At 44.1% G+C, this 121896-nt stretch overlaps 1 protein-coding gene across 1 annotated transcript; it reads left to right on the forward strand.

Moving 5' to 3' along the window:
- The first annotated feature begins 61250 nt into the window (after positions 1 to 61250).
- Positions 61251 to 112136, forward strand: LOC138265131 (gastrokine-1-like). Its single transcript, XM_069212672.1, has 6 exons — positions 61251 to 61319; positions 103229 to 103282; positions 106565 to 106702; positions 107292 to 107402; positions 108758 to 108896; positions 111881 to 112136. The coding sequence occupies exons 1-6, from the start codon at positions 61251 to 61253 to the stop codon at positions 111973 to 111975; spliced, it is 606 nt and encodes a 201-aa protein (XP_069068773.1). The 3' UTR covers positions 111976 to 112136.
- Positions 112137 to 121896: the final 9760 nt, after the last annotated feature.

Consider the following 121896-nt stretch of genomic DNA (forward strand, 5'->3'; position numbering starts at 1 on the left):
CCCCTGTGGCTTGGGGTTTTCCCGACTTTCTCTACCTCTATCATCTTGATTGGTGTGTTTTCCCTCGATTCGGAAAAAGAACTGCAGGCCTCCTCCACCGACCACCGGCTCAAATTAAGCATTGTTTCTAACTTCAAAAATCACAATAGTATAACAGAGCAATTTAAGTCATACTCGCAACACACACAAAAAAAGTAAAATAAAATCGCCTTTTTTATTAGCCTTACGTAAATTATTTGCTTCCATCATATTTTAAGAAACACTCAGTGGCACACCGAGATTAATTATTTTCTATTTTTTCCCAGGTCCTGGTCGGGGTGCTTCTGGGAGTTCTTTGGGCACCAGCATTAGCTGATGATGTAAGGACTGCAGATAAAAAGTACAATATGCTCAAACACTCTGTCCTGTATCTGGATTCATCCTGCCTCACCAAACCTCTCTTTGTGTGTTTATGAATGTTAAAACGCGAGATATGTCTAATTAAGGCACTTCTTTCATTCTTCCTTCTCAATTTCTTTCCATCCACCTCTCTGTTTCTGTATCGTCAACTCTCTCTTTCTCACTTTCTTTCTGCTCAGTTCAACTAATGTAATTTAGTTGAATTTAATTAAACACAGATATGCTTCGGCAGTATGTTTTAAACAGTTTAGAAGTGCAACTAAAGATTAACCGATTCCGAAGTATTGCTCTCTTTGTTTTTCTTTCCTCTGCATCGCATTTCATCCAACTCATCCCCCCAAATTCACATGCATTCATGGGCTTCATTCATCAAAATCTATCATTTATCCATTCATCCATCCACCTTACTTGCCTTTTCCTCCATCTAATCAACCATTAATCGAAACAACCTTTCGTGCATACGCACGTCCCTCTGTCCTCTGTCCTGGAGATGGTACATTTTTCACTTACTAAAAACGATTACCATCACAAGGAGCAGAGAAGTAAACAAGATTGACTTGGTCTTCGACCTCATCTGGCCTAAGAGTTAACAGTGGTTGAGTCAAACTAGACAATAAGTTAATGGTGGTATGGTAGAATGGACTTGTGGCATCATGTTACAACGATGTTCAGTTTACATCTCAGCTCTGAAAGCCAGGTAACTTGAAAAGCTATACTATTACGTTATCGAGCCATCCACATGTCAGTAGAATGGTCCGAGTTAGTTTATCCTCTCATATAAAGTGATTCAAGGATATCACCATAACTTGAAAGGAAAGAGATTTGGAAACCTATTATGTTTTGCAGTGTTTAGACAAAATGTCAGAGAAAAAGAAAACATCAGAGAAAAAATATCACGTGGACAAAATACAGTATCAAGAATATTGAGGACACAAATATCTTCGAAGGACAGTTTCTATAGGTAAGAAACTTTTACTATGTATAGCTCCATATATATGTCCTTAACAATATATATATACATATATATATATATATATGTATATATATATATATATACATATCTTCAAGGTACGTAGATGTGGAGATAAGAATAGTAAATCTATACTTACCTATTTGCACTTACCTTCTCGATATTTTGGTCCTCGATATTTTTGACATGATATTATGTATACACGACATTTCTGTTTCCAATATTCTGTCAGTGACCCATCTCTGCAGTGTTTCATGGTCAAGTATCATCTTCCGATATACAGTTAGGTGCAACCCTCTGACAAATGAACCAAACACAAGTGGATCATTTGGACTAGGACACCACTGAACTATGGTGTTGGATATTGCTTTTGACCAGTATAGTCTATTCGATAAATGGCAAAGCATTCTGTTGCCCATAGCAATGCTTCAAAAAGGTAAGTGCAGGAGTACAATAAATGATGCCCTTGTGAAGGAGATAAAGATGAGATTAGCACTGAACCCTCCATTCACAATCTGTGCCTTTTGACAGTACAGTGATAGAGGTAAAAGTCTGTAGTAACTTCTGGTCGCGCCAAGCTTTAAGTAGAGTCTCTTTTTCATCATCACCCGTTGATTCACAGTAGTTTCTTGTTTCTCCCCCCCTAAAGTCAATCCAGATTATAAACCGAGGGAATGATGGAGGCAATGTCTACCAGACAGTAAACATCAACAGGCAGGTCAACGTGGCAGTTTTTAACATCTACTCTGGACGAAGCACAAGCAATGTGGTCCTGGACTACAACCAGGTAAGTGCAGACCCTGCTGACCTTCTGTTCCTGGAGACATACCATTAATTTGTCATCCCTGACAATGCTACCCAATCAATATGTATCTAAGAGGTTGGGGGGAGTGTGGTCACGGACAATGAGTCACAATGCAGAGTGCTTGGTGACTCTTAAGGACGCTCATACTGCTACATTGTAGAGCTGCAGCTCTTGTAGTGACAGCACTATTGTTTGACCATATTCCACACTTCTGTAAACATGGAGGCAGGATCCGTTGCAATAAACAATGTTATTTATATGTTAAAATGAAGAGGCGTGGGTAGTGTTTTGTATGGTGGGGTTGCCAGAACAGCTAAAAACTTGAAAGGGAGTAAGAACTCATTGCTGTCACCTTTCTCTCTTATAGAACATCATCGCTTATCACATGCCCTACAAAGGTATATGCGTGGTTGCCCATATGCATCTCAGCTCCTTCCCAGGACTTGGTCGATTTGAAGAATTTATTCACAGCAAGAGGGTAGGTTGATCATGTTTCTTCAATCTGGCAGGAGGGACATGTCTTTTATCTAGGCATGATAGGGGGTAGTTGTTTTTGGACAGACTTGTTCTTCGGTGACTACATGGAATCACTCCTCAACATTTCCTACCTGCTGTCAATATATTATAGAGGTTTACTAACATCTTATCCACTGCTAATGTTTTGTATGTCATCAATATTATCCTTTCTGCAATCAACATCTTATCTCCCATCAAAGCACCATCTCCCATCATTTTAACTTTGTCTGCCATCAATATCTTACCCGTCATCTTTATATTACACAGACAATATTTATTTGCTGTCAATATTATCATATTTATTGTTAATATTAATTCCTTATCTGATGCCAATCACATCTCATCTTCTACTAATTTCACATTGACCTATTTCTTGTATCAACTACTCAACAGGACCTGAAGAAAGACCTGAAGGCTCTGAGAAAGCACTACCAGATCACCAACAACCAAGTCAACAACTTGGCACAATTCGGTGGTGCCATCCAGGGCCTCTGCTGGGGCATCCCCACCTACTGGGCTGTTGAGTACGAACGTAAGTAGAGAGTAGATTGCAAGAAAAAAGTATCACTAGGAAACAAAGCATTCAAAAACGTAAACCCAGATAATGGTGTGGGTGATTCAAGAAGGTAGTAAATTATGGAAAGAGTGGAGTGCTCAAAGGGTGTTGATGTCCAGGGGGATGGCACTGGGAGCTTTAGAACACTGTAGCTGAGCTGGAAGGTTAATGGGGAGACAAGAGAATATGATGAGTATACTAACTATTTTGACCATATAGTGCCTACTAATAATTTTGACCACATAGTGCCTACCACATGGTGAATATTGTGTTGGTACTTGAATGATGTTAAAAAAGGGTGTTATTAGCCATCTAAATACCACTCAGGTCATCCACCTTAAAAATTGAAAATCTGAGTTGGCCCTGCCAGGATTGACACTTGCAAAGTCATTTTACAAATAGATATCGACAGCAAGCCATCAACCCGCTGAGGTACCATACAAATCAAAAAGTCATCAGCAAAGCAAGCTGCAAAACCACAAAGCATTTAGGCAGCATTCCTTGGCACCATAAAACACGTCCTGAACAGGTTTCCAGGGTAAGGAAATAAATCAGATCAAACAAAAATATCAGCTCTATGAAAAATGCTTACGGAAATACTTTGTGGCACTTTAAAAGGAACCAAGGTTAGTTTTCTTTGAATTCCTTTGAAGTCTCTCTGTGGAGCATCAAAAACAATATTTAAGACAACTTGCTTACTTTTCTTTTGGGAGTTCAGCGTGTTTTTTAGTGTAGGCATCGCGCCAGAATCATCAAACGTATTCTGGGCAGCTACACGGCTTCTATTTTTAAGTCTGTTGAAGCACAAGCACAGGCAGGTAACTCAGTGAGTTAATGCGCCCACCGCATTGATTTGCTTTCAACCATCAGGTTACAGATTTGGATTCCTATGAAGCACATCTCAGCCGTAGCTCCACAGAGGACAATAAATTAAGCATCATAGCGTTGGTGGTGATAGGTGCTATTTTCCTTATTTTTAAACATAAATACATGCAGAAAACAATGTACTTCATTGCCTCTATTTTTAAAACGAGTAAATATACAAAGTAGTTATTCTTTTGAAGTTCTCTTCAGCCTTTCAGTCCTGACTGTTGGGAAATTACCTGTTCAGATTTACAATGAAAGTTTAAAACGGATAAAACTGCAATAAATAAATTCATATGTGCACTTTATTTCTTCCACAATTTCATTTCATTTAGATTTAATAAAGCACTCTGTTCCCCATCAGCAGGGTCGGACTGGCCTAAAGCAGTGCTTAATTTGAGCCGTGGTTTCTGGTACTGGGCACCAGCACTTAATTTTCAACATCAGCATTTATGACAGTTGCCACATGGTGGCGCTGTCAGTGTAATATAAAGAAAAGCAGAACAACAGTGGATTATTTCAATATGCATTTAAAACAACTAATACCTGCTGCCAAGCTTTGGGGAGCTCAAATAATCAGAATTTTCATACTTGTAGCAGTGAGATGTTTAGTAGTTGTGTAGGTGTCATTGGCAGTGCTGCCAGTGGTAATGGGTGGTGCAAGCTGCGATGGCCTCCTGAAAAGGGCCCTGGCACTTATTTTCCTTCAAATTAAGCACTGGTCTAGAGGTCAATCCGGCACTGCCCGAAAGGCTTGCTATTACAGGTAAGTGTGTGGGCTTTTTGTAGGCCAGTTTTATGGTCTGCTGGGCCAAATGTTACTGCTAGTGCCCCTGATATTAAAACAAACATTGCCTGCAGCAAGCAAAAATGCATGCAGTCTTCTCTGTCTTACAAAACACCTATGCAGTGTGCCTTTACAAGTTTTAAACTGCCAGCTTTGTAAACGTGGGCCCTCTTTTTAGCTATCTGATTTGCTAATGCGGACCACTTTTAATTTGGTTTCTGGGACTACTTTCTGTTCCAGTCTGACCCTGCCCATCTGGGTGTCCTGGAGCTTTAGGCCACATATACAGTGAATCAGGAGGTAGGTTATAAAGTGAATAAATAGGTTTTCAGCTGTTTTTTAACTTCAAATGAGAGACAGTACAGCGTAGAGCTTGGAATGCAAATACTCTAATGGGGCAACATAAAGATCAAAAAGAGCCGACACAGAGCAGAGCCTTGGGGGACACCATGTTTGACGCCTCTGGACTAGGATGGAAGGGAAGGGATTGAGACTTCTTGAGAGTGGTCTGCTGAAAAAGCAGTTAACTTGTTGAAGGGACAGTTTCTCACCCTACCCCAAGCAATGGGTTGAAAGCAGTTGATACATCAAGAAGGATTAGGATGCCTGAGCTTGCAGCATCTAGGAACATTGTGAGTTCATTAAAAATGTGATTGCCACTAAATCAGTACTAAACCTGGACACATTCTGAAATCAGACCAATGCATGTAAAATACCTTAGGGGCAGATTTAAAAGCCCCTAGTGCCTCCTTGCACCACATTAGTGTCATTTATTTACACTAATGTGGGCCAACGAGGCCAATATCGCAGTGTCAAATTAACAACGTGGCCAAAGTGGTGCAATGCATGAATTACACCCCTTTGTAACTCTGCGCTACATTATGCCTGCACTGGGCAAAATGTATGCAAAGGGGCGTTCCCCCGTTGGGGGGGGTGAAAAAATGGCACAAAGAAATCTTGGAGATTTCTTTGCATCATTTCTTTCGACACTTTAAACGCTTGCTCAGAGCAGGAGTTAAAAGGAGGCACACCATTATTTATAACGGGCATCAATGGGCTTTTCAGGATTAACATCAACATTTTTAATGCTAATCCTGCAAAGCTCCGAACTAGCATCAAAACTTTTCCCCTAACTACCACCATGGAGCGTCGTATCTTAGATACAGCGCCCACACGGTTGCGTTAGGAGGGGCGGATGCAAAGTGGCGCTGCACTGGATGCAGCGTCACTTTTCTTAAATCAGGCCCTTCCTCCTTTCGAGGAAGGCAGAGAGCTAAGAGTTAACACAGGATTCAAGACTTTTTGTAGGAGCTGGTAGAGCGAGTCCATAGTTGGATTGTGTTTTGGAATCAGCCGAAGGGTGTGTTTTTCAACTAAACTGCCCAAAACTTGTTTCCACTGCTACAATGGTACATTACTGATGTCTTCAAGTGAGCACATTAGATCATATACGGCTGCTGATAGTGGTGAAACCAGGCATGCATCCAACTGTGAGTGTACAATTACTACTTAAACAAATATTGACATATACAAGCAGCAAGCCTATTTTTAAACAGAACACAAAATATATGAATAAATATTATTAACATCAGCAGAAACCAAATGTGACGAATGTATATTGAATAGTAAAGAAATAAAAAGCATACACCCAGGAGCCCTGATTGTTATCGTTCTCAGCCAGACATTTTGCATGTGTGAAGGCCATACTAGTCTGCAGCATTTCCTTTGTGTCTGCATAATGCAGATAGGCATTGCACTATGATACATTGAGGTTTGCCAATAGTACCCGTGATTCTCGTGGAAAACACTGGGATCCACTGGGATTTGATGTTTTTAGGGGCGTAGCCCTATTACTGTCATTCTAAATTACAAACAGGGGGCCACGCTGGGATTTAGTTTCAGGAATGCTTGCTACAGAGGTTATTATTTTCCGTGGACAGAGTATAACATAGTACTCCTTGACTGAGGCAGACTGAACCTGCTCTTAAATTCTACGATCATTGGCAAAGCCAGTAGGTCAGACTTAATGTGTCAAATCATGTACACACATGCATTCACAAATGCTGTAAGCATGTGTTTCTTGCAAAAGTGCTGTTTATCACTTTAAAGCCATGCCCTACTGGCCTTGCCAATGATGGGGAAAGAAGAAGAAACAAAAAGAGGCGCACAGGAGATATACACATTATTGTGACAAATGGTGTCATGATCCCGTGTACTTTTCAGAAATAAAACAGTCCCTCATGCATTCCAAAATAAAGCACCTCCTATAAGGCAGAATAATATACCAAATATTCAATAGCCTGATGTGAGAGAGTAATACTGCTTTGTGTGAGCCTATTCTATGTATATTTTCAAATAGTGGGAACAATAAGTCTTGCTTACATATGAACTGTTAAGTCATACCTAAAAATAAAACTCTGTTAGAGAGTGGTGATTGCAAGATGAAGTAACAATGGGGCGGCTCCTTTGCAATGGTGAAGGAGCGTCGGCCCCCTGGCTACGCCAGGCGATGAAAGATAAAACGATATTTAATTATCGTTTTATCTTTCATCTGCTGGCTCAGGGAGAGGCGGGTCTGGGCCATGGGAAGTGGGAGGTGGGATGAGTGGATTGTACACAGTGTGCATGTGTGTTTTTGCCGGCAGTCTTAACCTGGCCTAACACACATGCACACTTAGGTTTCTTGAGCCCGGCAATGCTACACAGCCGGGCTGGAGAAACTGCACAGACCTCAGGGTTGTCTCTGAGTAGCAGTCCAAGCCGCTCAAACCAATCGGGGCACTCCTTTCATTCTATGTTTAGCATGAAAGCAGTGCCAGGATTGCTGGGGAGCCTGTGCTGGTGTCCCTGCGAATTTTCAGACACCTCAAGAAGACCAGAGGAGCAATGTGGAGGTGGCTACAGGAAAAAGTATGTTTTTTGAAAATTATTATGCTTTTTGCACTGTATTTGCAAAAAGTGATTCTTCCACTGGTCAGTCTGTGAAGAAGTTGTTTGTGCAAGAGTTGGTGCAAATAATGGTGCATATCTACACCAATTGTTCTGCAGTATATGAAATGAGATTGCGGGGTTCAATATTTCATGTATTTTCTACAAATCTCTCTATAATTATTTTATCTTTTTTAGATCTAGCTGACTTTGTTCTTTAAATTACAGCTCCCCAAAGAGTGGAGATCGGCGCAGGCGGATGTGCTGGAGCCAGGTTCCTCTTCCTGGAAATCGGGCTGTGCGGAGGGATACATCTGTTCTAAGTGTGTGAGGCGTTAGGGTTCCAATCCTGACAACCTTCTGGGCATTCACAACAACACAAGATGTCTGACGTTGAAGATGGAATGTAGCAAGGGGGACGTTGCTTTTACTAATGTACAATCCATAGTTAATTAACATTTAGAGGAAGGGACGCTTGTCCCAATGATATCCGATGAACCTCCATTTTTTTACTATGTGCCCCATGTTTACATGCAACAATAAATGCAACGTGCTTTGCCGGTCTTATATTTGTGAGACCATGACATGGCAACTTTAGAAAAGAATGAATTAATTATCTTGTCTCATTCCATAAAAAGCTAAATCCATATCAATGACCAAATGAGTGAGTGGGTGAGATCCCTCTGTCGAGGCACATGGAAGATACACACCTGGATTCCCACAACACACAGATAAATAGTAGGCGGATGCAGATGTTTAGGCACTAAATCGGGAGTATTTCTGAGAAGTCCCTGCCTAAGGAAGTCAGGGAGGGTTGGGGATGTAGTCTGGAACGGGCCAGTACACCTGAGGGAAATAGGGCTCAGCACAATAATGCTCAGGAGAAAAGAAACTAGCAAACTGTGCTTCAGTTAAGACCTTTTGAAGTTTAGAAAAAAAAAAGAACTTCTAAAGTTCAGAGGCAAGAAGTAGAAGACTTCAATAGCATGTGTTGGATTGGGACAGAAAAATAGGTTCGGCACCAAGATAAAAGTGGCCCCTTTAGCGAACCAAGAAAGGTAAATAAAAAAGTGATCCACATTTGCAAATCAGGGCAGTTTTGAACTTGTAAAGAAACATTGTATGGGCCTTTGCAAGGTATGGGAAACATGCATTGGAGCTTGCTGCAGTCAATATTTGTTGTACTATGAGGGAATGCAACAGCAAAATCAATCCCACCAGGCCATAAAACAGGCTCACAAACTGCTGCAAAATTGGACCACACATGCTAATCTATGTGACCAGCCCATCTGAAACTGCCTGATTACACTAGAGGCCAGTCCGAGGCTAGCAAGCACTGTGCCACACCATTTGGCCAGTGGTGTAACACAAAATGATGGGTCCCCCCCTGCAGAATGGGATGGGGAGCCTAAGCCTCCCATATCGCAACAATATTCATTGGCCCTGGGCTGAACGGTGGCCCTCTGAAGGGTTGGGTTTCTCATGAAGGGTTGGGGCCTCCGGTCTGCATTACGCCCCTGGATATGGTGTTGCGATAATGTTCTATAACCAACATCCCAAATTAACTCAGTTTATTTTGTTCTTATTTGCACCCAGGATTTTGAGCATGGAACCTATTTTGACAGAAAAAAAATGAAGGCACCGAATTGGATGACATTTTCTCCTATAAAATTAACTGAAATTCTGTTACTACAGTGCTTTTTAATGGTTAGCTGAGTAGATAGAGCTGTTCTACGTTCGCTGACATCTTTAGCAGAGTCGTAGCTATCAATGTTGCAACAGGTGAAGTGGCACTGAGGTCCAGAGACATGAGGGGCCCACTGATCTCCAATAATAGCTGTCGTGTACTACCTAACTAGGGGCTCCTTTTTCCTTCCTTGTGTTAGGTGCACTTGCCATGCCAATGAACCTCAGCTGTAACATCACAAATGAGCAGCATGACAACCTGGCTTGTTAAAAAATCTGCCATTTCTACTCCTTGCTGGAGTGAACAATATTTGGTCACATTTGTAGCCGCCAGGTCATTTTGTATGACCAGGGGCGCCACTTTCACAGCCAGGTGCTTTATATGAGAAAGGTAGAGCACTGTTTACATATAAGAAAATGAGGGCATTGTGATACTTGAACAACCTGAGGAGTCGTGTTTACCCACGCTTCTCCAACAACTAGTTTGTGAGCTACTAGTAGCTCTCCAGCTACCTGTAAGTCACTCTTCACTGTGCAGCCCAGTCTACTAAATTGGAAAGTGTGCTTGATTGAATTAATATACATATATCAAAATTGATAGTGTATTCCAGACACATATGTGTGTATTTTCAGAACTCATAGGCGTGTGTTTGGATAAAAATTGTGAATTTCCCAAAATCTATTTAGGGCTGACCTTTGTGCGATAAATCACGAGTACATTACTAATATCATTACCTATGTAGCAGAGACAAATCCAGTATGTCTTTTATTTACTAGACATATAGTGGGCATTCAAAATCGACATATGTTTTTCACATTAATGCTGGCAACCGTGTTTGATTTGGTCACTATTATAACACTGGTAATGTTAACTGCTCGTGGTGCTTTTCACTTAACTTGAGTACTCTTACTCCAGAAAAGGATGGAAACCGTGGTTTACAACCTAAGCCATTAAAATACAGTTATATATGAATGGCCCAGGAGTGACATGCGACGTGACTAAATAAAACACGTCTACAGTTTCATTCCCAAATAAACATGCAATCTTTTCACAGATTAATCCACTATAATAAAACACCGACTACTATCACTTGTCCACCAGGAGGTATTCAAGGTCCAAATTTGATCTTTGCTGATTTCCCTGATATAAGTATATAAGGAAACTAAAACCTGATGCATGAACAGGTAAATCAAAAACATTGGGAGCAAACTGTACGCTAACTTATCGTGACATGCCTGTCCTTTTGCAATCCAACCTACGGACTAATAAATTCCATCACAAAATGGAAGTTTGCAGAAAGTCAAGGACCGGCCTGCCTGACGAACATAACGAAGGGAGGGCGATTTATGTTGCCCCCTACCACTGACTACTAATTCAGGAATGGTGGACTGTAAGGGATAGCAGACCTCTGCATTTGTATCCCAAAACAGTAAACACTTAAAGAAGAAAAACCCTGTAAAGAAAGACCTGCATTAAAATGATGTTTGCCATTTGGCAAGATGCACCATTCCCGCACCGCCCCAGCAAAAACCCAGGCCTCAGTTAACAATCCCGAAAGCGGAAGCTGACACACAAAAACATCTTCTTTCCAAAACTGTTACCATTTTCTTTGAAGTGTTGGAAACTTTTCAATGACTTACGACTGCGATTCAAGTCACAAACCGGTGATGCACTGTCATTGTGAAAGAAAAATAGAAAGGCATGCCCTTCTCACCTCACCTCTTAATTGTGATACTGAATGAGTTGCAAAAACCTTCTGTGAGTCAGAAGAGCGTTCTGACTACGATATAAGGTTTAAAACATGGCCAAACACCATTTTGCGGATGCAAAGTCAGTAATTTTACAAATCACAGGGTTTGCAACCACAACATGGTTTCATACAGCTGGCACAAAATTCTTCTCTTCGCAAGGGTTTTCTCAGTTTTCAGTTACATCTTCTTTCGAAGAAAAACATCATTTTGATTAGTCTTGCACAGAGATCTGCCAGTTGCTATGTTCATTCTTATGTCAATCGCTGTGGTACAGAACACCTCTTTAACTGTGCCAGGAGGGTTGCACACATTGTCACATCAGAACACTGATTATTTGCAATGACTTATTTTCACCAGGTCGAGGATTATTGGAATTATCTGTGTTAGCAAAAACCCACTTTTAGAATGACGTCTTGCTTCAAATCTCACAAAACAATCCTTTGGACAAACAAGGGAGTGACTTCCTTACAAAAAAGTGTCCAGCCCTCTTTATCTAATCTAGAACTGTTAAAAAGCTGTTCTCACCTTATTATTTTCCTGCTTGGTTTTCTTACAGAATTTAGAACATGGCATAAGTGGGCATTCCATTTATAGTGGAGTATCGCAGTAGTAATAGACCAAAGTTCGACAATGGAGGAGCAATGTATAGATGCTGGTGATCATCCATGATGTGGCGAGCCGCACCTAAAATTGTTAGTGAGATTTAAGGGATTTGAGTAGTGTCAAATGCAATCAACCAGGTCTGCTCAGGGAGTCGTCCATGGGTTTTCTGTGTATTGTTGAGGAAAACCTCAAGATCAGATGTATCAGAGAACATGTGGATCTTGCGTTTATGCACAATCTTGAATTTGGCTAGGCCTCCCAATACTCCTACTCGGTCGGTATATGGTAGATCCTCCGTTAGGCCTTCAATGCACAGATTTCTCCCTCCTTGATTTACTGCTCACCATCGCTATCAAAGTAATACCTATCATACCTGGTGAGTATGGGTGACTTACCTAAGAAGCATGTACATGTCCCTAGCCAATACTAAAGCTTGCCTGAAAACATCCCAGAGTATTTGTGAGACGCTTGATTACTTTATCCAGAGTTCAAACGACTAAAGGGAAATCCAAAAACGCAGCGCTTACAAGCTCTAACATGGACAATTCTAATTAAGTTGGCAATGATTGCACCAAGTTACATCAAATGAGTTCTCCATCCTTCTCTTCACCCCTTCCCCCCAATTCCAAATTCTAGTCAGACTTAGTAAGGGGTATAATGCTTTTATTCATGCTTGTGCTTACATCCTTCAAGCCTTACATCCCCCTCCATGATCTACAACACAAAGTGACGCTATACTATTAGGTTTGGCCCCCTAACAACATTCATCACGTAAAACGCAAGCACGATATTACTATTATCATTGTTATACGCATCATGTAGCTGTCAACTGTTTCATTTACTTTATGTTTCCTCACCCTGACTTTTTAGTGTAATGTTTTTCCCATCTCTATTAAGAAAACCAATAAAATATTCTGAACACAAAAGAATTTAGAGCATGTCTCTGTCTTTGAACAGAATGCCACAGAAGAAGCCCAAAATGCAGACACCCGTTAATGGTTTATACAGTCTTCCAGTAATAAGCCAACAGGGTTTTTTTTATCACACTGAGCTGCAGTTTCATTTGTTCCCACTGGAACCACTATGAGGAAAGCTGTGCAGCTATTGCAACTATCTCACAGTGTAACTTTGGCATTTACTGAGTGGTGTTCTAGATTGCAAGAGACTACCTCTCCTGAGTGCTGATGTACTGCTCATACCCTTTGGTCCGGAATGCGAACATCACTCATATAGAGGCAGGTAAATCAGGGGGCGGGGTCATTTCCTCAGTGACTATGCAGAACCTTGATTTTCTTTCAAGTCTTGGCAAGCTTAAAGATGAACTGTGGTCACTGCAAGATGCCATCTTCTGAGGTGCCATCCAATCTCCTAGGAAGAGGAGGAGGGCTTAATAGGACATTTATTATTCGGTCTAGTCACCAGATCTTATGTGATCAACCTTGAAAAGAGCTTTCAGTAGACATAAAGAGAGGGGCTTTGGCTCTACCTACCTCCTGGTGGACAAGAATACAAAATTCGATTGGGCAAAGTTCCTGCTTCAACAGACAAAGTAGTTGCCCTCCAGGAGCTGTTTATCAATTTCAATATCAATTTGGTTATCAAGTTGTGTGAACCAGAGCTTTTTATCAATTCCAGCTATTGTGTTACAACAGAGCTTCAACGTTAGGTCAACACACACACCAGTGCAATGCAACATAGCTCCTAGATAAAATAGATAATCAGGTAAAATGTATTCTTCTCTGGCAGCAGCACTGGTGGAAGGGAGGGCAGTCAGGAGGAATGTGTTGCACTCCCAGTCAACCCTCCCCTTCTCTTTCCATCATCAACTTCAAAGATACTCTAACATAGCAATTCCTTGAGATGGTGGTGTTTGTCTTTCAAATTACTAGCTTTAATATTTATGGGCTGAAGAGACTCATTTTAACTTCCTCAGCTCACAAAAGTTAACTTCATGATTCATTTTTATTTTGTATTTCAATGTAAAAATGTCATTAATAATATTGTATTTAATTTACTTCAAGTTTATTATTTTTATACATTAAATAAATGTGTTTATTTAATACTGTAATTTTAAATTACCTTTTCCTGAATATTAAAACCCTTTATTGCCGCTTAATAGTACCATTCCTGAACCTCACAAAATCCTTGCTACTCCTTAACACTATCTTTCCCTGAATCCTAAAAACTTCACATTACCACTTAATTCTACCCTTGTCTGAACCCTAAAAAACTTACTAACTCATTATGCTACCCATATCTGAACCCTAAAAACTCCTTGCTACTCCTACCCATTGTTTCCCCTTCCAATACCTCTAGCAACTCCTCACAAATAATTAGCGCTACTGTTCTGTGAACCCGATTGGCTCATTTTGCTTTCTCTGCATCAGAGCTTGTGGGGCTATCTCAGCACTGTGCAGGCAGGAGAGGTATTGTTGAAAAGGGGCAAATCTCCCCTTTCAAATTGCACCTTTTCCAAGTGGATATCTGCTTTAAGATTGGCCAAAGAGGGTGATCACCAAGCAGGAATCCAATCCACTGGACACCAGGGACGGGGAGTAGCCCCTTGGGCAAGGGCTTTGGCTCCCCCTATAATAATTGGGTGGCATTCAGTCTTTCTGCCCACCCTGGGGGCAAATGGGGTAAAAGCCACCAATCGGCCCCACCGGAGGGTATAAAGCACACTAGGCATCAGGGACTACTTTTCTGGTGAGTGTTAAGGGTTTGGGGGCTGTCCAAAATGGGAATGCCAATGCCCACACCTGATTATAATAAATGTGCACAGTCTTCCTGGGATATAATTACTGATTTGCCTTCAAGGGCAGGCAGAAAATTCACTAGACACTAGGGATTTGTTTTGATAAAGGACGGGTGGGGGCTGCCCACAATGAGGATGGCCATGCCCCACCCAAAATACACAGGGCTAAATTGCTTCTGCCCCCCCCCCCAGGCGGCAGAAATCCTACTGGGCACCAGGGATTTTTTTTTAGAAAATTCTAGGGTTGGGGGCTGCCCAGATTGAGCCTGGCAATGTCCCCATGGCACCAAATGGGTACAATGTTTCTGCCTCCCTGGGGGCAGATGGGGTAATTACCCCCAATCTGCCCCCTGGGGGGCAGAAAGCCCTCTTGACATCAGGGAATATGTTTGTGAAAAAAGAGGGGTGGGGGCTGCCCACCACCATTGGGATGGTTATGCCCGACCTCAACGGAAGGGGGCAACAGTCTTTCTGCTCACCCTGTGGACAAAAAGTTAGGGAGCCCTAACCGTAACCTACCCCGAAAAACCAAGAAAGGGTTGAGCATTGGGGGGAAAAGGCCTACCAGCAAAAGGGTTAACACTACCCTTTTCTGAACCTTACATCCTTGAACCATATAAAAACCCTTACTACCTCTTAATGCTACTATCTCTGAACCCTTCAAATTCCTTACTAGCCCTTAATACATGCCTTCCCTAAACCCTAAAAAAAATGCTACACTTTAGCACTGCCCTTCCCTGCTCCATAAGAATCCATTGCTATCTTAATATCCCTGTTCTGTTATAAGCAAGAGAAATCAATGTGTGGACATGGCAAAGAAGGAAAGAGTTTTAGCAAACAAGGCACCAAGAGCTACAGAAAGTTGCTTGAGTTCAACATCTGTTGCATCACAAAGTCTGCCATTCGCCACCTAGCACTCTAGAGGAGTCAAGCGCATGTCTAGCCTAATTTATAAGGAGACACGCAGGATGCTCAAAATATTTCTGGAGAATATGATTTGGGACGCCGTCATGTACAGCAAGCACATCAAGAGGAAGACTGTCACTGCCAAGGATGCTGTCTATGCCCTTAAAGTCTATGGATTTGGTGGCTAAACACTCTAGGTACTACCAAAAGAAAACACCCCATATCACTACCTTTCCAGCAACACTAGACCCCTCTTACTTTCCCTTTACTCCACCCTTCCCTGAATGCTACAAACTCTTTGCTACCCCTTAACACTATCCATCCATGGAAGCTAAAATCCTCTAAATACCCTTTAATAAAATACTTCCTTGAACCTTAACAACTCTTGACTACCAGTTTACGGTCACCATCCCTGAACCGTAAAAATCCTTACTACCCATTAATGCTACCCTTCACTGAACCCTACCCACATTATACAACCCCTTAATACTACCCTTCCCTGAACCCTAAAAAGCACCTTGCTGCCCATTAATGCTACCCTTTCCTGAAGCCTACAAACGCCTTACCACCCCTTAATGATACCCTTTCCTAAACTCAAAAAACCCTTATTATTCCTTGACACTACCCTTTTCAGAACCATAAAAACTCCCTACTACCCTTTATAGTACCCTTTCCTAAACCCTGAAAAGCCCATAGTACACAATAACGCTACCCTTCCCTGAACCAGAAAAATTTACTAATGTTTTAATGCTAGCCATCCACGAACCCTAAACCCTCTTACGACTCCTTAATGCTACTCACCATGAACCCTAAAAAACCCTTACTACTACTTAACGCTACACTTCCTTGAACCCTAAAAAAACCCGTAATTTCTACCCTCATCCCTACAAACTTTTTCTACACCTAAAAACTATCCATCACTAAACCCTAATACCACCCTCACTGCTCCTTAACACAACCCTTCCTTGAGTCCTAACATTTTTTTTTTACTATTAATACTACTGTAAGTAAATGAGTTATTGGTTGAGAGGTACAAAAATCTTCCCAAGCAACAACCACATTCCTTGTCAGGGTGGACTACAAAAGTTGTCACTAAATTAACCTGTGCTTAACACTCTGGCAGCGTGGCACAAAAGCAGTCAATCTTAACTTAGAGCCACTGTGTTAAGTATTTATGCAGGACACAGACAGCTATAAAGTGAAAACACATCAGAAGAACAATCTCAAAACTATTTTTAAAAAATAGCGAAACTTTAAATAAATAAAATGATGCCAAAGCAAATTAAATCCAATAAATCGAACCGGAGTTCTGAATTGTTAAAGTTTTTAGTGAAAAATAGCACCTGAAAGATCAAAATGAAAAAGGGGGCAAAGTGAAAAGTTATGGCCAATCAAAATGGAGCGTGGTTCGGATACAAGAGGTGGATTGGACCGAGTCTTGGCTTATCTTTGCACTTAGAAGGAATTTCAAAGAAAAGTTCCACAGAAGGTAAAGTTCAGCAGGGCAAGGCAGCTGGCAGTGTCCAAAGCAGAGGCATCATCGTTGGTGAGCGGCTTGATGATGTTGCTGTGAAGATTCTTTACCTTTTAACTTTGTCACCTTTTTGGAAGTCAAGGATCTCCAGTAGGCCAAAGCAGAAAACTGTAGCCAACGAGCGCTCCACAAGGCCCATACCCTTTTCAAGACAGTCCCACTGAACAGTATTTGCTGATATGGAGAAGCATGTAGTGGGAGCCACCATGAAGTCAGGCCGACCAGAGATGCACCTCGGGCTGATCAGCATGCAGGTAGGCCCCGATCACCCTTTGGTTCTCAGGCCACTTATGGGAGAAAAATTCCAAGTTTCTGGTTTTGGATGGGGAAGCACTTTTAGGACCACTTATAAGGGTCCAGGACTGTTTGGGCACCACCCGAGGGGTCAGGAATCACTTCAGGTGGAGGCCAGGCATTGGGTTTAAGGTCTCTGGAACTTGTCCTGTCCCTGTAGCTCACAGAGGACACCTAGCCCTTGGAGTCACTCTTGTTGTCCTGGGATCAAGCTTTGAAACATGCCTCAAGTTGCAGGGCAGCTCTCTAAGGGTACAAGGCAAGCTTCAAGCAGCAGGGCAGTCCTGTGGTAGCAGCAGGGCATTCTTCTGAGGTGCAAAGCAGGCCTCAAGCAGCAGTACAAACCATTTCTTCTGGGGGTCTTTCGCAGGTCCAAGAGTGTATTGAAGAGGTGGTCTGAGGGTCCAATATTTATACATAGTGCTAGCCTTTGAAATAGGAGGGGGGATTAGGCTACTCCTATATTTGGCCCTGGACATTTTCTTTCTTCCCTGCCTGGGGTCCAAGTGGTCTAGGGTGAAAAAAGGTTGGTGTAAAGTTACTTTGTGAGTGTGCTGGAGGCAGCACTTTGAAATGTAAGTTTAGCAAGGAATAAGTCCACCCCACCAGTCCTGGCAGGATAGCTCATTGTTGGACTTGCCCCTTTCTGCGTGGTCATCCCCAGAATATTTGCCTTTACCCTCTACTTTTTTTGCTGAATTCTTTTGTGTTGGCCTTAGGACTCTGTGTTCTTTACCACAGCTAACCAGTGTCATAAAGCTTGCACTCTTTCCTTAAAGCATAGTAGAATTGCCTTATACCCAATTGACATATTTAATTTACTTGTAAGTCTCCAGTAACATGGCTCTACCTTTGACCAGAGCATGTATCTTAAAAGCTACTAGCATGCCTACAGTACTAATTGTTCTACCCATTTAAACATCTCTTTAAACATGTCTCATAGACCTGACAAAATAAACCTTCAAAGGTACATTTCTAGAAGCTTCTCACACTTCAAGGGAGGCACCAGGAATAAATGTGGACCTCAGGCACCAACTCTTCACTACATTTTTGAAGACTCTTCCAGGAAAAAGGACTGCTGTTCTGCTGAAAAGACTGCCACTCTGTTACACTGCAGCCCTCCTAGACTACTGCCTTGCCGGGTTGCTGCCTTAATAGATTAGTGTCCGGCTGCCCTCCTGCTCGAGTCAGGGGGATTGGACCTGCACCTGAGCCCATGAATACTTGAATAACTCCAAGGGCTAGTCTGCTGGCCTCCTTTTCAGAACCACAGGGACATAACAGATTCCCAATCATCTCTACCAGCACCCAGCTCCATCTGGGTCAAACCCCTGATCCCCAAATGATGATCCTTAGGTCCTGGACTCTTGGTGTGGTCTCAGTGGAGCTGAATTGAAGTTTTAAGGATCTTTGTGACTGCAAATGGGGCCGTTGGTGCTAAAAACTTGTCACTTGCAGAGCCCACCGATGCAAAGTTCCATCAACCTGATTCTTCTCGCTACAGCATCAAATGCTCACGGGGAACGCCATCATGAAGTCCCGGCCCAATCAACCATGGTGACAAAAGGATCTTCATGCTACAGCAATGCTCTGTGCTCCATCAATGACCATCTGCGACGCTTCTCTGGTCCTCATGGCCCCCTTCACAGCAAATGGGACTCCTTGTGCTGGACTAGAAGGTAACTGTTTAGCAGGACTACTCCGGTCCCTGTTTCTGACCCACGCTTCATTGCAGTCAGCCTGAACTTGTGACTTATTTGAGACCATTTTAAGTTTTTTTTTAATTCGCCTTGATTGAATCTTTTGTTTTTTCCAAATCTAATCTCACTGCTACTACCTGAAGAACCAAGAATGGTACCAAGAAGTTGGAGCTGCAGAAAGCTGTGAGGGCCTGCTGGAAGATTCACTAGTCACTAACAGCCAAAGAGGAGCAGTATGATGAGGATGATATAGATGAGCAGGATCAGGACCAGGATATCAGCTCTGAAACACAGCCTTCGGAGCAGGAGGATGAACCATCTCCTGAGCTGGAAGTCGCTGCCACAGCAGGAAGCAGTGTCTTCTCACATAGCCTGTCCCCAGAGGAGCTGGTGGACAGGAAGGCAGAGAGGGAGTTCAGGCCACAGATAGCACAACCCAAGATAGAAAGAAAGTTGACTCTGGAGGAAAAAGATGGCTTACGGGAGCAGCCTCAGAGCGCTGGACCTTAAAGTCAGACAAGCAGAGCCTAGCGCAATGGTGGCTACATACACTCAGTGTCTGAAGGGGACAAGAAGGTCTGCATACTTAAGGATCTGGTGCCCAATTATGTGATGGGAGATGACACATAAGACGTGTTCTGCTTATGAGGTGTCCCTAAGAGTGAACAAGATCCCACGGGAGCACTGGTTGGGTGGGTTGTGGAAATATGTGTCTGCCGTGGGAAGGGACATATTACTCAAACTAGACGTAGAGGACCAAAGCTGGTAGCCACCAATGAAAGCCATAGTTATCACTAAATTAGAGCGGACCCCTGAAAAGTACCACCAAAAGTTCAGGGACAGCCGTAAGCTTTCAAATCAGTCTTGAGTGGATTTCTTGGACTACTCCAGCAAGGCTCTGAGTGACTGGGTGAGGGGCAGCAAGATTAATAATTACAATGGGCTATACAACTTGATTCTCAGGGAGCACAAGCTTAGTATTTGTTTTAGAGAGCTGCACCAATACCTAGTGAACAACACGCTGACTGACCCTAGGAAACTTGCTGAGGAGGCAGAACTTTGGGTCAGTACCGCAGTATCCAAGAAGTTACTTGAAATGACCCAAAGAAGGGTGGTTCAGGTTTACTCCATCAGAGTGAGTGGGAGGTTAAGGATAACCCAGACAAGACCCAAAGTAAATTGGGGGAAAGGGTTGCAAAGCCCCTTCTGAGAAACAGGTGGTGGTTGTCCTGGGTGGTAGACCAGAGTGCCCCATTTCCAACCACACTGCTTGGAGTGCGCCCACTTAGGACATAAGCAGGAGTGCACTCTCTGTCCAAAGAAACCACCCACTGTTGGGGCCTCTACAGGGGTGGCCAATGTGGCTTTAGGGGTAATTAGTCACTAGGGTCAGGTCCTGGACCATGCCATGGTCTCTTTTAGCTGAGAGACAGACTCAGATGATGAGCTGGTGATCCCTTAGCGTGGGAATCCAAAGGTCTACCAGGACTGTAAATTAAATTAGATGATATCAGTGTGTCAGCAGCACTGATTTTGCCTCCCATTTAAGTAGCCCCTTAAACATGTCTCAGTCCTGCCACTGCAGCCTGTGTGCAGTTTTTAAACTGCCAAGTTGGCCTGGTACAAAATAAACCTTTTGCCTGGCCCAAACCTTCCTTTTTGCATATACTCAGAGGGTGTGCGGGAAATCCCTAAGGGTAGGAGTCCTCACGTTTACCAGGCAAAAGTGACTAGTATCCCTGTCACTGCGCTGAGGTAAACCAGAGCAAGCCCGACAATGATAGTGGAACAGCTAGATTCTCCAGAGCAGTATACTGGCCATGTATGGAGGGTAACTCAGGTCTGTGGTGATGACGCCTTCTGCCATATGGTCCTGATATGCCTGGAGGGGGTGGGGAAGTAACCCAGAGGTGGGTCTTAGTCAGTCTCCAGAAGCCTTTAGACTACATTCTGGGGAATGAGTTGCTCCAAAGGTCAAGAGAGCTGAGGTGACGGCCACTCAGGACACCCTGATAGTTAATTTTTCTGGGGGTACCACTAACAACTGGAAGGTACAGACCCCCAGATGGAGTGGAAGGGGAAGAAGGACCTCAGCCCTGATCCCTACTCTATCTCAGGGTACAGACCCAGAGTGATTTTGCCACCCAGTTAAGTAGCATGTTACAGTCCATCCACTTCAGCCTGTGTGCAGTTTTTAAACTGCCATGTCGCCCTGACGAAAAAACCTTTTGCGAGGACCAAACCTTCCTTTTTGGATATATGTCACCCCTAGTGCAGGCAATGAACAGCCCAGAGGGCAGGGTGCAGTGTATTTAAAAAGATGGGCATGTACTGTTACGTTTTACGTGCCCTGGTAGTGAAACGAACACAAATTCGTTTTTCTTTCCTGTAATAGATAACTTTCAACTCAGGGTAGGTAGCCAGGTCAAGTTTGGTGTCTCAAGAATTGTAATTAAAAGCCCTCTTTAACAGTAAACATGGATTTGTAATCACAATTCTGAAAATACCACTTACATAACGTTGGCTTTTTCTTGCCTGAACTATTTGGAGCCTGCAGTCTAATCCTGGGTTACATGACTAGGTGTAGGAGGCAGATGGTCTTTGTGTATTGTTTCCAGACAGTGAGACAAACAAAAGATAGGTGTTGGCATGATGGGCCACTCTGAGTTAATGGGGGGGGCACCTACCACACTTGCACATCACAAAGGCTCTGTGTTAGCACTCTCAGAAAGGGTTTGTCGCTAGCCTTTGTAACCCCAGATAAGCTGGGGTTAGGGCAGGCAGGAAGGGGATACCTGAAACCCAGGGGGTGGAAACCTCTAGATGCTTCTCCTACTTCCTACGTTTTTGCCAGGTACAAATATTGGACCTCAGACCCCAACTTCAGTAAGTTTCTGGACCTGTGGAAGACTGCCAGAAAGAAGGTCTGCTGTGCTGTTAGAAGAACTTTGCTAGACAGCTGCCCTGTTGCACTGCTGCCCTGCTGGATTGGTGCCCTGCTGCCCTCCTGCCTGGATGAGAAGGACTGGACCTGCAACTTGTACCCAGGACCACCAGAGTGACTCCAAGGACTAGTGTCTTGTAACCTTCACATGGACTCAGCCAACTGTGAGTAATGCCCTGTCACATTCTGCCATCCTAACTCTGGTCCGTGGCAAGTGGGCCTGAAGGCACTTTGCCAGACCATCTGTGGACCCCCCAGAACCAATGCACCTCCTCTGCTGTGCAACCCAACCTCCAGCAGAAGCAATACATTGCGCTGCTGCATGGACTTTCCCCATGCGAGGACTCTGCATCGTCCATCACAGCTCCTCGGAACCATGGCTGTGGGACACATCTCCATGCAAGTACATCGCATCACTCAACATGGCTGCACGGAACTGTTGTTGCAGAAAAAGTCTTCATGCAAGGAAATTGCATCCCTCATCAAAGCTTCCCGGAACATCTGCTGCACGAGTTTCTCCTTGCTTGGACCTCACATCGTCTGTGCTGCTCAACATATTCTCTAAGCGATACTCTGCATCTCTTCAAAACCAAGATTAAGGTATTGTGTTCAACTGACCTAAGTGGATCCCAGTAGCCAGCCCGCTTTCCATCATAGTTGGCCTTAACTTGAGACTTAGGGAGTCATTATGAACATGGCAGTAAACACCGTCTCCCGCTGTGGCGACGGTGAACAGAATCCCGCCATTGGCGGTGAGCAGAAATCCGCCATTTAAAGATGCAAAAAACAAGAATCCGCCAAAAATATTCCTACCCCAGTCACCTCCAGGACCTTGTTGGCGAAAAAGCTGCACAACCTGCAGCCCCACCCAGGACACCACTGACACCCCTACCACCCAGCCACCAACATCAGCTCCAGGCAACAGGCCCCACACTTGTGTATCCAGGCCACAGACTGGTGGAACACAAGGCCAGAGGCCACAGTCACCACCTACCAACAGGCAGGAAGACAATGGCCCCAGTACAAGTGGCACCGTCAGACCTGTGCAGGGGACACAGGCACAGGAGGGTTGGCCCAGTGGGAGGGCAACAGTGGCCCAGGGGGGAGGCCAAAGGATGGATGCTACAGCCGCCCAGGAGGGGATCTCTGAGGTCCTGGGAGCACACCACTATACCCAGGACAGGATGGGCCAGATCGTGGCCACCATGGAGCAGAATCAAAGGCTGCAGATAGCACACCACCAGGAGGCCATTAAGCAGTGGAAACAGCTCAATGACACCATGGCCACTATTGCAGGGGTGCTGCTGCACCACTTCCCAATACAGCCTGAGACCCCCACAGACCAAGAATCCGCTACCACAGACCAAGATACACACAAGCCATCAATAGCAGCAACAGCAACTGGACTGGTGTCACTATCTAAGGACACACAGGAGACCAGCACCTCCACCTGCACAGGCCAACACCAGGCACCCAAACGGTCCCTCAGGCCCAGATAAGGCACTGGAACACCTGCCAAGACCAAGGCATCTTCAAAGAAGTGACTGTGACACGAACTGTCCCCGAGGTGTGCCACTCAACCGCCATCCCCACCATGCAATATCAACTCAACAACATGTAAAATACAGATGGGCATATTACCACTGCCAACAATCGCTGAGACCATGTAGCCAGTATGGGCATCCACCAGCAGCCCACTCCCATCACTGTAAAGAACACCCTGGCATCCCTGACATGTAATAAAACACATGTACACCAATGTCAATGTCCCCTGTCAGTATGTTGAATTAAATCGAACTGTGCATGCAATTGTCATTGTGATCATATAATCATACCTTTATTGCAGGAATGGCACCCCATGCACAACATGGGGTGGTGTCAACAGAAATGTCTAACGTCACATGCAAACCTTGTTACAGTGAAAATGTCTATTGACCTAACACCCACATAGGGGATAAGTCATACCGACAGTATGCAGCACAGACAACAACAGCAGCAAATAGTACATCTTAGTCACTGGAAGAATAGTTGGATCAGTTGGTTCCTGGAGTGTATATCTTCCCCCTCTTCAGCATCACCATCACTCTCATCCCCTCTCAGAGGAAGCTGGTCTGGATATACAGCCCCCTCTGGGGGAATAGATTTCCTCACAACCATGTTGTGCAGCATGCAGCAGGCCACCACTATTCTACAGACCTTTTCAGGGCAGTAGGCCAGGGATCCCCCAGAAATATGGATGCAACGGAATCTATCCTTCAGGAGACCTATAGTGCGCTCTATCACCCTGCTAGTACGTCCATGGGCCTAATTGTAATTCCTCTCAGCATTTGTCCTAGGATTCCTCACTGGTGTCAGGAGCCAACGCATGTTGGGGTAACCAGAATCACCTGCAAAAGTGGCCAAACCAGGACTGTGACTAACAACCCTCAGTTGCAGACAGGCTGGCTGTCAACTATGTGCAAAAATATGTCAGACACACTTACTTATGATCCATCCTTTGTCCCCTTGTAGTTGTTCCATCATGTGTGGCACACTGCTGTTCCTCAGCACAAAGGAATCATGGACTGATCCCGGGAACATGACATTCACATGTGAGATGTACTGGTCTGCAGTACACACCAATTGAATGTTCATAGAGTTAAATTTCTTCCTGTTTCTGTACATCTGTTCACTTACTCTTGGGGGGATGAGAGCTATGTGGGTGCCATCAATGGCACCTATCACATGAGAGATGTTTGCAAAGGCATAAAAGTCTGACTTGATGGCAGGGAGTTCAGCAGTTTGGGGAAACCTAACCTATGACTGCAGGTGTCGTACAAATGCAAACAGGAATCTGGACAGTATGAAGCAGAACACTGGCAGTGAAACACCAGCACCCATGCCCACTGTCACCTGAAATGAGCCCGTGGCCAGGAAATGGAGTGCAGAGAGCACTTGCACTTCAGGTGGGATGGCATGCTGATTACGATTTGTCGGTCTCAGTGCTGGATCCAGTAATGCACAAAGTTCATGAAGAGTAGCACGAGTGAGTCTGTAAATTATGATGATGTTACGCTCCACCATGGTCTCCAAATCAACAAGTGGTCTGTACACCGATGGGGCCCTCCCTACCCACATGGGTATGTACCTAGGAGGAGTGGAAAACACATGTGAGGGACACATATTCATCTTCTCAACATGTTGAGTATTCAGCACTGCTGGCAAACAAGTCGATGACACATATGCATTGTAAGATGTTAAACTGGAGTGACATGTCCTCACTGATACATCTGGACTGTTGTGATGAGTAAATGTTTTTTTGTCCATACGTTTGGGGGATGTGGTCCATAGGGCCTGCATGGGGCCAATGAGAAATTAATAACTGCGTAGTAGTGTGCAAAATGTCTTCCCTCAGTAATCTAGACATGTAGCAGTGGAAGTGACCTCATACCGCTAGCGGTTGTTGTAGTAGCATGAGGCGGTGTTCACCGCTGTGCACCCATTCATTGGTTAACATGGTTGTCAGTGGGGAATATGGGCCTATCATGATCGCCGCCGGCGGTGACGGTGCCCACCGACGGTGACCGTACGCTATCTTGTCACCCCAACTTCACTTGACTCCTGGATTACGTTCATGCAAGTACTCCACTGAGTGTGCTGCTGTTCCTTGACTATGGTCCTGGAAATGGCACGAGTGACAGGGGGAAAGGTCCCTGGCCTTCACCACTGAGGAACTGGAGAAGCTGCTAGACGGGGTCCTACCCCTGTACGCCAAGCTCTATGGTTGACTAGAGGTACAGGTGAGTAGGCAGATTGGGGTGCATGGATGTGTGAAATGGTGGTAGATGGCTGTAAACATGTGTGCACGATTTGACACTGTACAGCCGTGGAATGCATGACATACTGCATGTGTGAGGTGATGTAATGCTGTTTAAGTGTCTGTCCCATAGGGGACGTATAGCCAGCTTTATCAAATGGGCATTGTCTGACCTCTGTGTCACTTTTCTGTGTGTCCCCTACAGGTCAGCGCCCATCAGAAGAGGGGACTATGGCAGGACATCCCCAGGGAGGTGCAGACCCTGGGGGTCTACAACCGGCAGAGCACCCACTGCAGGAAGTGGTGGGAGAAAGACCTGCGCGGCCCAGCTGGGGAAATCCTTCCAACGAAGAAGGGGTGCCCGTCGGGCACTTACCCTCCTAATGCACCGCATTCTGGTGGTGGCGTATCCAGACTTGAGCGCTGGACGCTTGAAGGCTGCACAGCAGACACAAGGGGGTGAGTACAGAGACCATTGTATGCCTCCTTGATGGATGTCAGAGGGTGCTGTAGTAGGTATGCTGTCTAGTGGCAGGGACTCTGACAGATGTCATTTGGCATAGTAGCCTCCAACAGCAGTTAGATGATAAGGGACAGATCTGCAGTTCTTCAGGTCCTTCTGTGATGTTGGAGATCGATGTATACCAGGTTTGTGGCCAATAGTCAGGGGCATAGCCATGAGTATAGCTGTAGGTGCTGGGTGGTGGTATATTTGCTGGGTGGGAGTATGTGTGAACCAGTTATGTATATCCATTCATCTTTTTACAAATGTCTCTCCTGTTTTGTCTCCCCACTCCTGTTCTCCTGTGTTGTCTGTGTACATCAGCATCATCTGGTGAGGGAGCAGTGGCACCGGCGAGTGGGGATGCAGCAGCCCACGGTTCCAAGGAGGCAGAGTCGAGCGACGCCAAGGGGAGCAGTGGGCTGGAGGGCGAGGAGACTACCACGGGGGAGGCAACTACCACTGGAGGTAGTGATTCTGACACCTCCGATAGGAGCTCCCTGGTGGTGGTGGACCCTAGTGGGCCCACCCATTCTTTGTCATCATCCGCCACCCCTCATACCATCACCACCCTCCCAGTTGCTCCCCACCCACTTGCACGTGCCCACTCACCCAGAAGGGTGGGCGTCTCCTTTGCCCCAGGCACCTCATCCCCTGCCCCAGTCAGCCCTGCTGTCCTCACAGAGGAGGCTATTGACCTCCTGAGACCCATCTCTGTAGGGCAGACAACCATAGTCAATGCCACCCAGGGGCTAGCATCAAAGGTGCAGCAGACCAATGCCTACCTGGATGGCATTCACGGTGTCATGTCTGGCGTACAGAGATCTTTTCAGGCTTTGGCCTCCTCTTTGACAGCAGCCAGTGTCCCTGGTCTTTCTGTCCCCCCTCCCAGCACCTCCACCACTTCCAGTACCCCACTCCCTTCACCCATCCCAAGCACACATTCTGACAGCCATGCACACACCTCAACACACAAGAAGCACACAGAGAAACACAAGCACCACACTTCTCACTGCAGGCATACACACAGCCAACATACAAAGGCACACACAACAACATCCACTTCCCTCAGTGTGTCAATCTTTCCCGCCTCCCTGTCTGTCACCTCTACATGCACACTCACAGGCACTGCACCTTCATTCACTGTTTCTGGCCCCATTCTTGCAGTCACCACAACATCAGACATCCAGTCATGCACCCCAGACACCACACCTGCACTCACCACAACAACATTCACTGTCACATGCAGCACACTCACCAGACCTGCAGACACCCAGACAACATCCATTTACACTGGCAGCCTGTCTTGCCCCACTGTGTCCAGCCCCCTCCTCCCAAGACACTCAAACGTTCCCAGACACCCACCCAACACACATCCACCACACCTCAGCAAACTGTACAGTCACCTGCATCCACGTCACACACACCTACACCTGTTACGGCCACTCTGTCTACCTCCACTTCCACACCTTCCTCCAGGTCCAACCTGATTGCCCCTAAGAAACCTTTCCTATCCCACGTAGACCTTTTTGATCCCACCGGCCCACCCCATCTCGTCCCTATATTTGCCCACCTCCTTGCCCTGTCCACTCCTTCCACGTCCAAGTCTGCCCCTGTCCGCCCTTCACATTACCGTGCACCGTCCCCTGTGAGCAAGCGACCCCATGCTGGCCCAGGTACAACTGCCACACCCAAGTCCAAGGCCGCTCTCCCACCTTCCAAGACAAAAACCAAACTTCCTCCACCTCCCAAACGTAAGGCCAAGCCCCCCCCCACCCAGACGTAAGTCCAAACCCCCGCCACCTCCTGCCCCTGTTCCCTGAGGTGCCATTTATGGTTGAGTACCATTTGCACATGTGGGAGTCAAGGTAGGGCCATTTGGGCCCATCAGCCTTTTAGCTATGGACTGGCCATTGGCCTAGTTTGGACATTCTGTTGCTCCTGGAGTGTTAATAAAGTTTGTGTGGCCAGTGCTGGTGTTGGAACACTCTGGATCCGTGGTTACTTGTTTCATTGTGGGGGTGTTGTGCACATGTGTGTACTTTGCGCAGGTTTAATTTGACTTTTGTCGGGTAAGTACCTCTGGCTCTGGGGTGTATGGCTTGTGCTGTTGTGAGGGGTTGTGGGTGCGTTGCGGGGTGGGTGGGTATGTAACTGTGCCCTTTTTTCCCTTGTTTCGTAGGTTGCGTACTTACTGTTGTCGTCTTTGTCGGCAGTCTTGGTCGTGGAGGTATATGGCAAGGAGCAGGATTGGCATGATTTGCAACTCTCTCTCCATGTCTGCTTCGGCGTGTTGTGTGAGCCTCCGGTGAGTGTTTCCTTTTATTTGGTTTGTTTCCGCCTGGCTTTGCATGGTGGTGGTTCCCGCCCCGGAACTGACGGCGGTCTAGTGCTTCATTATTTGTTGGGCGGGTTGGGCCTTTCCGTCGACCTGTGGGCGTATTATTCCGTTGTAGTCGGCACTCCTCTGCTGGCGGCCTTCTTTTCATGTGCTTCATTATTTGGCGCCCCAGAATGCCTGACTGTTGGCGGTAGTTACCGCCACCGCTGGCGGTGCAGTCTTTCCCGCCGTGTTCATTATGAGGGCCTTAGTCCTGGTCCAGCGAGACCAGATTTCCACAGTTGGCACTTTGTGTAATTTGACGCTATATTCACTGAAGTCTTTAAAACTGTATATCTCCAGTTCTACTGATGGGATTTTTGTCATTTAACTCAATTTATTACAGAATACTTCCACTCATCCTCACAAATAGTAACTGACTAGTAACCTCATTCACTGTTCTATTGTATACCCAAACCATTTCCTCTACAGCATTATTTACTTCCTTCCTAACACTTATTGCTATCTGAATGGTACCACTGATCACTCGATTTGCTCACTTTGTGGCTTTCGAGTTCAATACACTGTGCATGGAGGTGCACAAATTAAAATAAGTTGAAGGTGTTGCATAAATTATAAATAAAAGGTATAAGTATGAGTTTAGAATTTAAACTTTTTGTTTAGTTTATGTTTTGTTTGTATCTAAATAAATAAAGGTATAATACTTTAAAGATAGTGCGTAATTATAAATTTAAGGTATACCTATTACTCTGGAAATTGTAATCTTTGTGCAGTTTTGGTTTTGTTTGTATAGAAAGAATAAATTAAGTGTTTCTAACTATAACAAAGGTTTAACCTCTGTTTTTTCACTGAATTTGAATGTTTATTTAGTAACAATGTGTATGAAATATTAGAGTTTACTGTTGTTGATTGGAATGTCATTAAGTGAAGAGTGGAACAGTAGAATAGAGAAGATTTTCATGCAGTGTACTTTCGTCGAGTGTAGTTTTGTAGAGTGGAGTGGTGTAGAGTGAAATAGAGTAGAGTGAACTGGCTTCAAGTCGAGTGGTGTAGATTGGAAAATTGTGAACTGGACTGGCATAGAGTGGAGTGGCGCACAGTGGAGTTGCGTTGATTGGCGTATAGTGGAGTAGTATACAATGGAATAATCTACTGTGGAGTGGCATTCAATGGAGTGGTGTAGAGTGGAGTGTTATAGAGTCAAATAGAATAGAGCTGAGGGGCATAGAATCTAGTTGTGCACAGTGGATTAGCATATAGTGAATTGGTGTATAGTGGAATGCGTACAGGGAGGTGGCATAGAGCCGAGTGCTGAATAGTGGTGTGGCATACAGTGGAGCAGCATACAGTCCAGTATACTAGAGTAAACTGGTGTAGAGTGGAGTAGCGTACAGTAGAATAGCCTGCAGTCGAGAGTCAAAGAGTGGTCTGGCATAAAGTGGAGTGGGGTAAAGTGTGAAAGCGTACAGTGTAGTAATGTACAGTGGAGTGCATAGACTGGAGTGGTGTACAGTGGACTGAAATAGAGCGTAGTAGTATACAGTGCAGTGGTGTGGAGTGGAGTGGCCTAAATTGGAATAGTGTTTATTGGAGTGATGTACAGTGGAGTGCAGAGAGTGGAGTGGCACAGAGTGCAATAGTGTAGCGCAGAGCTAAGTAGAGAGGACTATTGTAGAGTGAAGTCACGTAGACTGAAATGGCATAGAGTGGAGTGTCGTACAATGGCGAAGTGTATAGTCTAGTGCTGTACAATGGAGTGGTGTTGAATGGAGTGGCATCGAGTGGAATAGCGTAGAATGGAGTTGTGTACAAAAGAGTTGGGTGCCTTGGAATATCATCGACTGGAGTGCTGTATAGTGAAGTGGCAGACAGTGGAGTGGCATAGAGTGGAGTGGTGTAGAGAGGAATAGTGTACAGTGGAATAGCATAAAGTGGAGTGTTGTTGAGTGCAGTGGCATAGTAGGGTGGAGTGGCATACAATGACATAGTGTAGAGTGGAGTGGCAAAGACTGGTGTGGCATACAGTGTGCAGCAGTATAGATTAGACCAGCATTTAGTGGAGTGAAGTACAGTGCAATGGCATTGAGTGGAGTGGCCGACAGTGGAGTGATGTAGAGTGAAATGGTGTTAAGGGGAGTGTTGTAGTAGCATGGAGTGGAGAGGTGTACATTGGAATAGAGTATAGTGGTGTGCCAAGGATTTAAGTGGCATAGAGTGGTGTAGAGTGGGGTAGCATACAGCAGAGATAGGTAGAGTGTAGTGGAATACAGTGGAGTGGCATCGAGTGAAATGGCGCACAGTGGAGTACCATACAGTTGAGTGGTGTAGAGTGCAGCGATGTAGACTGGAGTGCAGTAGATTAGAATGGAATGATGTGAAATAACATACTGTAGAGTGGTGTGGAGTGGAGTAGAGTGGAATAGCGTAAGACCTGAGGAAGACTGTAGTGGCATACAATGAAATAGCATAGTTTGGAGTGATGTAAAGTGGAATAGTGTACATTGGAGTGGGGTTGAGTGGCGTGGTGTAGAGTGGAGCGATGTGGAGTGGAATGGTGTAAAGCAGAATAGTGTAGAGTGGAGTAGGGTAGAGTGGAAAAGCATACAGTGGAGTGGCATAGACTGGAGGGAGGTACAATGTAGAGACGTACTGTGGAATAGAGTACATTGGAGCTGCATAGAGTAGAGTGGAGTAGAGTGGAGTGGTGTACAGTGGAGTAGCATATAGTGTAGAGGTGTTAACTGGAGTGTTGTACAGAGCAGTGGTATAGAGAGGAATAGCATAGAGTGTAGAGTTGTACAGTAGAATGGAGTGGCATAGATTGTAATAGGATACAGTGGAGTAGTGTATAACTGAGTGACTTAGAGGGAAGTGGCATAGGGTGTGAAAGCAAACAGTGGAGTGGCACATAATGGAGGAGAGCGGAGTGTGATTCTTGAAACAGACGTAGTGCGAAAGTGGGTGAATGGCTGTAGATGTAATGTGGGATGAATATAGATTGTGAGGTAAAAATGTTAATTATTAATACTATGGGCCTAATTTAGAGTTTGGCAGAGGGGGTTATTCCTTCATAAATGTGGCGGATATGCCGTCCGCTGTATTATAATCCCATAATAGCCTATGTGGTAGGTTTGCGGTATAACATGTTATATGCATATGAGAAGGCAGCAAGTGATTGGTAAAATATAAAAGGCAGCCATGTTGTTTCCAGCACGCTTTCAGTGTGTTCTGGGTTAGGGCCTTAAATAGAGGTAAGTAGTAGGTTTTATTGTTTTCCTTACCTAACAGGTAGATAAATGTATATGTTTCTTTATACTTTTACAACACTTTAAAGAGAATGTTTTTTTTTAAATAAATAATTATTTGTGCAGTAATTTGCATGCATTACTGTGGTACTACATACAGTTTTGTTGAAGAATTACATATGTTCAATGTTAAAATACATTGTAGTACACTATATTTGTAAAATATAATGTAGTACTGTGCATTTTTCATTTTATCATATTTTATTTTTATGTGTTTTTAAATGCTGCAGTACTTCCAAGGCAGTACCACAGTAGTCTATAATTTTTTTAAATTAAAATGTATAAATAGTTTTTGTAAATATTACCACTTTGATTAAGTGGTAATAGGTAGGAAAAATATCAAACCAAATACTTAAAGTTATCTGATGGCATAACGCAGAATACAGCCAAAGTGAATTGAAAACATAATGGCTGCCTTTAATTTTTGTAAAGGCAGACATTACCGAATCACAAAATATCATGTCATTATCATCACTATGTACTGCGGTAGTTTAAGGAAATACTGTGTAATTTCGCAAAACTATTGCATCAGTAGACATTACTATGTTTAAATGCTTTATAACTTAAATAATACTTACCTACTTACCTGTAGTACCCAAAAAGATCACGCTAGACAGGCATAGAGTGGAGTGGGGTACAGTGGAATGGCCTAGAGTGGAGTGGGGTAGAGCTGAGTGGTGTAGAGTCTACTTGTGTACAAAGAAATAGCAGATACTGGATTGGCATTGTTTGGAGTGGGGTACATTGGAGTAGAGTAGAGTAGAGTGGCGCAGGGTGGAGTTGCCCTCAGTGGAGTGGTGTAGAGTGGAATATCGTACAGTAGAGTGTTCTTGAATGGATTGGCATAGAGTGGCATGACATACAGTGGAATAGCGTCCAGTGGAGTGGTGAAGAGTAGACTGACAGAGTGGAATGGGGTAGAGTGTAATTCTGTAGTAGTGTACAATGTACTGGCATAGAGTGGAGTGCTGTATATTGGAGTGAGGTAGAATATAGTGGCATACAAAGTGTGGAGTGGTGTAGAGGACAGTGGCATGGAGTGGAAAAGTGTATAGTGGAGGGATGTATAGTGCAGTGGGATAGTATGGAGTGCTGTAGAATGCAATAGTGTAGAAGAGACTAGTGTAGCATGGAGTTGCATAGAGTGGAATAGTATAGAGTGGAGCAGTGTAGACTAGAGTAGCATACAGAGGAGTGATGTAGACTGGACTAGCATAAAGTGGAGTGGTGTATAGTGTCATGGTGTACAGTCTAGTGGTGTACAGTGGAGCAGAATATAGTGGAGCAATGCAGAGTGGAAAGGCATACAGTGGAATAGCGTATAGTAGAGTGGCAAAGAATGGGGAGGTATAGAGTAGAACAGTGCATAGTAAAGTGGGGTAGAGTGGAGTGGGGTAGCCTAGAATGGAGTGGCACAGAATGGAGTGGCATAGAGCTGAATATCCTACTATGGAATATTGTAGAGTGGACTGGTGTACAGTGGAGTGGCATATAGTGGAACAGGATACAGTGTAGTGGCGAAGAGTGGAGTAGCATAGAGGGGAATGGTATACAGTGAAATAGTGTACAGTAGGGATGTGTAGATTGGAGTGACATAGAGTAGAGTGGCATACAATAGAGTGAGGTAGAGTGAAGTGACAGTCAGGGGAAAAGCATTGAGTATAGAGGCATAGAGTGAAGTGGTATAGAGTGGAGTGGTGTTGAGCAGAATGCCATATAGTGGAATAGGGTACAGTGAAGTGGTGTAGAGTACAGTGTTGTACAGTGGAGTGGCATAGAGTGGAGTGGCGTAAAGTAGACTAGCATGTAGTGGAGTGGCACAAAGTAGAGTGGCATACAGTGAAGTGGTGTAAAGTGGAATAGCATTGAGTAAAGTGGCATAGAGTGGAGTGGTGTAGAAAGGGGTGGCATAGAGTGGAGTGAGGTAGACTGTAGTGTCATACAGTGGAATAGGATAGAGTGGAGTGGTGTACAGCAGAGTGGTAGAGAATGGAATGGTGTACACTGAAATAGCGTACACTGCAGTGGGTTAGAGTGGAATGACGTACAGTTGAGAGGCTGCAATGGATTTGGGGAGAGTGGCACTTTAATGTTACTTTGCACAACCTCAAACTGGGTAAAGCAATCCACTGATATAATCAAGTTCTTGTGCCAATTCAAGGACCTCATCCGAATGGTAGAATTTGTGCACAGCGTTCCTCATTGTGGGAAGAGCTGTCAGCCAGCCCAGGTTATAAGTTAAGGCAACTAAAGCACTGTTTTGGGCTTGACATGGATAACATTATCCTTTACCAAGATGAGGTCCTTGAATTGTTTACATTGTAACCAGTACTGTTCCCCAGGTCATTGTTGTGGATGCAGTTTTAAACTTCCATGTTGACCTGGCAAGGGCACCCACTTGCCAGTCCCAAACCTTTGCTTTTATTACATGTAAGTCACCCCTAAGGTAGGCCGTAAATAGCCCCAAGGGCAAGGTGCAGTTTATATAAAAAGTTGGACATGGACTTTTAAGTTTAACATGTCCAGGTAGTGAAAAACTGCTACATTTGTTTTTCACTATTGCAAGGCCTATCTCTCCCATGGGATAACATTGGGATTACCTTAAAACATCTTTTAAGTGTAACTCCCAATTGGGAACAATAAAAATGTGAAGTTTGGTGTGTCTGGATTCACAATTTAAAATCACAACTCATGGCAAAATCAGATTTTAAATTGTAAGTCTGAAAAATGCCACTTTTAGAAAGTTGGAATATTCTTAACATTCCATGCCTCTGCCTGCCTCTGCATACAAGTCAGGGTTGGGTGACAACTAGGCTTTGTGCATTCCCTCTAGACAGCCACAAACAATGCAAGTTTAGGTGTGACTTGATGGGCCTTAACGGGCCATTAACTGGCTTGAAGGGTGGAGCTTAGGACTGCCTTACTTACACCTGAATAGTATTGTCCTGTCAACCCACAATAGGGCTTAACAACCCTGTATTGTCACTCCAGCCAGCTTGGAACCAGGACAGGGAAGGCAGGGCATCTGTTCATTTCAAAGGAAAGCTTGGACGTTTTTCCAACCTCCCAGAACCAGGCACCAAAGTATAAATACTGGACCACAAACCTCACCAAATAATAACTCTACTGGAACCAAGGACACTCTGCCAGGAAACAAGACTGCTGTGTTACCAGGAGAGTCTGCCACTCTCCAACTGCATTGCTGTGTGGTCCTACTGCTTGCTGTATGCTATGCTGTAGGAGAGCCCACCCATTTGCTACTTGCTTTGCTGTGTTGGCTTGCTGCCTGCTGCTTCTTCCCTGCAGTGAGAAGGTCGGAACCTGTTCTTTACATCCTGGAAAACAATATTCCCCAAGGGCTTGTTGACTTTCCCCCTGTTCTTCTTCAGTCTCAGGGAAATCAAAGACCACTCCCAACTCACCTGCTACAGCACCTGGACGCTGCCATCTGTGAGTCTACCCTGCCAAGTGGTGCCACCCCAGTCCTGTATCCTTGGAAGTAGGACTATGGTACTCTGCCTTCTGTGGTCCTCATCTGAACCACCATGAAGCAACGTGAAGCCTTGAAAAGCAATGCCGTGCAGACAGTGCACCAGGATATAGGGTACTGTGTTCAGCTGGTCCAAGTGAGTCCCTGTAGCCATCCCACGCTCCATTGTCGTCAGCCTGAACCTGTGATTTTGTGCCTGTCAAGTGTGACCAGATAACCCCAGTTGGCCTCTTGCTCTTCCATGGGCTATTTTCACCTAAATCTTTAAAACTGCATATAATCAGTGGATTTTTGTCATTTTGGTCTTGTTTAACTCAGATAAATATCTATTTTTCTAAATTGTTGTTGTGCCTTTTTGTAGTGTCTTTCACTGTGTTACTGTAATTAAGTATTCCACAAATACTTTACATCTAAGTTAAGCCTGCCTGCTCTGTGCAAAGCTATTAAAAGGGTGAGCACAGGTTGATTTAGCTTGTGTATCTGATTTGCTCTGAGTAGGATTCTTGTCCTTACTTGGATAGGGTGCATATCCCTGCCAACTAGAGACCCAATGTGTCTTAATACTTCTAGGGACCCTCCACACGCAAGGCATAGATCACCATCAGGTGCGACCATTTACTACAGGATTTTTTTGTCTGGAGAGTCCTGTACCTGAACTAAATATACAGTCTGCGTGCCAAGGGGTGAGTGATTTCATCCATGCTAAGCTGAAAGAGTGAGAACAGTTTTGCACCAAGGAATTCCATTGACAAGGAGCCCTTACAGTTTATTATAGTTTGGATTGTAGCCATTTCCCAATAGATTTATATCAATCTTCCTTTGGAGATTTAACACATCTCTTTGGGGGTAGCCCAATGTTTCTCTAACCCCAGCTTCCCCAGTAGTAGTCTTATGGAATTCAAACAAAGGATTTTACAAGCACAAACGGGGGACATAATTTCTTTAAGCCTATTTGATATGTGGTTAGTGCTGCTGTAGACCACAGACGATATCAGTTTGTCACCAGTCTACACTCCGCTTTCTAGGAAATGCGTCTCTGTGTGCCAAGTCTAGAAATAATGTAAGAGTACTTTCTGGTAATCCTAGGAGAGATCCTATAAAATTAGTTTCTAATCTTGATAGTATTTGTATGTTCACAAATCCCCAAATTTCACAGTCATACAATGCTGCACCTAGGGCCTTTAGGATGTAAATTTCAAGGGCATGAGCAACACTCCTAGAGGTAGCTCATCTTTGGATTTTGGCTATAGAAGCTGTGTGCTGGATTAGTACTGAGTGTGATTTCTGAATTTGGTGGGCCCAATTTAAATTTGGCTAGAGCCTCACACTAAGATAGCCAAAATAAGGCACCTGGTCAGTCTTATTGCTACCCTCTGTCAAATGCCTCTTATGGCACTTTTGTCCTCACGGGCTGAAAAACATAATTGTTGTTTTTGTGCTATTCAGTTCAGAGCTACTCTCCATTCAGAATGCATTGACAATATTTAAAAGCTGCTGGAGCCCCTGAGGAGATTTCAAAAGCAGCAGGGTCCAATCTGGGAAAAGGAGAGCTGGCACCCTCTGGCCACCCACCTTTGGTGAGTCACACCCTTCCTTATTTAATTAATTCACCACCCCATTAATATATACTGAGAATAGTGCTGGGGTCAGGACACAGCCCTGGCAAACTCTGCCGTTAATTCCAACGTCAATTACCCATTTTCGCCCCATCTCACTTGAGCATAATTTGCTGTGTGTAGCTGGACTAACATTTTTAATGGGTTTGCAGGAATGTCCATTTCATCAGGGATCTTTCATAACTTTGCTCTTGGGACCTAGTCAAAGGAGGCTTGTTAATCCACAAACTCAACATACTGTTTGCCCCTGTTGATTACCAGTCTTCCAAAAAAATGCATGTATAGCAAATGACCTGGTCGACAGTGCTTACTTGGCTTCTAAAGCCCGCCTGAAACTCAGATAACACATCCTGTTCCCCAATCCACTCTTGCAGATAGGCAGGCACTTGCTTACAAACATTGTTTTGAACAGCCTCTATCAGGCTAATGGGCCTGTAATTACCCAGATAACTACATTGCCCTTTTTTAAAGATCACGATGTTCACCACCATTTTCCAGGAAGACAGAATCTCCATACCTGACAAACTAATTAGAAAATAATTGATTCTGCTTGAATGTCCTGGTCTGTTATAGGTAGCCTTGCAATCCCTATCAGATAGGATCTTTCTATTGGCTGCTCCCTGGTCTAAATTTAGGCCCACATTTCAACCTTGGCGGGCGGCGGGGGCCGCCCGCCAAGGTTGAACCACCTAACGGCCGCCTATGCAGGCGCAAACCTGCCAGCCGCATTTCAACAGTTTTCACCCGCCAACCCAGCGGGATGTGGGCCGTAACATTGCAGGTGGCTCCTAATGGAACCGGCGGCAATGTGGCGGTGCAGCGGGTGTAGCAGCACCCATCGCGCTTTCCACTGTCTGCCAAGCAGACAGTGGAAATCGTGATGGGGCTGTGCCTGGGGGCCCCTGTACTGCCCATGCCAAGTGCATGGGCAGTGCAGTGGCCTCCAGGGGCCCTGCTAGTCCCCCTACCGCCAGCCTTTCCATGGCAGTGTCTACCGCCATGGAAAGGCTGGCGGTAAAGGGAGTCAAAATCCCCAGGGCAGTGCTGCTCGCGGCGGTGCCCTGGTGGATTGCGACCGCCGGGGCCTCTATGGTGGTAAACCGCCAGTCCCGGCAATGTGCCCGCGGCAGTACCGCCGCGGTCAAAATGTGGCATTTCGTACCACCAGCCTGTTGGCAGTACGAACGCCACTTTAAGCCTGGCAGTCGGTGACCGCCAGGGTTGAAATGAGGCCCTGAGTGTCAATGCCAACACTTGTGCTGCTCTAGCCGGCCACTTCACAGGGGGAAGTTCTATCTGGGGAACATGCCGTTGAGAATCTACTTCCAAAGATAACTCTGGAACTGATGCTATTAAAGATTCCATAGTAGTGTTAAAATCCCCTGCTACTGTTATTATATTGGTGTTGACAGGATGCTCAGCCTAGCTTGGTAATCACACTAGAAACATACAGTGGAATGAGGAAGACTATACTGCTGTAGAGTGGATTGGTGTAGAGTGGAGTGGCATACAATGGAATAGCGTATATTGGACTGCCGAACAGTGGAGTGGTATAGCCTGGTGTGGCATAGCGTGAAATAGCATAGAAAGAAGTAGTGTACAGTAGAGTTGCGTACAGTAGAATAGCATAGGTTGGAGTGGCATATAGTGGAGTGGTGTAGAGTGGACTGGTATAGAGTGGAATGGTGTACAGTGGAGCAGCGTACAGTGTGGTGGTGAAGAGTGCAGGGACATAGAGTTGTGTGTGGTTGAGTGGAGAGGCACGCAGCAGAACATTATACAGTGGAGTGGCACAGAGTGCAGTGGCATAGAGTAGAGTGGTGTACAGTGGAATAGTGCACAGTACAGTGGAGTGCTGTAGACTAGAATAGCGTATAGTGGAGTGACATAGACTGAAGTGGGGTACAGTGGCATTGAGTGAAGTGTCCTGCAGTGGAGTGGTGTGAAGGTGAGTAGATTATGGTGGAGTGTTGTTCAGTGGAGTGATGTAGAGTTAAGTGGTGTTAACGTGTCCCTTTTTGATAATTTATTAAACATCAGGACTCGTTTTAGGCCAATGACTCTTTTGACCCAGTTGAGAGACACCTTAGGATGAGATAGCTAATCAATATGTCAATCAATCCGTCAATAATGCCATCAATATTTATCACAAAAATACATTTCAAAGTCATTAATCAATTCAAAACTCTACCATGACCTTGCAGCCATGAATAACCACACCAGTTTAGTAGAATTTTTATGAAGTTTATTCCCTATTGATTACAATTCTATAAGCAGATGCGTCAATCTCAAAACCAAGAAACATTATAGCATAGTCACGATATGGCAACTTTGGTAAGATTTCATCAAGGTGAAAATCACAAACATCAGAACATACACTGCGTGAACATAGATCAAATTTAGCAGATTGTCAATAACGCATCAGTTCAACAAAGCATAGTTTCGGTCGTTTGTCTATTTGCGTCAGTTTAGTGAACACCTGTCCTAACCACTGATTAGCATTAGCATGTTGGGCTTCATGCAAAAAGATTTAGAACACCAATTTGGAAAACATCTAACTATGGTCCCTGTCAAAAGTAAGCAGTTGGTACATAGAAAGGAAAAGCAAACAGAGAAATCACATATGCATTGTCATAATTACCCTCCAAAGTTTAAGTCAGCGCACAGGTTCAGTCTTCATCTTCAGGACATCAGTCAAATCGCCATCTATCAGAACTCAGCTCCGGGCCAAAAAAAAGGGGCACTTCCCTCATAAGGAGGCAAAGTGTAAAATGGGTACATCTAAGGACGAGGATGGTTCTAAGCGGACCAATAAGTCACCAAACAGAGTGACAAAGTTTCTGGATAAAATCAATAGCATTCCCTAACCCACCTTTTTTGGCTCCCCGTGTCATGGGTTTTTATCCCTTTTTCGTTGTACATTCCCCCAAAATTCTATTGGACATTTGTTATACCCCACTATCTTTAACCTATCAGAAAACACATTACGTCACCTAACTTTCACCCCATATTATTTTACAAGTCTTTGATTGGTTCCCCTATTCGATGACTTCAGGGGTGGCACGTCCGGTATGATTCCATCTTTCAGTAATTCTTTGCACATCTTTTGATCAGTAGCTCCATTGTCTTCACCAGTTTGAATGACCTTGTACATTACATTAATCTACACTGTTTCATTTTGTTTTAACATCACCCTACAAGCAATAAAAAATTCAAGGGAACGGATCTAGCATGGTTACATTTGTCTTCTAGCTTGGAAAAATAAAAAGGTTGTGTCCTTTTGTGAGTCAGCATACTGTAAGATAGGAAAAATACATTTAATATGAGAGCCAAGCAGCTAAGCTTCGGCTCATGCTAACTTAAGGCCTACAAGGATTTCAGCACAAATTCAATAATGCAATCATTAATAATTAGTATAAAACTTATTCTATATAACATTTTATAAACATTTTAGTCATTATTATTAGTCCACGTATACATTGGCAGCCACTCCCCATGGTCGCATTTCAGATGCACGTTTAAGCAAATACTATTCAATCAATCAATCAATAAATTTATAAAGCGCGCTATGTACCCGTTAGGGTTTCGAGGTGCTGGGGGGCGGGTGCTGCTATCATTCGAAGAGCCATGTCTTGAGGAGTCTCCTGAAAATGAGGAGGTCCTGGGTCTGGCGTAGTGAGGTCGGGAGTGAGTTCCAGGTCTTGGCGGCGAGGTAGGAGAAGGATCTGCCGCCAGAGGTCTTGTGCTGGATTCGGGGGACGATGGCGAGGGCGAGGTTGGCAGATCGTAGTTGATGTGAGGGAACGTAGAAGTTGAGTCTGGTGTTCAGGTAGGTAGGTCCGGTGTCGTGTAGTGCCTTGTGTGCGTGGGTGAGGAGTTTAAAGGTGATCCTCTTGTCCACGGGGAGCCAATGGAGGTCCTTCAGGTGAGGGGAGTTGTGACATCGGCGGGGTATGTCGAGGATCAGGCGGGCAGATGCGTTCTGGATGCGTTGGAGTCGTTTGATGTGTTTTGTTGGGATGCCTGTGTAGAGTGCGTTGCCGTAGTCGAGTCTGCTACTGACGAGGGCTTGGGTCACCGTCTTTCTGGTTCCTGTTGGAATCCACTTGAAGATTCTGCGGAGCATTCGGAGGGTGTTAAAACAGGAGGATGACACTGCGTTGACCTGTTTGGACATGGTGAGGGCGGAGTCGAGGATGAAGCCGAGATTTCGTGCGTGGCTGGCTGGGGTGGGTGGGGGGCCCAGGGCGGAGGGCCACCACGAGTCGTTCCAGGCCGAGGGGGTGCGCCCGAGGATGAGGACTTCCGTCTTGTCGGAGTTAAGTTTCAGGAGGCTGTTGCTCATCCACTCGGCGATGGATTTCAGTCCCTCGTGAAGGTTGGCTTTGGCGGTGAGAGGATCTTTGGTCAGGGAGAGGACGAGCTGGGTGTCGTCGGCGTAGGAGAGGATGCTGAGGTCGTGCTGGCGGGCCAGTTGTGCGAGGGGGGCCATGTAGACAGTTACAGTTTCTATGCGGCATTATCACACATTAATTCATAAACATTTATGTTAATATAGATTATATAAGCTATGCTCTCTCAGTCCCTCCTCTGATGACGTTCGTCATCACACAAACCTTTTCTTTGACCGTTCACTTTTAATTTCCCACCTTGCGCATAATGCGCATTTCAACATCTTGTCCTTTGTGTGAACTCTCCCAAATTTCATCGAACATTTTCTCCCTTTCACTTTCTTCATTCTTCTAATTCCTTTTTGTCCAATTTCTTTAAATGTTATCATTAATTTTGCATGCTCCCCATAATCCTAATAAACAGGCCAGAACAATTAATAGACCCCCTAGTATTTTTGCAAGAACTCCATTTCAAATATTGGTAAACCAGCTCCCTACTCTGGCAATTCCTTTTCCCACTTTCTCCCACACTCCAAGTTCCTTTAAATCCTTCAAATCTGCACTATCTTTAGTTAGGTTAGTAAGCATACCTATAATCTTCTTACTATTATCAGGTATATATGAGCAACAATGACGCTCATTGAGCATCTTGCAGACTCCGCCGCTCTTTACTAAAAGTATGTCTAAAGCAAGCCGATTTTGAAGAGTCATAGCTCTTTCCGCAGCAAGTTCAGTATCCATCAGGAGTATAGCCCCTGTAAAATTTGTCAGAATGTTATCCACAATAGTAGACAACTTTTGAATCTTTATGGAGTTTAAGATAACCCCTACTGAAGGAATTATGGCTCCCAATATGTCACTAACGACAGCAGCCGCTGTCTCTTCTTTTTGTCTAGCATGTTGTAATTCAGACGTTTTAGGTATTTGCTTTAAGTCATCAATCTGGTAAATCTTTGGGAAAACTATTCCCAAATAACATGTTCCATACCATCCCTTAGGGAGACAGTAATACGCATTAGGTCCACAGATATAATAGATCCCAGGGATCGCTGGGTCCTGTCCATTTAACATGAATGTCCATTTACTCTGAAACAAAAACGCCATGCCTGCATTCACTCGTTCCCACAAATAAAGTGTCATGTTCAGATTTCGGCCTATATATACAAAGCCTTCCTACATGTAATGCATCTATAGCTAATTTGCCTTGCGTCTTTATTGCAGTGTAAGCATAATCATTTGCATATGTGCGTTTCTCTAGCCCCTTTTCTAATCTCTCTTTTAATGCTTTGCGTGTATCATCGGTGTGATCAAAGAAGCTTTTCTCTACAGACGTTAATAAGCAAGTCAGATTGTTGCGGTGTGCATAAGCTGTCCCAAATGTAAGCGTCGGTTCAAAGAACCCTCCGACTATTTTTATACTATGCTCCTTACCCAACTTATTCAGAAACTCAATCACAGGCACAAAAGAAAACACCACATCCAAGTTTGAATAAAAATATTGCACATGCTCTAGATTATAGAATCTTGTTAGTAGCAAACTACAGCTTATTCCGTAAGTTAGTGGAAGACTATGGTAGGTGACTCCTTCTTGCACTGATGAAGGAATCTTTGTGCACACATAACAGTTCTTTGCATCCATGGTTTCAACATACTCATTTAGCAAGCGATAGAAGACATTAGTGGAAAGTTCCCTTTTTGAGTTAGTTCCCTCATGCAAGTGTTTTGCATCCTGCTCAAACCTTTCCCATGGTGTTAATGTTGTAGTCTCAGGTTTTGAAGCATTGTTAGTTGCTTTCTTATCCAACCACAGCATTCCTAGAATCACACCTTCAATTATTATTGCGTACACAATACCTAATATAAGACTTAACCAACCACACACCCTACCCTTTCTGTTACTGCTTCTATTATAAGCCACGGTCTGTAAAGAATCAGATAGCAAAATAACTCAAAGTAAACCAATCAACTCGAGGACAATTTTAAACCTATTTTTTTTTTCTTGATGCAAAGTCTCTTTCTCTCTGCATGTATTTACAGCATTTCACTCACTCCAGGACCCTTTTGTCAAATCAGGTTAGCAGCTTGTCATAATCGGGTTCTCAAAGTCAATTCAGGTTATCAATGTCACATCCGGTAATTTATAAGTCTCTTTCTTAGCTTTTCAGCTTTAAAATATTTCCTTTTCAATTTCAGTTTTTAACACAGTCTCTTTCTCTTATTGAATTCAGGTACCATAGTATTGACCTGGTACTTCTCGATCAAAACAGAATGCTAAGAATTCTTGTTGCCATTCAGATGTCGTTGCATTTACCCATTCAGGACCTGCGTACCTTCTATTTGCGTTTCTCTTTCTTTTCAACCTGCGTTCACTTTGTAATTCTCCTTCACTCAGATCTTCTGTTCTTGTGGTATCGGTTTCTTTGGATATTGTTTCACCTGGTACGGCCTTTTCTTTCGCAGCCTGTTTCTCTGGCCAGTTATCTCCCTTATGCATCTTTTTCCTGCTTGTATTTGCAGGACGCTGAACAACACCCTCCTCTTGTGCTATGGTGTTTTCTCTTGATGGACCTGCAACTGGCTAAGGGGATACCGGTGTGCTTTGATCTCTCTCTACTATTTCCCCTTCTTCTTCTTTTGGATCTGTAACTGGTTCAAGCTCTAGCCCGTATCCGTCTACTTCTGGGAGAACCTCTCCTTGATTTAGTTCTCCTGCTGCCTCTACTGAGATAGGCTCACTGTCACCTCTCTCGAACTCGTTTACTGTTTGAGGGACTAGGCTGTTCTCAGCGGGCTCTCCTACAGTCTCAGTTCCCCCTTGGCTATTTTCAGACCCTGAGTCTTCCTTCTCTGGAACTGCTGAGTCGGAAACTTCAAGCTCCTCATCAGTCGGACACGTTACCTTCTTTGTATGACTGGCATGTATCCAATTTGGAACGCCTGCACATTTCACAGCAGTGGTTGTTGTCAGTATTACTTGATATGGCCCATTCCAGCGCGGCTCCAAACACGACTTTCTCACGTGCTTCTTGACAACCACCCAGTCACCGGTTTGCAGGTTGTGACCTGGATCACTGATCGGTGGTAATGTGTTGGCCTCCACCTGGTGGGAAAAAGAGCGTACCACATCAGCCAAACCTTTGCAGTAGTCCAACACCATATCATCCGTGATATTCACAAGAGCATTTGCAGGTACTGCGGGTAGCCTCATAGCTCTGCCCATAAGGACTCATGGGGTGATAGTCCTGTCTTCTTATCAGGGGTGTTCCTCATCGACATCAGCACTAAGGGCAATGCATCTGGCCATTTCATATTGGTAGCTGCGCACATCTTTGCCATTCTCGACTTCAAGGTACCATTCATTTGTTCTACTAGTCCTGATGCTTCAGGACGGTAGCTACAATGCAGCTTCGGTTCGATGTCTAACGCAGCACACAAGAGCTTAATCACAACATTGTCGAAGTGTCTGCCCCTATCTGATTCTAAAGAGACCGGAAAACCGAACCTGGGTATTAGTTCTCTAAGCAGCAGCTTTGCAACTGTGAGACTGTCATTTCTACGTGTGGGGCAAGCTTCAATCCAATGGCTGAAAACACACACAATCACCAACACGTACTTCAATCCTCCACAAACAGGCATCTCAATGACATCCATTTGCATCTTGCTAAATGGACCACCAGCTCTCCCTATGTGGCTCAAAGTTACCACAGTCCCTTTTCCGGCATTCATCTGTTGACAGATGATGCACCTGTGACAAGTAACTTCTGTGGCTTGTCTGAATTTTGGGTTAAACCAGTCAATCTTGAATGACCTGATCATTGCATCTCTCCCAAGATGTGCCTGTCCATGGTAAAGCCTTGCAAATTGTGACAAAAGACTGTTTGGCAAAACCAATTTTCCCTCCTCTGAGACCCATAAGTCGTCAGCTCTCTGTACACATTGCATTCTCTGCCAGGAGCGTTTCTCCTCTTTGCTAGCACGACCCTGTAATGTTTTTAGCTCATCTAGTGTATCAACCACCTTTAATGCAAAGTTCAAGCATTTTCATTTTGCGGTAACAATTCCCACTGATCCTTGAACGACATACAGTTCAATGCGCAAAACCTCGCGACTTAATCTGCATAGCCGTTTCCCATGGACACAAAGTCTTGTGATTTACCATGAGCATTGCATTTCACCACGGCAATCTCAAGAGGTAACTGAATCACATGTAACAAATCCTTAATCTGTTCACCATTTTTCACAGGAGAACCATAAGAGGTCATGAAACCTCTCTGTGACCACAATTGGCCAAAGTCATGTATAATTTCAAATCCGTATCTGCTGTCAGTATAGATAGTGACTCTCAGATTTTCAGCGGCGTGGCATGCCTTAGTAAGGGCAATTAATTCTGCCACTTGTGCGGAATACACTCTCTCGAGCCAGGAAGCTTCAATGATACCAGCTATAACCAGCTCTCAGCATTCCGACTGAGTCTCTCAAACAGGATCCGTCAACAAACATAATGCAGTCATTTTCTTTTAACTGCATATCTTGAATGTCAGGTCGGGGCTTGGTACATAGTTCTGTTACCTCAAGACAATCATGCTCCACTTCTTCTTCATTATTAATCTCAGTACTTTCAACAGGAAGTAGAGTTGCCGGGTTTAATACAGTACATCGCTTCAGTGAGACATTAGGTGACCCCAAAAAAATTGTCTCATATCGGGTAAGTCGAGCATTTGTCATGTGCTGGGTTTTGGTTCGAGTCAACAGAATTTCAACTAAATGTGGAACCATTACTGTCAAGGGATGTCCCATCACTATGCCTCCACACTGCGTGAGGCTTTGACCAACTGCTGCAACTGCGCGCAAACAACTCGGTAAGGTTGCTGCGACGGGGTCCAAGGTAGCTGAAAAATACGCTACAGGGCGGTTTGCACCTCCATGGACCTGTGTCAAGAAAGACAAAGAACAAGCATCACGTTCATGACAAAACAGTAGAAAAGGTTTTGTGTAATCAGGCATACCCAAAGCTGGTGCCCTGCACATGCACTCTCTCAATTCCATGAATGACTCAAGCTCTTCTTTGGACGAAGTTATGGTGTACGGGTCATCCTTAGTCTTTTTGCCTGTCAGCTTTATCAATGGTTTTGAAATAATGGAGAAGTTGGGTATCCACCATTCCCAAAAACATCCTGACATCCCTCTTTGTTGTCAGGGGGTTCATCTGCAAAATAGCTGTCACCCTTTCCTTTGATATTCTTCTGGACCCTCTCTCAATCAAGTTTCCTAAGTATTTCACCTCTTTTTGACATTACTGCAGCTTCTTTGGCGACACTTTATGTCCGTTCTTTCCCAAATGATTCAGTAACGCACTTGTGTCATACTTACAGTCATCTTTTGTCCGGGACGCAATCAGTAAGTCGTCAATGTACTGCACTAGAGTCGAACTGAAAGGCATTACTAAGGAAAGTCCTTTTTCAATATCTGATTGAAGATGGAGGGTGACTCAGAAAACCCTTGAGGAATTCTGCACCAACTGTACACTTTGTCCAGGAATTTGAAACTGAATAAAAACTGGCTGTCATTCATGAAGAGGCACCGAAAAGAAGGCTTGTGACAAGTCTACAACAGTGAACCATTCCGCATCACACGGAACCTGAAAAATGATTACTGCTGGGTTTGGCACTATGGGGCATCATTTTACCACAATCTTGTTTATTTTCCTCAAGTCCTGCACAATGTGAACCTTCCCACAAAGCTTTTTCAGACCCATTATTGGTGAATTACATGGGCTGCTCAATACCTCCTTCAGAACTCCTTGCTTTACAAAGTCTGCAATTATCTGCGACACCTGTATAAGGGCATCTTGTGCCATATGATACTGCGGCACCTGGGGAAACACTGAATTCGGCTTCACTTGTACTTTAACCGGTTCTACTCCTTTTATCAATCCCACTTCCTTTCCTGTCAAATCCCACACTTTCTCTGTCACCGTTCCCTGTAACTCGGCTGGTAAGTCAGTTACTGTAAGCATCGGGAATAAGGTTATCAAAGGGTAATCTTCATTCGCGGTTTCTGTCTCTAACTCTGAAAACTGACCATCAACCCCTTCATCATCACTATTTGTCTGCACCTCAATTCCATCATTGGAACAGGTAAACGAACATTTCGTTTTGCACAGTAAGTCTCTTCCCAGTAGGGACACAGGACTTGAATCGCAGACTACAAACTTATGCAGCCCTTGGAAGTTCCCAATCTCAACTTGCACTGGATCTGTAATCGGATTTGTCAAGTACTGGTTTGCTACACCGACCACTCTTATGGTACGCCCTGAAAGTGGTAATTTCGGAACCTCTGCACTTCTAACTGTAGAGCGTGTAAATCTGGTATCAACCAAGAATGAAACCTTGTGACCCATTACCTTTCCCTCTACATAGGGTCCCCTCTGATCTACTTCTAGGGACGCTGCAAGCCTGCACTCTCCACTGTCTGAACTGTCATTCGACCATTCCTCATTCATTCCATCTTCACCACGCAATGGGAATTGCTGTACTGTATTATTTTGGCTCATCACTTGGCCTGTGACCTGTTGAGGAAGCATCACCTGTTGCTGTCCCATTGGAGCTAATGGTAATTGCATTTGCTGTCTAGGTACCATGGGAACCTGCTGTTGCACTTGCTGCATTTGCGCTGCTTGAACATACGGCATTTGCATTTGCTGCATGGGCTGTAGGCCTTGCATCTGAAGCATGTTATTTTGGAAGTTCGGATTTTGACTTCTCAATTTTGGACCGCTCATATTTTGTAATGTACCGACATTAGTGCTTTGTTGAATGACACCATCCTGTACCACATTTGGACATTCCCACTTCCAATGCCCCACGCCCCCGCACGCGTGACATGGAGACATCTTTTTCATCCCTTGCGCATCATTTTGAACCACCACAGTATTCAAATCTGGACCGCAATTTACAAAACCTTGACCTCGACCTCTCGGTTGTGGCTGAAACACACCATTCCCTTACGGTTTCTGCTGTATCATCTGCTGAATTCCATTTCCCTGCATACCTGCCTGTGCTGTCCTTATCTGCATCACCATCACTTTCTCTTTCAGCTTCCTCTACTTCAGCTCAATTTTGTCGCTACAGTATTTCGCATACTGCAACACCTCATCAATCGGCTTCGCTTGCCAACAGATGAAATGATTCTTAATCATCTGGCTAACCTCTGGTCTCAGCCCTTCAACAAATCTGAACACGAGATGGTTCATGTCTTTCGGTTCAATGGTCTCAGTCCCACTGTAATGTTTGAATGCCTTCAACAACCTCTCATAGTAAGCATGTATCGATTCCTTAACCTCCTGTGAGGTCCGGTCGATTTTCTGCCAATCAGTCACTTTTGGCGATACTTTCTGCTTCAAAAACTCAATTACCTTGTGATAATACTTCATCACCTCCTCAGAGGGTGCTCCGGTCACCTTATCCCTTGCCGGCTCCTGCGTTGGCCAGTCTACCCCTCTCTTGCATTCAAGCCAAAAGTCGGGCGGAACAATGATCTCGAACAAGGTATTCAAATCTTCCCAGAGGCACTTCGCAAGCTTCACAAACCTATCTGTTTGCTGATACCACTCGATCGACTTCTCCCTCAACCTGGTATAATCATTTGTGAAAGATAGGATGTCTCCCCTGGACCACGGTACCTGGATTAGAACCCCACCAGCTTTTTCTCTGATGGGTAACATCTTTACTGATTCCGTATCTGGTGAAGCTTTAGCTTTACTTGATCCCGGACTGTCACTTTTCTCCTTGTCTCTTTTTTTTGCCCATCTGCCTTCCCACTTTTCTAAAGCTCCCCATATTTGCGCACTTTGCAGTATTTCCTTTAAATGCGCTTTCATTCCAGCAGACCTCATATGCTCGAAATCTTTTGAATCAAAGTTTAACCTGTAGCTTCTTTTCAAGTGTTTAGTATTCTCAATATCAATATTGTATTTGTCTGCCAGGTTCGCTAATCTCTGATGTACCTTACCGACTTCTTTAGTGATCTTAGGGCACAGATATCTCAATTCTGCTTCTGTGTATGGCTCTAATTTGTTTGCCCCCATTGTTCCTTCTACTAATTCAGGAGCTTCCACGCCCAGTCTCACGAAATTCAGGTAATCGTCTTTCTCCAACCTTTCTGGTTCTACTGCAGTTACTGTAGTCTTTTGTGAAGCATAGGTCTTCTCTAACCACTCATTTAACTGTTGTACCGTAAAACCTTGCACTGAAATGTTCCCTTCGTTCATCATTGGCGACTGTGAAGCATTCGTACTTATTGTCTGTGGGGTTAGCACTCCTAGCCCTGCTTGTCTCATTGCCTCCAACAGTGCTTCAGCCGGGTTAAGGTCTAACAAAGACCTCGGTTTTTCGACCGCTTGCTCTCCTGGGGCCATTAACTGGGGAGTTCCTATGGACCCTCCTCTTATTGCATCCTGGGTCATTACTCCCTGATCACACATGCCAGGCTTATTTTGTGCATACAATGGCACCGGTGGACCAACAGTAATTGGCAATGATATGGCAGCTGGTGTCTGACCTGGTCCCAAACCCCGTGGAGCAGCGACTCCAAAGGTCTGATTCTCTGAAGCTGGGGCAGGTATTAATGGAGGTCCTGCTGCTGGATTATACCCTGGTATCAGTTGTGGCTGCGGCTGGGGCAGCAATTGTGGAGTTGACTCAATCTGCGCTAACCTCGATTTTGTATATATCGGGTCTGACGGCACTATCAGATTTGTAGTAGTCTCTAGTACGGGGACGACTGGATAGATTCTCTGTATCTGCGGTGGAGGTTGCAACTGTATCTGCATGTCTGGTGCAGTGGGTACACTGACACCATTCTGTATCGAACCCGTATCACTAGTCTGTGCTGTATCAGTAACTCCCTTCTCCTGCGTCTGGTTCCCAAAACCCACACTAGTGCTCGGGACATTGTCACTTCCCGCATAAGGTGGCGGGCGATCGTGTAATATCTGATTTAGGAATTCTTCATCGTCTGAATCGTCTTCTTCTTTCCAGGATCTCTAAGTCTCTTTAGGCGTACTAGAGTCTTTGTCTGTTTTACATGTGGCTTTCTTCCCCTGCGTCTCATCTCCCTGTGTTATTGCTGGGAATAATTTGAGTCCGTCAACTATTCCCCGTCTCCACATTTTGCTCTCATTATCCCACCTAGCTTCCGCTAGAGTCTTTTCTGCCCTTTTTATTCTCCTTTGGAATTTTTCTTGTCTCTGTTTAATAGCCATTAAATCCCAAATTGCTTAAGCCTCATACTGAGCTGGCCTCGGGGGTGGCTTTTGTACACTTAACATCCACCTTAAGTTCTCTAGAACTCTCATATTGAACGTTCCGTGTTCTGGAAATGCTAAACATCACTCTTTTTCCGTCAATTTGTGCCACTGCTTCATCCATAAGCAAGGCGTGACACCTTTTTCCTCCATGACTCTATAAGCTGGAGTACCCTCAGGCGGTGTAGGCTCCCCTTCACTCGCCATAATGTATGCGTCTCCTTTCAGAGCACTCTTAAAAGCTTTGATAAAGTTCATCTTTGCGTCTTTTCTTTTGTTTTTTTTTACTCAAGAAGTGACTTTAATTCCCAGGACACTCTTCACCCACCTTTCTCAACCTAGTGCCTCTCACGGACGGCAGCCAATCCGTGCGCGAACCCTCTCGGCAACTGACCTATCTCAGTGCGGCACCACTGACGTCACACTCACACACACTGCAGCTGACAAAGTCTTGCGGCTCGTCCGCCCCTCACTAGATTCATACCAAACTTAATGCAAAATTACTGCGAGCACCTTTAACAACAACAACAACACAAATTTGCCGGTTTACTACAGGAACGGTAACACATTTGCTTCAGAACTTTACAGAGATTTCACTTGAAGCCTCGGCCGCTACTCTCTCCTTCTCAATTCCCGCACCAGCAAGCAGAATTCGACCCTCAAATCCTACTCTCGACTTGTCAATGGTTTGTTTTAGTGCCCCTTAGAACGTGCCAAATCTCCATCGAAGGTTTCACTCATACAATTTGACTCAAACTCGACTTGTCAACCACGACCGATTGACCTAATTAAACCGCACAAATTACAACATGAACCCAAGTGTCTCCTACACTTGTCACTCCGGAGTCTTAGAGCACGACGGGTCCGTACATGAACAACCAACCACGTGGATAATTTTTAGCACAAAGCGCCACACTCATATGAAGTACGCCGACTTCCCTACTCTCATACTGCGGAGTACGCCCACTCCTACTAAAACAACATTTACCTGGCCTAGATACACACAAAATTCACAAACCATCTGCAAAAAGCATAAGCTGAGCAAGCGCAAATCCTACACCACACATGCTATGACGCCGAGAACATTCCCAACTCACTTAGGCAGGCTCCGAGATCCCGGGAAAGTCATGGTGAATTTAGAAACACATCATGTCTCCAAGTTGCATTATCTCAGAAAAACAATTTAAACAATAATTCTCCTTCCTAGGGCCCCAAAGGGCCAAACCGTCGCTCTGCTACCAGAACTGTTAACACGTCCCTTTTTGACAATTTATTACACATCAGGACTCGTTTTAGGCCAATGACTCTTTTGACCCAGTTGAGAGACACCTTAGGACGAGATAGCTAATCAATATGTCAATCAATACTTCAATAATGTCATCAATATTTATCACAAAAATACATTTCAAAGTCATTAATCAATTCAAAACTCTACCATGACCTTGCAGCCATGAATAACCATACCAGTTTAGTAGAATTTTTATGAAGTTTATTCCCTGTGGATTACAATTCTATAAGCAGATGCGTCAATCTCAAAACCAAGAAACATAATAGCATAGTCACGATATGGCAACTTTGGTAAGATTTCATCAAGGCGAGAATCACAAACATCAGAACATAACACGGCGTGAAATTTAGCAGAGTGTCAATAACGCATCAGTTCAACAAAGCATAGTTTCGGTCATTTGTCTATTTGCGTCAGTTTAGTGAACACCTGTCCTAACCACTGATTAGCATTAGCATGTTGGGCTTCATGCATAATGATTTAGAACACCAATTTGGAAAACATCTAACTATGGTCCTTGTCAAAAGTAAGCAGTTGGTACCTAGAAAGGAAAAGCAAACAGAGAAATCACATATGCATTGTCATAATTACCCTCCAAAGTTTAGGTCAGCGCACAGGTTCAGTCTTCGTCTTCAGGACATCAGTCAAATCGCCATCTGTCAGAACTCAGCTCTGGGCCAAAAAAAAGGGGCACTTCCCTCATGAGGAGGCAAAGTGTAAAATGGGTAAATCTAAGGACGAGGATGGTTCTAAGCGAACCAATAAGTCATCAAACAGAGTGACAAAGTTTCTGGATAAAATCAATAGCATTCCCTAACCCACCTTTTTTGGTTCCCCGTGTCATTGGTTTTTATACCTTTTTCGTTGTACATTCCCCCAAAATTCTATTGGACATTTGTTATACCCCACTATCTTTAACCTATCAGAAAACACATTAGGTCACCTAACTTTCACCCCATATTATTTTACAAGTCTTTGATTGGTTCTCCGATTCGATGTCTCCAGGGGTGGCACGTCCGGTATGATTTCATCTTTCTGTAATTCTTTGCACATCTTTTGGTCAGTAGCTCCATTGTCTTCACCGGTTTGAATGACCTTGTACATTACATTAATCTACACTGTTTCATTTTGTTTTAACATCACCCTACAAGCAATGAAAAATTCATGGAAACGGATCTAGCATGGTTACATTCGTCTTCTAACTTGGAAAAATAGAAAGGTTGTGTCCTTTTGTGAGTCAGCATACTGTAAAGTTGGAAAAATACATTTAATATGAGAGCCAAGCAGCTAAGCTTCGGCTCATGCTAACTTAAGGCCTACAAGGATTTCAGCACAAATTCAATAACGCAATCATTAATAATTAGTATAAAACTATATAACATTTTATAAACATTTTAGTCATTATTATTAGTCCTCGTATACATTGGCGGCCACTCCCTGTGGTCGCATTTCAGATACACGTTTAAGCAAATACTTTTACAGTTTCTATGCAGCATTATCACACATTAATTCATAAACATTTCTGTTAATATAGATTATATAAGCTACGCTCTCTCAGTGGCATACAGTGGGATAGAGTATAGTGGAATGTTGAAGACTGAAGTGACATAGAGTGGAGGGGGGTATAGTGTAGTAGCATACAATGGAGTAGTGTAGATTGGAGTGGCGCAGAGTGTGGTGCCATAAAGGAGAGTGAGGTAGAGTGCAGTGGCATACAGTGGAATAGTGTAGCATATAGTGACATACAGTGGAGTGTTGTAGATGTAGATTGGAGTGGGATCAAGTGGAATGGCGTACAGCAGAATAGCATACAGTGGAGTGGAGTCAAGTGCAGTCGAATAGAGTGGAGTGTAAATAATGTAAGTAGTGTTGAAGTTATAAGAGTTGTGATGCTTAGTTATATATTGTGTTCTGGTATCCTGTGGTACACTCACAGTATACCAAAGTACATGCTGATAAGAGGCAGTTTGTGATTGATAATAGCTGCCTTTACAAAATGTAAAAGGCAGCCATGTTGTTTTCAGTCCACTTTTGCTGTGATCTGGGTTAGGGACTCATATATAGGTTAGTAGTAGCTTTTATTCTTTTACCATACCTTTTGCCACTTTATTAAAGTGGTAATTGGAAGAGAAATTAATGTAAATGTTTCTATATATATTTACAGGACTTAATGGAGAACATTTTAAAAAAAAATGTTTAGTTTGTATTGTCATTTGTAGGTATTACTGTGGTTCTCCATAGAGTTTTTTTTAAAGAATCGAATATGTTAAGATTGAAAATACATTGTAGCACACTATATTTGCAGAATATAGGGGCAGTTTTACAAAGAACTGGTGCAGCTCGGCACTGCGCCAAAATTAGCAGCGCCACGCTGTGTCAGTTCAGAAAAGCAGGGATGCACCATATTTACAAAAATACAGCTCATCCCTGTGTTTCCCCCTGCACTGTGCTAAATTAGCTGCCTAGCACCAACGTAGCCAACCTTGCGCCATGGTGCAAGGATGGCTGCATTGCGGGGAAGATTGTTTTTGTGCAGGAAGGAATACCTTCCTGCACAAAAACAATCTTCAAAGGCGATTTGCTCTTTCTATGTGTGCTGCAAAATGGAGCACACATAGAGCAAAATATGGGGAGAAATGAAAGCTTCTCCTCGTTGCACACTGCACGCCTGGGTGGCGTTACATTCTGGCACTGCCACATATTTACGATTGCTTGCACATCGATGGAACGCTCACAGCAACACCCATTGTAGGTCGCTTACACACAAAGTGCTGCGTGTGAAGGGACCATATTTACAAGGTGCCATTAAGCCACAAAATGTGACTTAACGCTGCCTTGTAAATATAGCACAGTGCACAGCACCACCAGAGCATCACAAAAATTGAAGCTCCAGTTGCACTTGGGGCTTGTAAATATGCCCCATAATGTATTACAGTGTATTTTTAATTTGTTAACATATTTCTTTAAATTGTTTTAAGGACCGAAGAACTCCATATTTTTTTGAAAATATAGAATAATTTATAATAATTTTCACACCCTATATCCACTTTAAATGTTAATATGTACGGAAAATATATCAAAACTAATACTTATCGCTATCTAATGGCGCAATGCAGAACACAGCCAAAGTGTAGCAAAAACAACATGGATGCCTTTAGTTTTTGTAAATAATGCCATGCAAAACACACAGACGAAGCCAGATCTCCTCGTCTTTCTCCTTGCTTTTTTCTTTCTATCTATCTATCTATCTATCTATCTATCTATCTATCTATCTATCTATCTATCTATCTATTTACCTACATCTATACATCTTTATCTCTGTATCTGTCATTCTCTCTTTATCTACCTTTGTATATATTTCCGTGTCTTTTGATGACCGTAACAGTAAGCATCGTAGACACAGAAATATAGCAATCGCTGGAAATTGACCTTCTGCTATAAGTAACTTGATATTTTACTTAACTTGCCTACAATTGAAAATCATTAGGCTTTTAAAAGAGTCTCTAGTTCATCATTTGCCACTCCATTTCAAAACATTTTTTTAATGGCTGAATTGCATTATTATTAATTGTAACTAACAACGTTTATGTTGTGGGGAGGAGGACAACTCAAAAGGACTATTTCTATGCAGAAAAGGACAGCTCTGTTCATTGCAGTAGTGTGGACACTGCTATCAGTATAGTGAGGAAGTGTCGAGTAGGGTTGGCGATGGCAGAGGAGATCAAAATGGCTTTTTTCCTTCTGCTGAAACACCATCAGGATTTGCGATTTCTGGGAATGCAGTTTGAAATCACGTCTTCCTCAACAATGCATAGCCAATAGGTTGCTCAATGTCTATGGCGTTTTGGGTGTGGAACTGAATTCTGAAACGGTAGAAGCACAGCTCACTGAAGACGAAATTCAAGTTATTAGTTAGAGTCTATATATTTGCTTGAAAGTTTCTTTGGGGACATTTGATTTTTTTTGCCGGGTGATGGAAGCAGAGAATGTTCATGAAAGGATAGGCTTTGTTATACTAGAGGTGCTGCTGGGGCATCGGGTTGTATACTTGAAAGCAGCAGTCAGGGTGGATCTGAAGGCGTGAGCAGAATGCTGAGAAACTTCAATGAAGAAGTCTTTGGGCGATGTGCCACCGTGGAATGTACAGACGTTTTCAGATGCTTGAAGGAAGAACCTGAGAAAATGATACGGTTTTGCAGCGTCCGGATACCGTCACTGGTTACAAGCCGCGCTCTACAAATCCACCTTACTTCACATATTGCAAAAAAAGATGCTATAGCAGAATAGATTTTAAAGGGGGCTTTAGGGACGTGGCAAAAGATTTTGGAAAATTACTCTGAACTATACGGAATTTATCTGATTATTTTTGGGACATTCAGGGAGTCACAGATGTTAGGCACGAAAGGGGGAACGTTGAAAATAGTGGAATGTGAGAAGTTAGACATTAGGCTGACGAAATCAAAAGCAGATCATCAGCCTCTAACAAGTTTCATGCAAAGGTTCTCAAGCTGTGCTTGTCGAGTTTGTAATAAGGGATACACTCTTTCAGTATTGGTGAACAATAGAGGGAGCAGGATAGGTGTTCCACATAACCAGGGAAAATGTACAGGGACGTGTGGTCCCGCATGCAATAGAAGACACTTTGGCCCTGAAGGTAATATATATGTCGGTCTCATGGATTTTCTGTCCCCTTCAACCCACATACTCTTCATTTCATAGAGACTGTGTGATGGCTCTAGCAAAAAAGGAGAATGCAGGGATTATTTGAGAAGCAGTCTGGATTGAGTGTTGAGAGAGCACAGGTAGAGTTGTGACGTAAAAGTATATAAATGGATTTGTGACACTGAGCCAGCACATGTATACAATGCATGAATATAGTTGGTGCAGTGCGCACATTAGGGTGAGAGGCTTTAAAACTAATGGAAATAGACAATGAGAAGAGAAAAGAGACCAGAGTAATGATGGCTTTCTATGGGTCTGAAGGTTTGAACAGATGATCACTTCAGGGGAATCAGGGTCTGCATTAACGGTGGTGGAGCCCAGTGCAACCTCTTTTTTGGCACCCTCGTGATCTCCTTCTCTACTAATTCCCTCACTACCACTCTCCAACAGTGCCTCTCATCTCTCCATAGTCCCACTCATACATTTCATTCTTTTAAAGTGCTACTCATAGTCCACTCACACTCAGGTTTGTGATCTGCATGGTACACAATCTTTGCAGCAGGCACATTATACCTCTCCCCTACTTTATGAAGAGATAAAACTGCCACTAGACAAATTTCTGCTCTCTTACCAGCACTAACATTAACCCCTTCAGTGCGGGCGTTGGCCAGTGGGAGTGGGAGTGGGAGTGGGAGCACCAATAATGATTGTTGGACTGGGCGCAGGAGGTGCTAAAGACTGTGATGAATGGTATGTGACAAGGTGTTTGAGTGCCTTGAAAGAACGTGCTGATTGATGGAAGAAGCGTAGGTAAGGTGGCCTCTGCTGTTGCACGTATCACACACACACACCAGCAATTTTGTGACTGTCTATGTAGTCTAGTTTTTTAGAGCAACAGTTTAGCCAATAGCAGAGATGGCATCTTGATGGATGACTGCTGCTGACGTCACTCTGGTTATAGAGGACAGCTCTGACATAGGATCAGAGACTGAGACAGCAGATATTGAGACAGCATCTGAGGGATAGGACAATGGCGCAGACTCTGGGAGTGATTTTTCAGTTGGAGGAGTGCCATTGGATAACTCCTTCCAGTAAATTGTGAGGGAGGTGATGAGGGCAGTCCTGTTCTCCCTTCGCAAGCACAGTCTGTGCAACAGGGCAATAGTGGGTTAGCCCAACCCAGAGAGCAGGTGAATGTGGGGGCAAGCACAGAGATGGTGCTCTCTTGGGAGCTCCCCAAATTAGTTCAGCCCCAAATTCCACTGCCCAAATTGTATTGTGGAGACATCAAAATTATCTATCACAAAACAAACTGGTTTTGTAAGGCAGGCACCTGTGTTTTTGGTCCTGGGTTCGGCGGCTATATAGGGAAACATACTAAACCCAAACATTTCTGGAAACTAGACATCCGGGGGAGTCCACAGAGGTGTGACTTGTGTGGATTCCCCAAAGTTTTCTTACCCAGAATACCCTGCAAAGCTGAAATGTTGAATAAAAACTCTATTTTTCTTGCATTTCTGTCACACAAACTACAGGAATATGCTGCGATCCACAAAGTTCCTACCACCCAGTGATTCCTCACCTGTCCTGATAAAAACACTGCCCCACTTGAGTGCCTACACCTAGTGCCTGCGTAAGGAATGGATCACCCCAGGGTCAACAGTTGCCTCATGTAAGTACCAACATTGACTGTTGTGTGATCTATTCCTGTCGCGGGCACTAGGCCTACCCCCACAAGTGAGGTACCATTTTTATCGGGAGACTTGGGGGAACGCTGGGTGGAAGGAAATTTGTGGCTCCTCTCAGATTCCAGGACTTTCTGTCACTGAAATGTGAGGAAAATTTGTTTTTTTGGCCACATTTTGAGGTTTGCAAAGGATTCTGGGTAACAGAACCTAATCAGTGCCCCACAAGTCACCCCATCTTAGATTCCGCTAGTTGTCTAGTTTTCAAAACTGTGCAGGTTTGCTATGTTTCCCTAGGTGCAGGCTGAGGTAGAGGCCAAAATCCACAGCTAGGCACTTTGCAAAAAACAGCTTTGTTTTCTTTGTGAAAATGTGATGTCTCCACATTGTGTTTTGGGGCATTTCTTGTCATAGGCACTAGGCCTACCCACACAAGTGAGGTATCATTTTTATCGGGAGGCTTGGGGGAATGCTGGGTGGAAGGAAATTTGTGGCTCCTCTCAGATTCCAGAACTTTCTGTCACCGAAATGTGAGGAAAAAGTGTTTTTTTGGCCACATTTTGAGGTTTGCAAGGATTCTGAGTAACAGAACCTGATCAGAGCCCCAGAAGTCAGCCCATCCTGGATTGCCCTAGGTATCTAGTTTAAAGAAATGTGCAGGTTTGGTAGGTTTCCTTAGGTGCCAGCTGAGCTAGAGGCCAAAATCCACAGCTAGGCACTTTGCAAAAAACAGCTCTGTTTTCTTTGTGAAAATGTGATGTGTCAACGTTGTGTTTTGGGGCATTTCCTGTCGCGGGCACTAGACCTACCCACACAAGTGAGGTATCAATTTTATCGGGAGGCTTGGGGGAACGCTGGCTGGAAGGAAATTTGTAGTTCCTCTCAGATTCCAGAACTTTCTGTCACCGAAATGTGAGGGAAAAGTGTTTTTTTGGCCACATTTTGAGGTTTGCAAAGGATTCTAGGTAACAGAACCTGATCAGAGCCCCACAAGTCAGCCCATCCTGGATTCCCCTAGGTATCTAGTTTTCACAAATGTGCAGGTTTGATAGGTTTCCCAAGGTGCCGGCTGACCTAGAGGCCAAAATCCACAGCTAGGCACTTTGCAAAAAACAGCTCTGTTTTCTTTGTGAAAATGTGATGTGTCCACGTTGTGTTTTGGGGCATTTCCTGTCGCGGGCACTCGGCCTACCCACACAAGTGAGGTATAATTTTTATCGGGAGACTTGGGGGAACGCTGTGTGGAAGGAAATTTGTGGCTCCTCTCAGATTCCAGAAGATTCTGTCACCGAAATGTGAGGAAAAAGTGTTTTTTTGGCCACATTTTGAGGTTTACAAAGAATTCTGGGTAACAGAACCTGATCAGAGCCCCACAAGTCAGCCCATCCTGGATTTCCCTAGGTGTCTAGTTTTCAAAAATGTGGAGGTTTGGTAGGTTTCCCTAGGTTCCGGCTGAGCTAGAGGCCAAAATCCACAGCTAGGCAGTTTTGAAAAAACACATCAGATTTCAATGTAAAAATGTAATGTGTCCATGTTGCCTTTCCTGTCGCGAGCATTAGGCCTACCCACGCAAGTGAGGTACCATTTTTATCGGGAGACTTGGGGGAACACAGAATAGCACAACAAGTATTATTTCTCCTTGTCTTTCTCTACATTTTTTCCTTCCAAATGTAAGACAGTGTGTAAAAAAAACGTCTATTTGAGAAATGGCCCGTAATTCACCTGCTAGTATGGGCACCCCGGAATTCAGAGATGGGCAAATAACCACTGCTGCTCAATACCTTATCTTATGCCCATTTTGGAAATACAAAGGTTTTCTTAATACCTATTTTTTACTCTTTATATTTCAGCAAATGAATTGCTGTATACCCGGTATAGAATGAAAACCCATTGCAAGGTGCAGCTCATTTATTGGCTCTGGGTACTTAGGGATCTTGATGAACCTACAAGCCCTATATATCCCTGCAACCAGAAGGGTCCAGCACACGTAACGGTATATTGCTTTAAAAAATCTGACATTGCAGGGAAAAGGTAACAGAGTAAAACACTGAGAAAAATGGCTGTTTTTTTCAGCTCAATTTCAATATTATTTTTTTCAGCTGTTATTTTCTGTAGGAAAACCTTGGAGGATCTACACAAATGACCCCTTGCTGAATTCAGAATTTGGTCTACTTTTCAGAAATACTTAGCTTTCCTGGATCCAGTGTTGGTTTTACACCCATTCCTGTCACTAACTGGAAGGAGGATGAAAGCACCAAAAATAGTAAAAATGAAGTATGTCCCAGTAAAATGCCAAAATTGTGTTGAAAAATGTGATTTTCTGATTCAACTCTGCCTGTTCCTGAAAGCTGGGAAAATGGTGATTTTAGCACTGCAAACCCTTTGTTGAGGCCATTTTCAGGGTAAAAACCAAAAGCCTTCTTCGGCAGCCCTTTTTTCCAGTTTTTTTGAAAAAAACAAAATTTTAGGTGTATTTTGGCTAATTTCTTGGTCTCCTCCAGGAGAACCCATAAACTCTGGGTACCTTTAGAATCCCTAGGATGTTGGAAAAAAAGGACGCAAACTTGGCGTGGATAGCTTATGTGGACAAAAAGTTATGAAGGCCTAAACACGAACTACCCCAAATAGCCAAAAAAGGTCTCAGCACTGGGGGGAGAAAGGCCCAGCAGCTAAGAGGTTAATCATCAGAGTTATCTTGACATCTTTATTGTTGCCTGAAACTGCTGGACTCACAAGGGAGTTAATGTGCCTTTAACCCCAGAAGTTACTTTTAAACACAGCACCCACCACCATAGTCAGCGACTGGTGCAGCTGCACTTGTCGCACCGCCCTAAAGCCGGCCCTGAGGGGAATGAACATCACATCGTGAAACTGATGGACGTAGTGCGCGAGGATGTTGAGAAACTCTTGATGGCAATGCCGGACGGGTTGATATTCGACCAGGTATTTCCCTGGTGGGCTGGAGGCTGGGTTTAAAAGCCCATGGTTTTTCCTGGTGCCTCTGTCTAGTTCCCCAGCTCCCCAAAGCTAATTGTATCAGGCAGAGGAAGGCTTCTCGAGAGAGAGCGAGAGAGAGAAAGGGAGGAAGTGGATTGAAGGTAGAGAGAAAGCTGTCAGAGAGAGAGAGGAGAGAAGGAGAATGAATGGAGGGATGAAAAGAGAGAGATTCATTTGCGTGATCCGATAAAGGGTGAGGGCTGGTTTGAGCATTTTGGTAAGGATTGCTTTTGGTTCGGCAGTTGGGCCTTGCTCCAGGGCAGGATTTTTTTCCTGAAGGCAGCTTGCAAGTAGGAGACGCTTACAAGCTGGAGGAACTGCTTGGTCCCTGAATGGGCAAGTCTGGTAGACGGGGAGAATTGGGTTGTCTGCTCAAGGAAGGAAAGGAGTTCGAGCTGAAGGGGAATTAAAGATTTGCAAGCAAGGTTCCCCTAGATACTAAATCCAATGTGGCTTTAGGATAAGAAACTTGGCAGGATTTTTGTTAATATTAATGAGAGCAGTTTAAAGCATTGTTGGGATGGGCGTTTAAGAGTTGTTGGGTTGCTGAGTATTATGTTGTTTTAATTTGGGTGGTTCGTTTTTAGTCGGAAAGGCGTGCCCAGTGTTCTGTTTATTGTTCATATCGCTCTTTCTCATTAAAGCAGCCTTTTTCACAATCTCCTTGTGTGTTGTAATTGCGCCACCTCACCCTATGTCACCACGAGACAATATCACGTAACATAACCGAGTGAGTTTTGATCACTGTGGCCAGCCCTAAACTCCCAAACACAGCGTCACTTATTAACTGTATAAGCAACGGCAAGAAATGCATTTCAACACACTCTGTGGCTTCTAGTATTCTGATGCTTTCCTACACGCTCAGGAAGGTGCCATTCACATGATAATAGCTTAAATACAGAGATTCTCCAAAGCAGAAGGATCATTTGCATAAATCTGCAGGCCATGACCTAATGATTAGGACAGTGGCAAAGGCAGGTATATTCACATTATTCACAGCAGGTCCAAGACTATTTGATCATGTTGGAGCCTGGAGCACCCTGTAGTGGGACCACTGACAGAATATCGGAAACAAAAATATCATGTGGACAGAATATTGTGTCAAAAATATCAAGGGCCAATTTATTGAGAAGGTAAGTACAACAGATAAGTATAGATTTACTATTCTTAACTCCGCCTCTATGTACTTTTAAGGTATATATATTGTCAAGGTACATATATTTGGAGTTATACATAGTAAACCTTTGCTCAACTATATAAACTTATCTCTCACAATATTTGTGCCCTTGATATTCTTGACAGAATATTCTGCCACAAATGTTTTTCTCCGATATTTTGTCTAAACACCCTGTGATCGGTTATGCTCACGGCCACTGGAATTATGTGGCAAGGGAGAACCAAATGATGTGGCAGAGTGGAATAATGCATAAAAAAAGGCAAAGTATGCACTAACTATTCTGTCATTTTAGAACATTTTGACATGTTAACTGGGAACAGGTTTCACCTCGTTAATGTCAGTTTAATACTTAAATATAACAATCAGCTCTTTAGAGGGAGTCAGCTAGACTATGGAAAGGACCTGCCACAGTGCAGAAAGAAGGTTTGGTACCACTTTTAGGGACATTTGATACGCATAAACTCGCCCAATGTTTTTTTGCTAATTATGCAGCAATTGATGGACTTTGTGGCAAGTGCATGAAATCTATAATTATGTGGGACACGCTGAGACTGCAGAAACAATTCCAGTGGCTCTGGTTATGTTGTGTGCTCCAAGTTAGTTGTGTACATATTTGGGCTTGAGTTCTACCACTGATTAGTGCATTTATTTGTATTATGTGAGTGCAAGATCAGTGAATACTAATGTACCGTAGCCATAATGTGACTTCAGACAATTATTCGACCATCTAACCATCTTTGGTGAAATGGGTTAAGGCACGGTGTGAGAGATGCTTAGTGCCACTCAGTTATAAAATCCTACATCAGAAAACTAAAGTAGATGGGAAAAAGTATTACTTTTGATAACTGATTTGATGTTAGGCTGGTGGAAATTGGTCAAATTCCTACATTTGGTCATTCAGCTGTTAAAGTCTGTGTCACCTTTGTCCTTTGTGCTTGCAATGTTGCTAGTCTGCATTCATTTTCGATTTCATGACTGCGTTTATTCCGGATTTTGAAAATGGGAATCATAAACACTTGTTTAGAACATATTTACTGAGAATAATGCAATTTTAGGGGTCTCAGATCTCACAACCATTTGCTGCAGAAAGCAGTACTAGACAAAGCATGCAGGCTCATGAGGTAATCATCCAATAGAACTGCTTAAAAGCTCCTATGATGAGAAAGCAGGCAGATTACACCAATTTGCGTACATAGGCTATTAAACAGCAGGAGTGCTATCAAAAAGTTTTTTTTCCCAAGAAAGATGAGGAAATGCCTTCACACCTCGCCAACAACAGTCACAGAAGTAACTGATGTAATTTAACTAAAATCTGCAATAGGCATCTCGAAATTTGCAAGAGTTCTCCGCAAAACGTTTCCAAGCATGTATCCTATGCCCTGGATGTGCCAGCAGAGTGCCTGAAAAATCAGAAGGCTGTCAAACAGGGCCAACGTGTCTAGTATGAGCCACCATTATGGCGAATTCCGAGAAGTGTGCCTGCTAAGCAGTGGCATCGTGAACCCCGGCATTCACAGCTTAAGCGGGGTGTGCTATTGATAAGTATATTTATGAGCCTTTCATACTTGCAGCTCTGCAGACAAAAGCTCTATAAAAAATCTAAGGGAAAACCATAACAGAGGCCAGAGGTGTGACGATAACCATAGTAAGTAAAAGAGGATCAAAAGGTGACATGATAAAAGAAAGGGAAATAATGTACAGAGGCGGAACGTCAAAGGGTGCAGCAGGCGCAGTGTCACCAGGGCCCGACGCACGTGGGGACTACTGAATACTGCTTATTTCTGTATTTTGTACTTCAAATAAAAGTTGGGAGACCATTTCCTTCCTTGAACTAAGGTCCATGATACTCTGCCTAAGCTACTAAGGCCCATATTTATGGGGCAATGACAGAGCGCGACGCTGTGCTAAAATTGGCAGTGACGCGCTCCATCATTTTCACAACGTAGGGATGCACCGTATTTAAGTGAATACGGCGCACCCCTGTGTTGCCCCCTGTGCTGGCGTTAAATTTAGCTGCCAGCGCCAACGCAGGCATCCTTGCATCATCGTGCGAAGATGTCTGCATTGAAAGGTGTAATTGTTTATGTGCGGGAATGTGTCCCTTCCTGCACATAAAGAATCACTAATGGCACTTTGGCACTTCTATGTGTGCTGCACAGAAGTGCCAAAGCATAATTTTCAAAGATTGTTTATGTGTAGGAAGGGACACCTTCCCGCACATAAACAATCATTTCAGGTATTTTGCTCTTGCAGCATGCATAGAAAAAGCAAAAAACGAAGAGAAATAAAAATATTCCTCCTCCTTGTGCCTTGCTAACACCACGCCTGGGGGTGGCGTTAGATTTTGGAGCTGCATCAGGTTTACGAAATCTTATAAATCTGAGGCAGCGTCAGAATGCAATCGGTGTTGCTGTGGCATGCCCACAACAACACACATTGCACGCCCCTCTGACGCAGATAACTTCGTCGAAGGTTCCCATATTTACAATGAGGTGTAACACGACAAACAGTATCATTACACCTCCTTGTAAATATGGAGCACAGGCTAGCGCCTCTCGAGCATCACATAAAGTGACGCTCCAGTGGAGCTAGGGACTCTCAAATATATACCCCTAAAAGTGAGAGAGAGACAGAAGGGAGTGCGAGTAAGGGTAAAACAAAGGATATATGAAAGAAGAAAGAAACCGTGACAAGAAAACAGGGCCAAAATCATGAGAAGATGGATGTGAGAGTAAAAGGACTGATGAATGGAAGTGTAAAGCAAACTTTGCATGGGTAGGTGAAAGAAAGAATAGCTGGATTGATGAAAGGCTGGATGAATGTGTGGATGGATGAATGAATGGCAGTCTCGACAGAAGAATGAGTTGCTAAAAGCAGGGTGAAATGATGGATGGATGGATTGAAAAATGGGAATGTGGATGGGATAATGAAGGATGAATAGCTGGCAGTGTGAATGGAAGAATAGAAGATTGGATAGAAGACTGTAATGAGGAAAGGGTAGACAGAGAATTATAAAGCAAGGATGAATGTAATGGTGAAAGATAGGCAGATGAAAGCTTGAAAAGATGGATAGATGGATTGATGGCTTAAAGGATTGATTGATAGATGGATGGAAGGTAGGATAAATGTACCTCATCTGGGGTGTTTAAGAGGTTAACCCGATGACCATTGTGATTCAAGTGGAGGTTATTTTGATTTTTTGACTGCTCCCTTACTGCTAAGTCAAGTTTTGTCTGCTATTGCGCCTCAGAAAGTTGACATAATTCCTCATGTACTCATCCATGCTGAGGCAGACATGCATGCTTACACACACACTCCAATCAAAATAATGCTTGGGTGCATGCAGACACATAGACACGAGCACCCATTAGCATCTAGAAATGTGCACCTAAATAAACAGGCAGTCACCCGCTTAGCTGGTAGAACGTGGTGGTGATCAGGGCCACCTGTAGATGAAAGCAATGGAGGACGGAGGGAGGATTGGACTCTATGCTGCAGAAGAATGACTGCCCTGTTTGGTGGACCTGGGTGCTGCTGGTCAGAGCAGCAGGGACCTGTGAGGCCTGATCAACAACACCCATGATGCTCGAGTCCTTGTGTGGAAAAAGGCAGTGGTAAGAGGACAGTCAGGCTAGAGGTTAAAGAATCAAGAGGCACTCTATACAATTAGCAATGAATGTGGCATGCTCTGGGTTACTGGAAGATCCCACAGCCACCTCTAATAGGCTGACACTGGAAAGTGTCAGCCAGTGAGAAAATGATATGTGCCTTTCATCTTAGGAAGAAGGGGGAGTTACTAAGACTAGTGGATTCCCCCTACTCTGGGATGAAATTGGGAAGAGTAGTGCGAAGCCCTGATTGACAGTAAGCCCCAGGGACTGCAGGACTGAAACTTAAAGTGCCAATGGACTTTGATCCACCAAAATGTCAGGGGAAGCAGAAGTGACATCACCGATTATTTGACCTATGATTATTTCACTATAAATGACATCACTTAACCTCACTCCTGGTGGCATAAAAGGAAGTAATGTCATAGGACCTCAGCTCTCATTCCATCACAGAAAGTGGTTTCACCAAAATAATAAAAAGTACACTAAGTGTAATATGAAAGCATAAGTTTACAAATGATAATTTAACAAAAAAAAGATGCAAGAGGAGACATAAGCCTGTTTTAGTATTTAATCATATACCAACAGGGTTGTTGCGTGGTCAGGGACACAGACAAGACACTCCCAGAGATAGACTTTATCTACCAGACGCCCATGCTATGTTGCCCAATGTGAGCTCCCATTGTCCTATAAATGTCTCACATGAATGTGAAGCTCATCTTTATAATTTCTCACACTTGCAGTGATAAAGGGTCTCTCAGAGTGTCAAATGTAAGACATAACACACAGCAACAAAGAAAACATGAAAAAGTCAAAAACACTCACAATGAAAACTTGGAAGTTATTGTCCGCAAGCTTGGGGTATCTAAATGTACAACTCATGTAAAATGAAAAAGTACAAGTCGCAGAAAGCAACATGCTACCTTAGATTACTTAAAGAGGAGGTAGGGCCAGAAGGTGTCATTTTTAGGGTCGAGCCTATGAGTGCAAGCATTAGCGCATGTGTCTCACTTGCAAGACTCTGCTGTGTCCAGTACAGGGCTTGCTCATCATTTGTTGGCTTGCGTGGCACTCTTCTGTACAGCCTGGTAATTTGTCAAGGCACACCTGGTATCACTTCCATTCCTCAGTGTGGAGCAGGGATCAAGCACTAATTGATGCAACTTAATTAGTGCCCGCCCGCTGTTCCCGATGTGATTGAGGTATTATTTGTTGTTTTTAACTTCGCGTGCCCCAGAAACAGAAGGCTTGTGACTGGCAGAAACGTGCCCAGCAGGCACAAAATTGCAAAGTTTTATTTTTTAAAACTAACTTTATTTTATTTTGCCAAGTAATCTTTTCTCAGTTTCTTGTCACGTTTTCTTTTGTTTTTGCCCGTGGCCGCTGTTGTCAAAAGATGACAATTAACTTGTTTGAAATATGTAAGACCTATTGCATTGCAAAAGCTTGCTTGGATTTATCTCACTACTAATGCATCACTGCTTAGTGTTAGTAGCAATAGAAAGTCCCTGAAAGTATCACACAAGACAATTAAATGGCACACCTGAACGCACTAAGAACAATGACATGTCGCAATGTTGCATATTAGCAATCTCAAAATATGGCAGCTATTTAAAATGTGGACCTACTGTGACTGTCTGCAAGGCTGTTGGCAGCAATGTACACAACCCCAAAAGGAACAGCTGGGGTTCAGCAGCACAGGATGACTGCCACAGACTACTGACAAGAGTCCTGGCATCTCCTTCTCACTGCTATCTAGCATCAGCAGCCATTGCAAATGTCAAGGGAAGGGGGGGGCAACGACAGGGGAAACCAAAAAAACACTTACCTTTCTTGTTGCCTTTGCCTCCTCCCACCTAGCATGAAGGCAGTGTAAGGACTGGTCTGAGTGGCTTGGACTGCCGCTCAGACACTGCCCTGGGGTGCAGTTTCTCCAGCCTGGCTGTTCAACACAGCCAGGTTGCAGAAACCTAAGTGCGCATGTGTGTTTGGATGCGCACTTAGGTGGTGTTGGAAATGGCCCTTTTTGCAGGGTTATCCCCAAACTTTTTGCCTTCGTCCTCCTATTTTTTCAGGTCTGTTTTTCTAGTTTATTGTCTCTGCGCACTTTACCACTGCTAATCAGTGCTAAAGTGCAACTGCTCCCTATAGAAATTGTACTGTTGATTGATTTATCCATGATTGGCATATTTGATTTACTGGTAAGCCCCTAGTAAAGTGCACTAGAGGTGCCCAGGGCCTGTAAATCAAATGCTACTAGTGGGCCTGCAGCACTGGTTGTGCCACCCACATAAGTAGCCCTGTAATCATGTCTCAGACCTGCCACTGCAGTGTCTGTGTGTGCAGTTTTGACTGTAACTTCAACTTGGCAAGTGTACCCACTTGCCAGGCCTAAACCTTCCCCTTTCTTACATGTCAGGCACCCCTAAGGTAGGCCCTAGGTAGCCCCAAGGGCAGGGTGCAGTGTACGGTTAAGGTAGGACATATAGTAATGTATTGTATATGTCCTGACAGTGAAATATTGCTAAATTCGTTTTTCACTGTTGCAAGGCCTGTCCCTCTCTTAGGTTAACATGGGGGCTACCTTTAAATCTGATTAAAGTGCAGATTCCCTTTGGGAGCGGATGGACATGTGGAGTTTGGGGTCTCTGAGCTCAGAATTTTAAAATACATCTTTTAGTAAAGTTGATTTTAAGATTGTGCGTTTGAAAATGCCACTTTTAGAAAGTAGGCATTTTCTTGCTTAATCCATTCTGTGACTCTGCCTGTTTGTGGATTCCCTGTCTAGGTCAGTTTGACTGTTGGGCTGTTCACCCCTCTCCTCTAGACAGTGACACAAGGGAGGCTGGGGTGTAGCCTGCATATCTTGATTAGCCATCTGTGCTGGAGGGGAGGAGTGGTCACTCACACCTGGAAGGACTGTGCCTGCCCTCACACAATGCCGTCTCCGACCCCCTGGTGAGTGTCTGGGGCCTGGCCTGGACAAGGAAGGATCTTGCAAACAGTTGAGACTTTGCTTTGAAGTTTGCAAACTTCAAAGGCAGAACTGGGTATAAGAAGCAGACCCAAAACCCCAGACATTTAGAATCTTTCTGGAATCAAGAGGAACCTCTGCAAGGAGAAGAGCTGAAGAAGGAGTACTGCCCCATTGCTGTGTTGCTTTGCTGGACTGGCCTGCAGTTGCTGCTTCTGCCTGAAAAGAGTGCAAAGGGTGAACTTTGCTGTGTGTCCTGCTTGAGAAAAATTCTCCAAGGGCTTGGAGTAGAGCTTGCCTCCTGTTGGAAGTCTCAGGGACACCAAAGACTTCAGTTTCCTCGACCTGCAGACCTGGGAACTGTGTGTTTTGTGCTGTCCAAGAGGAGAAACCACCATGATGCCGTCAACTATGCTACTGGCCTGCACCGTGACCTGCCGATGCCACACGGAGTCGCATTGCCCCGCTTCGCACCGCGACCCTGGTCTCACCGAAGCCGCCATTGGATGACTTCACTGAGCCGCTGCTTGCACCGCAACCTGTGGGCCCCGCACTCTGGCTCCTGCTGCCACCGGCGCCGCTGCCTGCACCGTGGCCTGTGGACACCGCTCGCGAGGAGCACGAAGAACCGTCCGGTCCCACGCCGCAGCCCCGGTCCACCGACGCCAGCACCATCGGCTCCAGTGTTGTCACCAGGCATCCTTGCCTGCACAGTGGCCTGTGGACACCGCTCGTGAGGGTCACAAAGCACCGCCCTGTCCCGCACCGCTGGCTTGGGCCTATCGACCACAGCGCTTCCGCAATGACGCCGCTACTGCCTGCACCGTGACCTATGGACAACGCACATTGCACCGCCCTGCTTCACACCACAGCCCTGGTCTCACCGACGCCTCTGGACGCCATCACCGAGCCGTTGCTTGCACCGTGATCTGTGGGCACCGCACGTCGCATCGTCCCGCTTCGCACCGCAGCCCCGACGCCATCCCCGCCAGTGCACCTGATTTCATCAGCCTGGAGTTTGATCACTGATATGCGGGACTTCAAGGGCCCGACGAGTCCTGCACCGACTCTGGAACCGACGCCAGCGACTCCGCTCTCCGGAGCTCACCGCGAGGATCACGATGCCCTGCGATTCCAAGGTACTGTTTGTGGGTCTTCCCGACACCGCAGCTAGCCTGCGACGCCGATGCCAGCCTGAACTTTTGGTTTTGTTGTTCAAGACGCCGTGATAGCCCCAGGTGGAGATATCGACTTCAAGGAACTGTATTGTTAAGTACATCTTGCATATTTTTATTACAGTATGTTGGATTTTTTATTGTATTTGGTCTTGTTTTATATAGATAAATATTGGCTATTTTTCTAAAACTGGTGTGGTGTCCTTTTGTAGTGTTTTCACTTATTATTGTGTGTTATGTGCAAATGCTTTACACATTGCTTCTGAGATAAGCCTGACTGCTCGTGCCAAGCTACCAAGGGGGTGAGCATGGGTTATCTGAGTGGGTATCTCCCTTATCCTGACTAGAGTGAGGGTCCCTACTTGGACAGGGTGCAAACCGACTGCCAACTAGAGACATCCATTTCTAACAAGTGGACTCTCCCCTCCTCCCCCTCTCATGGCCGAGCTCCACCCCTCTCTTTACAAGCTGGCTGAGCCAGCAGCTGAAAAATTAAACGATAGCAAGCTATAATTTTTTTTCATCTGCTGGCTCTTAGCCAGGGGGGTGAAGCCCCTCCGCCATTGCGGAGGAGCCACCCCTGCTATCTAGTCCGGCCTAGATGAAGTAGGTGACTTATGTTTCTGCCTGGTGGAGTCTTGGGCCTGCGAGACCTTGAAGGGTATGTTACTTTCTCAAACTCTTAGCTGATGGGACATATTGAAGCAGCTGCCTGTTTCAGCCATGGCCTGTCCCTAGGCAAGTTTAGGGTGGAGCATCTACTGTTGGAATCCTAAAGCTGCTTTTATTTTCATGAAAAATGTCCTGCTTACTCTGCTCCTGGTGCTGTCTGAGTCAAGGGGATGCAAGGACAGTACCAAGTAGGGAAAGCTAGTGGTTGCTACTGCGACTGCTGGGGTTCTCCGAAATTAAGTCCATGAAAGTGCCCAGGAGTAACATTATTGTTGATGGTCCAATCCATCATAAGCGAAAGTCCCTTCACTAAGGAAGCCCAGGCCTTTGCCAGGCTGATGATGTTGCGGTACTAAGGGCTATGATACCTTCAGCATGGCAAACCCTGGCTAGGTATGGCATGTGCATCAGCACTTGAAAAGTGCCTGGTGCCCTGATGATATGATGAGTGCTTTCTTATCCTTGCTCAGAAGGAGTGTCAGTGTAACAGACACTCATCATGCAAAGGACAGCTAGGCAACGCAGGATCCATGGGGACTGAGCGGGGTCCCGCCAGACCATATTTTTGTCAGCCCTCCTAAAGCAATGGCCTCAAGTTTGTCAATATATTGTTTTTCCTTGCATCTAAGTTTTAGCGAGGCCTTTCTGCTTCAGGCACTTGTTTGGGGCTGGGTAGTTTGCAGGTTGAGAGTCACCAGTCAGTCAGGACCTACATGGGGAGTGGGCGAGGCGCCAAACCCAGGCCCTCTTTCCTGGAGGTGTCAGAACGAAGTGAGAGAGACGAAGAAAGATGTAGGAGGTGGGGCCAGGCCTAGGTGAGGAGGGGCAGATGTCGCTCCTTCCTCCTGATGCTAGAAAAGGCATCAGTCACCAGGGTCATGGCTGCCTGACAATCACCGAGCAGATGTTGTGGCTCCTGTGCAGGGTATAGCTTGGTGCGAGTACATCGAGTGGGTCCTAGCCAAGGGGAGCACTGCAGGTGAGTTTCGCTACCGTGGATTTGTCCCGACCAAAGTTTCTGGGTTTTGTGGCATTTTTATTTTAAAGTATGATTGTGAATGATGTTTGTATGTCTAATGCATGACACTGTGTGTGTGTGTGGGTGTGTGAGATGACAATGCCAAAACAGCAAGTACCAGAATGCACTACAAACACAGCTAGACGAGCTATTCACATGATGTGGGGCAAATGGGCCAATGGAGTTGTCATCTTCGCAGTTGTCCTATGTCAGTCTGAGCTTGTTTTCTTCTCTGAGGCTGTGACACTCGTTGATGTATAATCGTCAGACCTCATTTAAAGCAAATGCATATCCTAACATGTGTGACAAAATCTAAATCTATACAAGATATCAATATCTCACCTTGCTCTGTGCTAAGTTTGAGAAGCTAATTTAGTCTTGTTTTTGTACATAAAGCGACACTTAAATGGAATGCTAAAATTCGAGAGGGCAGAGCGTGCCCCTTTTGCACCCTTTGTGTTGAGCTCCAATCAGGAACACGTGGCCAGTCCCCTGGACGGAGAACTGACATCATAGCGCACCCTCCCCTAAGACACTTGGCTCTCCTCTCAGCCAGTAGGCCCTTTTAGCCTTGCTGCATTCAACTTGTGTTGTTCTCATCCAGAAACGTAGCTTGGATAGCATGACCCCCTGTGCAAGTAATGAAAATGGCCGGCCCATGTGACTTCTGTTTCAGTGATACAATTACAGCACTTATCAGAGTTCAATGGGCCCCAGTGACACTGCACTTACCGCACCAGTGGTACCGAGGCCCCGGTTCCTATCACTGCCCCAGGTATCTTTCCAGCACCGTAGTCAGTGGAGCAAAAGCCAGCTTCAGGACCAACTCCTCCAATTCCTCACCTCCCGATGAGTCAATGTGTGAAAGAGGGGCGGACTACCTGTATTCGAGCAAGCAGGAGGTTTATATTGATGTATTTCGAGTTTGTTATGTGCGCTTACGAGCTGTGAAAATTACAATATGTGTTGCCACTGAATCTATTGCTGCACATGTGAAGCAATTGTGGGAGAACATCAGCATTATTATGTGCTGGGGTGTCAAGAACTCCCCACTCTAGCAGCTTGAACAGGCATCAGTCTCACTGGGCTGTTCTCACCATCAAAAACATTGAACTTTGTGTGTATGGCTCCATTTGCTTTCATGGGAGACTGCTGGTCTCCAACCAGAAACTCATACCCACCACTGTAAGTGGTTAGTATGAAAGAGCTGTGGGGTGGAAGAACAAATGAAACAGGAGAGCTTGCGGGGTAGGAAGATAAGTAGTGATGACAGAAAGATAGATGAATGGAAGAATAGATGAATTAAGAGATGGATGAATGGATGGAGAGAAGGATGAATGGATGCTGGATAGAGAAGAAGAAATGGGGAAGAGTGGGTGGATCCAGAGCAAGATGGACAAATGGATGAAGAAAAGGATGCGTGAGTGCGTAGAAGGAAGGAAAATGCTGGATGGAGTGATGTTTCGATGGAGGGAAAGGAACAACAGAAGTGTGTTTATGGATGGATAAAGAAAGGAAGACATGAAAAAAGACTGTGAGAAAAATTATGGATAGCTGTAAGAATGGCAGGAAAAAATTACAAAGTAAGGAAGGAAAGGTGGGGAAAAAACTATAGGACGAATAGAGGGAAGGAAAATAAATAATTCCCTTAGAAGAAACAATTGCTGGGCTCGCTCATCTCACTCTCCCACCTATTGCCATTTGCGACGTGGTTCAAAGAAGGGAGTATTTTACGTTTTTGGGCTACTCCCTAATAAGGGAAATGGGAAACTGTAGGGCTTTTGTAGAATGGTAATGGGTAGGATGTCATCAAGCATGCTCAAAATGTTAATGCTAACCTCCACAATGACCTGGAGGGTACAAATTGGAAAGACGGCAAAGCAGACCCAGACTCTCATCCTTTCAAGTTTGGTAAAGTGTGTGTTTTTATAATGGAGAACAGTGACAGCTGTCATTTGGAGCACTTGGAAATGACAAAGAGTAGAAAATAGAAATTGGTTCTAGGTTAATAATAAATACTGTAACTCAATATACATTTATTTTATACATTCAAATATTTTCAATCATTTTTAAAAGTTGAATAAACTACAATAATTTACTCTGTTCTTTCCAATAGGGACATCTCTTGCATGGTGGTGAAGATTTCCACCTACAAGTGCCAAATTATTAGAATTAACTTTACCCTCTTAAATTCTTTTGTAGAAGACTCTACCACTTGTTTCGAGGAGGTGGGGACCTAAGTGTAGATCTATATTCAGAAATAGTTACTAATAAGTAATAAGTAATAAGAAGGTGTAGACCTAACCCTAAGTTTAGTAGTAAGTATGCATGCAAGTAAATATACACATTTTTTAAAATCTTAGTGAAAAAGGCCCTACTTATACAACCACACTAGGTTCATTTTTGAAGCATGAGAAATCAAGGTTCTGTAAATATTCTTAGTATATCATATGTTTTGCTATTACTGATATAAACTATGTATGTTACTGTTAGACCTGCCATCGAGGCATGGTATTCCCCCAAGGTTTTTGTCTTCACTTCTTTTGTTTTTCTGAGATCATTTCTGTTGACTTTAGGACTCAGTGCACTTTACCACTGCTCCAGTGCTAAAAGTGCTTGTGCTCCCAACTTCAAACATGGTAAAACCGAACTACACCTAATTGGCACATTTATTTTACTTGTAAATTATAAATGCAACTACCTGTATCCAGGGCATGCACATAAAATGCTACGAGTGGACCGGCAGCACTTCTTGTGCCAACAACTAAAGTAGTCTTTTAAAAATGTCTCATACCTGTCACAGCCGACTGCACTACAGTTTTAAACAGCAATTTTAACATGGCACAATAAACCTTTTGAAAGGCCTAAAACTTCCTTTTTAATACTTTTACATCACCCCTACATAGTGTCTTAGAACTATAAGCTTTAGGACCCTGTGCCAAGGGGCGGACTTATGAAGAACATTACATAATTAATATGGGAGGTGTCAGGGTGTAGTCTTTAATGGCTATTGGGATATTAGGAGTTAGTTACATGTTGTGCACTGATGAGTAAAGGCGTTAAATACGAGCTCCATGTGGTGTGGTGTGGTGTGCTCTTGTGCCTGCTACCGGTTTGGGGAGGATGCAGCACCCTAAGGAAGGTCAGACAGGTACATAGGTCAGGGTGCAGGGTAATTAAAAAGCAGTTCACGTGTATTTAGGCTTTCCATGTCCTGGCATTGAAAAACTACTAAAGTCATTTTTCCTTGTTGTAACTCTTACCTGTCCCATTGACTAACAGGGGCTTCCCTTATTACACTCGATATGCACTAAATCTGGATTTGCAGCAGATAGCGATAGGATGTATACACTCAAATGAATTGTAATTTACAATCCACTTTAATGGTAAAGCCAGATTTTAAGTCACAATTCAGAAAACGTTGCTTTTAGAAAGTTAGCATTTTCTTATCCAAACCATTTGTGCATTCTGCTAGTGTCCTTGGCTGTGAATAGCACTGCAGTTGGGATTTGTGTATGACTCCTGCCAGTAACACAAAGGTCGCTTGGGTGTGAACAAGATTGGCCATTCTGGCAGGATGTCTAGAAAGGGGCTGTACCCAGCCCCACTTACACTTCAAAGGGCTTTGAGCACACAGAGGAACCTGTCATCAGACATGTCCTGGCTTTTGTCACCCCAGACAGTTTGGAGCCTTGACAGGGGAAGGAGAACTTTCCAGAACCAGATTTGGGGGTAGACAGGGAGTTTCCCCACAAACAATGGCACCAGGTTTAAATATTGGACCTCCGGAGCCAGTCAACAGAACACATCTGGACCTGTGGAAGTTACAGATGAAGGACTTGCTTTGCTGTCTGAGAAGGAAGATTGAATGTTCTTGCTTTCACCCCAGGCTAACCAGAGTGACTCCGGTTAACTGACCTCCTGTGTGAGCTATATGAACACAACAAGCCTCAGAGGCTGCCCTGCGCCTGTCCATCTGACCTGACGCAAATGGCCCTGCCTGGACCTTTATTAGCACAGCTGGCCTCTGTTGGAGTGGTTTCTTGATGCCCAAGAGGTGCCTCCCCAGATCCTGGACCCTTGGCTGGCATCAGAGTGTACTCCTGAAGAAAAAGTGAAAATCTTGAAGCTTAGGCTCCTCACAACTATGAACAGGCTGAAACTGTGCCAAGTGCGCCAACCTATATCAGCAACAGACTGTTGAAGTCCCAGTGTAACTAGAGGTTTGCGAAACTTATGTAACTTCCTTTCACATGATTAAGCAAAAGTATGGCAACATTACAAGTATTTACATGAAATGCAAATCTGTCATTTCACTCTATATTGTAGCATGAAATGAGTCTTCACCTCCGTTTTTGACACAAGGATGCATTTAAATTTAAATAGCACCGTGAACAACACCTGCTTGTGTTCTATTTTTGTAGTGCATTGTACAGTTTACCGTGAACTGTGCAATTTTTAACGAAGAATGGCACATAATTACTTGAAGTGCCATAATTTATGCTGGCATAATATACATTTTGCCTAGGCCTAAATGGAAACATATCTTTCTGGATAAGGAAACTTCACCCACTTTATTGTGACACCCTTCATCATAGCTAACTTTATCCTGTTCTGCCAGGACAAACGCAACCTCCTAATTTCAGTAGCTGTTAATAAAGTAATACTGGCAAGAAGAAGAATCCACAGAAAACTACCTTAGGATAAATCCAAAGATATTTCTTTAATTAGTGTGGGTTCCTCAGGTAAAATAAAAAAATATAAAAGAGGAATGTCTAATGAGTACTATGATTCATACATACTTGTTGCTTGCAAGTTTCATCCTGTAGTACTGCCCATATGAGACAGAGGCAGACAGTGAAATAAAACATTTGAAGTATAAGTACACCACTTGCGTGCAAAAAATGCCATTTTTGTGGTGTTTTCAAAGTGATAAAACACTCAAACTCTGCAAATCAACTAGGCCACATGGTAAAAAGTGAATGCATGCACTCCCTGTCATACAACTTACCCTAAACTAAGGGGTGTTAGAAATGGGGTCTATGGTTGGCAGACAGGTTACCCCCTGTCCAAGCAAGGGCCCTCACTCTAGTCAGGACAAAGGAGAATCACACCTGGTTAGCCCCGACTCAGGCCTTTGGTAGCTTGGCACGAGCAGGCATGCTTAACTCAGAAGCAATATGTAAATTATGTGTACCAACAAACTCAGTAATACAGTGAAAACACTACAAAATGGATACCACACCAGTTTAGAATAATAGGCAATATTTATCTAAATAACCCAAGACCAAAACGACAAAAATCCAAAATATACAAGTCACAATATGAGTTTTCAACAGAATAAGAGTCTTACTCCATAGAAAACAATTGAAACGATGATTTTGCACAAAGTACCTGGTTAACAACAAAAATAAAGCCACACGGGCGAGCGTGTGTCGGAAAAGTCAGCAATGCATTGGTTCCTTCCTCGCAAGGGAGGCCATGCATCTTCTTTTCTCCGGTCGGATCGGCGATGCATTGTTTTTCTCCCTCTCAGGAGAGTGGTGTATCGATTTCCGGATGGGGTACCTTGGATCTACGTGGAGTCAGGTTGATGCCCAGGGACGATGCATGGAAAATCCGGTCGCACAGTGTTAGAAAACCGCGCTGCGTGGGGTTTGCATCATTATCAGCAGCCGCAAGCGGGTGTTGCGCTTCATTTCTTCATCTGCGATGCGTCGATCTCCCCGCTGGAATGCAAGTGGGTCATCGATTTTTAGCCGCGAGGCTGGTGGTGCATCGTTTATCAGCTGGTTGCAGATGATGAGTCAAAAATGTCCCTGCACGGCGTTCTGTGCGTGAATTTTTTACCTCTTGGTCTGCCAACTTCACCTTTGAAGGGCCCAGAGACTGGATAGGGCACCAGTTGGCAGGGCCGGAGTCTCAGCAGGGAGTCCAGGTGCTGGCAGAGGAAGTCTTTTATAGACCCGAGACTTCAAAACAGTAGGGAAGCTCAATTCAAGCCTTGGAGATTCTCCACAAGCAAGAATATACCACAAAGTCCAGTCTTTGTCCCCTGTCACAGGCAGAAACATCAACTGCAGGATAGCCCAACAAAGCACAGTCACAGGCAGGGGCAGCACTTCTCCTCAGCTCTTCAGCTCTTCTCCTTGGCAGAGGTTCATCTTGGTTCTAGAAGTGATCTAATTTTCAGGGGTTTTGGGTCCAATACTTAAACCCCTTTCTGCATTTGAAGTAGGTATATTTCAAAGGACAGTCTCGGTTGTTCACAAGATCCTACCTTGCCCAGGCCAGGCCCCAGACACACACCAGGGGGTTGGAGACTGCATTGTGAGTGGGCAGGCACAGCCCATTCAGGTGTAAGTGACCACTCCTCCCTTCACTCTAGCACGGATGGCTCATCTGGATACGCAGGCTACACCCAAGCTCCCTTTGTCTCATTGTCTAGAGGGGCTTCACAAACAGCCAATCTGTCAAACTGACCCAGACAGAGAATCCACAAAAGGCATAGTCACAGAATGTTTTAAGCAAGAAAATGCCTACTTTCTAAAAGTGGCATTTTCAAACTAACAATCTAAAAAACAACTCCACTAAAAGATGTATTTTTAAATTGTGAGTTCAGAGACCCCAAACTCCATATTTCTATCTGTTCTCAAAGGGAATCTGCACTTCCACAATATTAAAAGGCAGCCTCCATGTTAACCTATGCAAGGGAGAGGCTTTGCAACAGTGAAAAACACACTTAGCAGTATTTCCCGGTTAGGACATGTAACACACACCAGTACATGTCCCACCTTTAACATACACTGCACCATGCCCATGGGGCTACCTATGGCCTACCTTGGGGGTGCCTGCTACCTATGGCCTACCTTGGGGGTGCCTTACATGTATGAAAAGGGAAGCTTTAGGCCCGGCAAGTGGGTACACTTGCCAAGTCCAATTGGCAGTTTACAACTGCACACACAGACACTGCAGTTGCAGGTCTGAGCCATGTCTACAAGGTTTCTTGCTGCAGGCCCACTAGTAGTATTTGGTTTACAGGCCCTGGGCACCTCTAGTGCACTTTACTAGGGACTTACTAGTATATCAAATATGCCAACCATGGATAAACAAATTACATACACATTTTGTATAGGAGCACTTGCACATTAGCACTGGTTAGCTGTGGTAAAGTGCCCAGGGTAACAAAAACAGCAAAATCAGAGTCCAGCACACATCAACAACCTGGGAAACAGAGGCAAAAAGTTAAGGAAGACCACGCCCAGGATGAAAAGTCTAACACATGCCAAGTCTAACAAGGGGTATCATGTCGTCATTGTCATAACAGGAGAGACACTCTTTGTAGTCACCCAATTGTATGGATAAAAACATCGGTAGTCCATTCTGAATATTCATCAGTTTTAGGTAGTGTGAATATGATATGCATACTCCTTCTAGTCATGGTTGCTACCACATCAATCATCTGTGGTAATCAGGCAATTATCATTATTCACTCAGAATTGTATTAATTGCAAATAATGTCTCTCATTCTTTTTGCCATTTATTTAGCTTGTAGGAAGTCACATAACACACTTTGTTCTGTGGTTTGAAACTTCTCACATTCAATCTGAATTACTTATCTCAATTGCAGTCATAGAAACCAGGCTGCTGCGATATTCATAACACACACACTCAAACAACTTTCAGACCACATACTTCATCAATAGGTTATGCTGGTCTTTTTGGCCTTCACACCTACCTGCCATTCACCGTAATGTTGCTGGTGGTCGGACGGACTTGCCGTATTAGATTTTTGGCATACTAGAGTTTTTATCGAGTTGCAGCATCTGATGTCATTGCAGTGTAGCTGTCACATTGGAAATACATATCCAAGAGCTCTTGTTCAGTGCCAATGGAGAGAGAGGTTGAAGACAAAGAATTATGTATGCAGAGACCGGTAGGCAAGACATGATGTATTATGCCTTGCCTACCGGACTCTGCATAATTTATTTTTTGCCTTCTGCCTGTCAGTTCATCTTTGAAGGATGGGGTAAGGAGATGAGGTAAGGTTACCTACAATGAAGCATGCAACAATAAAGTGGATGAGGTTTCTTCATCTAAAAACATGTGGTTCCAATTGGACTTCAAGCGACTCATGTGAGATATTATTTTGATAGGTCGGTCATTTGACAGTTAAGTGGGGGGGGTAACTCACATAATTTGCTGTAGTGTATTTACAGCAATATTATGCGGAATTATGCGAGGAGCGTAACCCTGCATTTAGCTCTATTTCCATAGAGCAAAATGGACCTGGGGAAGCATAATGTTTTTCAGTAATTTCGCATGTAAAGAGCGGTACGAAATGACCAAGGTTTCTCTGATTACTCTGTGTAATTAAAATTTCAACGCAGCCTAGTGACAATGCCTTATTTTCCCCTCATTCTCCTTTGGTGGATCAAGATTTTTACATTCACACTGATATCCCCAGCATTTCTTTTGAAAACACACTCATTCACTCTATAAAATATGCTTCAAACCTTTTTGATTTTTACGCGACATGATTGCAACATAGATATTTCTCAGTATTCCTCAGGAAAGAATGAATCTTACTTACTTGTCGTCATCACTGGGGGCCATGCTCCCAAAGCTATTGCTCCTTGCTACAGCCCTGAAGCTAGGGATGTGGAGTGCCAGTGCACCTATTAACAATCCACCGCTGCCAAAGAATGAGCCACATAAGGAGGAATAATTTGTCTATTTCCACAAAATGTAGTTAAGGCTTCATCATACTTTGGTCATACGTTGCAGCACAATTCTCTTGTCCCAGTTTATAAAGCTAGGTCCCATATTTGCAAGAAATGATGCACCACTGTGTAGCGGCAGGGATATGTCAAAATCGATTATGATGCACAGGAATTCATTATGATGGCATTGATATGCCGTATTTACAATTTGGGGCACCATGGCACAAGGACAAAGGTGCATCAGTGGAAACTTTGACATTATGATTCTGCACAAAAAGTGGTTCAACACTGAAATTGGCCTCAGAACTGACTCAACTTAATCGATGCATCAAAATTTAGAGGTGCTGCGTCAGTTTGAACTGAGGCAAGTACCCTGTTTTTGGACCAATGGAAAAGGATGTAAAAGGTGGAATATCACCATCTACACTTTTACATTGGTCCTGGATGTAAGAGGGTATGCATGCAGTATGTCTATGCATCACATTACAGTGGGCATAGTGTACATATGTGTAAGTAGAGACCTGAGTATGTGTGACTTAGTGAGTGACAGTGTAATGTAGGAGAATACAAGTATATGTTGTAATGTGAAGTGGAAATACATATTTTACGTACCTTATTTGTGTACTTATCTGTTGTTCTTTTGGAGTACGGAGACCTAGACTTGGGGACCCCTTACTCCATGGATAAGTGACAATCCTGGCCTGTCCCTTGAAAACAATATACAACGTCACATAGCCTTGCTGCAGAGGAATCATAGCTGCCATGGTCCCAGCTTGGTCAAGGAGTCCCACACCAATGTTATCCCATGTGTGGACCCACTACTAGTAGAGGGGAAGTGAAATACGGACATATTCCAATGTGTAAAGTGACTTCAGCTGGTCAGATCACTATTGAAAAGCCACTACAATATTTTACGCAAGAGTTAAGCAGGTGTAGGAATTTTTACGGATTTTAGACATTTGCCAATGATGCATCACTTTCCTAAAAACTTGTAAATATGGATGTGTCAGTTCTGCATGGGATTTTAAGAGGGAACGCTTACCTTCCATATGATTAACCTAACCTGACGCAGCTGGTTGTAGAGCAGTTAAAAATGACGCACAGGAGAGAAAAGTGACACATTTTGCCTAATGCATTACTTAGTAAATATGGAGCACTGAAAGAGTATAAACAGGTAAATACAGATAAATATAGAGTTCCTCACACTTAGGTGGTCATTCCAACCCTGGCGGTCCATGACCGCCGGGTTGGAGGACCGCGGGAGCACCGCCGACAGGCCGGCGGTGCTCCAATGGGCATTCCGACCGCGGCGGTAAAGCCGCGGTCGGACCGGCAACACTGGCGGTCTCCCGCCAGTGTACCGCCGCCCATTGGAATCCTCCAAGGCGGCGCAGCTAGCTGCGCCGCCGAGGGGATTCCGACCCCCCCTACCGCCATCCAGTTCTCGGCGGTCCGCCCGCCGGGCACCGGATGGCGGTAGGGGGGGTCGCAGGGCCCCTGGGGGCCCCTGCAGTGCCCATGCCACTGTCATGGGCACTGCAGGGGCCCCTGTAAGAGGGCCCCTAAATGTATTTCACTGTCTGCTGTGCAGACAGTGAAATACGCAACGGGTGCAACTGCACCCGTCGCACAGCTTCCACTCCGCCGGCTCGATTCCGAGCCGGCTTCATCGTGGAAGCCTCTTTCCCGCTGGGCTGGCGGGCGGCCTGAAGGCGGCCGCCCGCCAGCCCAGCGGGAATGTCAGAATTACAGCCGCGGTCTTTCGACCGCGGAACGGTAACCTGACGGTGGGACTTTGGCGGGCGGCCTCCGCCGCCCGCCAAGGTCAGAATGAGGGCCTTAGTCACTAACCAGCAAATCAACTGGCATATATTATTAGGAATGCTGAACCATCCTTTATTTTACTAATTCATTGTCTTTTGTTGTGTTGTTATCAGCTCTCCCCCCTGTGAATGACCTCAATCTGTGAAAGATTGTGGCAACTCAAACGGGGAAAGAGCTGTAATGTGATCCAAAGAAAAGAGGCATTTACAGAGAGAGATGCATTAAGATTAGTGTTTCTTTTGAATAATTGGGAAAGTTATTAGGAAAATACAGTTTTGTCCTCCCCTTGTTTGCTTTGTGCATAGAGGTGCAGTGTTTGCATGCATCATTTTACTATTCAAATATAAAAAAAAATACATCGCGGTTTATTTGAGAACATTGAAAATGTGTTTGTTGATTTGTCAGTGTTTTATTGTATCTCCTCGTATCAAAACAACTGTGACTAATAGTGTGCTACCTCCCTTAACGGGCACCCAGCACAGCACATCTAAGAATCCCTGTTCACAAGTCAATTTCCATATGAATTAAAATGCGAACCATTTCATGCCAGTAGTCAATATTTGGACATTTGTAAAAACTTAGGTTATTTTGGGTGCTCAAAGAAAGCAAGCAGGTAAGAAAGAATGCGGGCTTATTGCAGGAACTCAAGGACAAGTGCTCTATAAAAGGATGGATTTAGTGGACATCACAGAGATCCACACAGTGGTATTAGTCAAATAATTTACCTTTCTAGTCGTCGAAACATCGAATTATTTACTATCAGACTGACTTAACATACAGAAAAAATTTGATTATAAAATTTAAATGACCTCAAAAGTATTTTGATTGTCTTCATATTGTCAGCCACTAATTCTCTGCCTGTTTTATTGATGTGTTTATACTTTGCTATCACGGGCGAGACAAATGAGAAATGCACCATCTCTTGACTTTGTTTTGTAGCATCTTAGTTATATGACCATACAATTATATTGACTGCATAATACTGATTAATGTTTTATATTGGGTATGGTTTGGCCTCCCTTCCTCTAGTATGTTTTCATTAATTGTACCTATGTGGGTTTCTGTTAGAGCTGTCCTTTAGTCCTGAATAAATGATAAATTATTTCTTAACTATTTACCACGGTCTCTTCGGTCATTAGGTTTTCCCTTTCTCCCACCCGCAGTAGTCATTGAATTGCATAGTGGAGTGACGGTGATGGGTGGAAAGTGAGCGGACACTGCGTTAAAGGGAGAGGGTGAGCACAAGATTCAGCTCTTACAAAATACCAAAACAGAGCAATTCTAGAGCCCGAGGGGAGCGTGGCGTGACGAAAGCATTTGCTTTTGGCTTTATGAGAAAGCAGGGGCATAAATGACCCTGGCTCAACTCAAAACTTTGAGTATTTTTTTGCATGAACCGGGTCCAAAGGTACTAATTCACTTTTATCATAGAACCAGTTTACACTACACATTTTTTGTGGGGGAGCACAACAGGGTGTTTAAGTGATTTGCCTGGTATCACATGATATTGAGCCATAGACAGCATATGAACCAGATTAACCCTGTTCCATGGTGCAGCCATGACAACTAAACCACATCATGGAACCACATCAGAGTGCACAGTACCATCTTTGAATAAGTGTTAGGGATGCTGCAAATGTCATGATATTTAGGAGGTGTAAGAAACTGGGGCATTGGTTGACAGGGTTAGCTACCCACCTAAGATAATAAATACAATTCTTGTTAGGGTAAACCACTAAAATCACTGAATTAACCTGTGCTCAACTCCCTGGTAGTTATGGTATGGAGGAGACGGGCTTAACTTAGAGGCAACTTTAAGTATTTATGCAGTGCTAAAACAGTAAAAATGTTGAAATGTGAAAAAATACAAATCTCAAAATAAATAAGAAATATAGAGAAAAATGTAAAACACAAAATGACAAAAATCTAATAAAGGGAGCTGGAAATATGTTTTGTAAAGTTTTGAGTAGCAATCACACCAAGAAGCACTAAGTGCTAATTATATGTTCACTGTAGAACAGGACTTAGGCACAAATTGACATAACTGTGATGGGGCGCAGGTCGGCTAAACCAGCCTTCTGAATTTAGTCATTTAAGTCCCAATCCACCACAGGAGTACACTTTTCAGAGTCACAGAGTGGCAGACAGAACCCAATAGCAGGGCTCATTCCAGGGGCCAGATGTAGTAAGAAATGATTTTGCGAATCGGAAATTGCGAGTCGGTGCGACTTGCAATTTCCGAGTCACAAAATCATATGCAGAATGGTGTCTCAGACACCTTCTGCGAATCGCAAGGGGGTCGCAAAGACCCACCTCATTAATATTAATGAGGTGGGCCGCATTTTGCGATTCCCTGCACTCACAGGGACGGTGGCCTGCTGGCAAAAGAAGACCTCCATGTCTGTGACTGCTTTTTTAATAACCATTTGGTTTCGTTTTTTCAGAGTAGGCAGTGGTCCATTGGACCACTGCCGGCTCTGAAAAAATATTTATGGCGACATTCACAAAGGGGAAGGGGTCCCATGGGTCCTTATGCGAATGAGTTAGCACCCACTTCACATGGGTGCTAACTGCGAATTGCTTTGCAACCACGTTCGCAGTCACAAAGCAATTCTGCATCGCGGTGCGAATCGCAAATAGGAATATTTGGAATATTTGCGAGTCGCATTCCCATTTTGCGAGTCGGAACTGACTCGCAAAATGGGATTGTGCATCGCGATGCGCGTTTTGCATGGCGCAAACTGCGATTTTCGCAGTTTGCACCATGCAAAACGCTTCATACATCTGGCCCCAGGTTCAGTTACAACTGATCAGCTGGGCAATTGCTTTCAAGGCCTCTTGTAGCTTGGTGCATCCCTGTAGTCTGAAGAGGGGGTCAGCCATATGACCCTTGGAGTCCACTTCTTTGTCCTGGTATAACAGGGAGAGAAGGTCCAGTCCTTTAGGGCTCTTCTCAGGTCTCAGACAATGGGTTTAATTGTCTTCTGGTCTTCTATAGGTTCAGGAATGCTCTCAAGTGGGTGCTTGGAGATGCCAAATGTATGCCTGGGGTGAGCTAGTGGGTGGGAATGACCCCCGGGCTCACTCTAACCAGTGAGGTAATTGTTACTTGAGTGAACCCTACCCACCTTGGACATATTCATGATAGCAAAATCTTCGGCCACACTAAACTCAGGCTCTGAGGGCTGTGTGTGTGGGGAGTGTACTATGGTAATCCTAGTGTCCTCCCATAACTAACACTAAAATCCAATTTGATGCAGGTCTTATACCTACCACAACCTCTGAGACAGAAGCATTTTTGACTGGGGGCACAAAAGAAGGGCCCTGACCGAGCATCAGCTAACATTTGCCTGTGACAGGGAATTGTGCCCCAAGTGGCATTTGAAAAACCTCAGACAACCTGTTAAGCAAAATGTGACATTCAAGCATATTCTTTCAGGTTCAGCAGGTTCATCTCTGCCCATTGAGGTCAGCCTATTGTTTGCTTCTGGGAGGCATTTCATAGCTTCTTATACCTATTAAAATGCTAATTACTGGCGGGAAGAAGTGGGGGAACAAAATTCAGATTAGCCTCCAGCAACTTCAGGCAGGGAAAAGGTAACTTTCTAAAAATTATTTTTTCATATTATTTAGTAAAAATCAGGCTTCACCATTGAATTGGATTTTTTATAACCTATAAAATTAGTTATTTAATTGTTTTCCTTCCTAGACCCTTTCCAGAGATAATGTATTAGTATTTAATATTGCATTCCAGTAATTTCCTGTGGAACAGCCAGTCTTGCTATAGTGACAATATATTTTGGGCCCCTTTCACTATAAAGACAAGTGTAAACTTTTACATGTCCTACTTAAAATACCATGCACCCTGCCTTATGGACAGTAAGGCCTACTTAAGGCGATTTATAAATATTTAAAAGGATGGTTTAGGCCTATCAAAATGGGGTATTTTGACAGGCGAATTTGCAGTTTATAAGTGCACAGCCAGGCTACATAGAATCAGATGCGACTAGCTGCGGGAGAAGGGGAGGAGCAGCACGCAGGGGGAAGAATAAACGTTTTTTTTTTTTTAAACTTACCTGCCTCGCTTACTTTCTGCACCGACCGATGCTCTTTCTTCCTGGTCACAGGAGGCGCAGGATCCCAGCCTGTCCTGTGGCCAATCCTAATGCTGCATGGAAGCAGTGTTAGGATTGGTTGGAACGCCCTGGCTGGGTGCTCCCAGGTGAACTGGGAGACTGTGCCTACTCTCTCCAGTCCAACAACACAGTACCCAGCTGGAAAAAGCGCAGTGCCCATGTGTGTTTGGCCAGCCCGCAAAGGCCGGTCAAACATACATGCGCACTGAGAGGGGGTGCTGTGCACTCCCCCTCATCCCCGCGATCCCCAATGGCCCACCCCTTTTACAACAAAATGCTAATAAACATAGATTACTATTCTTTCATTCAGAGGCTGCTGCTGGCAGGGGGCGATGTTCCTCCACCATAGCGAAGGAGCTGCTGCTGCATAGAATAGGCCTGTAGTCAAGTTCACATTGTCACTGTAGTGGATGGCACAATAGGTCCTGTAGTTCACTAGTGATATTTAACTTATGGGCCCTGAGTACATTCTGTACCATATACTAAAGGCTTACATGCAAGGTAAATTAATTTACCATGTGGAAAGGAGGGGCACAAACACCTAATCACTGGTTAGCAGGGTTAAAATACACAGAGTTCTAGAGGTTGCAAAAATATAGGGTCCAGCAAAAGGTGAAATTTCTGGGGTAACCATGGAGAAAAGGTGGATTTCATACAGGAGGGCTTAAGAGCAAGACTTCTATATAGGATTGGGCATTGGTTTGTGTTAGACCTGGCAGCTCTTGGTGCCATATCCCTGTCCTCTTTGCTACTAACCTATTGTTTTTGGACTCTGTGCTGCTATTCGTTTTGGCTGGTTTTGATACCCTGGGCAATTTACCACTGCTAACCAGTGCTAAAGTGCAAGTGTTCTTTGTGTAAATTATATTGGTGATTGGTTATCCATGATTAGCATATTTGATTTACTAGTAAGTCTCTAGTAAAGTACACTAGAGGTGCCCAGAGCCTGTAAATCAAATGCTACTAGTGAGCCTGCAGCACTGATTGTGAACCCCCACATGGGTAGCCCTGTAAACATGGCTCAGAACTGCCACTGCAGTGTCTGTGTGTGCAGTTTTAAATTGCCAATTCGACCTGGCAAGTGTACGCACTTAACAGGCCCAAACCTTCACTTTTTGTACATGTAAGGCAACCCCAAGGTAGGCTCTAGGTAGCCCCATGGGCGGGGTGCAGTGTATGTTAAAGGTGGGACATGTACTGATGTATTTACATGTCCTAACAGTGAAATACTGCCAAATTTGGTTTTCACTGTTGGAAGGCCTATCCTCTCTCTCCCATAGGTTAACATGGGGCTGCCTTTAAATGTTAAATAACTTTTAAGTGCAGTTTCTCTTCAAGAGAAGAAGGAGAAATGGAGTTTGGTGTCTCTGAACTCACAATTTAAAAATACAACTTTTGGTAAAGTTGGTTTTTAGATTGTCAGTTTGAAAATTGCACTTTTAGAAAGTAGACATTTTCTTGCTTAAACTATTTTGTGACTCTGCCTGCTTGTGTATTCCCTGTCTGGGTCAGGCTGACAGTTGGGATGGTTGTGAATCTCCCCTACACAGTGACACAAAGGGAGCTGGGGTGTAGCCTGCATATCCTGATGGGTCATCTGGGCTAGAGTGGAGGGAGGAGCTGACACTTATACGTGAATGGGCTGGGCCTGCCCTCACACAATGCAGTCTCCAACCCCTTGGTGTGTGTCTGGGGTCAGGCCTGGGCAAGGCAGGATTTTGTGAACAACAGAGACTTTCCTTTGATGTTTGTCTATTTCAAAGGCAGAGAAGGTATAAGTAGTCGACCCAAAACCCCAAACTTTTAGATTACTTCTGGAACAAGAGGAACCTCTGCCAAGGAATAGAGCTTGAGGAGGACCTGCTGCTCTCCCTGTTGCTTTGCTATACTGGTCTGCTGCTGCTTCTGCCTGAAGAGGGAAAGAACTAGACTTTGCTTTCTGAAATCCAGCTTGTGAAGTTTATCCAAGGGCTTGAACTGAGAATGCCCCCTGTTCTGAAGTCTCAGGGACATCAAAGACTTCATCAGGCAGTGCCTGGGCTCTTCTGCTGGAAGTTCTGACATGCTAAGTGGTGCCAAATCCAGTCTCAGGGCCCTTAGAAGTGGAAGCTGGTAACCTGTGGGGGAAAATCCACCCACAGCTGTGCGTGCATCAGAAAAATCGATGCATGGCCTGTCCTGCGGCTGAAAATTCGACACAGACCCTGCCTCGCAACTGGAGAAATGACACAGCGCCTGTTCTGAAAGCGAACTCTTCACACAGCGCATCAGAAATTTCCACGCACAAAAATGGGCGTCAAAGTCTTCAACATCCCCACACGGAACTGAGGCTGCGCACCTGCAATCGACGCACTACCCCCCTTGTCATTTTGGTCTTGTTTAATTTAGATGAATATTAGCTATTTTTTTTAATTGGTGTGTAGTCCTTTTGCAGTGTTTTCACTGTGTTACTGTGAGTGTATTGTGCAAATACTCCACACATTGGTTCTAATATAAGACTAACTGCTTGTGCCAAGCTACAAAGGGGGTGAGCAGCATTATCTGAGCTGTGTATCTCCCTTACTCTGACTAAAGTGAGGGGGCCCTGCCTTGATAGAGTGCAAACTGACTGCCAACCAGAGACCCAATTTCTAAGTTTCTTATTGAATGGTAGAGGATATCAAACTCTAAACCATTAACAGTCTTATGCAGCATTAGAAGAGTCCCAAGTAGAATCGTGGAGAGTTCAAGAGCACAAGCCACTCAGGGTCACAGTGTTTGCTACAAAGTGACATCCAAATCCGCTGCCTCTACTAAAAATATCCATGTAAATCTTAGAACGAATGTGCTTAGAAAGATCTACCAAAAGCCTATTGCACACAGTGTCAATAATAAAGGAGAATAAATGATGCTGTTTTCATACCACAAATGAAATAGCTGTGCTGTACTTGTACCCTGGGTAAGAAAAAGCCTGTGGCAGTGAGCAGTAACCATTGGTGGATGGGATGGATCAGGTTTACCAAAGGGTTATTCAGTCGCTCATCTGCTTGGTCCAAACTGACATCATCAATATCAATAGAAAAGTGTTAGGTGTGAAGGTAATCTCAGTCTATAGTCAACGATCAAGCATTTGCTTCACTAAAAACTCCCATTAAGTAGTTTTATAATCCATTTACCATTCCCAGCAGAGATGTCAAGGATTGAATGAGCAAGGTGTCTAAACAGACCCCGTCCCATGAGCAGATTGGAACACTCACAGGAGTGCAGCATAGGGAATTAACACTGCAGCTTATGATCACAGGCTCTAATGCTCTCATTCCTCCAGCAGTGACCTGGCAGAAAGTAAGACAGCTCAGTGAGTTAAGACTCGCCGAGAGTACGGTGTTTAACCTGTAAGTGACAGGTAAGAAACCTGAGACTGATATCTTTGCTTTTCGTTCATCTTTAGATATTGAATTGTCTTCCAGTAAGTTGACCAATAAGGACACCACTCATTAGAACACCACGAAATGATTCAGTCTGTAGACTGCTGTACGTAAGAAATACGTGCACGACGTTGTTAGTAGTTCCTCGAGGCGATTCAAATTTCGGTGTGAATTGTTCAAGTCTTATCACTTACTTTCAATTAGTACTATTTATCTTTGCCAAGTAGTACATGGCATTGTACCGTGTCAATTGTCGTTACCCTGGAATGACTCACAAGTGCGACACATTCCGGGGTACAAATGATTGTTATAACAAGTGTACGACCCAGCACATGTTCTGATGTCCTTTGTTGCTGTCTCGCAAAACTATCTAGCAGTGCCAGTTCTCTACAGTACATAATACATAACAGTTCCTGCTCGGTACACTGCCCACCACTGGCATATCCTCACGCTGTCCGCCTGTGCCCTTCTCCATGCTGTGCTTACTCGTGCCAGCTCCTCTCATTTATATAGGTTCCTAATCACTTATTTATGTATTTCATTTGTGTGGCACACGTACGTCAAGAGGCTTCACGGCGCTTGGGACTAGAAGAAGACAAATGTTAATTTCCAAGAAAACAGATTAGCAGAAGAGGTGCATTTTTCGGGGTCCTGTAAAAGACAGGTGATTGACATGGCACATGGTGCCTGTTCTTCACAGCAGACATCCCATTCTGCGCACCATGACCCCACAATGGCAACTTGCTCAAGGTCCTAAAACCTCCTAGGCAGTGCTGGTCTCCCAGTGCCTCCCATTCACGCTCCCTAGCAGTGCTAGCCTCTCACTGCACACTCGTGGGGACTGTCACGTTGCTGTGCAAAGCTGATCTGTCACACTGCTCACCGATACCTGCTATTACAGCCTGGTACTGGTGCCAGCTCTCCACACTAGTGATTTATTTTGGCCACCAGTGCCTGCTTTTCACGCACTCCCCCCGCCGCCTTACTCACACTGCCACCAATAAGCTGAGCCATAAGGACATCTATCATTTGTACTAACAGCCGCACTTCTCCCACTCCAGAATTATTGCATTTGTAAACAATATGTACTTATAGCGGCACAAATAACGTGCCACTTTTTTAGCAGTGGATATAACATGGCCGCTTTTATTGATTTTACAACTGGGTAACCGCCTGTGAAATATTACGTTTCTATTTCTTTGATTCGGCGAGCATTCAATTTACTACACTTTTAATTCGCACTTCAGACAATGCTATAATCGCGCTTAGTCATATATTGAGATCAATACATCTAAAGAGAGTTCAATAATCAATCACAGTTGCACAGATAGCATTGACGGATCGACCTTCTAGTCCTGGCCTCTGTTTGTCATGTCTCTTCTCGCCCTTTGGTTTGTAGGCTGTCCCACATATTGTTTCTTGGAGGGGGCTCACTCCGTAGTGTTCGTTTTACCATGTTTCTCGAAGGGGGTACGTTCAAGTTCTTTGGATTAGGCCCAACTCGCTGCCTGTCGTGTACCTGTGCCCTGCCATTCGACCTGGCGGGTCAGGGCTGCGAGTGCCGTGTTCCGCTTACTCCCCTTGGTTGGCCTCCCTTCACCCTGCCGTAAGGCATCACCAGGTGAGTGGCCTTTATTTGCACACCGCCTTACTAGGTGTGCTTACGATCCATTTTGGTAAAACTTTCCTTAATTACCGCTTGCCCCTTTCACTTTGTTTGGCATTGCGACTGGATGCTCTATTGTTGGGGTGGGAGGGTTTTGTTTCCTTTGTTGGTGGTAGCGGGTCGCCGTGGGTCATCTGCATGCCCACCTGGCTGACCTTGTGCTCTTTAAATGTCTCTCCTCTGCCCCTGCCACCTTAGTGGGGGGGGGGCATTTCTGGCAAGCCATTGGGGGGTTTGAAAAATTTAAACTCCCCCCATTGGCCTACTTTTTTCGGGCCCTCTCCCCTGAACTGCTAAGTCCTGGGGGTAGGGAGGAGGGGTGGGGCAAACAGGCGTAACCGGTTCTTTCAGGTCTTAGGCGGCCGTTATGGCGCCGGCCCTTCAAGCCCCCTGTGGGGGCGGCCTTTTCTCATCAGGTAATGATTGACTCTGTAGCCTGTGGTACATGGGAAATACACGCCAGAAGTTTTCAATAGTGCCTGGAGGCGGTTCAGGTGGCAGTGTGCCTTGTTCAACCCATTCACTCACTTTCTATTAGAGAGCTTGTCCTTTTGTCAACAAGTACCTGGCATTGCACCATGTCACCTTTTGTCGCCCTGGAGTGACTCACAATTGCGACACATTCCACAGAAAAAATAGTTGTTATAACAAGTGTACGCCACAGCATATATTCTAATGTTTACTGTCCATTGGCGCCGCCTTTCCCCTAGATCATGAACCGCGTTCACCTGATTACGCTTTGGCACAGAGCGCCGCTGGGCGAAAGCTATTTCTTTGGTATTTGTAAGAAAATGGGGCAATGAGGCAGGAAGTAATGGGAGGGAGGCCAAACTGGAAACCAAAGTCAGCACTATCAAAAATATTCTAACCAATCCCACGATGTAGAAGGACGCGACTGGAAAGGGGACGGGGATTTTGTTTGGCCATGGCCATTTAGCCTCCAGGCCGATGGGAAATGCCTGCGTGGCAGAATGGGTACTCTGGCCATGACTGAAGCTTCACAGCGCCTTGAGACCCTCGGGGACCACTTCCAATGATCTGCATGCCTAACACCGCGCAGATCCGTGGCACGTGCCTCACACTGACCACCAGTGCGCGTGCCTCACACCACTCATGAGTGCCAGCGCCTCATCTCACTCATCAGTGCCAGTTACTCAAACTTCTCATCAGTGCCAGCTCCTCACACAACTCAGCTCTCAGTGCCACCCCCTCGGACCAATCATCAGCGCAGTTACGCAAACCTCACCAGTGCTAGTTCCTCAAACTGCTCACCAGTGCCAGCTCTTACTGGTGGCTCCTCGCACCACTCACCAGTGTTTTCTCCCCGCGCCAGCAGTTTCTCTCACCGCTTCAAGATGTACATCTCCTTACACTGCCTATTACTTACTGCTTCTTGTCCAAATGTTCAGTGATGCCCGTTACATTTCCCACCAGTATCGAGGGCTCATTCTTCCTGTGTCTGATTTTACGCCGACCACCAGTGCCAGCTTCTTACACTGCCTACCAGCACCGGCTACTCGGTTTTCCCATTGTTGCCCGCTCCTTACTCTATTCACACTCATTTTGCAGCTTACAAAGCCCAAAAGTGCCTGTTTCTGTTAATTACTTACCATCTGTGCAAACTCCTCGCACTGCCCTCCAGTGCTAACTCGTTGCACTATACAAGTTCTTCGCGCTACTGACCAATGTGCGCATCTTGCATTGGCGAACAGTGCCAGCTCCTAAAACTACCTAGCAGTGCCAGTTCTCTACAATATATAACAGTTCCAGTGCCATATCCCCACGCTGTCCACCTGTGCTCTGCTTACTCTTGCCAGATTCTCACATGTATATAGGCATTTATTCGCTCATTTATTTATTTCATTTTTTAGCGCACGTACGTCGAGGATTCACGGCGCTTGGAACTAGAAGAAGAAAAATGTTAGTTAACCGAAAATCAGATTAGCAGAAGAGATGCGTTTTTCGGGGTCCTGTAAAAGACAAGTGATTGACATACCACATCAGTACCCGTTCCTCACAGCAGACATCCCGTTCTGCCCACCATGACCTCACAATGCCAACTAGCTCAAGGTCCTCAAACCTCCCAGGCAGTGCTGCCCTCTTACACTGCCCACCACTGCCATCTCCTTGAATTGCCACCCAGTGCCTTCCATTCAAACTCCCCAGCAGTGCTAGCCTCTCACTGCACACTGGTGTGAATGGTTGATTTTGTAGCCTGCGGTACTAGAGGTGGTTCAGACTACAGTGTGCCTTGTTAAATCCTTTCATCCTCTTTCTATTAGAAAGCTTTGCACCATGCCACCGTTTGTCGTCCTGGAATGACTCACAATTGTGACACATTCCATAATGTAAGTTATTGTTGCAACAAGTGTACACCCCAGCCCAAGTTTTTATATTTAGCGTCCATTGGTGAGGGCCCTTCCCACCGATCTTGAACCACGGTCACGTGATTACGCTTTGGCACAGAGCGCCGCTGGGTGAACGCTATTACTTTAGTATTTGTAGGGAAATGGGCAACGAGGCAGGAATTAATAGGAAGTGGGTTGGCTATCCAAGTGCCCACTAAAGACTATGCCAGGTACTGGTGATCAAAGCCTGCCCTTACACGAGCAACCAGTACAAGCCACACTGACTACTAATGCCAGCTCCGCTTAGCCCCAGCAGTGCCAGCTCTTCATAGTGCCTACTTATGTCTTATTTTCAGACCTCCCGCCTAGTTCTCTTCCACAAGCTAAACACCCATGCCTGTTCCTAACGCTTTGCACTCTCCCTACTAGGGCCAGCACCTCACACTACCACCGATTTCGGCGTCTAACACCGTCCTCACACTACCAGTGCTTAATTTGTGCTTGTTGTTGCCGGTGCTGAGCACCGGCACTTATTTTTCAGGGTCGGAGCTTAGTCTTCTGCCTCAAGCATTTGCTGCGAGCAAAAGACGCATATGGGAAAGACGGAGAAAGAGAAAAACGAAAAAGCGTCACTAAGGTAGAAAGCAGAAAGCTGCTACAGTGAGTGGGAGTGGCTTTAAATGGATTGAAGAGGCCCAAGATAGGCTTCAGGATTAGGCTGCCTCAGTATTCTGTGCTCCTACATTTAAATGCAACAGCCCTTTAGGAGGAGGGCTTTGGGCACCAGCACGTTTTTATTTACAAATTAAGCACCGCACACTGCCCACCTCTGCTGAATCTTTTTACAGCTCACCAATCTGGCTTTTTACACTGCCCCCTGGTGCCAGGTCCTCACACGGCCCACCAGTGCCAGTTTTTCACATTCCCCACTAATGCCATCATTTAAAAGCACCTACCGGGTGCCTTACCATTTCCCTTCCAATGCTGCCAGCTATCAACTGTTCCTCACGCTGCACATGAATGCCAACTGTTACCCTGCACAACACTGATGGTTCTACACACTGCCCACTGTTACCACCTCCTCAATTTCCCCCACTGACATTTTTTCAATACTCACGAGCGTTAGCATATCACAGTGAACACTAGTGCATGTTTCTCACTTAGCTCACTGAAGCCACCTGCTCACATTTACCATCAGTGCCCACTCTTTACACTGCTGGCATGTTTGAATCAAACACGCTTTGGAGGCTGGTGGGGGAATTTAGTCTCCATGACCAGCCAATCCCTGGTCTCTAGTTAAGGGAAAGGCAGTGCATCTGACTGCATTTTTTATTTCACCTGACAGCTTTTTCTCATTACTGGGGCCATAATACACAATGTGGCACATTTTCCTTGTTTGCACTGGATGCACCTTTCAAAAGGTGTGACCTGCACAAACAAGGAGAATGTGACCATTACATTGAATGTGCCGGCCCCAGGGCAGCCCCGAACTGGTGCTGACCCCATTCAAGTGAAATACAGAGTGACTGAAGCATCCACTCCGTGTTTCACTGTGCACACTGCAACCGGCCTGCACTTTTAAGAGGAGTAAATTCTTCCATTGCAGGCGAGTGCAGTGAGTGACTGCTCCGGCCTGTAGGAGGATGTCTGGGCTTTCACCCCTTAGTGCTGCCATCAGGGGGTGCACCTTTTTGTGGCACACTGTCAGTGTGCCCCATGAGAGCTTCTTTGCCTTTGCTCTGGTGTCTATATTACAGCTCTGGTGCAGAGGCAAAGAGATTCCCTCATTTGCATGGGGACCGGCCCCCATGCAAATAAGGGAACGCCTTCTGACGATAGCGCTGGCACTATATGTGCGCCAGCGCTATCACAAGAATCAGCGGCCACTTCTGTAATACCAAAGTGTCCCACAAAGCAGGCGCAAATGCTCGTTGCTCCCCCGGGGCTCTTTGTATAATAGTGCCCCTGTACTCTCTCCAGCTCTTCTCTCTCTCTTCTGTAACATGGTCCTTCATGTGCCCTCTCTACTACCATCTCTCTTCCTCTGTCCCTTTCTACCCGTCTCTTTTTGTAACATCACCTCCTTTATACACATCCTCTGATCAATGTTTTACTCTCTGTACTGAGGCGGTGCAGCTCAGTTTTCATATGTAAATTGAGAGCCCGTGCCAGCCTGTAACTGCTGAGACACAACAGTAACAATGGGCCAGATGTACAAAGCCCTTTTGCATTTCTTAATGGCCCAAACCGCTATTTCAGGCCATTAAGACATGCTACCTGGGCTTTTCTAAAGTACAAAGCCCTTTAAGGAATTGCAAATTGCAATTTCTAATCTGTAGAAATCACAATTTTGAGATTCCCAGAATAGGAATACGTAATTAGGGATTTCCTATTTGCGATTCCTAGTCTGATCTACTATGCATTTCCTAAATGTGACTTGGGCATTTAGGAGATGTAATTACCCCCGACTTCAAGTCGGAGGTAATCAGGTGCATTTTCAACAAGCATTTGCAATGCAATGGGTCTCGCGTTTACTCGATTTAAAGCTATTAGCGTTGTAAACTCCTTACCGGACTTTTCTTGCCACATAAACTGAAAAGTAAAACAGTTTCACATAAGTGAGCCGACAGCCACCATGAGTGCAAAGCAAACACACAAAAACGAACAGAAGTCCACTCGCAGTGAAATTTATCAGCAAAAGTGCAATTATCCATGTAACTGCAAAAGTGCAATTATCCATGTAACCTGCAAAAGTGCAAATATCAATGTAACAGGGTCAATGTCATGGGAACACATTTTTAGTGTTCTACCGAAAAAAAGGCAAATAGTGAAACAAAGCAGCATCTACTAAAATATCAAATGGGCTGGTCCACCTAAAACTAATAGCATGCCTGTGTACATGGACAAAGAAAAGAGAAATACTCAATACAAATCCTGAAATGCAGGACTTGTTACAGGGTACAAAATATTATTTTATGAAAATGAAAGCATGTCTTTCCCTGGGCATAGAATGGTTTAACATAAGAATGGATGCAGGAAAATGAACTGCTTGGTGTCCCTGTCAGTCGAGAATGCTACAGTCATATCTATGCCCTGGCCTGGGTGGAACTAATGGGCAGGGCAGGTCCATGCATTGTAAAGACCAATAGGACCACCATGGGACAGACTGGAAGATTCCTGGTTCTCCAAAGTTTGTACTGGTGGGCCCACTGGCACACCCCCCCCCCCTTGGAGTGTAACCACCGGGTTAAGGAGAGAGCACTGTATGGCCATAAAGATAGGGTGGTGGGTAGTTATAAAGTAAGGTTTCATTTTAATTTGTAGGTTAGCATAGGGTCAGTACACTTACTCTTGGATCTATCTCACTCAATGTAGTGGTAATCTCAGAAGTGGTAATCTCAACAGTGGTAATCCCTGTAGTGGTAATCTCAGAGGTAGTAATTACAGTAGTGGTAATATCAGTAGTGGTAATCTCAGTGGTAGTAATCACATCAGTGGTAATCTCAGCAGTGGTAATCCCTGCAGTGGTAATCTTAGAGGTAGTAATTACAGTAGTGATAATATCAGTAGTAATCTCAGTGGTAGTAATCACATCAGTGGTAATCTCAGCAGTGGTAATCCCTGCAGTGGTAATCTCAGAGGTAGTAATCCCAGTAGTGGTAATCTCAGCAGTAGTAATCCATGCAGTGATAATTTCAACTGTGGTAAACTCAGCAGAGGTAATCCCTGCACTGGTAATCTCAGAGGTAGTAATCACAGGAGTGGTAACCTCAACAGTGGTAACCCCTGCAGGGGTAATCTCAGAGGTAGTAATCACAGTAGTGATAATATCAGCAGTGGTATTCTCTGAGTTAGTAATCACAGTAGTGGTAATCTCAGCAGTGGTAATCCCTGCAGTGGTACTCTCAGAGGTAATAATCACAGTAGTGGTAATTCTGCAGTGTTAATCCCTGCAGTGGTAATCTCAGAGGTAGTAATCACAGTAGAGGTAATTTCTGCAGAGGTAATTCCTGAAGGGGTAATCTCAACAGTGTTAATTTTAGCAGTGGTAATCCCTGCAGTGGCACTCTCAGAGCAAATAATCACAGTAGTGGTAATCTCAGCAATGGTAATCGCTGCAGTGGTAATTTTAAAGGCGGTAATCTCAGCAGAAGCAATCTGTGCACTGGTAATCTCAGAGGGGCTCATTTCAATGTAGTGGTTTCTATGTAGCTGCATATGGACTCCGTTGTATTTTACGTGGTGACATACAACCCTTTGTTCTGGAACCTCGGTCTGATATGTTAATTGCATTTGCATGTGAATAACGCTCTAACATTTTGTATTTTTAACCCGCTTCCCTGAAGAACATGTTTTAAACCACTTCCTCCTCAGGCGAAAAAGGACCTCTGAACTGAGTATAGCACAGCGCATCCTGAGGCGCACCATCCTCATCTAAATGTAAACATCTTAATTCTTTTAGTTTTTACTCAGCAGACTAGGGCCTTATAAAACAATGAGGCTCGGATAGAATCTATTTTACAAGCATTTGCAGTGCAATGGATCTCGTGTTTACTCGAGTTAAAGCTATTAGTTTGTGAACACCTAACCGGACTTTTCTTGCCACATAAACTGAAAAGTAAAACAGTTTCACATAAGCGAGCGGACGGTCACCATGAGCGCAAGCAAACATACAAAAGGAAACAGAATTCCGCTTGCAGTGAAATTTATCGGAAAAAGTGTGATTATCCTTATAACCGGCAAAAGTGGAATTATCCATGTAACCGGCAAAAGTGCAAATATCCATGTAACAGGATCGATGTCATGCAAAGCGCTTGACTTCTGCCCAGCGAGATTGCACTACCTACTAAATAAAGAGAAAAAATAGTGCAGAAACGATACGGAAAACATGGAGCCTTGTATGTTTTCAGTTGTTGGCGGGTGCGCTCGAGGCGGGCTAAACACTGAAAGAGGCATGACCTATGCATGCCTTTCACTAATGAAATCAAGCTAATTTTAAAAGGCAAGCCGATGAACCAAACAAACGGATGGGCTTGACATGGGTGTGGTTAAAAGCCAACAAAGAGATTCCACCAGGGACGGAGCGATTTGCGCTTGACCCTAAAAAAGCAACCCAAGGTGCTTTTTCTAAATAAAATAAAGCGCCCATATGCCCCTTAGGCATATGTATGCTCTACAGGTGCACCTCTATTTTTGGGGTGCATCACGGGGGTCTTTTTCCCATTGTTATCCCTGGTTTTGCATTTCCTAAATAGCGATTTATTGATAAGAAATTGCTATTTAGGAAATGCAAAACTGGCCCATTGTCTCAAATGCAATTGGATTTCTTAATACTGATTTCCTAATAGCTATTCCTACTTTGTAAGAATTGTGTTAGAAAATCGGTATCTTAGTACATTGCATTTTGCATCTCTTAGATAGCGATTTTTATGAAGTCGCTATATATGAAATGCAAAATTGCATTTTCATACATCTGGCACATAATTCCGTACGGACATGTATATAAGAGCGTTATGTCATTTTTGAACGTCAGCTAAGTACTTCTGAAAATAACAGAAGAGATCATGCGGTGAGTACAATTCTAAGGACATGTTTATGATCAAACTAAGCTAATAGCAGTTTAACAAACTGGTGGCAAAAAAAAGAAACAATAGTGCAGGCTGTGCAGTGATCAGTGTTAAAGTGGGTAGTATAGAAACGGCGAAGAAAATTAAAATATTATAGTTTTTTTCAATCAAATACCATCTGTTGATAAATGCAAGACTATCCATGTTTTCTAACCATCTAAAGGTGACTATCTATCAACACATCGACCTCTAAGAATTAGAAAGACTTACTATCAGGACGGAAACAAGATATAGCAGTTGCCCACCATTCAGCTAAGTTGTAGGGGAGACCATTAAGGATGAGGGAAGGAAGTGGATTCAAGGTTGGAAATGGAAGAGGCCAATACAAGGGCTGATGAACCTAATAAAGGCTCAGGCTAATTTGGAAAACATACATAAGTTTTTCAAAAACATAAAAATGACACAGGTCACTTGAGGCTAATCACTGATCGGCTGGAACTATCTTTGTGCATGATTGCTCTACGACAACTTTGATGAATGGTGGCAACTAAATATTACATACACTTTCCATCCTGATGATGACCCTGATGGATTCTTGACCAATGAGTCGAAACATTAACAGATGCTTCCCTTTAGATTGTTAAAAAAAACTATGTATATTCTTGTAAACATCAATTTAGGTCTTTGGTGACCAAATCACATACATTAATATATTTTATAGACCATTTCTATGGTGCATACTTCAACATTGGATATAAATTAGCTAATTTTTCGTCACAAGCTATTGCCTTAAATTAATATAATTTTGTTCAAAAACAGTTGTCCTTTTATGCTGTTCATATGATGAACCCTAATGATGTGTGCACACAATAGCTCAGTGGCACTAATTGTTTTGCTATATCATGCCATTTCTTTCTTTACATCTTTATTTGTTACCCCTGCATCTCACCCACCCCTTTAGCTACTGATACCTTTCTCCCTTACACTTTTTTCTTCCTTGTTCTTTCCTGCTCATCACTCAAATGAACATTCCTCTTCAAATCCAGATCCCTCCTTTGTTGGACTGACAACTCCCAAGGGTTCCTTACACCACTGGTTACCAGCCAGAGCTACAGCTAGCTTGAGGGAGGAAGTGAAACAGCTTCATAGTTTACTGACAGAGCCACCTGCACCTGTGGCCTAAGAAGATGCTACCATCTATTAACTTCCAGCACATTCTTCACTTCCAGTTCTGAGCTGACCTTCATTAGGGTCTGACTTAAAAAAATTCCTTACTAAGGGCCAGATGTACAAGGCCGTTTTGCATTTATGTAATGGTTCGAATTGGTATTTCGGGTCGTTTAAGAAATTATGTATAAAGGCCTTTAGGAAATCGCAAATTGTGATTTCTACCCAGAATAGGAAATTGTAAATAGGGATTACCTATTTGTGATTCCTATTCTGATGTACAAAGCATTTCCTAAATGTGATATGAGCATTTAGGAAATGCAATTCTTATTGACATGAAGTTGATGGTAACCATGTGCAATTTACAAAAAGCACCTCAAAGTGCTTTTTTAAATGGCTTTAGAGCAAACACATGCCCCTTGGGCACATGACTGCTTTACATTTGCATTACTATTTTTGGGGTTCACAGTGGGGGGCCTTTTGCCCCTTGCCATCCTTGGTTTTCCTAATAGGAAATCGCTATTTGGGAAATGCAAAACCGGCCCATTGACACAAATGGAATGGGATTCCTTATTTGCGATTTGTAGGAATCGCTGTTAGGAAATCTGTATCCCTGTACATAGCATTTATCGCTAGTAGGAAATGCAAAATTGTATTTTAGTACATCTGGCCCCATATGTTCACCAGTTCACTGCTGCACATTTTAATGTAGAGTTTGATGTCATCCTGCTTATCATTATAAGACCTCATAACATTTGACAGCTTTAGAGCAAACGCCCCTCCTGGCGCGGGCACTGATTGTGAAGTGTAAATGGGTCCGGGCCAAGGTATTGTTAATGCAGCATTGAAGCAGTTTCATTACAGGGAGACCAAAACTAATAACTGCCTGTTTTTCCATGTACGATTATGGAGTGGAAAGAGGGTAGGGCGATGCTGACTAAAACACCAAACCCATCCTATTAGGTAAATAATTCTGGTTGATACCTGAGCTACGCACACATTCATTAGATAGGCAAATATCTTTATCTTGCAGGAGTGGTAAGCTTAATCATGCACAGGTGTATAAAAAATGCCCGTAACCATCAGGCAGTCCAAGCTTTGTTTGCATCGCTCCTCATCTTCATTGAGTCCTAAGGGTGTTCGTAGTCAACAGGATGAAAGCAACGGTGAGTGCTCATTCTTCTTCTTTATGGTTCAGAGTTTTATCTGTTTTAGAGAATCTTTGAAAAAGGGTTGGCCTGACCTAGGAAAAAGCTCTATTCCCATATCCTACATCACAAAGTTCTTTAAATGTATCATTCACTATGAAACTTGTTACTTATTTTGTTGCAATAGTTTTACAGGCTAGCATAGTGAAACCTAGACATGCCTGTGACCTTACTTTTTCTAGGTTGATAGATTCTGCTCTCTGTCCATTTATTTTAGGATCTTCTCTAATAAGGATATCAAAACATTAACAGTCCTGATTTTGTTGACACAGAGCTGAGAATAAAGGCAGCTTTTGGACTTTTAAGAGTCAAAGACCTTTATTCTAAGTGGCTCGGTTTGTGGGTGGGGTAATAATGCTTAGTAAATACTAATACTGCATGGTGCGATTTTTCCTAATGTTGTTTTAACTCCCAGTTCTGAGCGGGAATCTGCAGTATCACTCTGTGCGTAGCCAGTTACCACAGATATTCCCTTTTCCTTATCAGCTTTTCCTGCGTAAAATTCTCCAGGATTTTCTTGACGATATCTGCGCTTGAAAAACGTGTTAGATTTGCGATAGCTTCGCACAACTTCCAATGTAAAATTGGGCACAAAAACACTTTCTCTGCCCGTTTAGGACTTACTTAATCAATCAGAACGAGGAGCAATCTAGTGAAACATTTGGAAAAAGCGTTCAGTGTTTGCATCTGGGGCTCCCTCCGGCTTTCTTTTCCCAACCACAGGAGCCTCATCAGCGCTGGGTAACATGCATCGGTGAATGTCTTAATGGTGTCTATAATTATATAACTATATATATATATATATATATATATATATATATATATATATATGTGAATATATATATATATTGGAGGGCTGTGTCTGTGTCACGGTCAGGTGACTCTGCGAAGCTGATAGGGCTGGGGACAGTTAGTCAGACGTCACCTAGTGCCTCTGAGATGCTGATAGAGCCCTGGAGTGGTCAGTCACATACCAGAAAAGTTAGTAAGAATGAGGAAAGTTACTCGCGTGTGGCTGTGATGCTCTGATGGGTTGATATGACATTGTATTAAAAGGTGGTGCTGCTGAGAGGCGGGCAGTGCTAGGGAAGATGCCCTGCAAAGGCTAGTAGAGCTGTCGGCCATCATGACTGATTATGGTGCTGATCAATTGAATCCTGACATTAAACTTTTCCCTCTTCATCACAGATCCTGGTCGGGGTGCTTCTGGGAGTCTTCCTGGGACCAGCTCTTGCTGATGAGGTAAGCTTTCGAGATGAATGGCGTGTGAGCCCACCTTTCTTTTGTGTGTTTAGGTTTATGGAAACGCCTTTTCATGAAGCAAAATGTGCATCCTATTGGTCGCTTGTTCCTTCTTTTTTCCATCTCCCTTCTCCCCGCCCATTACCTCTCCCCTCTTGCACTCACCCCCTTTGGAAAAACCCCACAACACACAGATAAATGAACCACAACCACATTGGTTCGATAATACTGCATCGGGCAGGAGACAGATTCAAGCAGGAAATGCCTTTCGGCTGCAGTTTTCCTTTCTGTAACCCATTTTCGGCTGAAACCAGTCAGCAGCTGGCGAAAATCATGTGAAGTTTCGATGCCGAGAAAACTTTTACTGACTGACTTAGTGTAGTATTCTGTCACACTTGCTTACGCTTCCCACCCAGGACCAAGGCACTCCTGTCCTCCAACAGGTTTCCTTAGGGCACCTCGATCACTTCACCCCAGGGTGTACTTAGTAAGCAGGAGGTGAGGTACAGGATCGTGTCAGGTGATGTGGGAGAACAATTGCTGCTGGGTTCCGTAAAGGAAAAAAGCCGGAAGTTTCCTGACTGAGAATAATGGAGTCTCACCTCTTTGTGGGTGACGTCTGAAGAAGGGCCAATGTGTGGACATAGAGAATATTGAGAGATTGGGGATCCCATTGGCTCCCCTTCGTCTCCAGAGCCACCCTACGGTGCAGAGATGGACTGGGATCAGGATACCTCTAGTGAAGGTGTCCACTGCTGCTCAGTATGGACATGCCTGGTGTGGTCCTGTACACCCCTTGGGTCCCTAAGGGCCCTGTTTCTACCCCTACTAGTGCCCCCCCCCCAGAGAGGACTCCTTAAAGGGTTCACTTCACCCACCACCCCTCTTCTTCAGAGGTCTGCAGACTGCAGGTCAAAGCCCTGGAACTATCTCATTCTGTGCCCATGAAAATGAAATCACACACACGCACACACACACACACACTCTTCTAGCAGAACCTCCTGGTTGCCCTTAGGTTGACCAGGCTTTCCCAGTCATGTAAACATTATACCATCTTCACAGTCCCCTCAGGGGCATGGCTTCAGAGGGGGCGTGTGGGGTGCTACACCCCCTAATATATGCATTTTCTGATAAATAGTTGGGTACAGATGCTTTTCAGTCAGATATGTTATGATGTCTCCCGGATTGCACCAGAAATTGTTACATATACTGTATTCAGGTAAAAAAGCACACAGCCTCTCTCCATTTTAGTTTTTAAAGTTGTCAAAAATATTGGTAATTTTACAAAATATTGTGTTTTCCCTCACTTAGTAACCCTACCACTCCACATTCCTCTTGCTTTCCACTGCCCCTTACGTCCCTCCCATTCACCCTACTTGTCGTATAATGTATTTAAATATTATATGCCAGCCTGATTGTAAGAAAATCTGAAACTCAACCTCTCCCCAGTATTACTGACCAAGCTACGCCCTCGAGTGCCATCAAACACATATCACGAGGGGCGAGTCCCCCGCCTTAAATAGCTTTTATCAAAAACGTATTGCATCTTTTTGGTAAAAAGGAGTAACATCCTTCGGTATTTGTCTACTGACAGCTTGAGGAAATATAACGAGATTATATTATTATTTTCAGTGTTGCTAAAGTCACTGGACTCCAGAGTGCACTGGGATGTTTTTCTTCTGCTTGTCCGATTTTTGACACCTACTTTTCAGTAATAATACACCCTCGTGGTTGTGAGGGGACAAAGATGCTTGGTTTTCTAGAGATGTGCAATTTAAATGCACGAGTTTGTTCTCTCATTCATTCGCACCTTTGTGCCTTCATTTATCTAGAAAAATAAATATGTCGTCATTCATCGCGTGTCTTCCCTTATCACCTTCTCTGTTGGCACACAGCAGAGGGCGCATACATATTTTTTTCATTTCAAATAAAAATATGCACAAAATTATTTTTCCATCTAAATTAATGTCATTCTTAGAATAGCATGCTCGAACACACATATGTAAATATGAATGTAGTCTTGACGGGTTTTCCAATTGCTGTAGCCATGTTGACATATTTCGAAGTGACCTTTCATGGGAGAAACTGCTGTGAAGGAAAAACTCTCTTGCTAACATTTAATTTTTAATGTAGGAGTGGTGTTTATTAACGAAGGCAAAGAAGCTGCTGTGTAATCTACGAAAGGACAACAATAGTACATAATCTACTAGGTCGTTTTGGTGTACTACTACAGTAGGGATGCAAATTACTTAAAAAGGCTTGAAAAACTGCCTGTGGATCAATTTATAGGGCACTCTCCCATAGGCAAGATGCAGTTTTCCCTTTCATGCTGGAAATCCTTGCATATTTGTTTGTGTGCCAAGCGCTCATGTATCACAGGTCGCTGATTTACACATCTTTTGAACACTTAATTTGAATTAGCTGCTGAAACAACATTTTCTAATCGTAAATACCCAGTTCTTGTTCACAGAATTAATTTTGCTTGCACAAATGGCACTTGGAGACAAAGAAATTCAAATAGCATTTTTGAACTGCCATATTTGCAAATTAGCAATTTTTTTGATCAGGTTTATTGCAGATCAGTTTATTTACCCCAACCAATCTGGAAGCATTTTGCTGCCTATAGTTCTGTTTTCATCCCTTAATTGCAGATGTACACGACAGACGTGCTAACATGGGCGAAAATTCACCAAAATAACAGGGGTAGAGGAAGTGACTTTACATGCCCTTTCACCTCCACTTTCGTTCACAGACATTTACTCAAATTCACACTTACACACACACACTCTCACCTGTGAGTCCGCACACAACATACATTTAAAAGCATTTTTACTTTCCTCAGCTGCCATTGAAGGGCATATTCACATTTGTATTTTTCTAATAGTGAATAATATTTTATTTTTCACTATTAGTGTAATTAAAATTTGACAGAAAACAAAGAGAGCGGAGCCCTAACTGACGTCCATCAGGACGAGCTGCCACTGTGCTCCAGGCACTGAATTTGCCACCTCTGAAGCCAGGGGTCGCAGAGGCAGTGCCAGGGGTAGCAAAGGGCAAGCCAGGGCTCGCAGCTGCCACCTCTGGCGACCCCTAAATTACATCCATGCGTGCTACACTGCAAAACAAAAAAGAACAGGGAGACAAAGAGATCATTCATTTTAGTTATGTAAAGTAATCAAAGCTCTAAATTCAGTTCACTGAGGTCCAAATGTTAAATTGCTCAGCTTTGTGTTTGACCTACATTTGGTGTTCACAACAGTTTCTTGTATCTTCTCTATATAGTCAATCCAGATTATAAACCAGGGAAATGATGGAGGCAGTGTCTACCAGACGGTGAACATCAATAGAGAAGTCAATGTGGTTAATTTCAACGCCTACTCTGGACGTCACACAAGCAACGTCGTTCTGGATTATAGCCAGGTAAGACTGAAGCCTAGCTGAGCATCTGTTCCCATTGTTATATATAGAGGCTGTAATCATTGACCATAGCTATGAACCGAAACACAGTTAAGAGGCTTCTGCTATGGTTACTGAGCTGAAAGGTAGACCACCCCCAAAAACTCCTTTAAGGCAGCACCCGCTAATAGGCCTCAAAGTTTCAATGCTTGTAATCCCAGTACGAGAGCTGTCCACCTTCCCCACAGTAACTTTTATGAACATCGGGTGTGGTTCCTGAGCTAATTGTTACTACACAAGACACTTAGGCAGGTAAAATGACAGCTTTGGGTAAAGGGGCTAGCAGAACCTCTCAAATGCAACAGGTGGTTGTGTGGCAGAATATTATAGTCAGAAACATAGTTTGTTGTAAATATCATGTCCTAAAAATCATTTACAAAAATATTGCCTATTGAGTGTAAATTTTCTTTCATTAACTTCAAATGGGCTATATATTTGTGAACAATATTTAGGACACAATATGTAGGTCAGGAGATATTCGGACAACATTATTCTGATAACACATCAAAGAGACATCTGGCGCTCACCACTACTTACTTTCTTCTCTTTACAGAACATCATCGCTTACCACATGCCCTACAAAGGTATCTGTGTAGTTGCCCATATGCACCTCAGCTCCTTCCCAGGTCTTGGCCGGTTTGAAGAATTTATTCACAGCAGTAGGGTAAGTTTGGCATGTGTCATGTGTTTTCTGATCATTCAAAGCAGTTCTGTTTGATTTTGCCCACAAAGAGTTCTGAAGTATTTAAATCCTATCATACCTCTCAACAGCAAATCTACTGAAGTTATACAACATTTATTAATCAAATATAAATTTTTCATAATTTCCCCCAAAACATGGCCAAAAATGGGAATGGTTGAGCCGTTTTTAAATCAGACATAGAAAAAGCATATTTTCTAAGATAATCACATTTTTGTTAATTCCAGTCATTCTTACAGGAGTTTGGGAAATTGAATGCTTTAAACCACACACAGATCTCAAGCTTCTACAATCAATGAAATCGCACTGCTGAGCAGAGGGAAAGATAAATCATATACACTAACACGAAGCAGCCATCATAAAATACATTAAACGTATTTAGCTACACGGTATGAAATAAAGTAATGTTATGTAATTTCTCATCGCACGTTTTCTAATATTATTGAGGAGTATTACCAGCCTCCAGATATGAATATAATTTTACCTCTTCAATTTCCACTCCTACATTTAACAATGTCATTAACTGTTTTCCATTCAAATGCCATTATTTTTTTACTTCCAACGATTGAGTTTCATAGTCTATATGCATCTACACACATATATGTGTATATATATATATATGCATGCAAAAAGCTATTTAGTCTCATTTAGAAAACAATTAATGCATAGTCGGAATTTACAAAATCTTCCACTTACCTTTTTATACCAATCTATTTGTTTAATTACTGGGGTGAAAGATTTATTGTTTCCAGTTCCTCTGAACAGGCTGAAAGTATAATGCAACATTCCTAAAGACCACAACTTTTTCATTTTTATGTTTGAAATACTGTCCATGTTGCTCAATCAGATGCACTCTAATTTTCCCTAATAAGGTGCTACTCGCTTGAAAGTAAATCTGCATCCAGTCTCAAAGCCATGTTTAATAATGCCTTATTAGGGTGACCAATATCATCAATTTCTTACCTTTTCATTAACATATTATTTGCCATCACAACCTTATCTGCCATTATTATGTTACCTGCTGACAATCACATCTTATTTTACGTTATATTTTTCTGCCAACAATAATATCTTGTATACTGTAGAAAGTCTCTGCCAGAAATATTTTATTTGTTATCAATCATATGGTACCTATTCCCAATAATATCGCACTGGCTGTCAATATCTGATCCTCAGCAATAATATTGTATCAGTGGCCAACAAAACCTCTGTTGTCCCCAATATATATTACATGTGGCGGTCTATTGTCCGGCATCAATCATATATCATCTGCCACCAGTTTCTCTTTGATCGATTTCTTTGTCCCTTCCATTCAACAGGACAAGAAGAAAGACTTGAAGGCTCTGCAAAAGCACTACCAGATCACCGATGAACAAGTCTCCAACCTGTCACAGTTCAGTGGTGCAGTCCAGGGCCTCTGCTGGGGTGTCCCCACCTACTGGGCTGTTGAGTACGAGCGTAAGTAGATCATTGATTACAAGGAAAATTACTTCTTGGAAACCAACATATTGTTATCTTAATATGGTTGAAAGGGATCCTGGTGACGATTCAAGGAAATTGACACTTGGAGTTGAAAATGAGAGCGTCCATGGGGTGGTGATGCCATTGGAGAAGGGGCTCGGCCTCTCAGCACTGTAAGGGTGAGCTGCAACATCAGTGGTGAGAGAGAAGTGAATGGTAGAATAATAATAATCATGAATATTTTAGGGCACCCACCACAAACTGGATTCTTACTTTGCACCTAAATAGTAACAAATGGGTATTTTTATTAAACAGCTAGGCAGCTCAATATTTCTCATGCTGTGGGTCTCTCAAAGATTAACTACTGAGCTTGTCTTTCCAGAACTGAGGCCTGCTGAAACCAGCTGTTTACAAAAAGCCTTTAGGAAGGCTGTCAGCCAGCAGTTATTTTGTGCAGGCGGTCCCAGGTGGTTGGTAGGACTAATTTTTGGAGACTTTTACTTATTGTCACCATCAGACTTTGCCTCAAAATAGCAGAGCAAAAGGGGAAAATGGAGAAAGGAGAATGGGGAAGTCAGGAAAACAGTGCAAAGGGAGAAAACATGAAAAAGAGCCTGTACTAGGCAGATAAAGAACCAGGATATATATGACGGTGGAAGAAAGCGGCAGAGATAGAATGACAGTATGACAGTTTGGTTATTGTCAACCCAAGCATTTGAGAGGCAGTTGTAGGCTTCTATGAAAAGCTTTGGACCACTGCACTGTATGATTTTTGCTAATTAAGCACTGTCACCCCATGAAGACATCTTGCAGCCAAAAACCATAGAAAACATTAACATCACACTAGCGAATCTTGGGGCAGTGTGAGCTAGCACCAGCAGATAGCTGGTGCCCACTTACCAGGAGAAGAAAAGACGAGTCAGGACAAAAATGTGAGATCTGAGGAAAATGTGCTTACAGGAGGAGTTTTGAGGCGGAGTAAGGAGAGCCAGGGTGGATCTTGTTGAAATTGCTTTAAAGAGCCTTTGGGAAGCATCAAAAACAATAAATAGGCCAAGCCGTATATTTTCCTTGCAAGAGTGTCTTGATATAGGCCTCAAGCCAGAACCACCAAGACCCGTCTTGGCAACAAGACAGCGTCCATATTCAAATGCATTCAAGAGAACAGAAATTTATCTCAGCTAGTGAGTGCACCTACAGCAAAGGCCTGAAATAACTAGCAAGACATGTTTTATTTCCGTGAGAAAACAGCTCAGTGTTTCAATCTAGGTCTTTAAATTGAATACCAGTAACATCGGGTTGAAAACAATAACAGTTGTTCACAGTGTCAGGAAACTGAAGGAGTGTGGGAAGGCAACTAAAAGTATGCGATTGTGCAGCAGTGGCATGTTCCGTATAATGATAGATGTGTCGCATTTGCCATATAATTCATCATATGCTGCACAATTTCTGAATTTAAAAAAAATATGTATTGTTTCTAGCTCAAATGGATCAAAAGTTACTAACGACGCTGCATTCGTACAAGTCGTCAGGTCACCTTTCAATTGCCTATTGCTGTATTTGAGTCATAAACTGTCACTTATGAGTTTACCAACAGTTTCAACGTGTAAAAAAGACAAAATAATACAGTAGTAATGTCACAAAATGTGCCACATTATGCCACATAACTTGTCTTTTCTTGTTGCATAATTTAGTTAACCCTTCTGCATAATTTGGCCCTCCCATTTCCCAGAATTCCAGCGGCCCTCACTATAGACAGTACTAAAAATAAACAATCTTGTGAATACTGTGACTCTCTGATGTGAAAAGTTTGTTATAAGCGTTGCGGATTTCTTGCGCACTGTGCCGCTCTGCAGGCGCAAATGTAATGTTATTCTAACTTCCCAATTAGTGCATGCAAAATTCAGAAACACAAAGTGATTCACAAGCAGCGCTGTGAACTGCAGGGCTAACAGTGGGACCCAGTGGGATCTGGGAGCATTAGGACGAGGCCCTCCGGCTGGTCACTTGAACTTCACACACTAGGGCTTGCTCGGATAGGTAGCCTGTGTGCCAAATGCAAGCAAATGGTAAATCTGACACTGGGACATACCACAGAATTTGCCAGGACAGGGGAGCAAGCCTGATTTACTCTTGAAGGGGTAAAAAACGTTATCTTTAACAGAACAGGTCTGGGAGAGTAAATAATCCCTTTCCTAACTTGAGCCTAGCAATGCTACAAACTGTCAAAATTAAAGGAAAAATGTACCTATGCTAATAATTCTGCAATAATAAATTACATTTGATGCTGGATGGAGCCAACCAAGGAAACATTGCCCCCGGTCCATCTTGTTCCTCCAGTTCTGACATACACAAGAGGAAGTGGTTTGAGAAAGACTAGGATTCAGAGTAATAAAGATTATCACTAAGTAATCTTGACATCACCTCCGGTTTAGGATCTAAAGAAGAGATAGAGCATAATATCTGTTGGCTGGTGGTAGATAACAGGAATTATGACCTGTGAGGACCAGTATCTATGCTACACTGTATGGTACGTTGGTGTTTGACAATTTTGCTTCTACTGAATGGACAGTATCATTGGTTGGGTGGTCCAAAAACCACAGTTCACGTCCATGCAAGAGCTAAGTAACGTTTTATCATGATCAGTCAGGGTAAATGTTATTTTTACACAGGCTGGTTGGTGAAGACAATACAGAATCACTAGTAGCATACCAATGGCGCCCTAGACTTTAAAGCAAGAAATGGCAATGGGCTCCTTCCCCTCTGGGTAGGCCATGAAAGACCGCCATAATTGGGGTGCAATCCCACTGCATTTTTATGCACTATTAGTAGCAACACCACTGAAAATGAGTCCTGCAGTTGTGTCGTGTATGTAATTCGGGCACATAGGGTTCCCCAGTCCATACAATTTCTCTGCGAACTTATTGAGAAAATATAATAGTTTTTCTGGTGATAGCTCACCCTTGCTTTTTAAATTACAGCCCGACAAAGAGTGGAGATCGGCGCAGGTGGATGTGCTGGAGCCAAGTTCCTGTTCTTGGAGATAGGACTGTGCGGAGGGGTACATCTGTTCTAAGTGTGAGGTGGCCGAATTTCTACCATGCAGCTCTCCGGTCACTCAAGCCTGTTCAAGATGTCTGCACTATCGAACTTCGCAAGTTAGAAGATGAAATGTTCTGATGGGCGCAAGAGCGCATAACAACATCGTGTGGACGGGGTGCTTGTACCAAGGCCGACTGAAAGACACATTTACTCTTCATGCAATGTTTACATGCAGCAGAAAATACAAAGTTCAATAAATCAGTTTGACCTTGCTACGCTGATGTATTTTTTTTTTGTACTTTGGTGAACATGACTAGCCAGTTTTAGGAAAAATCAAATGAAACCCATACTTACCCTCATCCCAGTCCAATTGACAGCTCTAAGAGTAAATCGAGAGATCTATGCATAAATCGATAAAAATTACCAAAAGGGCGGGTAAGGTGCATGGATGAATAAATGCATGAAAATATAATAGGATTCCTACCTAAGCCTTGATTACATACACGCACCACACCCCATAAACAAGCATACCCTGGGGCACCTTATTTGTGAGGTGCGATAAACAGTGCCAATTACTAGTTTTCTCATTGAAATGCGGAGTAACGTGCAGATTTTGGAGCTTTCCCCTCTATTATCTGCATTCCCCGGTATTTACCAAAGATGTATTCACCCCCTATAATTCAGCAGATTTGACCTGCTGGACCTGTCAATATTTGTCGGCAAAAATCCAGCTGTCGTAATTGTATGATAGACGTAGATTTCTGACAACCAGGCGATCAGGGGTTTGCACGGGTGTTGGAATTTAACCAGGCATTCCAAGAAGAAAGACTATGTAAAGATAAATACACGAAGTGTGTGTGTGAGAGCTGAGTGCATGGATCAACACATGTTTGGGTACAGGTAAGAGCAATGCTTCATTTGAGCCGGTGGTAGTAGGTGGGACAGACCAGCACTCATTTTTGGAGACCGGCACTTGCTTTCCTGGACACATTTTGGTCTAGAGAAAAAAATGCCAGTGGGAAAAAAAGGAGGAAGAAAAAGATGGAAAAAATATTGGCAGAGAGGAAAAGCAGGTAGGGAAAGGAGCCTGCAAGAGTGAGATAAGGAGGCAAGGAGTATCTGCTGATGAAGCAAAGAGGCATGAGGTGAGATCAAGGCTTTTCAGCCTTGGTATTTGGCACCTGACCCTTGAAAACACTGACTGGCTTCTGAACAAAACTCTGGGCCTCGGCACTGATTTTTTTTTTTTGCAAATTAAGCTCAGATGCAAGGGCCTATGGTTCATCAAACAAGAATCCCTATTATGCACTTAAAGTACAGGTGACTCCCTCATGTGTTTCAGACACTTACATAAAAGAACCAAATGTAATATGCGGTTTGTGGCAGCATTTTCAAACTCCAGGTCTTTGCAGAGAATTACTGGTACCACTTTTAACAAAAATCATGCTCAGGTATTTACAAAAGAGATAAAAACGTTTGTGATTTTTTAGGAATAATTCTATTTATTGAAATTACAGCCATTTCGTACGTACACAGCATGTGGCCTACAACCCAATGGGCCAGCTGCGATGATAGCATAAGAACTAGAAGCACAATGTACACAGCTTCAGTTTACAACCCGGAAGCCGGAAACATAAGTTAGGCATATAGAATAAAACAAGACATACAAATCACGAACTCCCAATATCCCTCCCCAACCCATAGTTCCGATCTGTCAGTGGCTGAGTAGTCAATATCAGTGTCAATATAGCAAACGAGGTGCTGGTTGGGGAAATGGGTTGAAGGAAAAGGATACCTTAGGTTTCTAGTGGAGGTGCATCTGGGATCAGGCGAAGTACTTTCAAGTATGTCGGGAACGTCAGCTCCCGAAATTCAGATGAAAGAAGGTTAATGAAGGGGGCCCACATGTCCGCATATCCGGAGCGGCCTAATTGCATTGCAGGGCATAGTTTTTCTATTTGCAGAATATACCACAATTTGTGTAGACAGAAGATGCGATTGGTGTTTTGTCTGTGCCCCATAGAGGGAGTATGGTCTGGTACGGTGCCCCCAGACTTAGAGCCATTTGTCTTCCTTTAAGAGAGTGAAAAGGATAAGTCAGGGGGTTGGGAAGACCTAAAATGGTGTAAGCTGGGAACTTAGGGGTGGAGGTGTTAAAGGCAGTATCAATGTTGTGAAGGACTAGGTCCCAGTAACAGGTAACCTTGGGGCAGTACCATAGGAGGTGTAGCAGAGTTCCAGTGCCACCACACCCCGCCAACAATCTGGGGAGCTGCCTGGCTTCCACCACTGAAGTTTTGCTGGGGTCTGGTACCAGTGAGAAGTAATCTTGTATGCCATTTCAGTGCTGGACATGCTACGTGCTCTGTGGTGAACCCTGTAAAAAATGTCCACCCAGTCTTTAGTGGAGAGGAATCCTCCTAATTCGGTTTCCCATCGAAGTATTTCTTTAGATTTGATTGTGGAGTGCTTCCCTCCCAGAGGAGCGTACCGTTCTGATATGAGGCGTCTGTAGTCTGTTTTAAGAAGTGCCCATTTCTCAAAGAAGGTCATTGGTCATCCCATTTCTTGTCTCAACTTGGGTCCCGTCACCCATGACGCAGCAGGAGATAACGAACCCGGTCAGCATCATGTAGGGAATAGTCAGTTTTGAGCTGACCGAAAGGTATTAGCCCTTGAGTGTTGAAGAGAGAGCCCTGCCGCTTGCAGCCACTGTCTTGCCATCAAAGATGCTGTTCGGGTTGCATACCCGGAAGGAAATCTGGGTTGGCCAGGATTGGGGTCATAGGGGAAGGAAATGTTGCTAGGCCAGCCTTGATCGCTACTGAGTCCCACACTCATAGTGTAGAGATAGTCACCGGGGAGGAGTAAAGGCCCCAAGCCCTATGTCTGCGGGTAAGCCACACCTCCTTCATATATGGGAACATGCAACCGCTTGATCCATAAAATGTCCAATGCTTCTCTGAGAGCAGGTGGTTCCATTCCACAATAAAGCAGAGCTGAGCCACTGGAAATATCGGAGCAGGTGAGTGATCACCAGCTCACTTCCCCCCTTTGGACAATATCTAAAATGTTTGTGCAACCAGGGTTTCTTGCCATCCCAGATACATTTATTGACCACCAGCTGAAGACAGTGTATCTCGGACAGAGGCAGGGTTTGAAATAGGATAGGATGCGGAGAAGAACCGTCATCTTGACCACTGCAATCCTACCCATCCATGATAGGCGAAGGTGGCCACAACTCTAAGGCCCTCATTACGACCCTGGCGGTCGGCGGTAATTTGGGGAAAGGTACTGTCATCATGCTGGTGGTACCTTTTCCCAAATTATGACATTGGCGGTTTGGCTAAAGCCAAACCGCCAATGTAACACTCCGTCCGCCAGGGTGGTAACGGCCGACACACACCAACATACATTTTCGCATCCACAACACACAACATACACGTACACTCACATTCAGTCATTCACACACTCATTCAACGTGACTCACACCCGCATGCACGCATACAAAACAGACACACACCCCCACACACACACACAACACCCCTACACACTCACACACCACCCCCTCTCCTGTCAGAGAACCCGAATTACCTGCTTACAGGGATCCTCCAGCAGGAGACAGGACGCTGCGCTGCTGCCAGCAGCAGCGTCCGCCAGCAAAACACCACCAGGCCGTATCATTGCTCATGATACGGTCGGCGGTGTTTTGCTGCCGTTACGCTGCTGCTGACAGCAGCGCCACCTTACAGCCGTCCGCCGCCATGACCGTCAACAGTATTTCGCCAGCCTTCTGGAGGAATCACCTCATCGATGCTCTAGAGCCGAAGCCTCAGCTGCAGGTAAAGAGGTGAGAGGAATATCCTCAAGATAACTCACTGGGGCGTTACCTGAGCAATCAGTACCGGCATAAAAAGAACCATAGAAGTCCCGAAAAGCTGATGCTATTCCCTCAGTGGAGCTTACTTCAGTGGCATGGCCAGTGCAGATTGTTTTCACAGACCCCAAATGTATCTTGCTGCACAATCAGTGTGCTAGCATTTGACCACACTGGTGACTGCTCAGATAAAATGCACGTTTGAGGCGTAACATAGCATACTCTGCCCTATCTAAGTTGAGATGCTTAAGGAGAAGCCGGGTTCACTCTAGCTCCCTCCACACCATATGGGCTCCTGTGTGCTTGTCTATGGTTTCAAGCTCAGCAACGGACCATTCAAAGGCACTGCGCTAACGTCATTGGCGTTGGCTTTCAGCCGCTGAGGTTGCTATCAGCTCTCCACGTACCACAAACGTCAGGGTTTTCCAAAGAGAGGGGAGGAAAGTCACCTCATTGTGACTGATTTGAATGTAAGACACAATTGTTGTCTTGACAGCAGCAACGGTTGTCTGGGACTGCAGCAGGGAGTCACGCAAGCACCAATGGGAATTTCTGGGTCAAAGGGAGGGCAATTTAAGTGAAAGAGACAAGGGGGCATGGTAAAAAACGGGGCGGGGGGAAATGTATGCCTCAGAGACAACTTCCAGCATGGATGGAGCCGCTAGGAAATAGTCAATTTGTGCATTCATTTTGCGGTCAGCCAAGTAGAATCTGTAGTCCTTAGATGATGGATATAGTCTGCGCCACATGTCATGAGGTCCGCAATCAGAGAGCCAGTATAGGTAAGTCGTTGAAAAGGTCCCAGCTTAGGCAAAGCTTTGTCCAGATTGGTCTAAGTCACTGTCCATGACCAGGTTCAGGTCTCCTCCCACCAAAACCCCAGCATCAGGGGTTTGAAGCACCGTAACAAAGGAACTCACAATGAAGTCCTCTTGGTTCTTGTTAGGAGAATTGACATTCTCTAGTGCAAAAGAAAATTAACCTACCCTTAGTCAGATTGCCAACGCAGATAAGATTTCCCATTTAAAATCACATGAAAAAAGGATGGCTTGCACCCTTCCCCCCTTTGCAGGACAGGAGGACCAGAGTTGACATGGGAACCACCAGGAGTGCATTCTATGTGTGCCTTTAGAGAGTAAGTGGATCTCTTGCAAAAGACAGATGTTACCACCGGATCTCTCCAAGAGTGCGAGCACTGCTTGTCTCTTAGTGGCGTTTAGAGCCCATACATTAAAACAAAAAAAAATTAATGCCTTGACAGTGAGTCAGAGGTGTAGGTGTCAAGAGGTTATGTGGGTGTGTGGTATAGAAGCAATCTCTCCATTCCCAACCCCTATGTTATTGAGCCAACAGCCAGAAAATGACCTTGATACGTGGAGGAGTCGGTATTCCCAAGATGTTACAGGAATAAACAACATACATAGAACATCTTCAAATGCAAACATCAGTCCAGAGAACATGGATATTTGAGAGTGAGGGCCAGATGGGCGAGGTCAGAGACAGAGAACAACCCCATGGGGGAGGGCACCCCTACAGGGAGGCTCAGATGTAGTAATATGAGGTTATAAAAATCCCCATGCCCCGTCCTCACCTCCATCTTCCTCACCCACATGTTGCATCTGTAAAGGTGGAAATGCCCCCAACATCATTAGGCCCCAGATTTGTTGGCTTCTGTAAAAAGCGTGTCCAAGACTGATTTTCTCAAATGCCAGAGTCGCTGGGTCTGGGCGCACAGTGTCTTATGGCAGGCGAGACTTCCATCTGTGTGGTTGTTTGTGTGTCGAGCGATTCTGGGGGCTGCTCAAAGCAGCTTTCAGGAATGGGTTCCTCAAAGCTTAGTTCCCGGCAGGCACCTTTGACTGATCTAAGTTGATACAACTTACTGTCAAGTTGGAAAATAATTTGGAACAGGTGACCCCAGGAGTAGGTGACCCTCTTTTCCCTCAAGTGACACGTGACTAGCCGGAAGTCGTGTCTCTTCTGAAGAGTGATGGATGGTAGGTCTTGGTAAAGCAAGGGTACAGGTCCCAAGAACTGGAGTGGATGCTGATCCCGGGCTTTGCTCAGGATGTATTCTTTACCCTGAAAGTCATGCACACAGACTAAGATGTCCAAAGGGGGGCCATCTGTAGGTTTTGGAAGGCTGACACAGTGGAGCTGGTCCAGGTGTATCTCCCTAGCTGCAGACCTCCCAGGATATAACAGAAGAGTGACCCTACATATTCTCCCAAGTCTTTGTCAGCATATGCCTAAGCAAGCAGTCTTTCTTACCACCGGAATGCTAACATGGCCAAAGCTGCCTTGTATGGATCATTGCACGTTTCTCAAGAACCACCAGAGGGTAGCAGGAGAGTTAATTTGGCCCCACCCAGTTAGGGTGCTCTGAGAAAACCATCAGTATATAGGGACCAGGACCATCAGCGCTTGTGTTGTAAGATCTTACCGTGATGCATAGTGTCTGGTTCCAGAGATGGCAGAAACAGAGGCAGAACAGCAGCTGGACAGAGGACTCTGACTTCTGTGACTAGTATGCCTTCAGCCCTGTGCTCTAGGGGGGCCTCTCCATGTTGTAGTGATTAAAGCCCTTAGGTCCAAGTGTCTAGAAGGGCCAAGCTGTGTTCGCCGTACGTGTTGTGATGTTAGCGGTTCATTTGAGGCAGCCCTGGCCCATCGAAGCATGTCTTTGTTATATAGCACCCTGGTGCTGAGGCGATGAGGGCACTACTGCTCTTGGGGATGTATTGCAATAAGTCACAAGCCTAAATGGAGGTAGAGGGTACCCCACAGTGTGTTTCCTTCCAATAGGACCCCGCACCCCTTCTTCACTCCCTTCTCTACAGCCAACCTTCACCAGGCCCAGAACACTCAGGGCTTAAGCATACCCCCAGCTGATGGGTGTCGGTGTGCAGATCACTCTGAACTGTGGCAGCGCTGAGGTCCACCCAAAAGCATCCACTGATGCCACAAACCAGGTCACATTCCACCCTCGAAGAGTAGTGCTGCAGGCCTAACTGCTAGGCTATCTTCAAAAGCAAGGGGGAAGCCGATGGGGAGATTCACTCATCATCTGTCCCTTAGTGGGGCCAGTCCGCACAATAGGCTGCTGTCTGCTGCAAGGGAACAGTGCAGTAAGTCCGGCTGTAGATCGATCTTCAGAGGTAGGGAGGTGGCACACGGGCAGTCTCACCCACCATCCACCGCAAGGAAGTCGGTCTGGTGTGTGTCCAAGGAGGAAGAGTCTAGGTAGGCCGCGCCGCTCCCGACATGTGGCAGGAGTGCTAACACTTCCCAATCTAGATAATTTATTCACTCTGGGACTCGTTTTAGGCCGATGAATCTTTTGACCCTGATTGAAGTCTCCTTAAGATGAGATAACTAGTCAACATGTCAATCAATAATCAATAACCTCATCAATATTCACAATAGCAATCAATCGAATTAATCAATAACATCAATAAACTTGAAACACACCATGACCTTTCAGTCATGAATAACCACACCAGGATTTAGTAAGATTTATGATATTTATTCCCTATTGATTACAATTCTACTAGCAAGTTTATTAGTCTCAAACCCAAGAAACACATCAACATTGTCATAATATGACGACTCGAATAAGATTTAATCAAAGCAAAGATCATGAACATTAGAACATAGCACGACGTCAACATGGGTTAACTTTAGCAGAGTACCATTAGCGCATTATTCAACAAAGCATAGATTCAGTCATTTGTCTGTTTGCGTCCGTTTAGTGAACTCCTTAACTAACCTCGAATTAGCATTGGTATGTTGGGCTTCATGCAAAACAATTTAGCAACATCAATTTAGAAAACATCTATCTATGGTCTCTATCAAAGAAGCAGTTGATACCTAGAAAGAAAAGGCAAACAGACAATACAATTTCATCATCATATAGTTACCCTTAGTAATGGGTCAGCATACAGAGTCAGTCTTCGTCCTCAGGACATCAGTTGGTTCGCCATCAGCCAGGAAACACAGCAAAGATCAGTAAGACCGGACAAAAGGGAATACCTCCCTCATAAGGAGGAAAGTATGAATCGGGCAAGGCAAAGTAAGTGAAGATGGTTTGCAAAGTTCAAACAGCAAAGTCTCTGGGCAGAGTAACAAAGTGGCTGGGCAATAGCAAAAGGCACACAATAGCTTGTAATGTCATATAATGGCGCGGAATGGCATGTAATGGCTTGTAATCGCTGATTTCTCATCTTGTTCAAGAATTTTATATTGATCTTGTTGTACAGTCCCCTAATTTCCAATTGGGCAAGTTTTAGCGCACCATCATCTCCATCCAATGGTTTACTTGTCGTCTCCTTACGATTGTCACCCCATAACAGTTCTCACATAGTGTATTTGCTCCTGTAATTGACATCTTCAACGGGTAGAATGTCAGGTGAGGAATAAGTGACATTTGTTACTCAAGTCAGTAGTCCCATTGTTTTCCCTAGTCCAAATGATCTTGTACCTGTTGCGAATTACACTGTTGCATTCGGCAAGAATGTCTCCTTGAGCAAGTTGAGTCTCATGAGAAAGTTTTACTACGGTTACACTCACATCTTCTAGCTTCTGGAAAAGTACGACTACATGTCCTTCAGCAAGTCAGCACACTGCACGTTAGAAAAACACATTTAATATGAAACCGGGCAGCTAGGCCCCGACTCATGCTAACTAAGGCCTAGTGATTAATTAACAAAACCTTAATACATAACACTTAATACTAACACAAATCATACATTAGTATATTAATATCTCATTATTAGTCAGTTTCATTAATCATCGAATACATTGCTGGCCACTCCCCGTGGGCACATTTTATACACATGCGTTAACGTTTACATTTTCTATGCGATTTCACTAAGCATTATATTGCAAGCTTCTCATGTTAATTATTAGATTTTAATCACACTACATCAACCCCTCCTCTGATGACTCTTGTCATCACACAAATCCACTCTTTTACTTTTCCTTCACTTTCTTAATTCCTTCATTTCAATTTGTTCCCCCATTTTTTACTTTTCGTATTTTGCTTTGAATATTTTTTCTCTTTTCTTTTCTTCCCTCCTCATATTGCGTTTTGCCAAATTTTCTATAATTCTTTTACTAATTCTACATGATAACCATAGTCCAAATAAACAAGCTAAAACAATTAATATTCCCCCTATTATTTTTGCAAGTATCCCATGCCAAATATTACTAAACCAACTTCCCACTTTAGCAAGTCCCTTTCCAACCTTTTTCCATACTCCAGGTTCCTTCAGCTCTTTCAAATCTGTACTATCTCTTGTTAGGTTAGTAAGCATACTTCTAATCTTATTACAATTATCTGGAATATAAGCACAACAGTGGTGCTCATTAAGCATCCTACAGACTCCGCCACTTTTCGCTAAAAGAATGTCTAAAGCAAGCCAGTTTTGAAGAGTCATAGCCCTCTCCGCAGCAAGTTCAGTATCCATCAGGAGTATAGCCCCTGTGAAGTTTGTCAGCATGGTATCCACAATAGTAGACAACTTTCGAATCTTTATGGAATTCAAAATAACTCCCACTGAAGGAATTATTGCTCGAAATATATCACCCACGACAGCGGCCGCTGTCTCTCTTTTCTGTCTACTATGATGTAATTCAGGCAATTTAGGAAACTTCCTTAAGTCATCAAATTGGTAAATCTTTGGAAAAACTATTCCCAAATAACATGTCCCAAACCATCTCTTTGGACGACGGTAATAAGCATTAAGTCCACATATGTAATGGATCCCCGGGATCGCTGGATCCTGTCCATTTAACATGAACGTCCACTTACTCTGAAACAAAAACACATGTCTGCACTCACTCGTTCCCACAAATAAAGTGTCATGGTCAGATTTTGGCCTATATATACAAAGTTTTCCTACGTGTAATGCATCTACGGCTAATTTGCCTTGTGTCTTTATTGGACCATAAGCATAATCATTTGCAAACGTTAGTTTCTCTAATCCCTTTGCTAGCTTTTCTTTTAACGCTTTTCTTCTATCACCAGTGTGATCTAAAAAGCTATTTTCTACAGGCGTTAGTAAGCAGGTTAGATTA

Source organism: Pleurodeles waltl, chromosome 11, assembly GCF_031143425.1.
Source record: "Pleurodeles waltl isolate 20211129_DDA chromosome 11, aPleWal1.hap1.20221129, whole genome shotgun sequence".
Lineage (NCBI taxonomy): Eukaryota > Metazoa > Chordata > Amphibia > Caudata > Salamandridae > Pleurodeles > Pleurodeles waltl.

Bases quoted from the DNA above. Each gene is read 5' to 3' on its own strand.
- LOC138265131 (XM_069212672.1), top strand. From the start codon at position 61,251: ATGGACGTAGTGCGCGAGGATGTTGAGAAACTCTTGATGGCAATGCCG. The intron at 61,320-103,228 runs GTATTTCCCTGG...TCTTCATCACAG, and splicing joins ACGGGTTGATATTCGACCAG to ATCCTGGTCGGGGTGCTTCT. The intron at 107,403-108,757 runs GTAAGTTTGGCA...TCCATTCAACAG, and splicing joins AATTTATTCACAGCAGTAGG to GACAAGAAGAAAGACTTGAA.